Genomic DNA, 144179 nt, shown 5'->3' with positions numbered 1-144179 from the left:
TCTCTACATGTTCTGTTCCTTCATAAGCTCTTCTACCGTAAATAATGTATATGACCTGGCCTATATCAAACCTCATCAAAAAAGATGGCGTTACCAACAACTTACCCATGTAACCAACTCGGGATCAACACTGTGATTAACTGTGTGCTCCTGTTTGAGAGTTTCCTGCTCTGTGCAGCTAAGCCACCATGCTGTGGTGGTGCTGACGAAGGGGTAGGGGCTTTGTCTAATGTGTAAAATAATAAAGGACACAACCAGGGCTGTGGTTTCAAAACCAACTACTAATCGGGCAAATACAAATGAAGAAGTCAAGGTATTTTCAAAAAATGCACCCTTGCACTTTTTGCAACTATCAGAGAATAACACCCTTGGCCAGACACAAGAGCCCTCGCTGTGGGGATCAGAAGCATAGCCACTGGTATTGTTGGTTATACCAACAGTGGCACTGATGTTTGGAACCAGCATGGTGCTAACTTCAGTGGGGTTTGCCATTTTCTTCTTCCATTTGTGCTCAAAAGAAGAGGAAAATGGCAGATGTATGCGTTGTCAAAACCATTAGCTTAATGATCATGCAGGAGACACTCTCTTGGAACTCATATGTATTTAGGGGGAAAGAAAAAACAATGATGGATGAGTGAACTGAATTTCCACAGAAGGAATGAGAGCCAAGTTGAAGGACTAATTCGGGGCTAATTTGAAAGAGATAGTTGCATATCTCTGTTTAGGATGGATATTAGTAATATGTAACATATTTTAAAACACAGTGTAGAATAAAAATAAAATATATCTTTTAAAAAAGTTTTTTAAGTTTATTTATTTTGAGAGAGACAAAGAGAGAGCAAGCAGGGGAGGGGCAGAGAGAAAGGGAGAAAGAGAATCCTAAGCAGGCTCCACACTGTTAGCACGGAGCCTGATGTGGGCCTTGAATTCATGAACCATGAGATCATGACCTGAGCTGAAACTAAGAGTCAGTCCCTTAACTGACTGAACCACCCAGGCACCCCAAAATGTATTTTTTTAGGTGTAGGTATTATTATGAGTATTGACTTTTATTTTATTGTCTAGAAGTACAAAGAAAGATGAATGAGTCTAAGATTTCAGTGTTGTTCAGTGTTGTCCTATAGTATTTACTGCTTGAATAAATTGAATTAATTTTTTAATAGTTGTTTCACCTTAAAATATATAGAAAATTGATTAAGTGTACCCATTAAGTGATGTCAAGTGGAAACCTTTGGGCCTAGTATAATGAATACCACTAATTAGCTAAGCACAATTACCATGCCACTTTCCAGGTTATAATATATTCTACATATATTTTTCATTCTAGATTATGCTTCTTACTTAATTTTACATAAGAAGAAATGGACGTTCAATTGAAGTGATTTTCCCAGGTTTGAATGGCTGATAACAAAGATTATTCTGGGGTTGCAATCTTGCCTTCTGACATCACAATCTTTGTTTACTGTATTGTATTATGCAGGAGGTAGAATCTTAAATTGACTCTCTTTGTTTTAAAAAAATTTTAATAATTCTGTAAGAACCTAACATAATAAAAAAGTTTAAAGTTTAAAAAAGTTTAAAGAGTCTAACAGTTATTCAATATATAAAATTATAATTAAGTGCAAGAGCACTCTCACTATGTTCTTAAATTTGCCCCTATGAGTTGTCTTACAGAACGGAATCAGGTCCTAGTGTACCAAAAGAAAACAAACCTGAATTGGCACCAAAACATTAATTTTATTAATATTTGGGTAGCAAATCCCTAATTCAATTTATTTAAATGTATCAGGTAGATAGTTTTACCCCAAAGCAGGCACTGCTGGATTCTTTTAAAGAAGTCCAATGCCCACACTCCAACTAATTTTCCACTAGAACGGAAAGGAGAGAGGATGCGTAAAGAGGACTACCCTCCTTGGTGTCAGAACAAGTCTGAGCATCTTGGTGGCAGGGCAGGGTCCTTCTTGTGGAATTCTGAAGGGGAAGCAGTCCATGAGTGCCGTCTGATTTTGGTTGGCTTGCTAAATAGAATAGGGTCATTATGTAGGAAGACATAACTAGAATCCTGGACTATTTGGTCTTCGTTAAAAGAATTTTCTTTACAGGTTCTTTATTTATTATGAGAGAGAGAGAGAGAGAGAGAGAGAGAGAGAGAGAGAGAGAGAGAGAGAGAGAATGAATCCCAAGAAGAGTCCACACTGCCAGTGCAGAGCCTGACGTGGGGCTCAAACCCACAAACCATGAGATCATGACCTGAGGTGAAATCAAAAGTCAGACACTTAACCGTCGGAGCCACCCAGGCAACCCTGGGCTATTTCGTCTTAAACATGGAAGTTCAGAATCCTATCATATCTACTTATCTAGCTACCTCTATCTAATTGGTTACCTGAATAACCAACTTTTCAGATGGCGCTTACACAGAAAGTTTCAAGCTGAGATTTAAATGAAAGATATGGATTCGTCATGCCAAGAAAGTTTAAGTGAGGGAAAGCATTCAGAAAATGCACGTATAATGAATAAAAAAATGAGAAGGCACACTATGTGAGAAACCCCAGAGAATAGGACGAAATAATACTTCTTATTTACTATGATATTTATATTATATATTTACTATAATAATAATTCTTGTCTGGATCCATGTAGACAGACAGCAGTGGATCTTGGGACACCAGAGAAGAGGCTAATCCTAAACTTTGAGGAGGAGACGCTGGGTGGTAAACTCAAGAGGTGGAGACAGGATGAGGGAAAGGAATGGGGTTTAGAAATAATTAGGAAGTAGATGCTTCAGGGGATCTGGGCAAATATGGGGAAATTCAGAGGGAGGGTCAGGATTCTGGCTTGGGCAACTCTCTGGGCATTAGTGCCACTTTCTGGTGAAAGATGATGAGACAGGAAAAGCTTTGTGAAAGGAAAAATCTGAAAACTGAAATTTTAGGTCCCAGTGAGCTATCAGTGTGAATGTATTTGAAAAAAATAACTGCCTGAGGAATAAATGATAGAAGTGAAATAAATAGGTAAATTTTTGAGGCAGATCGTAGTTGGACTCATGGAACTTGCTGGAATTGCTTAGTGAGACAGTAGAGACTACAGGAAGGATAATTTAGGGCAAATCTCTGAGAAGTTCCAATGTTTAAAAGTCAAGTGTGAACATGAAAATGGCAAAAAAAAAAAAAAAAAAAAAAAAAAAAAGAGTGAGAAAGGGCAGGCCAATGGCATTAGAGGGAAAAAACAGAATATCCAGTGACTTGACTGGCAAGGCAGGATGGCTCAGAGAGGATGGCCTCCCAGAGTTGGACTTAGTGGTGGCAGCACCCCCATCCCTTGCACTGCAACAACAAGAAGAAGCTAGAAAACTTTCGGAAATCATGGTTTTAAGACTTCACAGAACTGTAGAAGCAACATGGACTTGATATATTCTAATTCAGAGGTGCGCTGAGGTTCACAGGCCGGTTGACCCTTCCCTGGGGGCATCTGCTGTACTGCCTATGGACTGAGGATTCTGTCTCACGTGGAGCTACTCTTCCAGGGAAGGTGATACCATGAGTCTTTGGCTATCAGCTGAGACCAACATGATGTATTGGAAACTGAATATCCCCAAACACAGCTGGTTTCTCTCTTAAGACTTGCTGAGTTCTGAAGCTGTGAGAAGGAAGGTGGAGAGGGGTAGTGGCTAATCCAAGGCCTTCAAAAATCCAGAGTAAATCTCCTACAGTCCTGATATTCTTTTTTTTTTTTAAGATTCTATTTTCAGAGAGAGAGAGAGAGAGAGAGAGAGCGCAGCGTAAGGGCAGAGAGAGGGAGAGAGATTCCCAAGCAGGCTCCATGCTGTCAGCACTCAGAGTCTGACACAGGGCTTGATCCCACGAACTGTGAGATAGTGACCTGAGGTGAAATCAAGAGTCAGCTGTTCAACCGACTGAGCCACCCTGGCGCCCCAATTCTGAGACACTTAAAAGACAAAATCTGTGAGAGGGAAGTGACCTGCCTCAACACAGATGGATTTTTCTCCTCAAGACATAACATATCCAAGTGAACAACGTGAAATTACAATACATCAAATCTTGTGGTTGCAACTAAAATAGTACTTAGGAAAGACAATCCAATGGCCCTAGGAATACTGTATTGAATCAATATATTTTATACATAAAAAACTTACACATAAATGGGAAAAAAGAAAAAACAATTTGAATAACAATGGGCAAGGGCCTTGAAAAGCTATTTACTAAAGATAATTTTCAAGTGGCCGATATGCATTTGAAAATGTACTTAACATCATTGGTCATTTAGGAAATAAAATTTGAAACCACGATGAGATAACCATAAGAGTAGCTAACTTTAATATTATTTTTTAATGTTTATTTACTTTTGAGAGAGAGACAGAGTGTGAGCAGGGGAGGGACAGAGAGGGAGGGAGACACAGAATCTGAAGCAGCCCCTAGGCTCTGAGCCACCAGCACAGACCCTGATGCAGGGCTCAAACCCATGAGACGTGAGATCATGACCTAAGCCAAAGTCAGATGCTTAACCCAATGAGCCACCCAGGTGCCCCAAGAATAGCTAACTTTAAAAGAACTGGCAATATCAAGTTTTAGTGAGGATGTGAAGTAAGTAGAGTTCTTACCTATCGTGGATGGAGGGGAAATGGCTGTGACCACTTTTGAGAACTTTCAACTATCTTTCAAAGCTAAATAAAGGTAAACTCTACAACTAAGTGATTTCACTTCTGGAGAGGCGTGCTCAGATCCACAAAAACACAACCAGAAAAAAAATGTCCAGAGCAGCGGAAACAGCGGAAATTTGCATCACCTGTAGAATGTGAAATAAATTGTTGTCTTTTCTTACAAAAAGGACACACAGCTATGAAAAACTGTACTCTCTTACATGCAGTAATATGAATGTATTTTATTTTTTTTTTAATTTTTTTTTAACGTTTTATTTATGAGACAGAGAGAGACAGAGCATGAACAGGGGAGGGGCAGAGAGAGAGAGGGAGACACAGAATATGAAACAGGCTCCAGGCTCTGAGCTGTCAGCACAGAGCCCGACGTGGGGCTCGAACTCACGGACCGTGAGATCATGACCTGAGCCGAAGTCGGCCGCTCAACCGACTGAGCCACCCAGGCGCCCCAATGAATGGATTTTAGACACACAACTGAGTGAAACAGCCCGCACAAAATTAAAAAAAAAAATACCATGTCATTTTATTTATATGAACTTCAAAACTAGGAACAGCTAATCTAAAGGTATAGGACTGTGGGTAAATTTGGGGATATATTGTCTGGAAGGGGGTATAAGACTGGTAGGATGATGGAAACTGTCCTATTCTTTGATGTGTGTGGTAGCTTCATGAATATGTACATGTTTAACATTTGCGGAGCTCTTCAGCTAAGATGTTGACACTTTACTGGTAAGTTCTTATCCCAATAAAAAAAAAAGGTAGAGAAAACAGCTACTTTTGAAATGAGAGAGCTATCACCTGATTTAACACGCTGCCTTAAATATACATGAAGCAAGGCCAGAAAAGTCCCTTGGATTTAACGATGAAAGTTGACTAGTGGATTTTGGGAGAACAATTTGAGAGAAAGAGTTCAGTATGAAGGTGGTTGTTAGGGGAGTAGAAAGGAAGTTGGGAGAGCTTGTCTCTTGGGCTTTCTGGCTCTAAAAAGGAGGAAAAGGGGAGAGGCCAAGGAGCAATGGAAAGAAGGTGAGACTTTGTTTTGTGTTAGAAAAACAAACGAGATATATTCATAATTAAATGGTTGTGGGAAGTGCCTGAGGGAACAAAATGTGTGAACTGGGGCTGGCACTCCCCTTCCCCAAATGGCCCCTGAAAAGGTAGGAGACTGGGAACCATTATTAGGTCAACTAGATTGGGCTTAACAGGAGAAAAATGAGATTTGGGAAATAGAAGGGCGGTCTGGGAGTGATGAAGGATGGAAGCAGAAAAATCTTCACCAATATCCCAGAAGGCTGACCTATAGACTATATAGTTTGATAAAGATCAATTATGTCCTGGATGCCACACTCTTCAAGGGTCTCATGACTGCTCGTGCATCTCACCACTAGTTCATATCGAAGAACTGAATGACAAGCACCAGAGTAATCTTGTGAAGGTAGTTTTATGAGTAGAAATTTGAAGAAGACATTTATGATCTAATACTCCCTGCATGTCCCCTCCCCCTTGACCACTAAACATATAACCACCAGCTTCACACAGCAAAAGCACAGCTCTTTCTGTCCATGGGTTCCATCCCTGTGCTACTTAAATAAACCAAGTTGCAGTGTAAAACGTCTCAAGAATTCTTTCTTGATCATCACACACAATGATCCCACAACAGGACTATAGATTTGTGGCAGGAAAGGTTCATATATTACCTGATATTCAGAGGGCCTCACTCACTCAATGAGTGCGTGTGTGAGGATGTTTAGTTAGATTTCTAAAGCCTCATCCTGTTGACCCCTGTAGATTGAGAGGTGGGATTGGGCCAGTGGAGTGTAAACCAAAGGATGTGGCAAAGTCTAATCACACAGTGAGAAAGAGATTCTTTGAACATTCGAACAGATGTTCAAAGGGAGCATTTGAACAGATAGAAACAAAAATTAATACCTCAGAGAATTAAGAACTAAGATACAGAAGACAAATAGGGAATTATTAAGTGAAATTTCACACTTTCTTACATGGAAAATGTAAGGGATAAATTTATGTAAAAAGGATTATCATCAAAAGAAGAAATTATTTTTCTAAGAATTCAAGTAAAAGAGCCCCACGCAGGTATAGAACAGCAAATATTAAATAAGCTATGCTAAACTACAATGAAAATGGTTTATTTTGAAGAGTGGGTCAACCATTAAATGCTTGGGTATTGTTTTGTTTTGTTTTCGCTTGTCAGTTAAATCCAAACGTGATTATTTTTCCAGCTTATCTACATAAATCTATATCTGTGGGTACTCAGCCCGCCAAGTTTGGGGAAGCCTCAGAAGAGAGGCAGGTTCAGGACTGCGGAAGAGGAGGTGATAAAGATGTCCCCCACCCCCACCCCAGAGTGGATCTGAGGGGTTACCAAAGGCTCAGACAGGGACTAAAAGGAAGTTTCTCACCAGGTAGAGTTTCTCAATTAACTCTTCTTCCTCTAAGCTTCCCTAGTTGACCTGGACATGTTACATGAGCCATAGCTATTGGGCATGGTTTTCCTCCACCCAGAACAGTGAATAGGAAGAGGCTACTTCGTTTACTGGTTTGCGTTAAGGGCACCCTACATCTGAGAGGGTGCCATAGCTTTTCCAACGTACAAATTGCTACTTAATTTTACAGATTCTACGATCGTTATTAAGGGCATTGGGAGTGTCTTGTGTAGGAGGCACGACCCTTTCACTCCTACAGGTTAGTGGGGAAGATCACAGGTGAAGGGGAAACCGTAACCCATCTTAATAAGAATTCTGGCAAAACGCATTACCGGTTATGATGACAACATTGAAAGGTAACGAGTCCAATTGGACACTGAGTAAGAATTCCTTGAAGAGATTTCACATAAGCCGTATGATGGAAGACATCAAAACTGACAGCAGAGAAATGGGGCAGATGGTTGGAAATACTTAACTCCAAGTACTGATGGGAAGCATTACTCTCCACGGGGCAAAAGTGGAAACATTCCCCAACAAAGTTACCTCCAACACGTTGTAAACCCGCTAAACAACGGACCAGCTCCAGCAAGATCAAAGGGAAAAAGGGAGGAAAAGGATGAATGAACACCCACAATTTTAAAATGAGTCCTTTTCTTCTAGGAAGTACATTTATTTTGTAGAAAGTGGAAAACCAGGGTTTATGGGGTCCCCGACAAGCTTACAGTCTGCTCACTTGTTTGGCTTTGTTTTGTTTTTCTTTGTGATTATTTGGTGTTTGTTTGGCTTTGTTTTAGGCCAAGGTCGTAAAAATTCTACCATGTAAATGGGAACAGAAGTAAGCCTCATCTTAAAAGGGTTTTTAAAAAATGGATTATTTTTACTCTACTTAGTTCAACTCAAGAGTATTTTCTGAAGTATCAGCTGGTCTGGCTCCAGAATGTAAAAGCCACAAAGCTGAGTGAAACCACAGCTCAGCTCTCAGGGCATTTCTAAGAGTCCCTCCTCTTCAGAGGAAGTATGTGCACAGCTTGAAAATGTTCAAAAAATAAGAGGAAAAGCAAAGAATTCAGTGGTAATTCCCGAAGGGCTTAAGAAAAGATTCCTTTTAAAGAATAACATGAATACTAAATTTTACCTAAACGTGTTTTATGTATTTTTGTTGGATGGACATTTGATGTCTGCTTCGTCACAGACATGTGGTTGGGTGTGAACAGGAAAGAACATTTCCTTATTTGTGTCGCAAGAGAGTCATGTGTTTATTCTCACACTGGGAGGGAGACTGAATATGAGTAATGGGTTTTGCATTGAAACAACCGAAATCTAAGCGCTGTGAGAACTTTCCAGTAATAAGTGAGCACAATAAAATAGTTATTCTGAAGTATGGATTTCTAAGGGATGACTGAGGTATTGCTAATATATGTAACAGAAAGAACTTCTGAAATGCTGCCCGAGGCATGAGACTACAATAATTTTTCAATAACCTTCGTATCCATAAACATTAAAGATTCTATAGGACACCTGGGACTCCTTAGAACAAAGGGTCTTCTTAGGTCTAGATCTGAGTGTAGACACCTCCACTGATGAGCCTGGCCACCTTGGACTATCTATCAACCTCTACAAATCTCAGTTTCATAAATTATAAAAGGTACATCATTTGCGCTGAAAGATTCTTACGAAGAAATACAGATAGTATATGAGTCACCACCATGTTCCTGGCCCCGTCATTGTGTGCCAATATCATATTTCCCTTAATACCCAAGTTATACTAACTCAACCTTGCCAAATTAGCAGAAACTCTCTTAATTTTTTTAGGACTAACTGCTCTCAGTATTCTTGAGAACCCTTATATCTGCTTATATTGTCTATACATCAGAAATTCTTCTTCTACGTGACCACCTGCAAAGAAAAAAAATGCAGACACTCTAACATAACCCTTCAGGATGGACTCAACAACCAGACTGTCTGACACCAGAAAATTCCATCATTTAGTCTCAAGTCAGACTCGGCTGGGTCTTGACCAAAGTGGTGGGATGACAAGGCCCGGATCCCTCCGCCGAAGTCCTAGCAGCCTGCAGTGAATTGGTGGTTACTGAGCTACTCGCTTTGTCCTGATGCCCTGGTCTTACACTGTGATTATTTACTCCGGTTCTGTTGATCCTCAAGCTGTAAAAATTCTGCGACTATACTGCCAAGGCTCTGATCTTAGAATCTGTTTTATAATTGTGGCATCCCACTCCCAAGAACCACTAATATGCTTTCTGTTTACAGATTTGTCTACTCTGGAAATTTCATAGTAGCAGCATAATATAATACGTGGTTCTCTGTGGCTAGTTTTGTTTTGTTTTTTTTAATTTAGCAATCTGGGTGAATGTTTTCAAGGGTTATCCATATTGAAACATCAATTACCTAATTCCCACAGTTGGTCTTATATTTTATATAGTCTACCCATTGGATCTAATACTTCAGATGCAGAGAAGCTGTATATAATATGGGAAAGTCTTAACTGGAATTTAAGGATTATACACTGGGAAATCTGGGTTCTGGTCCTGGATTTGCCTTTAACAAACAACGTGTTCTAGGCCACTCCATTTTCCTTCTCTGGAGCACAATTTTCTATTCTACAAGTGGAACACATTTAAAAACATCAGTAGTTTTCAAAAAAATATGTTTTGAATTAGTGGAATCTCTTGTTTTTCTCCTTTCTTTCGTTCCTCCCTTCTCCCTCCCTCCCTTCCTTTCTTCCTCCCTTCCCTCCTTCCTTCCCTCCTTCCTTCCTTCCTTCCTTCCTTCCTTCCTTCCTTCCTTCCTTCCTTCCTTCCTTCCTTTTCTTTCTCTTTCTTTTTTGTCAGAAAGAACTTCTTTTGTCCCCTAACATATAAAACTATGAGAATTGAACAGCTCTGGTTGAAGCCTATACTTTCTTATGAATTTACTGCTTCTTGACTCCAAATCTATCCTTTATTGTCCTGTGACAACTGAACTAGACCCTTTGTTTCAATTTTGCACCTAGAGTGACATTTGGATTTCTAAGCAGTGACACTGCAGGAGGAAGGGGACTCTCTCTTCCTGGTTCTGCGATACTTCTAGCTTTTTCCTCTTACTTGCTTTCCATGGAAGCCAGTGGCGTGTCTGGGGGAGATGCAGTGATGCTTACTTCGGTCAAATTCCTGCCACATGTTTGTGGACATCCCATTGAATTTCAAAATCATATGGGTACCTTGCCAGGCTTTGTCCCAGGCACTCCAGCTGTTGATGGCCCACAATGGGCCCACCGGCCTCCTAGAGGAGCCTTTCCTGCTTGACTTGTCCAGCTACAATTCCTTGGCCTCCAGCACACCTGCAACAGAGAAGGGTGTTCCTTCCATGCCAGTCCAAGCTGTGGTTCCTTGTTCACCAGCCTTGGGCCAGCAACAGCCGGACCAGTTCTGGCCCAGAACAACAGGCAACTTCACCATCTTTTGAGTTTTAACTACATCTTCTCCAACAGGGTCTAAATCCCAACTTTGATGAGGGCTTCCCACTTCCAAGTTTATTTTTCCCTTGGGTACTCTTCCTTGAATCTAGGTTATTTAAAATTCTCTTCAACCCCTTGTTACTAGATAATAATCCTTGATGTTAAATATTCCCTGTTTGAAGCATTATATTGTATCTATTCCCTGAGTGGACTTGGTCTAATGCAAAGCTGATGTGGAAGAAGAGACTGGAAGTTTGTCATTCACTACTCCTATATGCCTGTGGGAAAAATATGAGGGATTAATAGAGAGATACATTTTGAAAACCACTGGACTGAGTAATCTTTCAATCCTACCCTGACATCGTCAGGCCCATACCTACGGCAGGTAGAGTGAACTCAGGTTGACAAAGAATTCCTTACGCAGAGATTGATAGGATCCATCACCACCTCACCAGCAGTGTTCTGGAGCAGAAAGTCCATTCAACTTGAATGAGAAGATTTGGGTTTACAACTTGGATCCATGACAACTTGGATCCATGGTTAAGTATAAGAGATATACTTAGTCAAAACATAGAATCGATATGAGCCTTAGTGTCCTCATTTATAATTTGGGATGTGTAACTCTTCCCTGTGGATTTCATAGGATTGTTATAAAGATCATTATGATAGGATACATGGCATTTAATTGTATACCATGGTCATCAAATATCATAGTGGGTGTGATATCTCTTGCTTTTGTTATCACAATCTTTCTTATTTCTCATATTGAAAAATTGAGGCCCAGGAAAGATTTAAAATTTACCTAAGATCACATCACTGACAGACTCCTCTTTGTGCTTGTCCGATGCAATATGCTTTCCTCATAACATGTTTTAATGACATATAGGAAAATCATCCCAGAATGATCTACAATATACTATCATGGTTTGAATTAGTATCTGTAAGGAAATATCATTTGTAAATACAAAGAAGTTTATTTTCTAAAATTTATTCAAATTTTATATTAAAGAGTTATTCCTGATTTTCAACAGAGATTTCTGATGTTCTCATTTTCACCAGAAGAGGCCACTATGATCCAACTTAATGAATTTATTATCACATTGATTAATTCCATTTAGCTTAGAAAATTGCCAGGCACTTTAAAAGGCAATGATTAGGAATATGTCTTGCTTTTCTTGCTACTCTTCCTTTTTTATCTTTTTTATTTTATTTTTAATTTTTATTATTTTTTAGTGTCTTATTTATTTTTGAGAGAGAGGGAGAAGGAGAGGGAGAGGGAGAGAGAGAGAGAGAGAGAGAGAGAGAGAGAGAGGGTATGAGTGGGGGAGGGGCAGAGAGAGAGGGAGACACAGAATCAGAAGCAGGCTCCAGGCTCTGAGCTGTCAGCACAGAGCCCGACTTGAGGCTCAAACCCACGAACCGTGAGATCATGACCTGAGCCGAAGTCAGCACGCTCAACCGACTGAACCACCCAGGCACCCTAGAAAAATTACTGTCTTAATATGAAACATTTCTTATAGGGTCTCTTTCTGTTTTGTTCTTAGGAGACTCTTCTTCTAAAAGAATGTTTTCTTTGAAAAAAGTTCAGGAGATGGAAGACAGAAAGAACATAAATGAAGACTATTAGAATTTCTGTACTATTCTAATCCTATATCTGAATTTAGAAGATACTTTTCTATTGCTAAACTTTATGTTCCCCACTGTATCCCCAAATGCAGAGGTTATAGGACCTTTCACATCCCAGGAAAAGTCACTGAAGTAAAACTTAAAATAGATAAGGCATATGGGTTTCTTTTCCTAAAGAGGAAAAAAGACCATTTGTGAACCCAAAGACATTTACAGGCAAATCTATTGTGAGCGATTTTACCAATGAAACTTAAAGATCTGAAAAACGATCTCTTCCGGACCTATGTTTTCAAATAAAGACCCTCCCTATAGCACACTATATATGCAAATATTTAAGGTAAGTCCAATATAGAAAAAAAAAGTCATATTTGCAGAAGAGATGAAAACCATGGATTGAAAGTTTTAAATGCTCATCCTGCAGCTCTGAAATGAGAACTAACATTTCCAGATCAGGGTGACATTAAACATTGTCCAAATCTGATCTGTAATGTTTGCCTCCCTTGAACACGTCACTCCTACCTGCGGGCACTTCTCTTCATGTGCGCCAGGCAGGATAATAGTCTGATAAGGGAGAGAAGTCTGAGAACTGTGTTTCTATGAGCCTCTCTCCCCATTGCTCTGGAAACTGGTGCTTGCCAAGCTGCGTACGTGGTGCTAGGTTGTAGGTCTGAGAAGGTGTAGTCTTTGCCGTCCAAAATCCCCCATACAACCATGAGGACGGGCACGCAAGTGGATGAAAACTACACACACAATAGGCATCAATACCTAGCAAGATGCAAAGAAAACACAGAACAGACATCTCAGTATTGCCTGGGTGTCGGGGGAGCCTGCCTCGTCACAAATTTCATTTGCTGATTATCTACACTGCACATTTTTCAAGAGACTATGAGCATGCAAAACCAAGAAACATTGCAATTCTCCCTTTGATAAAGCAGTGTCTCAGTATGATAGAATGATTTAGACTACATGCATGTAATTATTTCTTTGCGACTACCTATGTATGCCTCCATATTCTTTATGGAGCTTTACGCTGTGCTAAAATTTAATATTCCTTTTGAATAATTGTCAGTTCTACTAATAAACTAATTTGGTGGTTCTCTTGAGGCCAACCGAGTGATTGGTTTTGTGTCCGATTACTGTTGAAAAAGCACATTTACTCCAATAGATGGCACTGTGATATAAATTAGTAGAGTTATGAAATTGAAAATTAAAAAGAAAAGTAATCATGATCTTTTTTTTTTCCCCTCAAGCAGACTTTATGAAGCATTAATCAATTCAGAGAAGGTAATAAAGTGCCTGGAAAATGAATCCCAATGTTATTTAAATTATGGCTGTTTATCAGTAAACTGAAGAAACTGATGGCCCACCTATTGGAGTCTACCAAAAGGCAAGCTGGTCAAAATAGATTTGACCCCTAATAATGTTTGGGGATATTTTTGATGCACAGAATACACTCTGGATTTGTTATTATTTGTAGGATGAATTCCGTTATCATTTTCCTTTCAAGGAGTCAACTTTGACAATCCCCACGTTGAAATCAAATGGGTCTGCAGACACTTCTTTTGTAATCTTGAAAATCCTGCCAGCTCTTTGCCTGAGACACGGGTCTCTTTAATGTCAGAAGGATGTTTGTCTGCCAGGGTGAGCTAACATTTATTTTTGTTCTAAATTAGAAAAACAATAGGACTGAATCAGCTTGACATGACATTTAGCTGAACACCGCCAGGGAGGTTTGCATTGGTGAGGATGAAGAAATAGAGAGAGAGATGAGCCCCCACAAGGAAGCCTGTGCTGCGATCAGAAAGGTGATGTGTGAGGCGAGGCTGGTGGGATACCAGGGGGCTGTTTCCTGATCCTCAGAAACCTGGGATGACAGGAGTGTGGGCACAGTTTGCAGAACGTCCACGGTCAGTCCGGCATTTGGTTCTCGGCAACGTTTTGGGTCAGAGATGAGAAAGCAAAGGAGAATGAAGTGTTACCGTGTTCTGATGGAGACGCCGAGTGATGCGGAAGGTGGTCTTGCGTTAGGGCACAGGCGGCTTTCGAGAAGAGTGTTTGACCCAAGTGGTTTTTCACTGTGATGATCCGTCAGTGACCAAAAAGAGAAAATCTTCACCTTAAGAAGTCTGCTTTACGAAATTAGTCAGTCAGAGAAAGACCAAAATCGTATGCCTTCACTCATCTGAGGACTTTAAGAGACAAAACAGACGAACATAAGGGAAGCAAGAGTAGTATAAAAGCAGGGAGGGGGACCAAACAGAAGAGACTCATAAATATGGAGAACAAACAGAGGGTTACCGGAGGGGGTGTAGGAGGAGGGGTGGGCTAAATGGGTCAAGGGCACTCAGGAATCTACCCCTGCAATCATTGTTGTACGATATGCTAACTTGGATGTTAATTGAAATAAATAAATAAATAAATAAATAAATAAATAAATAAATAAATAAATAAAAAGAAGCCTGCTTTCTTTGGGTTTACTATTTTGCGACGTGAGGTGACCTAAGGGTCACCTGTATAGAAGTATACAAGAAGCATAGAAGCTATACTCTTGTAAATGAAGATCCACATCAAGACAGTGGGATCCAGTGGGAAAGAGTTAGTGGGACACATGGATTCTGCCATTTCATCTGTGGGCCTGCGTTTTCTCATTTATACAACAGTAGGGAAGAAAAGATTATTTCTAGAATCCCTATTAACACTAAAAAGCCTACTACTATCTCATTTTCCTGACGCTGAACGGTATAAATTCTGTTAAAATTTAATGACCTCATTAACCACAAATGGTAAATTATATTTTAGAATGGAAAGCTGAATTATTCATTCATAAGCCTGAGAACGGAGAAGTAGGTTTTTAGGTTTTCCTGACATTGTCAGTGTTTTTGGAAGCAAGTTCGATAGACAGAACAATTCAACTTCCTTTATAGAGTTTGGCTTTGTTTCCCTCCCTCCCTCCTTTCCTTCTTTCCTTCTTCCTCCAGATATTTATTGATCAACTACTGTGTGCTAGAGACTATATGGGGAACTTGGGATAAAGCAGTTGTAAGTCCAACCTTGATGCTTTCTTTTAGAGCTTACAGTCTGGTAGACAGTCAAGTTAAGAGGACACAGTTAGGACACAGAAAGATGTGCTGAGAAGAGTGGGAATATGGACTGCCACATTAGGCTGCAACCTTCCAGTTTGAAAGCAGAGTCCTCCTCTCCGTGCCCATCTATTTCCTTGCGTCTCACCTTATCCAGGTTCAAGGATGGTGCCTTCAGGTTCCTCAAGACTCTTGTGCCAAGGGCAAAGACCTCTAGATACTATCCTCACTAGTTTCCTAGGATTCCAGAACAAAATCTCACAAGCTGGGTGAGAAATTAATTTGAGAAATTAATTTGATCACCGTCATGGAGGCCAGAAATTCAAACTTAAGGTGTCAGTAGGGCCATGATCTCTCCAAAGGACCTAGGAAAGGATTCTTCTTTGCCTCTTCTAGCTTTTGGTGGCTGCTGGCAATCTTTGGAGTTCCTTGGCTTGGGGCAGCATAGTTACAACCTTTGCCTCCCCCCCATCATGTGGTCTTCCCTCAATTCTCTCATGTTTCTTCAGATCTCTCTCTCTCTCTCTCTCTCTAAAATACACCAGTCACTGAATTCAAGGGCCACCCTACTCCTGCGGGACATCACCCAAAGTTGATCAAATCAGCCATGATTCAATTTCCAAATAAGGTCACATTCAGTTTCCAGATGGGCATGAATTTTTGGCAGGTACTATTTAACTCAGTACACGACTTAGCAGCCTAAGTTAAAAGGAGATATGAAGGGAAAAAGCAGAAGTAGAGACTGCATTTGTTAACATAACACAGATATTTTTAATGATGGTGCATATTATATGTGTTTATTAAGAGAAAATGGAACATGGTTTAGTGAAAACATATGTTTATGCATTTATAATGAATGGTGTTCCCATTTAAATGTTATAGTATACATTCCGTTCACAGAGGCCTGGATTCTGGGCTGATCGCAGGGAGCTGAAATCCTGGAGTGTTCCTGAGTCTCATGGAGATCAGTTTAGCCTCATCCTCACTGGCCACCAAGCTAGAGTACCGTGTCCTTTTCGTTCCCCTGCCCATCCTTCAGAGAAGACACTAATGAGTCGGTCAAAAGAGTCCACAAGATGATGCAAAGTGCAAAGTCTGAGAAATATTAGAATAATTAGCCTCTGAATTATTGAGAATGTGAAGAATTCTTGACAATATAATGATTCCAGTAAATTTCCTTCCAATTTTCTTCAATTCAAAATCAATTTCAAATTTGCTTGTCTTGCCATTAAAGATGACATATTTAATACAAAGGAGTTTAAACAATGATAACACACAATCCTTTTATGGTAGATTTGCTGCTAAGCCCTCAAACCACAAATCAAACACCTTAAGACAAGATTTATGCTCTTTTCCATTTTTTCAGGCCTTGGAGAATTTTCATCAGGGGAGAATTGGGTTTACAAGTAAAACTAATGTTCTGAAGTGTTAGGCTTTTCCCCTTGATAGGTCAGACCCCAGTAGAGTATAGATATGGTCTCCACTGCGTCCACTCTCCCTCCCTCCTTCCCTCCCTCCCTCCTTTCCTTCCTTCCTTTCTTCCTTCCTCCCTCCTTTCCTCCCTTCCTTCCTTCCTTCCTTCCTTCCTTCCTTCCTTCCTTCCTTCTTTTTGCCCTCAGGGACTACAAATGGTTTCACAATGAGAGCTGAAAATCCTCTGGTGTGTGAATTTCTTTGTAATGCTGTCCTAAATGTCTTCAGGAGACAGAGTTCAAGCTTTGCCTTCAAGCTTTGCATCCAGAAAATGGTAACTATGTGAGGTGATATACATGTAATTAGCTGGATGGTGGTGGTCATTTCACAATATATTCACGTATCAAAACATCAAGTTGTAGACTCTAAAATATACAATTTTTATTTATCATTTATACTTCAACAAAGCTGAAGGAAGGCGAGAGCTAATTCTATGAGTTCAAGCGCAGTTTCTAGAATCATGTGCTTAGGTCCACAAATGGGCAGAAGTGGGCAGAGATTTTTAAAACAAATAGGCTTGTTCAAGATCACTCAGGGGGTCTGGAGCATGCTTGAGAATGCCACAGAGCTTCCTGCCAGCACCTGGGTGTCTGGAGCTTTGGGCGAATTGCATGAACTTCACAGCTTGCCAATTCAGAAAGGTGCCTCCTGGCCACAGAAGCCCTGCACGAGGTTCCCTTCCTCTTGTCCACACAGGCTGAGCAACGCTGGATTCTGTCCTTCACCCATCCCCTCAACTGGACAACTTCTGCAGCTATAACTCACACACCCAGAGGGGGCAGCCCTGGGTCTGTGTTTCAGGACAGACTTTTCTTCTTTACCCTTCACTCCCTCTAGTTTTGCTTACTAGTCCTCATTTGCTATGATGCCCACTTCCCCGACAGACAAAAGAGATTTTAGAAGTTGGAGAAACAGGGGCGTCTGGGTGGCTCAGTCAGTTGGGTGTTCGACCCTGGCTCAGGTCATGATCTCACCGTTCAGGGGTTCGAGCCCTGTGTTGGATTCTGTGATGACAACTCGAAGCCTGGAGCCTGCTTCCGATTCTGTGTCTCCCTCCCTCTCTGTCCCTCCCCCACTCGGGTTCTGTCTCTCTGTCTCTCTCTCTCAAAAATAAATAAACATTAAAACATTAAAAAAAAAAAAGAAGTTGAAGAGATACCAGTTGCTTATCTTTACCAGTAATCACTGAGCACATGATTATTTAGGAAGTGTCAACTATCTATCCAGAAGGTACTATGCACAAGGAGGCAGTGGAACCCAGGGGTTATTAGTGGAGACTGGCTGGATGTGGATTCTGACTGTTTCCACCCCTTCCATTCGTAAGACTTTAGATAAGTTATGTGAAAAGTTATTATTCCTCCCCAGACAGACTGATTTTAGCAGCTAAAAATAGGATTATATGGATTAAAAGGACTAATACATGTAAAGATTTTTTAAGTAGAAAAAGTGTTTGGCACACCCAAAAATGTTAGAATTAAGCATTATATTTTTAATAAATGAAGTATAAATGCAATAAGACACTTAGGCACTCATCGTAAAGAACGTATCATCTCATGGACCCTACTTTAAATATTTTGGAAATAATTATTGAGTAATTTCCAAGCATCAGCACCTGATTTTACTAATAACACAGAGAAAAATGAATTAATGAGACAATGTTTGCCCCTAGTAATGACTTTTTCTTCATTCATGAATACACAGTTATAATCTTAAATCTAATTTTGGCAAGTCTGAGTTGAATATATTTGATGCTCAAGGTAAGAAAGTGTTCATGGGTTTGTAGGTTAGTTTTTAATTCCACTAGAAATACTCTAGTATTTCATCTGTCTCCATTTGTGCGTGTGTGTGTGCGAGAGAGAGAGAGAGAGAGAGAGAGAGAGAGAGGGAGGGAGGAGGGGGAGAGAATTCTGAAGGTCTTACTCAATATTTCTTATAATCCCACTTAAAATAAATGAGAGAGGCTTCTGGCTTCTTTCTCAGGGGGAAATGACTTTGAGCCTGCTGATAATCTCTGTGCTCAGCTCATTAATTTTATACCTAACAAGATCATAAACATTTTCCGGAACTCAATATGAGATGATATCAGGAAGAAGTTTCCAGTAAAACAAAAATCCAAACTCCTCTGTCACTTAAGGTTTTTGGTTTTTCGTTTGTTTTTGGAAGTAAATACTATGATCACATCTATAGATATCAAGTTTCTCCACATGAAGGATTCACCTGCAAACATGCATGCGTCTTGCAGAATTTGCCAACTGAATGCCAGGATAACTGCTGAGTATCCCCTAGGGTGGAACTCATTGATGAGGCTCTCCGCTGACCATTATTATTCTGGAAAACCTTCTAAGGCCCTGGGTCTGGCTTTCATGCTTGTGGGCTCATGGCAACCTGACTGGTCAGTATGCCCAGTTCAGGCCAGTCTCTATGACAGCTTCACATGGACTAACCCAAGGGCACCGACCTATGGACCAGAATGCTAATTTCTTCATTTTCTCCATTTGCACTAAAAAGAGAACTGTCCAAGAATACCAGGAGGCTGACATGTCCGCAACCTGAGTTGTCCCCAACTAATGGCAAATTATTCTGGAATGTTAAGTAATCAGAAGGTGACTTGGTGAATTTGAAATGAGAATAAGGGAAATCTTGTAGGGGAGATTCCCAGAAGTGGATTTACTGTGTCAAATGGAATGAACTTGACCCAAAGCGCTACACGAAAGGATGTCTTTCCTATCCTCTACGAGCATTGAGCATCCTAATTTGTTTCTCTTAAAATTGCTTTGAAAACCACAATGATCTATCACTCCATGCCTATCATAATAGCGGAGCAACATGTGACAACAGCAAAGGCTGGCAAGGATGTGGGGAAACCGAATCCTCGTGCACTGCTGGTAGGAATGCAAAATGGTGTAGTCGATCTGGAAAGGCGTTTGGCAGCCTCTTGTAAAACTAAACATGTAATTACCATATGACCTCACAATTGAATCCTTGGGCACTTATCCCAGAGAAATGTCACACTGCTCCTGAAATTACACAAATGTATTGAGTTGCAGTGATGTTGCCAATAATCATTAGTTGAAAAACTTGATTAGAAAACTGAATAACATCTTCATAAAGAAAAACAAAAACGTGTGCAACAAATGTATAGAAAATTGTCTGAGGGAATGTGTACCAAGATACTAAGTTGTTATTGGGCAGGCTAATGGTAGGTGATTTCTTTTTGTCATTCTAAAATTTTTCTGAAGTACTCTATATTACTTAAATAATGCAAACTAATCATTTTTAAATTTTTTTAAATTTTATTTTAGAGAGAAGGAGTGGGGAAGAAGGGCAGAGGAACAGAGAGAGAGAGAGAGAGAATCTTAAGCAGGCTCAGGGGGGAGCCTGATGTGGGGCTCGACCCCACAACCCTGGAATCTTGACCTGAGCCAAAATCAAGAGTTTGTTGCTCACTCGACTGAGCCACCCAGGTGCCCCACAAACAATAATTTTTTACATATTTCAAAAGGAACGTTTTTGTTGTATGAATATTTTAAAATCCTTCCTACTATTATTTCAAAGCATCATCAGCATTTAATATCCAGTAAGTGTCTGTTATCTTTTTTAAATCAAACTTTTTATTTTGAAATAATTGTATGGTCACACGCAATTATAAGAAATAATACTGGGAGGTTCTGTGTACCCTTTACACAGTTTCCTATAATGGTAACATCTTGCAAAATTATAGCAGAACATCACAGCCAGGATATTGCCATTAATACAGTCCACAGATCTCATTCAGATTTCCCCAGTTTTACTTCTGGTCCTGTGTGTGTATGTATGTATGTGTGCGTGTATTTAATTCTACATCATTTCACTACATGATGTAGATTCATGTGTCCATCACCACCAGGATTTCTTGTGTTGCCCTTTTATAACCACATTGACCCCTCTTCTGCCACGCCCAACAGTCCCTAACTCCTGGCAACCACTAATTTAATTTTCCATTTCTATAATTTCGTCATCCCAAGAATGTTATACAAATGGGATCACATAGTATTTGACCTTTTCAAAGTGGCTTTTATTAATCAGCACGAGTCCCTAGAGACTCATAAAAGCTGTTGCATGTATCAAGCGCCCATTCCTTTTTCACTGCTGAGTAATATTCCACTGTATGGATGTACTGCCCTTTGTTTATCTACTCATTCACTGAAGGACAGCTGGGTCATCTCTAGGCTTGAGCTGTTATGATAAAGCTATTATGGATGTCTGCGTACCGGGTTTTGTGTGACTATATATTTTTTTTAGCTAGTTATCGGCAACATCGCTGCAAATCAATACATTTACCTCTATTGTGTAATTTTAGTAGGTGTTTGATATTGTATATGTACATTCATATTTCTATATATTGTGCATAGATACATTATATATATTGCGTTTATATACGTTGTGTATATTATATACATAGTGTGTGTATATATAGTGTACCTACATCCTACATATTGTATATACTTATTTACAGAGAAAGAACTGGTATGGTGGAGGAAGCGTCTGTAATTAGACACAGCCTGGTCTCACATTCCAGTTTGGCTATTTACTGACTATGTAATCCGAATATGTCACTCAGCATTTGGAGTCTCAATTTCCTTATCCAGAAACTAATTACAGCTGGTATATTTGTCATAAAGGTACATAGCATTTGGTACATAGTAGGTGCTCACTAAATCATGACTGCTGTTTCCGGAGGCCAGAACAACATTTCTTGGGTATGCATAGGGCAACACTTTTGTGTTGTGTTGAAAAGGCAAAGCATTTGATTCCCAGAGCAGCGGCCTTTGGCCCTCGCCAGGCTGGGTCATATTAGGAGATTACTGACAAACAAAGGCCACCGCTATGAAATCTCTGTGCAGTTCTGTTCATAACCCACGGCAACTTTTCTTCTTATTTTGGCAGCATGATTTAATGATTCTTTCTAGCACACGCCACATAAAGAGGCAAACAGTTTTAGTTAATTCTTAGGATTATGACTGAAGGTTGACCTCTTCCTTATAAAAGTTCAGTTCCAGACATTTGATAAGAATTTGTTCCGATTTCTCTGGCAGCTTCCACTTTGGTTCAGAACTTCATCACGTCTCCTGTAGAATGTTCCAGCAGCCTGCTAGCCCATGTCCACACTTTCCCCAGCTCAGCCTGGCCTCTGCAGCACAGCCAGCATGCACTTTCTAAAAATAAGGATTTTCTTATTTTTATTATGCAGCTTTTGATATTTGAAACAATTATCCCAGTGAGTAATGAGATGTCCTGCGGGATTCTTGTTTGCAAAAAGAGGCTTGTGAGGGTTGAACAAAAATGAAATTGGCTTTGATGCTTACATGGGGTGATTTTCTTCCCCAGAACCCAGAGTAGAAAGTTCCAAGCCCTCTTTGTAGGGGAAAAGGATAAACAACAACTCGGGACGTGGCAAGGTGGGGGCGGTGTGCTGGGGAGATTGGTCTCATATGACATCGCCTTTTCCAAATCTTCTCTAAATATTCTGCCTGTGTAGATAGCTGTGATATGCTTGTTTGGTGAGGAAAGGATGGGAGAAGATGTGAAATGCAGACCCCTTTGAAGTGTGCATAAACAGGTCTGGACGCCAGCTGACAATAACAACAAAGGACCAACATATTTTGAGCATCGACTTCGAGCAGGTCTTTCCATGTGCTGTCTCATCTAATCTTCACAGCAATCTTACAGAGCTGGTATCATCAACCCTCCTGCGAAGACCAGAACGTAGTGGCTTGGAGATGCGCGGAAACTTGTTCCAGGGACTCTCATCAAGCCAAGGCAAAGCCAAGATCCTCTGAACCCCTGGGCATTACACTTCCCCTTGCTTCCCCCAGCGCCCTGCAGTGAAGCCTATCACAGCCTCCCAGTAGTACGCATCCAGCATCTACGTGTGTAACTTTTTGTGATACTTTCATTCCAATAAATATTTACTGGATGTTCACAGCTCATCCAATATAATGCTTTTCCTCTCTCCAAGGTTTAATATTAAATAGATACTGCTCGTTTCGCCTCCCGGATACCCATTTTCTAAATGCGATGGCGTTATCAGCCTGCTGTGAAATGTGGGTAGGAGAAGACATGAACTCAAAACTCTGGAATGTGCACACAGGGCATCTACACGGGGCATATGAAATCATCTAGTCCAAAGACTCAAACGTGAGGTAGACATGTCAATATTTTCTCCTCGGCATCATGAACAACTAATGTAATTAGCTCCATGGTGCATCTTAATGAGGACCAAAACACAGAACCAAATTAAGCAATATATTTCCTTAAATTAAAATTTCTTAGAAACATTGAATTTATATTGTTTCCACAATATACAAATACATGATCTAAGCCACAAGCATAAATTTTCACTAATTTCACAAACCAAAGAACTGACCTCACAGTTCTTCTGTTAATGACCATTTCTTATTTGTTGTGTGACCTTTTACTACATGTGATTAATACAAGACAACTGGCTATAGGTTTCAAGAGTATAGGGCAGACTTGTGCTTATGTGCTAATAATTTTCTGCCTCCCACCTAGTACCCCACGCCAATACAAATAGGAATCAGGCAAACACAACAAACAACAAACAGAAATTTCTGTGGTAAACTTAGAGATAGATCATGGCAGATGCATGACAGAAGCATAGTCAAAGCCTGATGGAAACCTGGTCTGCTTTACCCAATATTAACATGTAAAAAAATTTTTTAATGTTTTATTTGCTTTTGAGAGAAAGGGTAGGGGGTGGGGCAGAGAGAGAGAGAGAGGGAGACACAGAATCCGAAGCAGGCTCCGGGCTCTGAGCCATCAGCACAGAGCCCGACGCAGGGTTCGAACTCACGGACCGCGAGATCATGACCTGAGCCGAAGTTGGATGCTCAACCGACTGAGCCACCCGGGTGCCCCAATAATCTATTTTAACTGAGTGAAATGAAGGCTAGATAAGGGACATAATTTGAGCCACGAAATGTTCTTACTTATGAGGATTATTACCACTATTTTCAATCCTCTTATTACTTCCCAGGGGGAAATGAATCCTTTGGGAAACTACATTTTTGGGCTCTTTGTTGGTAGGAAAGGAATTATTGAACCTTCTCTGCGTGTACTTGCAGGTGCATGTGCACACTCACACACATACACACACATTCACAGTTGTAACCACTTAAAGACCAGCTTACATCTTTCTTTCAAACAAAGCAAGGCGTGTTTCTTCCCAGCACAATTTTAAAAATGATCAAAATATGCCAAGAAGAAAATAAAAATTATGCTTATTTTCCCACTAATCTGAACAGTTAAATTCATTTAGGGGAAATGATGGAATAAAAAAAAAAAAAAGCTCTTTTACAGTAGGTTGTAACCATACTAATATTCACCAAAATTTCAGTGACTTTGTCAAGAAGTTATGCCTCTATTTTATGATTTTAACTCATATTTTTACTTACACTGAACAGTGTCTTTTGAAAAGGAAATATAACTAGTTATAATGACACAAACACTGAGCTTCAGTCTACGAATCTCTCCACTCGAGAATTAACCTCTGTGAAAGATAAGCTTCGTTGGTGACCTCATTCCTTTGTCAAATACCCAAAGATCCACTACTCAGTCAATGCATGTTATCTTTTCAAATTAAATCCTCCTGTCGTGAGCCTGATAAAGATGATTTAAGTCCTTGGAAAAACATGATTTTATCTTCGTTTTCTACATTTTACTGAAATGAATGTACTTCTTCTTCCTATTTTCTTTTTAATTTCAAGCACTGGGGTTTAAAGTTGATTAACCGCCATTATTAAACTAAAGTACATGTAAATGAGAATAGATTTTCTTCTGAGAGAAAATACTTTTAATCTTCAAAGAAAAAATACTTTCTGCTACTCAGATCTACGTGAGAAGACAGAAAAATGTGGCCTCCTTCTGGTAGGAAGTCAGACAGAGGCCCACATTCTGCATGTTACGATGAAGAGCTGGGATAAAAGACTCGGTAGAATAGGGAACAATGGTGTCATGGAGACCAGGACCTGGGGAAGAGAGGAGGTCTGGTGTCTGGGAACCCTTCGAACTGTCAGTCAATGCAATCCCCAGAAATTTCCCTTCCATTGAAAAGGTCTGCATCAATTGGTATAATATAGTGAATTGGTACTCATTAATTACTTTAGGGCATTATGAACTGTCTAATTCAAAACAAGGGAAGCTTCCAGAAAGAGTCTTCCATGGTTAAAGCTTATTCAGGACCACCCTTCCTTACTATTACTGGGCCAGGCAATCTCTGGTGTATGGAGGGAAGGACACCCCTCCGAATACCCCTCTGTGTGAAGGGTGTACATGGGATTCTTGGTAGGAAGCCTCACCGCCTTGGCTACAACTTGCCAAAAATCAAGATTACATGAGACTGGACCCTATCACTCTGGGTAGTGGATGAGACCCCACCCCTTGGAGCTTGGTAAGCTGAGGTGGATTTCTCAGTTGAGCTATGTGGCGAGCAAGGAGGCATGATGACCACAGCCCATCTTTGAAATGGGGTTTGTCATCCCCTTTATAGTTCTGAGAAAGTAAATATGAGCAGCGTTTTAACTTCAGAATGATGGGGCTCTGTGGGACAGGGTGACATCAAATGCTACAGAATCAAGTCAGGCAGCAACAAAGCCAAAGGCAGAAAGCGTAACTGAATCAGTTGACATGTCTGCTGAATCACCCTTCTCATCTCAGTAGAGGCCAACAAAGTAACCAAAGACAGAAATGAAGCCGAGGTAGACCAACTAAGAAGCAAGAGGGTGATCCAGAATTTTTTTTTGCCAAAAAACTCTTCTCTGTAATGACCCTAAGGGACAAGTGGCGGAGGGGGGTGGAGAGGAGTGAACAGGTCTCTCTCTGCAAAGGCAGGCTGCAGGGAACCACGAGCCACAAGAGATGGGCTGGTATCTTATTCTGGAATGAATATTTGAGTGGAGCATTCATTTTATCCAAATACTGGTTGAAAATATTAAAAACTGTGTTTTTCTTGTCTGAAAAATAATTGTAGGATTGTGTCATTACATAAAAATGAACCTGAAAAACTTGTATGGGATCTACTCAAATTTTTGACTTGGTATGGGGAGAAATTATTCCTAGGTAACTCAAGTTAAAGTAATGATGGGAAATGAAATGAAGTTGTGTTTTGTCGTACTTTATGAGTTATCATTAACATAATTGTTACAGGAGGAAGAAAGGGAAAAATATATGGGAAGAGAAGGGAAAATTAGAAGAAAGAAGGAAAGCATACGGATGAATTTTCCTTGTTCCTTATCACACACGGATTCACACTGAGCACCAGTGGATTGACTTGTCAAAGTTTTAGAGTGTATCTATGAGATCTGTTTTATATCCTATATTCTATTCTATATCTATGGTATCCAGGATAGAGCTCACAGCCCCTTATACCTTAATCTTAGTTTTCTCATTCTGAATCCATCCATGGATTTCAAATAATAATATTTAAAGGAAGCCAGAAATAAATAATGTATGGGAATTCAGACTTTCCATTTTTTCCCCAGTCTTCTCCGTGACTCAGAATTTTAAAACAATTCCAGTTTAAAATTCAGCTAAGCATCAATGAGCTATTAAATATACTCTAAATGTATCAGAAACTAATTCTTCCAGCTGGCAAGAAACCCAAATATACCAAATTAATAGCTTAGTTCTTCTCAGGAGTCTATGGTACATTAACAACAAAACGTTCTTATAGAAAATGTAGTTTGGGGGTATTGGAGAATTATCCCAATGAGCAGTGCTGTAATTATAATTATGAATTAAAATAATAATAGCTCCTCTGAGCACACACAAAAAATCCTCTTTTCTCAGAATTTGTTATGATTTCAATCTGAGCTTAAAATTTTTCACCCAGAGTCAAAGAGAAGGAAGGAACAGTTTATCAATAATAAACTAGGAAATAAATTATAAGAAATGCTCGGAGCTAAAAGCAAAAACAAAACAAACAAAAAAACCCCCATCAGATGTGTAATTACCAACAGAGAAATTCAGAGAGGAGGAACTTTGCATCCTTATTCTATAGATTTCAATCAACATCAGACTGAGGAAGAAATTTGAGATGATAGGTGGCCTAATAGGTCAGAAACTATCGGTTGGTCAAATGGTACCACATTATGACGTGTTCTGAGTCAGGGTACTGCGCATAATACATAATCTTTATGCTACTGAGGAGTCTACAGAAGAGTTAGGAAAAAATAAAGCTATACTGATAGCTTAAGTCCTTAATGAAATGTTAGGCTGTGTAGCAATCAGACAAAATGCTGTGAGAATTTGGGGGGGGGGATAATGAGAGCAAGTTAAAGAGCCCAAGGAGGGGCGCCTGGGTGGCTCAATAGGTTAAGCATCTGACTTGGGCTCAGGTCATGATCTTGTGGTTCGTGAGTGAGTTCGAGCCCCACGTCGGGCTCTGTGCTGACAGCTCAGAGCCTGGAGCCTGCTTCAGATTCTGTGTCTCCCTCTCTTTCTGCTCCTCCCGACTTCAAGTTCTGTTTCTCTCTCTCTCTCACAAAAATAAATAAACATAAAGAAAACAGTTTTAAAGAGGCCAAGGAAGTCTGGCATAGTCAGAGAGGGCTTTTTAAACTGTCTAGTTTGAGGAATGATCATTGTATAAGGGTAAGTTACTTTGTTCTGGCACATACTTGGAGATTTTATAGGATCTGAGGTGGTCACTGTCCCACCCACATCTCCAGTCTCCCCAAGAGCATGTAGGAAAGCCCATGATCCTGAATTCCACATGTTCTTTTCCATTTCTGCATTATCCTCTACACATGTGTATAACGAGTTTAAAAGTAATATTGCCTTTTTACAGCCACCCTTTTCTTCTACTCTCATGGCAATCGCATGTACATTGGGTGGAGCAAGGACCCGGGAAAAATGGTTTTCAGCATCGCTTGATGAGTCAGATGTCAAGATGAATTCCAGTGGAGGATGTGGGGGATGGGCTTGCCCCGTGTGACTCCAAGGACCAAGACAGGCAAATTCAAATTAGTAGCCACAGTCAGCACTTAGCGGTCCATAAAGACCCGAATTCAATTACCCTGTCCCAACACCTGCAGAAGCAATAATCCGTTGATGTGTGTGTGTGTGTGTGTGTGTGTGTGTGTGTGTGTGTGTGTGTGTGTGCGCGCGCTTCAATCATTGGTTAATGTTTGAAAAATGCCAGATGCATGCATGTACGCTCATACACAACTCTCTCTCTATTGTCTCTTACAGTAATAGAATAGATACACTTAATTAAATAATAGCAAGTGTCAACTGTCATTTTTATAGCAGGCGTCTCCAGCTGTTAGAAGGCCTCAGCAAGAAATCAGGAACAGAAACTTGTATGTGGATGACACAATAGAATTCTTTTTTTTTTTCTTGATATCTGCCATACCGTTTCACAAATTCTACCCCACTACCTGCTACAGCTTCTGAATTACAAATTTAGATTCCTGACAGTGAACGTTGCAGAAAAATAATTCATTCAGAGCATGGCAAGGGACTGCTTGTGCAGTACACAAAGTTATAATTTAAAGCTATTAGTGTAATTAAGATCTTCTCAGTACTGTCACACATACTGAGAAATAGCCACTTCTCCAACGAGGAATATTCTCCAGCTTATTCTGACACAGTTAGAATGTAATTGTACTTCTTTTTTTTTTAATGCCTATTATTTATTTTGAGAGAGAGAGAGTATGCATGCATGAGTGGGGGAGGGGCAGGGAGAGAGAAGGAGACAGAGACTCCGAAGCAGGCTCCAGGCTCCGAGCCGTCAACGCAGAGCCCAATGGGGGGGCTTGAACCTACGGACCACGAGATCATGACCTGAGCTGAAGTCGAGAGTCTGAGGCTCAACTCACTGAGCCACGCTGGTGCCCCTGTGCATTTTTAACAATGAAGAAAATAGATCAGTAGCTTTGCCCTCAAACCCATGACACTTCTCTGCTCCTCCGCACATGTCTTGCCTTGGTGCCCACGATCCTATCCTCCTGCTCTCCCACATGCCATCCCCAGGGTCGGCATGACCTCCCCAACCCTGGAAGTCACTGTCGGTCTCTTCCATTCTTTTTTTTTTTTTTTAATTTTTTTTTTTAACGTTTATTTATTTTTGAGACAGAGAGAGATAGAGCATGAACGGGGGAGGGTCAGAGAGAGAGGGAGACACAGAATGCGAAACAGGCTCCAGGCTCCGAGCTGTCAGCACAGAGCCCGATGCGGGGCTCGAACCCACGGACAGTGAGATCGTGACCTGAGACGAAGTCGGACGCTCAGCCGACTGAGCCACCCGGGCGCCCCGGGTCTCTTCCATTCTTTCCCAAACCCCCTTCCTCCCTCTGAAACCCTTCCCATACCAGCCCTGGCACACCAGCCTTGCCAACTACACATCCCCTAGTTTCCCTCTGCAGATGCCCGTCAGTTGTATACTCTTGGATTCCACCCCTCTGCTTTCTTGCTATTCTCACTCTATATACTTTACCCTCTTCCAGCTCTAATTATCAAAATGCCTTTCTCTGACAGACCCCACCTCTTGAGTGCCATGATCTGTTTTATGCTGTGTCCTATCATGGACACTTTGCTGGGGATACGGACACTAATGTATGTGAGCTATTTCTCCTTTCTCAATATATGTGGGCGATTGTTGTATGCATCTGCATCCGGTGAATCCCTTAGGGACAGCAAGTGTATCTGCCCCAGTACAGTGCTTCTCACAGAGCAGTTTGAACCACCTAACTGAGTCTCTTCTACTCTCTTCTGTCACAGATCCTCACCTGAATGTCTTGTTCTTTTTAGGGTCCTGCCGCCAACTTCTTGCCCAACACCTAATGTCTCCATACTGCCAGCTCCTTTTTCAGAACTGTAACACCGCACATGCTGTATAATTTTTCTATGATAGGACATGGCCTTGGAGAACAGGTTTCTTGAAATGCGTATCAGATCAGGTGACTGTGGCAACCCACCAGGAGGTTTGACATTACTTCCTGTAATATGCTCATGGCTGTTGTCCTTACCCCTTGGTCTTTCCTATTATCACATGGGGTGACATTGTTGGGATATAGATGTCCTTCCCTGATCCACAGTCATCCTCTTTTTAACCTGGAACAAGTCATTGGTAGGTCACTGCAATCATGCAACCATCATCTCTGTGGTAACCACCTATCTGGTTCTAACTCTTGCGAGTTGAGAGGGTCATTTGGTGTCGCCACTTCTGGAACCCTGAAGAGGCCTTTGCTGGACAAGAACTTGCCCACTGAGCCTGCATTTGCAGTGGGTACAATTCTTCAAGTGCCACCTGCCTAATTCTGGCTGACTTCGCCTGCCGGTCAGCCCTTGCCAAGGAGGTCCATGCGGAACAGATAAACAGAAGACCTCCCAGCAGCTGTTTCCAAGATGGCGTGAACAAGTCAGCGGCAATATTTTATGTGACCTCTTAAGTCCACTTGTGTAGATGTTCCCGAGAAACATACAGAAGCCAGGGGGTGTGGATATTTGGGTGGGTTGTTATATTTACCTCAAGTCTGTCTCCCTGTAAGAAATTTACTAGCATTTCCCAAAATAGTCTACACAGCCACATGTGTGTGTTTTCTCCTTTTATTCTGTTCGTATGTACTTATGTCTTCTGTCGTGCATAGCAGTGCATATTTCTTTTTTCAGCCATGTTTGTAAAAAATCATTATTTGTCCCTATGCATCAGGACTCCTGTATCCCTTGGGTAAATTCCTAGCGGTGCTATTGCTGGGTCATAGGGTAAGTCTATTTTTAATTTTCTGGGGAACCTCGACACTGTTTTCCAGAGCGGCTGCACCAGTTTGCATTCCCACCAACAGTGCAAGAGGGTTCCCGTTTCTCCACATCCTCTCCAGCATCTATAGTCTCCTGATTTGTTCGTTTTAGCCACTCTGACCGGCATGAGGTGGTATCACCAATGTTTACAGCAGCACTTTCAACAACAGCCAAATTATGGAAAGAGCCTAAATGTCCATCAACTGATGAATGGATAAAGAGGATGTGGTTTATATACACAATGGAATACTACTTGGCAATGAGAAAGAATGAAATCTGGCCATTTGCAACAACGTGGATGGAACTGGGGGGTATTATGCTAAGTGAAATAAGCCAGGCAGAGAAAGACAGATACCATATGTTTTCACTCATATGTGGATCCTGAGAAACTTAGCAGAAGACCATGGGGGAAGCGAAGGGGGGGAAAAAAGTTACAGAGAGGGAGGGAGGCAAACCATAAGAGACTCTTAAATACCGAGAACAAACTGAGGGTTGATGGAGGGTGGGGGAGAGGGGCAAGTGGGCGATGGGCGTGGAGGAGGGCACCTGTCGGGATGAGCACTGGGTGTTGTATGGAAGCCAATGTGACAATAAATGATATTTAATATGAAAAATCATGATTTGTGTTTTTCACATATTCCGTTACATGAGATTCAGAAAGCAACCCCAGTAACGCCAAACCAAAGTGCTCTTTGCCAAGGAAAGACAGGAATACGCTGGTCACTACGGAGCAGCACGTGCAAAGCAGCAAGAGGTACTTATCCCGTAATTATGCAACAAGTTGGCTCAGGCACACATACATGTGGTAACAAGTGAGGACATTGAAAGGTTATGTTAAACGGCCAGTTACTTGGATGGGATGGTTCATGTGCAGAGAAGAAACACAATGGATGCAAAATATCATAGGACGACTGCCCAGAGAGAGGCAGTAGAAGATACGCCAGCGTGGTTCAGTCAATGAAGATAAAATTTAGCGATTCCACTCTGCAGCCAGTGTGAGTAGAGTGGAATGTTCACATGATCTGAGTCAGCTGTTGACGAGAGGTAAAAATAAAATGTTTCCTACCCAGCAGCGTATGTTCTGGGATGGAGGACGGAGCATGTTGCTAGCAGGCATGCTGTCCTCAGAAAACCTATGTCTGTGACCAAATGAGACAGGTATGCAATGTGTGTAACATAGTAACTCTAAACGTTTATTCTCTCTGTATGGCCATGCAAAAGTTTAGCACATGAGATGGGTCTGTAGCCATAAAATAAATGGCTGACCAACCTTCTCAAGATGTGTTTGAGGCAGTGTGGTATAAAGTAAGAACACTTGATCCTATCACTTACTAACTCCGTGACGTTGGGCACGCTTTCTATAGCCTTTGTCAATCTTAATTTCTTTGTCTTCAGACAGCGATTTGGATACTCACCCTACCCTGCCATGAGGAGTGGCATTGAGTAAGTCAGGTATTGTAGAGTGTTCCAGAACTTAGGAGCATTTCGTAAACGGTAACACCGTATTTTATTGTTATGATTATTGTGTTTACTTTTGTTTTCCATCAAAACTGAAGATATTCCCTTTGGCAGAATACATCCTGAATGGCAGTATTTTCTGCACCCCAGAATGGTGGCCAAGATAAAGTAGCTTATGGAAACTATTAAACCATAAAGTACGGTAAGCCTGAGTTATAAGAAAAAAGATGTCCACCGTCATTCAAGGGTTCCCTGTTTTTCCACGCCCAGGACATGCCCACCTTTTTGCACACGCCACTCCTTTCCCAAATCCTATGCCCTCCCAACCCTACCATTTTCATGACCAGTCCCGGTTAAAAATGTTTCACCTTTTCTCATGATCTGCTTCTACAGTGGGAAGTGTTTTCTTTCTCCTTGAAGGAAAATCCCGGTGAGATGCAAAGTGGAGGAGAGATCCGACAGTATCACTTACCCACAATTCTGTTGGGATATTCTGGAACGCTCCTGCTCTTCCTGTGTCCACACAGAGTGACTTACTTTGGTAGGGGTGTCAGGCACAACATCTCAAGCACAACAACTCTCCCATCACCAGTGAGAATCCCATCAGAAGCTACCTAATGGATTTCACAGGCATGTGTGTGTGTGTTCATGTGTGTGATATTTATTTAAGGTAGATTTTAACATATTTCTTGGCCTGTTTAATCTCTGTACTGCCCCTATTCACACTCAAGCATTTTCCTCCATTTCAACACTCTCAAATAATAATTACTTTCCATGGTGTATTCACTTTATAAATCTCATCCACATCCACAAGTACCTTTGATCTTCCTGGTAGCTCTATGAGTTTGGCAGGGTAACAATGATTTTATCTTTTCATGGAAGGAGAAACTTAAGCTCAGTGGTGTTATGGATTTTTGCAAGGTCTGTTTATTCTAAAACACATAGTTTTCAAAAATCTCTATTTTTCCAATCACCTTTATTTCCACTACTTAGGAAGTTTGTTTGAATTGTCTTTCCTCCAGAGCAGAAATATCATTTCTTGTTTATAAATTCAATACCATAATTTATATTATGTGTACGTTATGGAGGGCTTCCTTCACTCATTAATTCATTAATTCAGCCAGTCATTTTTTTCACCAAATATGTATTAAGTGCATGTACAGAGCTGGTATAAAGTTAATCAGAAAAGGCCTTAAAAACTTTGAGCAAGTGACCTTACTTAAGAAGTGACTGTGTGGAGGCCACTGGGTGGCTCAGTCAGTTAAGTTTCTAACTCCTGAAATTGGCTCAGGTCATGAGCTCACAGTTCGTGAGTTCAAGCTTCACATCGGGCTTTGTGCTGGCAGTGTGGAACCTGCTTGGGATCCTCTGTCTCCCTCTCTCTCTACTCCTCCCTTGTGCTCACTCTCTCTCTAAATAAAAATATAGGCATTAAAAAAAAAAAGAAAACAATATGTGAACTAAAGCTGGGGCTTGAACTCATGAACAGTGAGATCAAACCAAGAGTCAGACGCTTAACCAACTGAGCCACCCAGGTGCCCCTAACTTTGTTTTTCTTTAATCGACAATCTCTGCCTGTTTGGATGTGGTATTCTCTGATGTATCTCTCTTTTCCTCTTCTTTTAGGGATATATATCACACTGCATTAAGGACCCACTCTACTCCAGTATGATTTCATCTTCACTAATTACATCTGCAATGATTCTATTTCTAAATAAGATCACACTCTGAAGTTCTGGGAAAAATATGAATTTTCAAAGGACACTCAATGAAGTATAGCAGTTATGCTGTTGGTTTGTTTTGTTTTACACCATGAAGATATACTCAAATGCTTATATACCGCACAGCACATATTTGATAGGATAGGACCTTGATAGTTACACACAGCCGGTCCTCAGAGGGGAGTGTTGAAAAGATTTGGTCAGATTTTCTTCAAATAACAGTTTGTATTCTGCTTTGGTCAGATTAAATAACATTTGTCTTTGGGACGCCTGGGTGGCTCAGTTGGTTAAGTGTCCGACTCTTGATTTGGGCTCAGGTCATGATCTCACGGTTTGCGGGATTGAGCCCCACGTTGGTCTCTACAGTGAAGGTGGAGAGCCTGCTTGGTATTCTCTCTCTCTTTTTTTCTGCCCCTCCCTGACTGACTCTCTCTCTCTCTCTCTCTCAAAATAAATAAATAAACATTAAAAAAATAACATTTGTCTTTAATCTCTTCAGTGAAGAGTTGTTCCATATCCCGGCCTTAACATTTGCTAATTATGTCACTTTGAGTAAGATATTTAACCTCTTCTTTGTATTTCTATTTTCTCATCTATAAAATGGAATTATTCGTAATTGTTCCTACCTAGAGAAGAAACCAAGATGTTATGCCTCAGAGGCCATCAGAGAAAAAATACACAAACATAAACTGAAACAAAGCGACAGTAAAATAGTCTTTCCTTGGCCGATAAAAAGCACAGTTTTGTTCATTTGATCACAGATATCCAAAAGAGAATGCAATCCCCATCCCACAGAGACTTACCCAGTTGGTGGCCCTCACACAAAGCGGTCTGGAGAGCTAGCTGTGGTGAAGTTCCCCCATCTTGTGTAGTCACCTGCTACTTGACATTGTTGGGAAGTCCATGTATATTGCTTCCCTGCAGGTCACCACAGTGCTAAAATAATAACAATAAAAGTTAAAAAAAAAATAAGCCTCATAAACATTTGGTTTGTGGAGAATGTTCATCCTCTAGACATCTCTGTTGGAAAAGCATTCCATAAATTACCTGTAACAGAAGGTTGCCATGAGGCTTACATAAAATGATGGATATGAAGCCCTGTGAACTCTTCGATGCCCGGGAAATAGAATACACTAGAATTTCTTTCTGAAATTAGATCTTTGTAGCTATAGTTAGAAAAAAAAAATGTGGTCACCATTTATGCTATAAGTCAGTTCCTTTTAGGTAAACAACAACAACAACAACAACAACAACAACAACAACATCATTATTAAAGCGTTGTTTCCTGTTGAATGTGCCACATGTCCTGCAATGCACTGCGTTGGAAATAATGTCATGCTGAATTTGCCCTTTTGAGGGAAAAGTAATTTCCAGATTGCGATGAGATGAAAATATATCTATTCCTCTCTCTTCTGCCCAGCACTTAGGACAAGAACATCATCGTCATCATACTTGTATGCATTCCTCCTGAGTATAGCAATTTTAGGCCGTTTCTCATGTAACCACTGCCTCTGCCTTATTTTCCACGTGCCTCCCCAGCGTCAAGAAAGTGAGGCAAGGACAGAGGAAGTGAGATGCCGATGCGAACCAGGCAAGGGCTCCCCACTCAAGGTAGGCGTTCATTTATTTATTCATTCATCCCCCACGTGTTTAGTGAACGCTTTGGTGTGCTCAGAAGTTCCTGTCCATGCCGAATTTACACTCTTGCAGAGAAACCTGAGGTACAACCCATGCAAACCACCATCTCTAACAGATCTAGGTGGAATACAATTTTGATTCTGGAATATAAAGTTGGATGGGCATAAACAATGCAGTGTGCCTGGTAGAACGCCGGCACGCGTAAGGAGCTGCTCCGTTAGTACTATTCTTCGTAGTTCATGCGTACAGAAAGCTGACTTGGGAAGGAACATTCTCTGCTTTGTTGTCCTTGAAAATGGAAAGATTTTACGGGGTGACCCAGAGCGATGTGTGGCCCTGGGGACTCACGCCGCACTTAAGGAGGGGGACCCAATTACTTTCTGGAGCAAAATCCGATTTCTCCTGGCTCCATGGCTCTAAAACCAGGAGTTATATGGCTTCATTTGGGAATTTCCTTTTCTCCAGGCAAAATGAGTTTGATATTCTGAAATGGTGGCATGAGGTACAGCATTGCTATGAGGTGTAGGAAGGAAAGTAATATAACCTTAAACAGTACTATGGTCGCTATCTGATAAGAACCCAACAAGTGGTGGCCAAAGCTATTGCCGCCCCATTTTTTTTTTATTTTTGCTTAGCACTTTTGCTTTGCCACTCCCCATCCCCCAAGCCGTATTGAGATATGATTGGCATTTACCGTTGCACAAGTTTAAGATGCACAACTTTTGACTTGATACACTTACATATTGCAATATGACTGTCTACTCAGGGTTAACTAACACATCCATCATGTTCCATAATTATCATTTCTTTCTTTTTTTTGGGGGGGGGGGTAAGAAGATTTAAGATCTACTCTTTGCAACTTCAAAGTATATAATGCGGTATTATTGACTATAATCACACTGCCGTGCATTAGATCCTCGGAACTCATCCCTCTTCTCACTGCAAGTCTGTACCCATTGGGCAACCTTTCTCCAATTCCCCTTGCCTCTCCCAGCCCTTGGCAACCACCAATTCCACTCTCTGCTTCTATGAGTTCCACTTTAGTGTGCGATTAGATCTCACATCTGTGTGAGAGCTCACAGTATTTGTCTTTTCCTGTCTGACTTATTTCACTTAACTAAGCATAATACACTCAAGGTCCACCCATCTTGGAGCAAATGGCAGGATTGCCTTCTTTCTCAGGTGAATCATGCCACGTTGGCAGAAGACAGAGAGTGACAACTAATTTGCCAGTTTACGTACATATATCTGCTCCTTTATGGTGCAAAACGTTTCAAGAAATGTTCTTCTGTTCTTTGTTTCCTTCTGATATGAATTGAGTGAGCCCCGCTTCCTCTCATAAATGTATGTCCTCCCTCGCCTTCAAGAGTAAAACTTCAATGAACATAAAATAGTACTTTGTTAGAAAATACTTGGGGAAGGATCTCCCACCCTGGGGCTGATGCGGTTCTGTGGTATCACGTGGTTGACGTGGATGTGTGTCGTGTATCATGTGTACAGACGCATCCAGGGTTAAGCCCTGTACTTCAAGTACCCTGAGCACTGAAACCGGATGCTTGCCAGAGATGCCGTAATGTTGACTGTTTCTGGGTGTTTTGGGGGAAGTGCGTATGGTTTATCTCCCAGAATTTCTTCAATATTTGAAAGACAAAACAAACCCAAGTGCAAAGGTGTCTCTCTAGGACACTAGATCAAATGTATTAGTGATAACACAAGATCCTGAAAAGGTTTTCGTGTCCCATTAAAAAAGAAAATATTAGTGATATGCAAGAAAGTATCCTTCTATGAGGAACAACAGTGACAGATGAGCACGAGTCTCTGGTAGAGATATTCTACAGTGCATGCACTTTTTGTTAAGAAATAGGGGTGCCTGGGTGGCTCGGTTGGTTAAGTGTCCAACTTCAGCTCAGGTCATGATCTCATGAGTCGGGCTCTGTGCTGACAGCTCAGAGCCTGGGGACTGCTTAGGATTCTGTGTCTTCCTCTCTCTCTGCTCCTCCCTCGCTCACACTGTCTCTCTCTCTCTCTCTCTCTCTCAAAAATAAATAAACATTAAAAAGAAAAGAAATAAAGGTAATTATAGAATAACTTCTAGGAGACAAACTTATTAATTGACAATCACAGTTTATAGGTTGAACGAATTCTCGGAATCTTTATTCAGGTTAGAAATCTGAATAACAAAGCCTGAATTCCTTTCCAGATGCAAGGCAAAGGCTTAACAATTTCACCATTAACCTTTGAAATTTTAGGATTTCTGATACATTTATGTATCCTTTTGATGGGTAAAAACATTCTTTTAGAACCCAGAATTTTTGAGAGGTCTCCTTAATACAGCATGAAGCACTTCAGGTAGTTCGAGCAAATGGTAATTCTGCACAAAGCCATTAAGCTTCAGGGACTAGGCAGAAAAAAGGCAGATCTCTGGGCACCAGATTGGACTAGAAAATCTTAGAGCTATTAAGGAAGATATAAGATTGTCAACCTTGCCCCCTTGTATTGTGGCCCCTTCTGGAACATATAGAGCTTTTACATAGAAAAGAATTCCTGTGAGGGCTTTGTTAAAAAATAGAAAGTAGGGCTTGCTTTACGGATTTTTCTTTCTTTGTGTCCCCAAATTGTGGAAATGGTCAAAGTCACCAAGTCTAGTTATCCATACATACCTATATTTGTCTCTAATTTAATTGTGCACATACTCATACATAATCGCATACAGGCACTAGTGTGATCATAGTAGACCCACTGCTATTATTATCATTTTGAGTTTTGGTTTTTACTTTGCTTGAACCTCTCCTCCCATTTTCTGTCTTCCCAACACCAAACTTACCTTTCACTACAAACCAGGTAATTCATAATTCATGCCAGCAAACTAATATATGTAACATAAAGAAATATGTGTTTATATATAACAGAACATAAAATATATAATTATATATAATTAATAAACATAAATATATCTCCATATTGTGTATACGTTGAAGTGTGTAAGATCGTTGTTCTTCGCTTGTTGTTTTGTCATGGGGCCCTATTATATACTCCTTCCATAGTTTGTTTAAGGGTAACATGCTATTCAGTACTGGTGTGGTGACGGCAGCATGGTTTATTCTAACAATCTCCAGTTGATGGACCTTCACTAGCTTTCGAATTTTTCTTTCTACAAACCGATGCTTTAGTAACAGTTCTATCATGTATACTCTGGCCGATTTGTCTTTTCATTTTGTGGAATAGATTCGCAGGGGTGAGATTTCAGGGTCAAAGGAAATGTTTCATGTTAGGTTTTCGTGGATGTTGCCAGACTGTTTCTAAAAACTTTGTAACAATTCACATTTCTGTCTCAATGTATGAGGGGATCTCTTTGTGGCACGCTCGACATCATGGTGTATCGTAGAACTTTACAGTTTTTACCAGTTTTTTACACGTGAAGACTTATGGTAGTGTTACTCCGATTTGCACATCCCTGGATACTAGTGACTTTCTTTAATTCCTTTTTCATACGTGTATTGGCCATTTGGATAAGCTCTCGTACTTTTGGCTTCTTCGTACCTTTTGGGTTTTACTGAATCTGGAGTGTCTTCATTTTCAAAACGAGACTTATCTTTATTGCTGAAAAGTAACTGGAGATACAAAGTGTGCCTAAAATAGCACCAATAGGAAGAGAATAGAGGATCTACAGAGCGTATCTCAAGACAGCCAATGGGGGGCGGGGGGGGGGCAACGAAAGAAACCTTTGTTTTTATAACACATTTGGTCAGCTCTGGTGAAAATACATTAAAAGAGGAGGCGTAATACGGTGTCTAAGATTCAGCCTGTTAGAAGAAAAAGTTAAGCAGACACGATGAGGGAGTACAAATAGCATGTAAAATATGAAATCTGAGTGCACTGTTTTATTTTTACTTTTTAGTTGATTTGTAACTAGAATGAACCCCAGAAGGCTGACAAGGGGCCCTTTCTCCAACTCCAGACAGTATTTCTAGGATCCTCCGACATTATCATGGGGGCTGTTGAAAACAAGTCGACTTGGGGCTACCCCTTTGAGATCAGAAGGACTGGAAGACTGATTGAAAGACTGATCACAGCTCAAGCTTCCAAGGATCTGTGGTCTCAAGAGTACCTTTTGTTTCATTTGTTTGCTGGTTCAGTAGAAGAATAGGAAACAAGAATAAGAAAACATTCTTGGTTGAGTCTAAATTGTCATTGTCACGAATCCTCTCTCTGGATTCGCCCTTGTGGTTTGTCTGGGCTGCACACCCAGGGCACAAGTTGCGATAAGCTTAAAGTTACGACAGATGTGATAGAACTTGGATTACCTTTAACGCCACCATCAAAATGAATCCTATCTGTTGCTCCTCGGTCAAGATTTGGTGAAGAAAACCTGCCTCAAGCAAGAGTAACATCTTTCACCAACTTCCCTAAGCAAGGCTCTGAGCAGAAAGACAGCGGAGTTGTATCAAAGACATTAGACACATGTAGGAATCGCTCAGAAATGATGGCTAACCCAAGGAATGGAGGGAGAAGTCAAATATGACATTAAACAAAAGCCTTCTGCTAGCTCAGTGCTCTGTGTGTAATTCCACACCACATTCTGCCTTGTGCAGTGAGTATCCCCGCTCCTTTCTCTTGTAGTCTGCTGCTGTGTTCCTTCTTCTCAGAGATCATGGTCAAGGGGGGGTAATCTGACAAGGAAGGGAATGCTTCATTCAAGTGTGGTACTAACCGTGATGGAAGGGAGTTAAGCCATCTCGAAGGAACCACAAAAGGTCTCTGTGTTAAATCCTCCCAGAAGAAATGCTTTCACTCAATTTTGAATAGTGAGTAGACAGTAAGCCGGGCAAATAGGAAGAGAGGACACCTTCCCAGGTGGGTGCGGAGGCTCTGGGTGGGGGTGGAGGGCACTGTTCTCAAGCACCCCCAGGTTGTGACCTCAGGCAGCTCCCTTCATCTCCAAGCCTTGGTGTCTTCTTCTGTAATGTGCGTAACATGCATTTTCATGCCCACCCCTTGCTGGCTGTTTCATCATCAAATAGGTTACCACGTGTAACATCACAGCTAAAGTTTAAAGTTCTACCAGTGATAGCGGTGATGACTATTAGCGGGCTCTGAGTGTGCGGTTCCAGAAAGAGTGAGGGACTAACCCGATTACTTTTTAAAACGATGAGCTTAATGCTGAATGCTGAAAGAAATCCACCTTGAAAAGGTAACAATAGACTTGCCCCTCTGAAGGGAAGGGAAAAGGGATGGGATCACAAACACGTTTAAAATGCTCTTATTTGTCATTTGAACAAAGCTCTTCATGGCCCTATTCTTTGCTCCTTCACCTGGATAGCCACCTCCCTCCCCCACCCTCACCTCTGTTTCCTCCTCCTCCACCCCTGCTTCCCTTAGCACATAATACACTTGAAGTGCTACGGACAAGGGCTTGAACTAGCCACTCTGAATGTATCGCATCTCCATTTTCACTATAAAATTACAGAAGCTATTCTTATGCACATATTATAGATGAGGAAAGTGAAGTTTAGAAGATTTAAGCAACTTGCCCCAAGTCCAGGAAGTTGGTTCCAGCACCTACGTGCAGCCTCATTGCATTATTGGCTTCTGGTATGGTTTACACATACTGTATGTTAAGCTTTAAAATTTTTTACATTTGTGGGGCGCCTGGGTGGCCCAGTCAGTTAAGCGTCCGACTTCGGCTCAGGTCACGATCTCGCAATTTGTGGGTTCGAGCCCCGAATCGGGCTCTGTGCTGACAGCTCAGAGCCTGGAGCCTGCTTCGAATTCTGCGTCTCCCTCTCTCTCTGCTCCTCCCCCGCTCATGCTCTGTCTGTCTGTCTCTCCTTCAAAAATAAATAAAAACATTAAAAAAATTAATTTTTTTTTTACATTTTCTGCCCTTCCAAAGGAGCACCAAATCATCTGTATAGCAATTCAGATGCTTACGATTTCCCTCTTAGGGAATCAAATGCAGCACGCAGTGGTGGCATTAAGGAAAAGCTGGCACAGGGATATTAGGTGGAACCTATGATGATTCCAATCGGCCCTCCTACCTTCTGATGTCAGCAATTGACATTTTCTCATATTGTGCCTCATATTGTGCCTAGGCACCTGCAATCTCCCGTCCTATCAGGTAACTGTTAGTAAGTCCCTCCTACAAAGACATTCTGCTGCTATCACTTCATGCTTTATCAACCTAGAAAATCAGCAGATTATTCAAGTTATGGCCCACTTGTTTTCTTTTTTCTTTTTTTCTTTTTTTAATGTTTATTTACTTTTGAGAGAGGGAGAGACAGAGTATGAGCGAGGGAGGGACAGAGAGAGAGGGAGACACAGAATCTGAAGCAGGCTCTGGGCTCCGAGCTGTCAGCACAGAGCCCGACGCAGGGCTCGAACCCACGAACCGTGAGATCAGGACCTGAGCCGAAGTCAGACGCTCAACCGACTGAGCCACCCAGGCGCCCCGGCCCACTGGTTTTCTATTGTGGGACTGCATTCATAAGGCTGCACTTCATAAAGCTTCCTTAACAAAGTACTACAAACTAGGTGACTCAGAACAACAGACATTTATTCTCCCACAAGTCTGGAAGTTGTAAGTCGGAAATCAAAGTGTGAGCTGGGCCATGTCCTCTTCCCTCCTGGTCTCTGCTTGTTTCCAGCAACTCTTGGCATTTCTTGCCTTGGAGCCACTGGGTACCTGCAGTCTCTCCCTGCCCCCGCCTCTCCCCCAACCATCGTCACAAGGCTAACCCCCCGCCCCCAGCTCAGTGTGCCTGTGTCCTCACACAGCGTCCTCTCTAGGTACGTCTCTCCTCACATGGAGCCTTCATCTTATAGGGACACCAATCAGATTGGATTAAGAGCATACCTTACTCCAGTGTGATCTCATCTGAACTTAATTACACCCACAAAGACACTATTTCCAAATGAGGTCACATCCACAGGTACCAGGACTTAGGACTTCCACATATCATTTGGGGGGGGGGGGGGGTCAAAATTCAACCTGTAACCAGGAGCAGTAAAAAGTTGATATTTTCCCTCTATCGTCTTATCCAGACAGGTTCAGGCCAGATGCTCTTTCTTTCCAATTCTAAAGACCATGACCCTGAAACCTAAGTGATGGAGGGTATTTTTATAGTCTAAAGAATTTAATTGAAAGGGAGGAAAGAAATACTATTGCACATGTACCATGCACACACATACCAGGACTCAGGGAGTGCAGTGTGAGGCAAGCAGTGGGCTGGTCGGGGTAGGAAAGAGGGATCTTTAGGACATCAAGCCCATAATGGACTGTCAGAAGCTTACATACTGCTTGTTTCTGAGGTCACCTGATAAACAGCTTACAGGAATTTTGTTTGCACCAAGATTAACTTAGAGATTAACCAGGTGACTTTGTAAAAGCCCCTGAAGGCTTTTCATGAAAGCTCATAAAACAAATTTGTGGGTGGCTGTTAATGTTTATGAGTGTGTGTGTGCGTGTGTGTGTGTGACCACAGGCCCAGCACTGGAGCAATGGATTTGCATGATCGCTTAGCTTTCCTCTTCCTGAGATTTCATTATCTGAATGACTTCATACACACTAAAAAGTAAGCAAAAGAGTTTAGGAGTGCAGTCACCTATTTGTCGGATGATGACCGTATCGTGTATTAAACACCTGGCCATAGATAATGAAAGTTTATTCTTAGTGTTTCCAATGACTATAAACCGGGGAATGACTGAAACTGGTCCGTGCTCAGAAGACAAATGAAACCCAAAGGTTTACAAAGAGGATTTTCTTCCAATTACTATGCATTTCTCTTCGTGGGGGTGGTCATAGACGTACAGACAGAAGGAAGGAAGGGCAAACAATCCCACACTGAGGCGGACTCAGGGAAGGGGCTGGTATTTACAATGCTTTTCACACGACAAGTGTTTGGATACCTCATCTTACCTGGACTTGTGGGCAAGTCCCTCATCACTCCCATTTCACAGAAGACTACATTGAGGCTTCTGAAGTGAAGTCATTGCCTCTGATTACACAAGGAGCAGGAAATGGAGCAGGGGCCTGGACTGAGATGTGCAATCGCTCACATTCCTGAGCGATTTCATCTGTGCTGTGATGAGAGTAGCCACATGTTTGTGAAGAAATCAGGGCGCTAATTCCCCCTCCCCAAGGAAAGCTGCGAGAGCACTTCGCACTTCCTAAACGTTTCCTAATGTGTTTCTTGCCCCACAGATTCATCTCAGACTTGTGAAATGCTGGGGTATTTAAAAGCATAAGGCTTATAGCTGGATAAAGAGTGGCTGGGTAGTGGGTCAGAAAAGAGGTTCTTGGCATTTGTATTAGGGCTCTCCAGAGAAACAGAACCAATAGTGTGTATGCATGTGTGTGTGTGTGTGTGTGCGTGTGTGTGTACGCGCGTGTATGTGTGTGTATACACATACATAGTCTACTTTAATCAGTCTACTAATGTAATTATTAACCTCTTCGGAAAACACCCTTCCAGAAACACCCAGAATAATGTTCGATCACCTACCTGGGCACCCCTCTCAAGCTGACACATAAAATTAGCCATCCCACCACTGGTGAGCCCTTCTTTTAAAAAAAAAAAAAAAAAATGAAGTCCATTCAATTTGTAAAATGTATAAAGCTTAACCCTCTTTGGACCTAAAGGGAAAATAGATACAAATGAAAAACGAAGAAAAAACATACAGCATTTCTTCAATAAAGCCCCACATCTAGTTAGAGTTCTTTGAAATTCTGTGGAAGCAGCATACCCCACTGTTTCTTCTCACTCATGTGATAGGCTGAAAAAGCCAGAAGACTCATATTCCCTGAACGCCCCAGGGAGCCACGCACTCCTTGGCCCCTGAGCCTTTGAGCATGCTGTGCGCCCTGCACAAAGTGACCTTTCTTGCCCCTGTTCTCCACCCGCAGAAACCTATCCAACTTTCAAAGGCCAATATACACATCACCTCCTCTTTGAAGTCTTTCCCGTCCCCTTGACCGACAACACTGACTTGTCTCCTTATTTGATCAGAGAATACCGCTCAGACCACCGGCAAAACGTCTGTCCTGACTCTTTATTTGTAGGCAGGCTTGTCGTCCAGGCCCCAAAAGCTATCGATCGATAGCAGTTGAGCGGACCACGCCGGCTCCCGCAAGAACCCCCGGTACTTTGTCGCTCTGCTGCCAGCATACTTCCTTCGACTCACATCTCAGCCCACTCCTGCGTTTTGCCTCTGCCTCTACTTGGCTTATTTCATATTGGCACTTGTCCCCGCTGATTTTGGCTGCTGAGACTCCCCCAAAGAACCATTAGCATTAACACCATAAGCAGTAACACAGCTAATCCACTATCTGCATTGATCTGAGGGCCATTGATCCTGGAGGGTCAAATTCTCATCAAGGGCCCTCTTCGACCCCCCCCCCCACATGTGTGGATTCATTCACCGAGAGCCATTACCCTGGTCTCAGTCTATGTCGTTATTTCTCTCCTGTTGGATGAAGAGCTCTTCTCACGCAGAAATCATATCTTATTCATCTTTGTACCTCTTGTGATTTCCTCATGCCTAGAATTTTTTATATGCCTAATAAATAAGCGTGGCATGGGTCAGCGAGTAAAATTAAACACATTCTTAAGTGTCCACTTCGCTTCCCTAAGCTTCTAAGTTCTCGCCGTCCTGTAAGTACTAATTCTAGTCATCTCAGACTAGTCCCCGCTGGAGGTGATTTGTTCTTTGCGGGGCCCTTATTTCCCATAGAAACCAGATATGATCCATTTTACTGTGTGTGGTCATAGGCTGTGCCTCTCTGCTGGGAGAGGAAGCTCCATGAGCGATCAATGTTTTGCTTTTTTCATATGTCTACATGCTGCTTAAGAGAATCCATGGTTTAAATAATAATTTTGTACTGAACGATTGGTTCCAACTTGCTTTCTTTACCTTACCCTTTGTGCTAGAAGCAGATAAAAGTATCACTAGATAACTGTTATGAGTTATGTTTCTGAGTTCCTCAGGCACCTGCGAGTATTATTGAGGGCAGGGCCAATGACCATTCATTACTGTCACCTAGGAATTCACACATGCCTGGAACTGAACAGAGATTAGATCAATGTTATATAACGATTGGTATATTATGACAATCTCCAAACTGCCCCTTAATTATGTAATAAAAGGAAAAGATAATTCATATTTGAGTGTCTACCTTGTTGAATGCATGCTGTTTATTACTTTATATTTATACTCTCATTTAAGGTATCTGGGAAGTCATTTAACCTTTCCTGGCCTCCGAGTCAGCATCTGTAAAATGGGGGTGATATTAATACCAACTTTACAAGGTTGTAAGGATTGAGTTGAATGATAAAGTCTACTGAATTGTACACTTTAAAAAGTATTGTGATGTGAATTATATCTTTTTAAGATATTTATTTATTTTGGGGAGAGCACAAGTGGGGAAGGGGCAGAGAGAGGGGAAACAGAGGATCTGAAGTGGTCTCTGTGCTGCTAGACTCACAGCAGCGAGCCCAATGTGGGGCTCAAACCCACAAACCGCGAGATCATGACCTGAGCTGAAGTCCGACGCTCAACCGACTGAGCCACACAGGCGCCCCTGAATTATATCTTAATAAAGATGTTATTAATTTTTAAAAAGGTCCACGTATGTATGAAAATAGTCCTTTCATATTTGAGGGAGGAACTTTGCTCCCTGAATGTGATAAAGCTCTGCCTTTCAGTTAGGAGATGCACCACAATCTGTCCTAGAAAATCAGCCCAAGAGGAAAGAGTGAAAGATACTAGAATTAGGATTTTTTTTCCATAGGGTAAACTTAGGTAGATGATCCTGCAATAAAGACTTGCGTTTTTACTTATTTTTTGATTGTTTATTTATTCTGAGAGAGAGAGAGAGTGCACAAGTGGGGAGGGGCAGAGAGAGAGAGAGACAGAGGGAGAGAGAGAATCCTAAATAGACTCCTCACTGTAGCACAGAGCCCAATGCAGGGCTCAATCCCATAAACCAGGAGATCATGACCTGAGTCAAGATCAAGGTGCCCCAAGACCTGTGTTTTTGAATCAGTGCGTTTTACCTTCTCCCACAAAGGGCTTACTGTGCATTAAAAAAATTGTGTAAGGATTGTTCTAATCAGAATTTTAAAATATTTTTGAAGTATAATATATAAACAAAAAATGCAAAATGGTTAAGTAAGATGAATTATCAAAAAAGAAAACACATTTAGAAAAGTTATACCCAGCTCAGGAAATAGCACATTCCCAGTACCCCCAAGCAACCCTTACACCCTCCCCCAAACCAATAATTCCTCCAAGATAATCTCTTTAAACTGTGGGCTTGTATAGCTCGGATAAAGTTTAAGCAAAAATTAAACGCTATATAAATTAAATGTGCATTTTTAAAGTATATTTACTTATTTTGAGAGACACAGAGACAGCGCAAGTGGGCGAGAGGCAGAGAGAGAGAGAGAGAGAGAGAGAGAGAGAGAGAGAGAATTCCAAGCGGACTCCTCACTGCTAGCACAGAGCTAGACGTGGGGCTCGAACCCACAAAGCCAAGAGATCACGACCTCAACCGAAATCAAGAGTCAGATGCTTAACCAACCGAGCCACCCAGGCGCCCCTTAAATATGCATTTGAAACAGTACTACTATTCTTTATGTGCTCCAATTTATAGATACACCTGCACATAGAAACATGTTTCCACGACCGTATTTCTGTGATCCCTCTGATGGAGTCCAGCATTCCGTATGGCCCCTGATTCCCCATTAGCTTTGCAGTGAGAGATCAATGAGAGGGAAAAATGGTATCCACCTCTCACACGGCCTCGTGTTTACATCCTTGGCTACATCACGAGCTCATGACTCCGGAGCCTTTTCCAGAGATGGGGCAGATTCGTTGCCGTGGACTCTCTGTTAATGGTTGGTGAAGGGGTGGCAATCTGAGCTACGAAAGGCCGGCAGTTCTGCACCGAATACCAGTTTGTGCCCTGGTTTCCAGCAATCCGATTTCCATCCTGGGCCCAGGGCAGGGTTTATTCTAAAAGAAACACAAAGTGCAGACATCTGGGGGGTGGGGGGGCACACGGGCACCGCGCTGCCTTTCCTCACTGCTGCGTTTCTTTCTTCCCCTACAGGACATTGAAATGTAAATGTCTGTATTTGAAACACCCCGTTAGGTGTTAATTTTTCTCTGGCTGAAAAGAGCCTAGAGTTCCTCCAAACACAAAGAGAAAATGAAAGAACTGAGGGAAAATTAGAAAGAGCGAATGCAAGATGTGTTTACAATACCATTGCTGGCAGTTTCCATGAAAGCAGAGAATTCTCTCACTCGTGTTTTCATCTGAAAGTGTTTCCTTTTTTATCTAGCGATGGGGGTGGGGGTGGGGGAGGAGAAATCCATCCACGGGAGAATAAATTTGGTCAAATAAGAGTCCTTTGTAATATTTTAGGAGAAAAGTAGCAAAGGGAAAAAATGGTTCTCACAAGCCTTTTGCTGAGCTGTGGGAAAAAAAATAAATAAGCGATGCTGGAAAATCTCAGCGACGAGTGTGAATGTTTTACGTGGTTGTTTAGAGTTTACATTTTGGGAGTAGAAATGGTCAGTCAAGAGCCACAGATTTCCCTTCAATTAAAGGTGAGGGTACATGTTGTTCTGAGAATAATAAACCCACTTGGGGCTTTAGCACAATCAAAAAAGAAAATTACTATGATACTGCCATTCAGATAGGTAAAATTGTTCTATTTCAATAGGAGAAATTATATTTCCTGCAATAGAAAGAATAAAATCGACTTTTAGCAAGTGGTGACCAATCGCCTTTAAAATCAGAGGGTTAATGTGTTTATTGAAAATATGTATTTAGATGTAAGATTATGGTTTGATATTTTTATTTTTTTTTACTTACAAAGGGGTGGAAACTAATGTTTACTAAAGGTATACACGTACATATTCTATACGTACATAGAAATGTTTATACACATATGCATGTGTATATATACATATCCTATCAAATGGGAGAGGAGAAGAAAGTGAGGGTCATTGAAATGTTACTATGAATCTTATTTCATATTTCTTTTTTTTAAATTTTTAACATTTATTCATTTTTGAGAGACAGAACAGAGCGGGGGAGGGGCAGAAAGAGAGGGAGACAGAATCCGAAGCAGGCTCCAGGCTCTGAGCTGTCAGCACAGAGCCCGTTGCGGGGCTTGAACTCGCTGACTGGGAGATCATGACCTGAGCCGAAGTTGGATGCTTAACCGACTGAGCCATGCAGGTGCCCCCGTACTGCTTTTATTTAGCGCATACCATACGACACTTGTTGAGAGAGATGTGACCTTTGCCTTGTAAGTGAAGGTTTGAAGCACAAAAACGTGAAACGACCTAGCCATAAAACTAATGTGCTTTGGAACCAGATCACAAGCTCAAGCACATCGGATTCTGAACTCACAAGCCCTGCTGAAGCGGGTACTTCCTACAGTAGGACCCAGGGGAGACACCGTACGGTACAGAAACAGACAACCCTGGGGCGCCTGGGTGGCGCAGTCGGTTGAGCGTCCGACTTCAGCCAGGTCACGATCTCGCGGTCCGTGAGTTCGAGCCCCGCGTCAGGCTCTGGGCTGATGGCTCGGAGCCTGGAGCCTGTTTCCGATTCTGTGTCTCCCTCTATCTCTGACCCTCCCCCGTTCATGCTCTGTCTCTCTCTGTCCCAAAAATAAATAAAAAACGTTGAAAAAAAAAAAATTAAAAAAAGAAACAGACAACCCTGACCTTTTAGGAACATGTAGATTGAGGTTAGCCAGGCTATGGCAAAGCCACAACAGAAGGATCTATATTACAATTGAACTTGCAACTCTGTATTTGCAGATCATACATCAAAGAATTGCTGGTCACTTAGTCTTTCCAATTGTTACCTAAGAGCGCATGAACAGCATTGATACAATTCTGGAAGCAACCATGCATTTACATGTAACAGGTATTCAGCTGAGTGTCTGTGTTCCAAGGGCGGGACATGCTAGGTGCTTTCATATTCATTGTTTTTATTTACATGCTCTGTAAAAATATTGTACCCGCTAATGTGTTCCACAGGGAGGAACATTTGATATGATGCATACAGTAGATTTGTGAGGCATCATGCCGAATTTCGGAATAAAAGACCTGAATTTCAATACTAGCTCTGACTTTTATTAGCTCTGAGGCCTTGGACAAGTTAATTCCTTTAAGCCGAAAGCGTTAGACCATGGTTAGGACTACGGAGAGGTTCATGCACTGTTTTCTGTAACGTCTTGTTCAAGTAGTTGTTGATGGGCACCCAGCTCATAAAATACACTCTCTCTGTGTTCAGAGGGCTAATCCTATTTTTACATTTCAACCCTTTGCAAAAACTCACTTCAAACAATAAACTTGTGATTTATGGTCCAGTTTAAAGCTGATTGGCCCTATTTTCTTTCTTTCTTTTTTTTTTTTTTTGACATTTTCATTTCATTTCATTTCATTTTTAAGTTTATTTATTTTGAGAGAGAGAGAGAGAGAGAGAGAGAGAGAGAGCACTAGCAGAAGAGGTGCAGAGAAAGAAGGAGAGAGGGAATCCCAAGCAGGCTCTGCACTGTCAGCACACAGCCTGACATGGGGCTCGAACTCCCAAATTGTGAGATCATGACCTGAGCTGAAACCACGAGTCGGACACTCAACCAACGGAGCCACCCAGGTACCCCAGTCCTATTTTCTTCTGATTCTTCTTTACCCTCTGATTTGTATACTTCCCTTTTTTCCCCACTTCCTTCCACACTGTTGCTTTTGGTCACTGATGCATTGGTTCATCCTTCGTCTTAAAACCGAAAAAAACTACTCCTCTTTGCTTACCTGTGGATAGAATTACCTCCCAAAAGGAGAAAAATGTAGCTAACCGGGAAACAGATTTCTAATTATTTTCCATTCGTTCTAATTATTTCCATTCCCATGCCAACTTTGAGAAAAAATAAGAATGATAAATAAAGCCTCAATTAACCACAGAAACAATGTCGTGAAATAACAATCTTCTTTTCCAGCCGGAGAGGATACATAGGAAGCTCTCCGTAAGCTCCTAATTGGGGAAGGTTGCTATCTTCCCAGCAGAAAATCAGTGCTTTTTCATGAGATCATGGATCTAATAATGTTCTATACATTGTAGAGTTAGCGATCGAGGAACTGTCCAACTTATGATTGTTTTAGTATACGTTAGTATATGTTAAAGCATTAAAAAAATAAGTAAACATATAGACACTGAATCATCTCTATGTACCGTGTGTATGTGTGTGTGTGTGTGTGTGCGCGCATGTGTGTGTGTATGGTTTCTCTCATTTCATCCTCCAGAAGCTATTTTATTCCCCACGCTATAGATGAGGAAACCAGAGCACTGAGATGTTGCCTTGTTAAATCGTACACATCTAGTGTGTTATATTAGCTTCCCTGGAAGGACCCTCTGAGGCCGAGAGCTGTATGTGGTGGCTGCCTTGGGGAGTCTTCTCGGGAGGTACACAGTGAGGAAGAAGGAAAGCAGGACTGGGCAGAAGGAAAAAGTAGACCTACAAGGGTTTCAAGTGAGGCTTCAACTGTTCCTGTGGGGAGATCTGGACCTGGGGTGGCCCTTCCCTGCTGTCCCAAATGAGACAGAAGTGCCGGACATATGTACACCATGTCAGCTTGCCACTGGCCGTGGGCCGCCCACTGGAGAAGACATAGCCTTGAGGGGGGTGGAATCGGAGGATGGAGAGAATGGCCCAGAGACGCCTGGTAACTAGAGATGTGTGTGTCAGCCTGAAGGGGGGTTTGAGGGAGAAGCTCTATGCCTATCGCATCTGGTAAGTACGAGCGCCGAGATCCGATTCCAAGCTCAGATGTGTTGTCACCTTTATGGACCAAAAAAAACCCCTCATCTTAACGTCTCGGTTACTCCTCATGCAACAAAATGCCATGTTCAATACTGTGACAACCCTGGCTGCAATTCTGAACGAACCATAGGTTGACTTAGTCCAGCTGTCTGCTCAGCTCCAGCTGGGATTTGACCAGTGTCGAGGTGGATACAACTGGCATCTTTTTGCTTTGTGTATCTTGTAAGGTTCCCATGAGCCTTGGGGACGTTCAGTTTAATAAGTCGATATACATAATCAAAATATCTTTCAGACCTAACTTTGTTTTTGTTTTTGTGTTTTCTGACTCTGAAGGAAATATTTGGAAGAGCACATAATGAAGTGATCCTCAAGAAAAAAATTGTGACTTTGGAGTCTTGGTGAGGTTTCTTCTAGGCTTCAAGTTTCTTTTTTTTTAATTATTTATTTTTTTATTTAATTTTAGAAAGAGAGAGAGAGAGGCCACAAGTGGGGGAGAGGGGCAGAGGGAAACAGAAAGGGAGAAAGAGAATTTCAAGCAGGCTCCATGCTCTGCGTGGAGCCTGATGCAGGGCTTGATCCCATAACCCTGGGGTCATGACCTGAGCTGAAATCAAGAGTCACATGCCCAACAGACCGAGCCACTCAAGTCCCTCGTTCTTATGTCTCATATTCTCTACATATTACCCTCTTCAGGCATCAGATGTTGAACCATTTGATGCATTAGATGCAAAGTATGACTAGCCAATGGCCCCAGACACTTCATCCAAGTTACCTTGAAAAAATACAGATTTCTCCACTCCGCATCTGAGGATTTGGATTCACTAGCTCTGGGGATCGGGAATCTATAGTTTAACTTTTTCCTCAGGCGAGCTTTGGGGAGCTAACTCAGCTCAGGTGTGAGGGCCAGATGTCTAGAACCACTGGACTAGTTAACCTGTAAAAGTCCTTTTGTTACATAATATAGGCTCCAATAGAACAGGGACCATCCATATAGCATTTAATTTTCCTTCTCCTGGTGGCTAGAGTAGGGTTTGGCCTAGAAATCATATCCAATGGATATTTTGGGATGAGAAAAAATAGATTCAATAGATTTGTGTCAATCCAATCAAAATTCAGGAAATTGCTCTTTTGAGCTGGAAGCAAAATAGGTGTGGAAGCAGAAGTAAGCATCACCATTTGGAAAAATCAGTAAAATATCATTTCAACACAAATTGATAGCATGTAATGATATTTCCCAAAGGACCGACTGGTATGGTATAATATCATAACACATATTCGGATATTAAGTGATTCTTAACATTCCCAGGAAAAATCTCTAGTTCCCCATAACTTCAATTCCTATAAAATCCATCAATTTCTGTAGGCTTTCTAGTATTTTGTTAGAATGTTTACTTTCACATTCATAACTGAGAGTTATAGGTTAATCTCCTTACTTCAAATGCTGCATTTTTTCACTACACTCTGATCTAATTACACGAAATGCAATAAAGCAGAAAACCAGGTAATACAAACAAATCGACTAACATTTATGTTACCACATCAGTTTTCAAATAAGACATTAAAGAAGCTTACAAAAACAACACACACGTTGAAAAGAGAAAACAGGGTTGACAAAAAGGAGGAGATATCTTTGCTACATGATGTGTCAAAATGTTCATGATGATTAAGGAAATACTTGAATGTAGTCTTGATTCCTTTAGGGCAGAGAAGGTCTAATGTCCATCAAAAAGCTCTTAGTAGCATGACTGAAATGAAGAAGCTTCTCAAGGGTAGAGGCTTTGCTGTTATTGCTATTATAATTTTCAGTATATTTTAGACTAAACTTTGAAAGATTTTTTTTCCCTCCATGTGGTATTTTACACAGAAGATGATAAAATACATAAACAACCAAGTCTCCTCACACATTTACACAGCAAATTGAGAACTCAAATTCGTATACATGCATGTTTTAAATATATCTCTAGATTAAAGCTAAGGGTCACATATTTAAGCATCACACAGAAAAGATGGTTCTGAAAGACCCATTGCTATTTTAGTCTGAATGGTAGCTTTCTGATGTGTTAGCAAATTAAAATTACCAAACGATATCCTGAGGAAAAAAAGGCCAGAGGATAAACCAGCATGGGAGGTAGGAGTCAGTGTATTCTTCTGTATGCAAAACTGAAAGCATTAAAAAATGTTGATGGTCTCATAAAAACATGATCCTTTCCCCAGTGTATCTTGCCTGGGTTGGGAGAACAGAATACCTATGATTAGCACTGGACGATCATTAATTACAAACAGAAACAAGATCCTTGATGAAAATGAAGAGCCAGATAAATAATTCAGCATTAGCATTATTTCATCCTTAATTTACAAGAGCCTATGAACTACTCATATCTTAGAGGACTCAGCATGCCATCCTGGGCAGAGACTTTAACTGGTCTCCTGTGCCAATTTAGTCACCCACAAAAGATGACAACACAAACTATAGTTACTCAGATGACTTTGGGAATGTTTTTTACTTCTTAACATGCTCTCCTTGAGCTCCATTCTCTTCAGAATTTCTATAGCATGAGTAACACTTTGGCAGGAAGAAGAATTGTGTGGAAACCTGCCTTTACACACCTAGCAAACAGCAGTTTTGTATTTATTTGAATGGTTCCTGGTAGAGGAATGATGTGGACTAGAAAACATGCCTTGAATTGTTCTGCAAAACAACTATACTCTTTACTTAAATTGTGTGCTATTAGGTCAGCCTTTAAAGATGTGCTAATGGAATATACGGGAATTACTTTAACCTGCCTGGGCTATTCTGGGTCCTGACACCACCTCTGTCTCTTTCTCGTACCATCTATGACGGATCTTTCCTCTAGAGAATGAAACATCTTATGTCTAATTCCTGAAACCGCCCTATCCCATCCACTTCTACTGTGGAAGGGATCAGACAAGCCCAGAGCCCCGGGTGCTAAGTTACAGCAGCATAGCCTTCCTCACTGACACGAGGTATGGCAAGAACCAGACTGCCAAAATGGTGAACTCAATCTGTAATCCTTACAGAGCACAGATTGTACTGTTACAAAGAATCTCATATGAATACAGATGACATACCTAATGAAATATTATTTACAGAGCAAAACCAAGATTTCTGAAGCATAAATACTTCTATATATCAGTTTTTAAAAAATTATTCTATAAATGTCATATACTGTATAGTAAAATCAAATATTTAAGAAATATGTTATATTATATATAAATATTTTATTATATAAATATATATTTATTAAATATTTGATATTATATATGTAATATGTACAATGCAGTATTATTGAATGCTATAAGAAATATAAATTATCTATAACTTTATTCCTCTAATGCTATTTGTCATTAACTTTTCCCAAAAATGGCTACACCTATATCAAAAGGTCATGATCTCTGTCTTGAAAACCAATGGCCAGGTGGAGAAGACACACATATAAACAGATAATGTAAATTAAGAATACAGTTATTGCAAGAAGATACATAGAAGGTGTGACAGAAGCTTGGAGAAGGGTTACCATATCTACTCCAGTGGAGTCTAGGGGAGATTCCTGGATAAGGAAATAAACAACCTAGGTAAAGTGCTTTGTGATGACCTCATCAGAGCCTTTATCACACTTTATTGAAATTACCTGTGTAAAGTCCATCTACCCCACTAAACAGAGCTCCTCCCCAGGATAAACACTGTGTCTTTTTCTTAATTGTTTATAAAGTCCCTACCAGTTATCTGATAAATTACAAACGCTAAAAATATATTGATTCAAACAACAAAATGGAAAAGAAAAAGAACAATGGAAGTATGGAAGGACAGAGGAAGGAAGGAAAGAGGAAGGAAGGAAGGAAGGAAGGAAGGAAGGAAGGAAGGAAGGAAGGAAGGAAAGGGAGGAAAGGGGAGATGGAAGGAGAGAAGGGAAGAAGGGAGAAAGGAAAGGAAAAAGGAGGTAAGAAAGGAAGGGAAAAAGGAAGGAAGGAAGGAAGGCAGTTGAACAGGAGTTAGCCAGAAAGAAAAAGAGTAGGAAATTAATTTAAGATGAGGAAGGATCGTGAGTAAAAGAATGAAGACATGAAATAGCATGGTGTGTAAAGATAGGTATGCCAAGGGTGTTAAATAAAGGCACAAAGTGGCAAGAGTGGAAGATAAAGAGTTTAGCAGAACTTGACCTTAGAGGATCATTTCAACTCTGCTAAAGGTCACTGTGGAAGAGTAGAGAAGCAGCCTTATGAGGTGCACACATGAGTGCATGTGTGTTCAAATGCAATTCTGCTACAATTTGGGGGAAAGAAGTGTAAAATCTCTTGAGCCTCAATTGATTATAAAATGAGATAATGCTATCTCCTTTGCAGTCGATCAGTGATCGACTGATATAAGGTTGAATATATAGTGTGGATATGATATACAGAATTATGCCCTTCAGTTTCTCTCGCTCCTGGAAAAAAAAATATTCTGTTCCTGTCCTCAGATGATGTGTGGTTCACAGTGTGGAAGCAAGATGTATTAGTCAGGGCTCTTCAGACAACCAGTAGGATATTTTGGAGGGGAGAGAGAGAGAGAGAGATGAAGTCTCACAATCTCAAGCTAGAGAATCAGGAAAGCTGGTGGTAAACTTCAGTCTGGGTCTGAAATCCTGAGAACCAGAAGCACCAATATCCATAGGCAGAAGAAGCTAAATGTCTCAGCTCAAACACAGTGAATTCACCCTTCCTCCACCTGCTTGTTCTGTGGGGCTCCCCAGGGGATTGGATGATGCCCGCCATGTTGGAGAGTAGGGTCATCTGCATTACTCCATTCACCAACTCAGATGCTAATCTCTCGTGGAAACACTGTGTCAGACGGACCCAAAATTAATGTTTTACCAGCTATCTCGGCATCCCTTAGCCCAGTCAAGTCATCACATAAAATTAACAGTTATACAAGAAGACAGACAGTCTTAGGGCCAACTGCTAAGGAACTCATGCAAGAGTTGGCAGGCAGCTCTCTCCCTGTCTTTTCTTCTCACCAGCACTACATCTAGGTATACGGTTCCTCTCATGCTTTTCTCTTCTTCAACAGAAAAATACCCTTTTGTAAAAAAAAATACACACACACACACACACACACATATATACACATATATACACACACATACACACACAGATAGATAGATAGATGATAGATATAGATATACCTTTTTGATGTAATAATATGATGCGGGAAAACACATTTGAAAGAAAAAAAATCATTCAGAATTGCCAATTCGTGAGGAAGACTTAAATCAAGAAAAAATTAAGTTTATTTATTTATTTTGAGAGAGAGTGTGTGTGAGCAGGGTAGGGGCAGAGAGAGGAGGGATAGAGAGAATCCCAAGCAGGCTCCACACCATCAGTCCAGAGCGCAATGGGGGCTCAAACTCACGAACCATGAGATCATGATCTGAGCCAAAATCAAGAGTTGGACACATAACCAACTGAACCATCCAGGTACCCCAGTGAGGAGGAATTAAAGCAGCTGGCCTAAGATCGTTTCTCCCTTAAGGGGGAGCATTTCTGGTAAATAAAATAGGTTACCTATTATAATCTCACTGGAAACATGATACCTGATTTCCTAGATATGTGGAACTTGGTTGGGCCTGTGTGCAATGGCTAGGTGATTATCTGCAGCCTTAATTGGATTTATAAGTCTAATACAGGGGACACCAATAAAGAAAATAAGGCCAAAAGTACCATTTGGAGTCATAGTAGATAGATGGCTGGTGAAACCATGTAATTGGCTATAACTGACTTATGGCAGAGGTAATGCACGAAAGGCAGGGACCTGATACAGGGAGGGACAGAGAAAAAGAGGTTTATGAGGGCAAAAGAAGTAAGAGGAAAGGATCTGGACATTGGCACTGCACAGAATTTCAATGAATGGGAGAATAGCAGTGACAGACACAATAGACAGACTTTGAAAAGGACTGAAAACGATTCTACATGATTTATGAAATAGGTGACAGTGGTTTTTATTAAAACAATCTCAGTTGAGGGGTGTCTGGCTGGGTCAGTCAGTAGAGTATGCAATTTTTCACTTCAGGGTTGTAAGTTTGAGCCCCACATTGGATGTAGAGATCACTTAAAAATAAAACCTTTTGGGGCGCCTGGGTGGCTCAGTCGGTTGAGCGCCGACTTCGGCTCAGGTCACGATCTCGCGGTCCGTGAGTTCGAGCCCCGCATTGGGCCCCTGTGCTGACAGCTTAGAGCCCGGAGCCTGTTTCAGATTCTGTGTCTCCCTCTCTCTGACCCTCCCCCATTCATGCTCTGTCTCTCTCTGTCTCAAAAATAAATAAACGTGAAAAAAAAAAAAGATTAAAAAAAAATAAAATCTTTTAAAAAAAGATGAAAATAATTTCAGTTGAGTTTGGGGGTCTAAGAATTTGTTTGCCATTGTTTTAGGAGGAAGGAAGAAGTGAGAACATACAGAAGTTACAACTAATTGGGGAGAATCTGAAGGTAGAAGCCAGTTAAGAGTAGAGAGTTGAAGTTATGGGGGGCAGATGGCACAGTGGATTGTAACCAGAGCTAATGGGCATTTGTCTTCAACCAACCAGCACACCAAAAGCTCCCTGTGTGGCCTGGGTCACAGTTGTGATAGACATGAGGCCAACGAAGGTTGCTGTCTTTTGCATTTTCCTTTTGCTTCCCAGTAGTGGCTTTGAGGATTTCTCTCCATGTAAACAAGGCTGTCTGTGTTCCTGAGAATGAAATGTCCCCATTAAAAACAAATAAACAAAAACATGCATATAAAGAAATATAAACATATATATGTATATATATACATATGTGTGTGTGTGTGTGTGTATGAGAGAGAGAGAGAGAGAGAGAGAGAGAGAGAGAGAGAGAGAACATTAATTGAAGGGAAGTAGAAATCTTCCAAATTCATAACCTACAATATTTTCCTTCGATCTGTAAAATGTTTTTACATTACATTTACCCTACATCCATGTCAAGAAAGTAAATCTAAAGCCATGAGTATCAATAGCCTGAGGCAGAATAATAAATATTATTCCTCTGGGTAATACTTTTTTTTTCTATTTTATTTCCAATTTTTTTTTTTTAACGTTTATTTATTTTTGAGACAGTGAGAGACAGAGCATGAACAGGGGAGGAGCAGAGAGAGAGGGAGACACAGAATCTGAAACAGGCTCCATGCTCCGAGCTATCAGCACAGAGCCCGACGCGGGGCTCGAACCCACGGACCGTGAGATCATGACCTGAGCCGAAGTCGGACGCTTAACTGACCAAGCCACCCAGGCGCCCCGCTCTTAGATCCAATTTTATTCATTCACTACCTTCTTGCTCTTAGAGCAACCTCCATTTCATTTAGATCCTTGTTCTGTTTGTTATTTTATAATGGGATAGAATTTTAAGCATTTATTAAAGTTTTAAAAACACGTAGATTAGTGGAATGTAATTGAAAAATGTTGGCATTTCTCTATGAAATTAGTGAACTCCGTTTAACGATTTGTGTTCCAAAATTGCCCTGGGGTGAAAGGAAAGCATTCCTATTTTCCTTCACTGTTATAATTTAAAATCAGCCCAATGTTTGGGTGGTCAAATTTGTAATCATCCGTCACTCCTGGTACAAAAGAAAATTAAAGGAACCAATTTATTACAAAGAACAAAAAATGATACTTTCCCTCCCTCCATAGAAATCATATGATGTTCTAGAGTTGCTTTAATATCATTTTCATATTGTCGCTGCAATGATGGGCATATATTTTCAGGGAGGAACTTTATCTCCTCACAATATCTGCAATGAAAATTCAATTTCTCAGAATCAGATGCTTTATATATTCCCCAGTTCACTGCTCTGTGCCTTGTGGGTATGACTTTTTAAAAAATCTTCAACTTGAATGGACGATCATCCTCTCCCTCTTTTCCTGCAGGTGACCCTCCAGCTTGGGAAGAGCTGAATACACGTCCTCTCATATTAGCACCACAGGAAGGTCAGGGATGAGACAGCATTGCCCCATCTCATGAATTTATGGACACGTTCTCCATACAAAAATGAAGCTTGCAGTTAAGGCTTCAAATAGATAGGTTCAGTAAACCTCTCTCTATTATCAAGAATAGACTGTTAATAGATGGTAGAAAGTAAAGACGTGGCCTGCTTGTATGACTCTGGCAGTAATTAACTACTTATTACGCCAATATATATTCAGTGCTTGAGATAATTGGAAAGATACAGAAGACTTCTCCTTGGTCCCTCCTGATAATCATCCCTCCACAGTTGCTGAAGAACATATAGAAATGCCCGTTCCTTTTAGCCACAATCGAAATGAAGAGAAATATGTTCATGAACATACAGTAATGGACAGGTAAATGAAGGTCCAAGTCAGCCGTAACATTTTTTTTTTCCTCTTCACAATGTCTATCTTGGGTTTACCAAAAATGGTTTATAGATTTTGGTGTCAGAAACTATCTTTATTGTTATTATTATTACTTAATTTCAGCCGGTCTCTGGTTTAATGGTGTCAATTCTTGTCAAATTAGACTGTTGTTTAATTAGGATTCTATTCAATTTTTTTGTTGTTTATTGTTTTCTCCGAGCATGTGTCTCCTGAACCTAAAATGTATATGGATGTGTAAGTTTTCCAGATGAACAAAAAATTGTTGGAAGGGAAATAATGAGGAAGAACTTTTTCTATCACAAAGAATTCATATAAAACAATCATGCTAAAATCATACGGCAGGGAGTGGACATAAACGGTCCAGTGGAACACAATAAAGAATCTCGAAACAGACCTACTGATACGTGGTGATTTCACATGTACCTGAGATATACATCAGATATGAAACCACAAGCCAATGGGTAGGATATTTTTGCATATAAAAATAATATAAATCTACATTTCAACTTTAGGTCCTATCCTAAAATGTATTCCAAAGTTGATTAAATTTCTATACGTGAAAAGAAAATCTTTAGGGGTGCCTGGGTGGCTCTGTCAGTTAAGTGTCTGACTGTGGCTCAGGTTATGATCTCACGGTTCGTGAGTTTGAGCCCCGCATTGAGCTCTCTTCTGTCAGTGCAGAGCCCACTTCAGACCCTCTGTCCCCCTCTCTCTGCCCCTCCCCTGCTCTTGTGCTCTCTCTCCAAAAATAAACATTAAAAAAATCTTTAAATTTTAGAAGAAAATAAATAAGTAATTTTCTATATTTAGTACAAAAAGGGGGGAAAAACCAAATCATTTTCCATTAGAAAGCACCTGCATGTTTGCATAACATACTTGCACACATGCCCCTGTTAACAAATTAATATTGAGGCTATACAAAAAAGCTCCTACAATGAATGAGAAAATGTAAATCCTTAAATATTCTGAAAACCTTAAATATTCTAATTAAGCCACAAATTAGAAGACTTCAAAGGCCAAGAAACCTAATGATGCTCAGCCTCATAGTAAATAGAGACAGATAAAATGAAAAATAATTTTATACCCGTTATAATTTTATACCCATTTGTTTTGCAGCAATGAAAAAGTCCAATGAGGGGCACTTAGGTGGCTCAGTCGGTTAAGCATCCAACTCTTGATCTCGGCTCAGGTCATGATCTCATGACTGTGAGACTGAGCCCCGTGTTGGGCTCTGTGCTGACAGCACGGGGCCTGCTTGGGATTCTGTCTCTCCCTCTCTCTCTGTCCCTCCCCCACTCATGCTCTCTCTCTCTCTCTCTCTCTCAAAATAAATAAATAAGCATTAAATAGAAAGAAAACAAAAAGTCTGCTGATAATAAGCGGCCACAAGAATGAGGAAAATCACCACTAATGCTGTGTTATTTGGAAAGTGATTTTGTGTAACCACCTTTGAAGATAATTTCCCCAAGTATAGCAAAGATCATTATGTGTGTGAATTGCCAGTCAATAATTCTACTTCTGGATGATTAATTGATTAAGCCCATGTTTATTAAATCTCTAAGTGGTAAACACGTTTCCTTGTTCTGGGGCTATCGTGGCTAATTAAGATGGGTGGATTTTTCTATATCCAAGAAACTTACATTTTCATGGGAGAAGACAAATTTTTAAAAATCGAACAAATACACATATACTATTATAACAAGTTGTAATAAGTGTTCCAAAGAAACCTTAAAAGTGAGAAAAGGACATAAATCATGAAGGATATGCTATTTTAACTTAGGTTGGTCTCGAATGGCTTCTCTAAGCAAGTGACACTTGAGCAGAGACCAGGAGAGAAGGATGGAGGGACCAGGTCAAAGACCAGAAGATGTGGGCAGATAGGACACCATGTGGTTAGTGTGAGGCTGTAAGCAGGGGAGAGGGGCAGGACATGATTGAGTAGACCAGACGGACCGGTCGCAGACCAGGAGCAGCTTCTAGGTCAGGGCACATCACTTGCTTTTTACTCTCAGTGTTACAGATAATTTATTAGAGGATTATCTTATGCGGGGAAATGTGACAGTAAGATTGAAGTTTTTGAAAGCAAACTCTGGTTGTTTTCTTGATAACTGACTCAAGAATTTGGGGAGCATAGACAGGAGACTACGTAGGTAACTGCTGCTATGGGGTAAGTCTGTTTTCAACTTGACATTGTTTAACTCAATCCTTAAAACTTGATACTTAGAACACATCGCAACGGAAGTTGGTCACATCTGTGGTCAAAGAGCAAGTGATTAGTGACTACCATATTGGGTAATGCAGCTTTAGAAAAGGTATAGCCGACCCATGAAGAATGTGGGTGTCAAGGGCACTGAAAAATGTGAAAAATCCCCATATAATTTTTGGCTCCCTCCAGACTTATCTACTTAATAGCCTACTTTTGACTGGAAGCTTACTAATTGTATAAAGAGTTGATAAACACATATTTTGTATTTTATCTATATTATATACTGTTTTCTTACAATAAAGTAAGCTGGAGAAAAAAAAAAAAAGTGAGGGAACTCCCAAGGAAGAGGAGATACATTCACAGTCCTGTACTGCATTTTTTGAAAGCACAATCTGAACATAGTGCACTTCAAATCCATGCTCTTCAAGGGTCAACTGTATTTTCTTTTCCAGCTTATGTGGTATGCTTACAGAACATTGATTCCATTCAGCAATATTTCAAGTGCTCTAAGAGACCATTCGCTGAAAGACGTGTCATCACTTTGTATGCTGTGAAGAAGAAAATGATGGCAGTTAAACTATGACACAATTCCAAAAACCATTGGTTATACTAGAGTATAGATGTGAGTACTTGAAAGAAAACATGTATCAGAAACAACAAAATTCCAGAGACATTTTATCAGGATTCTTTCAATTGTAGTTGACAGCATCCTATTTGAAATAGGCTGACAAATAAAAGGAAATGTATTTGGTCATGTGAACAGGGAGTCTAGAGGTGCTGCTTGCTTTCTCACAGCTGGAATAAGGGATTCAGAGGAGGGCATTGACCCTCTGCCTATCTTACTCTTATCTAGGTTCTCTACTTGATGAGCAAGATGACCAACGTCATCCATCTTCTGTCCTGCCAGTGTTATCGACCTCAGTGGAGAAAGAATCTTTTCTAATACATGTAAGAGAAAAATCCCAGAGTTATGATTGGAGTTTATCATGCTCCTTACTATCAGTCATTCACCATGGCCGTGAAGTTTTAGTTCCCTGATCAGCCAAGTCTGAGCTATGTGGCCTCTCCCTGCAGCTGATTGGGTCAAGGGCAAAATTAGCCACTCCCAGATAAGAAGGAAGTGAGCCTCCAATGAAAAGAGCAACTAAGGGATTAAAATAGTAGGTATCCACCAAGAGGAGGTCACACACACAAGTAAAATCTCAACAAGTTTTGACTCATATTCTCCGATTAGAATAGTATTAAAATGTAAAAATAAATGGGTAGTAAAGAAATAAAATTCTGTATTATAAATTGCCCAATTATTAAAAGTTAAAATGAGGGACACCTGGGTGACTCGGTTGTGCAACCGACTTCGGCTCAGGTCATGATCTTGCTGTCTGTGAGTTCGAGCCCCGCGTTGGGCTCCGTGCTGACAGCTCAGAGACTGGAGCCTGTTTCAGATTCTGTGTCTCCCTCTCTCTCTGCCCCTCCCTCTGCCCCTCCCCCACTCATATTCTGTCTGTCTCTCTCTCTGTCAAAAATACATAAACATTAAAGAAAATTTAAAAGTTAAAATGAGAGCGATTTTCATATCTATTAGGTCAACGGGAAAATCAAAATTGTACATACAGACTATTTATTATTAATGCCTCACATTCAAAGTCAACCTCAGTTCTTAACCCTTAGGAACATAATTGGTTCATACTATCGATTTACAAACAAGTACTAATTCACCAGCAACAATATGACAGTCATTCCTTTGGTTTCTGTGGAGATCGAAGAAATGTGAGGTCACAACTCAAGTCCTAAGCAAGCTAAATATTACATGGGGGGAAAAACCCAGATGTGACTATGAAAATTTCATTAGCAGATTAGTAATTGAAAACATATATTAAGCAAAGAGAGAAACTAGAAAAAGAAGCATGATCGCTTACTTGACAACTGGTTTCCAGATTCAGAAGGCACGTTGCTTACCCCACCAAAGAGTCATATCTCAGTCAGGCTTGTTGTGCCCTAACTCTGGAATGGGGTGATTTTCTCCAGCCAATAAATGGCACAACAATGACAGTCCAAAACCACTGGGCATTTGCACTAAAGTGCGAAGGATGAGGGAGAATGTGTTTCTCTCTCATGAACACAAGTGAATGTTAGCCAAAAGAAGCCTTCAGGGTTCTCAGAATACACTTAGTACTAACATCGTTTGGTTGGGTAAGCTAAGCATGCACATTTTCATTTTCTTTTTTTTAAATGTTTATTTATTTTTGAGAGGGAGAGAGTGAGACAGAGCGTGAGCTGGAGAGGGCCAGAGAGAGGCAGACACAGAATCCGAAGCAGGCTCCAGGCTCTGAGCTGTCAGCACAGAGCCCGACGTGGGGCTCGAACCACGCACCGTGAGAATATGACCTGAGCCGAAGTCGGACGCCTAACCGACTGAACCACCCAGGCGCCCCACATTTTCATTTTCTTAAGGGAAGGGTTTCAAGTTTCTGCGAGCCATCGTTGAGATTTCATCTTTTCTATTTAAGGACTTCTTTTTTCCTTTCATTCATTTTCTGTTCCATTGTTCACAGGATTATCTATTCAGTACAAATTTGTTGGTCTATACTATTAATCATCAGTGTGGCATACGGTCTAAACAGAGAGAAAAGCAAATCTCACGCTCTTCCTCTGGAAAGTTACGTGAAGAAACGTAGACAAGTATGTCAAAAGTGAAGTGCAATCCAAGTGATTCTTCTTTTAAAGAAGAATAGTAACTAAGCACAGCTCATTGGGGGATATTTAGGAACTGTGGAGAGGCGGCTTTTCTCACACCTAAAGGAATGGAAGAAGGCTTTAATAGGCTGATAAAAATCATTGGTACTTATATGCTGGACAAAATCTCTCAACACAGGTAAGAGACACTGTTGGTGATAATGCAAACTGGTGAAGCCACTCTGGAAAACAGTGTGGAGGTTCCTTAATTAAGAATACAACTACCCTATGACCCAGCAATTGCACTACTAGGTATTTACCCAAAGAATACAAAAATATTAATTCAAAGAGATACATACACCCTTTTGTTTATAGGAGCATTGTCTACAATAGCCAAATTATGGAAAGAGCCCACATGTCCGTTGATCGATGAATGGATAAAGGATGAATCACAAAGAATGAAATCTCGCCATTTGCAACAGTGTGAATGGAACTAGAGTGTACTATGTTAAGTGAAATAAATCAAAGAAAACCAAATACCATATGATTTTACTGATATGTGGAATTTATGAAATAAAACAAATGAACATAGGGGAAGGGAAGGAAAAAGAAAATAAGTTAAAAACAGAGAGGGAGGCAAACCGTAAGAGACTCTTAGCCATAGAGAACAAACTGAGGGTTGCTGGAGAGGAGGGGGGAGGATGGGCTAAATGGGTGATGGGCATTAGGAGGGCACTGGTGTTGAGCACTGGGCATTATATGTAAGTGATGAATCCCTAAATTCTACACCTGAAACCAATTTTATATATGTTAACTAACTTGAATTTAAATACAAACTTAAATAAATATAAATATAGGCAAGAATATCACAGACTCTTGGCCGGAGGGTGAACTGTCAGTAAGGCTCTAGAAACTTGAAAGTCCTTGATCTGTAGATAGAGTGGGGAGTCCTTCAATGAAGCTGGAGTTTTCTTATCTCTCACTCACTCTGTGGCTTTATACTGTGCCTGGAACTTGTACAAATGACAGTGACCATGCTGTGTCCATTGTGAGCCTTGTTTTTGTTTTTGTTTTTCTTTGCTCACTTCTGCGGGTCTTCTTTGGAAAAACTTCTCCCTATAAACACAATACAAACAAATTCTTGCTTGCCTTTCTGTTTCCGTAAAGGACCAGAAATCCTTGGTGCTAGCCAGTTCTATGGGGCACCAAGGAGGCTGCCATCTGCTACATGGGCCCGGGGAATGGCTGTGGGGCTCTCCCCTCTGGAAACACTTTGCTTGGCTTATGGCTATTTATTCCATGAGCACCACAGAGGACTATTTCAGGCTAATTATTCCAGTGGATTGAGACTTCAAGTTATAGACTCAGCTGTTAACATTGACAGAAGAAGAGAAGGCAAATGCCGGTCATTGGAAAGGAAGGTACATTCCTCTGGTACTTTCTGGCAAGGGAGGGTCCATGGCAAGTTGGCCAGCTGATAGTGACTAGATTTCACCACACCTTTCAGCACCTAGTTGCCAGGGCATACCAAGCTGCCCCCACATATGGCACAGAGCAACATTAATGAGTCTCTTTCCTTGAGAGAGAAATTAACTCACTTAATGCTTTGCAGCATATGAAGTGATTTCCCAATATACAAACCTATTTAATTCTTACACAAACACATACGATGGGGAGAAATGTTCTAAGTCAGGAGCTCTGAATATATGTTTTGCTTCACTGCGTGAACTTAAGAGATTTTGAACATTTCCTTCAGGTTTAAATAAGAATATCTGCCTATGGGAGTCTCTCAAGACTGCCGGGAGAATTGTAGGAGACAATACATTCTAAAATGCTTCGTAATAAGAAGATCCATTGAAATGCCATGGTCAATGTTGGTGGTGCCACCGACATCCACTCCCATCAATCTCCTTCCTTGTGTGAGATACCGTATCTCCAAAATCCTGGCAGATGGCTAGGCCATGTAACTAGTCTTGGCCAATGTCACGTGAGCAGAAGGGATATTGCTACTCTCTGGCTCGGGCAGCAAAAAGCCCTGTATGATTCTCATGTGTTTTATTTATTTATTTATTTACCCACACCTACTGCAAGAAAGAAGGACAGGTGTTCTTGATGGTGGAGCTGTAGGACTGTGGGAACTTCTCCCACCTGAATGTCTGAGTGGCTATTACTATGAGTCATGTTCTAATCTAGAGTGAGCATTCCCCGAGCAAGAGATATTTATGGATGGCAGTAATAAATAGATGATGTAGGACATGAGTTCAATTTAATTCCACACATTATCTTCTCTCTTTCTCTTTTTCCAGAGTTTTTATCAGACAAATTCCGATACATTCAAAAGCAGAGAGAATATAATAAACTTGTACCCCTCACCTAGCTTCAAGAATCACTAAGTCATGGCTTGTCTTATTTTAACCATACCCCCCAACTTCATCACAACTAGATTGATTTGAAACAAACCCCTGATATCACCTCATTTCATCTGTAATATTTCACTGCACATCTTGAAAAATATGGCTCTTCTAAAGCATTATTAAAATACCACATGACATCTAAAAGTATAATAACATTTCCTTAATATCATAAACTATCCAGCCAGGGTTCAAATATCTTCTATCACCTCTCATATTTTTACTATATTTTTTGTTTTAATGAGGATGAAATAAAGTTCATGTATTGCAAATATTCAACATGTGTTTTATGTGTTTTTTTTTAACTTTATAGATTTCCCTCCTTTAACTGTTTGGGTTTTTTTAAAATTTTTTTCAATGTCTGTGTTTAATACGGCAGTTCATTTTTCCTTGGAGAATCCCACAATGTGAATTTTACTGATTGAATGTATGATGGTTTTTTTCAGTTTATTTATTTATTTTGAGAGAGAGAGAGAGCATGAGCAGGGGAGGGGTAGAGGGAGAGGGAGAGAGAGAATCCCAAGCAGGTTCTGTGCTGTCAGTGCAGAGCCCAAGGCAGGGCTCAATCTCACAAACCATGAGATCATGACCTGAGCTGAAATCAAGAGTCGGACACCTAACCAACTAAGCCACGGAGGACCCCCATGATGATTTATTATGTTCTTCTACCCCTTGTATTTCTCCTAAATTGGCAGTTACATCCAGAAACTGTATTAGATTCATATTAGGTTTTATGGCCTGACCATAGTTGGTTTATTGTATTTCCACCAGAATGCACACATTACCTTATCATCTCATTTTCTGTGATGTTAACAGCTACCGATGAGTATTGTCTTGATCTATTATTTAAGTAGGGGTTGTGAAATGTTAATATTAAAATTTTATCATTGTTCCTTCACATATTATCTATAACCCTTCTGAAATAAAAATAATATATTCCCCTCAACACTTTGGTTAGTCTGACAAGGAAAAACAGTTGAGATATTTGATTTTCAAAATAGAGACTAGGTGTTCTAGCTTCTTGCTAAGGTGGCCAATGAGTTTTTGTCTTGGTTTTCATTTGTAAAAATTGTGAATTTGTTGATTCAGGTATCTTTGGTATGCATTTTAATGTGGGTTTCTAAGACATCACATCCTCAGGTAGTAGCTTAGTTGCTACTGTTTTATTGAAGAGTGATCATATTTGCAGAAAAACAGTAGCAAATTACATACACTTTTCTCTACCTTGCTTTTATCATAAGAGTTTATCCAAAGATCCCTCATTCATATCTGCATAGTATGCCGCTGTGTAACTTACCATAGTCTTTACTATTGCAAATACTGCTCCAACACATAGATTTGTATGTACAACTTTTCATATTTTTGACAGCGTGCCCTTATTATAGGTTTTTGCTGGTGAAATTGTTGGCTCAAAGAAAAAATGCATATCTAATATTGTTAGATATTGCCAAATTCTCTTCCCTAGCACTTATATCCTTTGGCATTGCTATCAGCAATATATGCGAGAAACCTGTTTCCCCACAGCTTTGCCAACAGAATATGTTGGCAAATTCAGGTTTTTACAAAAAAAAAAAATAATGTCAAGAAATTCTATTTCACATAGTTTTAACTTTCATGGCGCGTAAGGTTTTTCATGTGTTTTAGGGCCATTTGATTGTTTTGTCTCCTTTCCTTTTGAAATGTGAACTGTCTGTTCCTATTTCCTGCACACTTTTCTATCAGGTTGTTGAGCATTTTACTCTTCCTTTAAAAACTTTTTCTATTAGGGTTATTAATATTTTAAATATGTTATTAGATGTTATTGGAAATTCTGGTGTCAATCTGACTTTTGTTCCTTTATATGCTAGCTTTACTTATTTACTTTTTTTGGAGGAGCAGCGATGTCCCTCTAATTTTTTTATTAATCATAAATGAATAATCAGTAAATAATAATTATTAAATTAATAATAATCAAGTAACACCATTTGAAAATATTGGTGCATGTTTTTAATATTTAGATTCAAATATTCTTTATCGTCAGGCCTTTCCAGATAATCACAAGCCAAATAAAGCCATCAAAACCCCTTTTCTTTTCATCCATTCTTGGCTCACGTGGCTTCCCACACAGTATGTAGGCCCGTTTCAGAGGGAGACTATGTGAATGATTAGATTCTATCCCCAAATTTCATGGCTTTCCTTCCATTTCCTTCCGCCCAGTTGATAATGTGATCCGTGTTTTGTTGGTGATTGTTATTTGGTAACTCATTCTCATATTTTAGAGTTCATGAAAATACTTGGCTACTTGACTTTATGATATACATTTTCAATGTAGTCTGGTTTCTTTGGTTGCTTTGTCTGCTTTGATAGAGGAGACGGAAATTCCAGCGGTATGCTGCCATTGCTGCTGACATGCTTGGATTTGTATTTCTCACATGCCTGTGGAATAGCAGGCTTTGTGTTGGACCTACAGCAGAGGTGAGCCAATCAGGGCCTGAACCCATTAGGTAATAGTGATGTGTGAGGTTGAAGACATAAATAAAGGCCAGAACTTGACAACCATTGAATAGTCGATTAAGGATATTGGAATTTATCTTTGTTGTAAAAGACAGCCATTACGTAGTTATTTTTTTAAGGTTTACTTACTTATTTTGAGAGACAGAATGCATGCAAGCGAGCGGGGGAGGGGCAGAGAGAGAATCCCAAGCAGGCTCTGTGTGGTCAGTGCAGAGTCTGACGTGGGGCTCGATCCCACAAACTGTGAGAGCATGACTTGAGCTGAAATCAAGAGTCAGACACTCAACCAACTGAGCCACCCAGTCACCCAGCTATTACAAAGTTATATTCAGGAAGTGATATGACCATTTACATTTTAAGAAGAACACACTGGGAGCCATGTGGAAAATGGATGAGAGAGAGATGAGTCTCCATGCAGATTTCTCCATGCAGATTTCTGAAGAAGCTTCTATAGAGCTTCTTCATCAGTCTCACACTACCAATAAAAGTGTTACTTGAAACAGACACAATTTTTAAATATTGTCTCATAAGATCAAATAATATGTGAAAATCCAAACATTGATAGAAATCAAGTATATTAATGGCCAACGGTTTAATTAGGTTCATATGCAAGATATACCTATAAAAAGAGATTTTCTAAAACTATCAAATTAATAATGTTATCATGGTAAAGACTGAATCAAGAGTGCCAATTTCTTAGCCACTTTTCGATAACTCTCTTTCCCGCATCATCCTTTTCTCTAGCTTCAGTACAAACCTCTGAGAAACCTCTTTTTTCACTGAAATTGAGATAGCAAGATATGAATAAGTAAAAGGAAAGACCATCATGCCTCTATTTGGATTAACACAAAACCACAGGTATTTGATGACTTTGTTATATAAGACACTGTACACATAATATGAACATTTTAATATTCACCAGTGTGCAAGTCAGTAACTATGTTAGTCTGAACGTATATCTAAATAAAATTTTTCAGAAAAAATAGTGCAACTATGTTATGTATAATAGAAAATTGCTCATCATCTTTAATATCAATAGCCCATACTGTGTTGAATTATATTATTGATGTCAATGTTACTTCTGTAGCGAATGATCAAGTCAAGTTGGACTACAAACTACACACTCACTTAAGAGTATTGTATAACTACTGTCTTTGAGAGGAAGAGTTGTACTGGGATGTAAACAAAAGTGAACGTGGATAGAATTTAGCCAATACCAAAATATCTCTATTGATTAGAGAGCTGATCATGTTTCAAGTAATTATAGTTATAGGGATAAACAACTTTCATTAAACGTTTAGTATGGCCTGTTCATTACACCAAGTCCTGGATATAATTTTGTTGTTGTTTTGTTGTCTCAGAAATGATGGAATATAGGTTCCATTATGATTTCCATATTATGGTGAAGAAACTGAGATCTAAAAAAGTAAAGTGATTTGCTCCAAATCATATACAGCTAGAAGATGCCTCTATTAGTCAGGGTTTTCCAGAGAAATAGCAGCAATTGACTATATATAGATATGTAAGAGAAAAATTGTTATTTGAATTGGTTTACATGGTTATGGAGAAGTCCCAATATTTGTTGTCTGCAAGGTGTAGAACCAGGAAAACCAGGGGTATAACTCATTCCAGGTCTGAAGATCCAAGAATGAATGTGTTGTGGTGGGGGAGGGAATACTGATATATATACTGGAGTCTGTAGGCCCAGTAACAAAAGCTCTGATGCCCTAGAGCAGAAGAAGATGAATAATCAGCTCAAGAAGAGAGAATGAGAATTCACCTCTCCTCTGTTCTATTCAGGCCCTCAAAGAATTGGATGATGCTTACCTGTATTGGTGAGGGCTGACCATCTTTACTCAGTCTATTGATTTAAATACTAATCTCAGACATCCAGATCAACAGAACAGAGAACCCAGAAATAGACCCACAAACGTATGGCCAACTAATCCTTGGCAAAGCAGGAAAGAATATCCAATAGAATAAAGACAGTCTCTTCAGCAAGTGGTGCTGAAAACTGGACAGCCACATGCAGAAAAATGAACCTGGACCACTTTCTTATACATATACAAAAATAAACTTAAAATGGATGAAAGACCTAAATGTGAGACAGGAAGTCATCAAAACCCTAGAGGAGAAAGCAGGCAAAAACCTCTTTGACCTTGGCCGCAGCAACTTCTTACTCAACATGTCTCCAGAGGCAAGGGAAACAAAAGCAAAAATGAACTATTGGGACCTCATCAAAATAAAAAGCTTCTGCACAGTGAAGGAAACAATCAGCAAAACTAAAAGGCAACCTATGGAACGAGGGAAGATTATTTGCAAATGACACATCAGATAAAGGGTTAGTATTTAAAATCTATAAAGAGTTTACCCAACTCAACACCCAAAAAACAAATAATCCAGTGAAGAAATGGGCAAAAGACATGAATAGACACTTCTCCAAAGAAGACATCCAGGTGGCCAACCGACACATGAAAAAATGCTAATATCATTCATCATCAGGGAAATAAAAATCAAAACCACAATGCGATACCACCACACACCTGTCAGAATGGCTAACATTAATAACTCAGGCAACACTAGATGTTGGCTAGGACGTGGAGAAAGAAGATTTCTTTTGCACTGCTGGTGGGAATGCAAGCTGGTGCAGCCACTCTGGAAAACAGTACGGAGGTTCCTCAAAAAATTAAAACTAGAACTACCCTATGACCCAGCAATTGCACTACTAGCTGTTTATCCAAGGGATACTGGTATGCTGTTTCAAAGGGGCACATGCACCCCAATGTTTATAACAGCACTATCAATAATAACCAAAGTATGGAAGGAGCCCAAATGTGCATCGATAGATGAATGGATAAAGAAGATGTGGTATATATATAGAATGGAGTATTACTCAGCAATCAAAAAGAATGAAATCTTGCCATTTGCAACTATGTGGATGGAACTAGAGGGTATTATGCTAAGCCAAATTAGTCAGAGAAAGACAAATATCATATGACTTCACTCATATGAAGACTTTAAGAGACAAAACAGATGAACGTAAGGGAAGGGAAGCAAAAATAATATAAAAACAGGGAGGAGGACAAAACATAAGAGACTCTTAAATATGGAGAACAACAGAGGGTTACTGGAGGGGTTTTGGAAGGGGGCATGGGCTAAATGAGTAAGGGACATTAAGGAATCTACTCCTTTAATCATTGTTGCACTATATACTAACTTGGATGTAAATTTAAAAAATTAAAACTAACAAACAAAAAACAAATACTAATCTCTTCTAGAAACACCCTCAAAGACACACCCAGAACTAATGTTTTACCAGCTATCTGGGCATTTCCTAGGCCAGTCAACACATAAGATTAACCATTGCATTAATTAAGCTTGTGTTTCAACACAGACTACTGGTCTCCATGCCTACCACGTTTTGCTTATTATTTTGACAAATACCTGCTTGGTGGCTTCTTTAGTCCAAGTTGAACCCTGTTCTCAAAGGACTTTAACATCTCTGGAGGAGAAAATTTGTCCCCAGTGTGGTATACTGCCATGTTGTCTCCCTCACATTTTAGGGAAGTGTTTTTGAGTATCTGTGAGTAGTGTTTAAATTCTTCTGTTTCAGTGTTCAGTTGGTCTATCCTATACCAACATCATACTTCCTTTACTTCTATTTTTAAAGGGTTCATAGTAAAAGGTCTTGAAGTTTGGAAATGGTAACCTTCTAGTTTTGTTTTTATTTTTGGACTAACTTGATTACCATTGACACTTTGCAAGTCCATGTATATTTCAGAATCAGTTTGTCAATTTCCACACATACAAATCGTGGTAGATTTTAGTACTGCACTTAATCTATATATCAATTTTCAAAGAATTAATATTTTACAACACTATGAGTGTTCCAATCTATGAAATTTACCAAAACTAATAGGGCAAGAAATAAAAATCCCCATTGGTTGATTTTTAAAATTCTACTCCATACTGCAAACTTTCCAAACAAATACACTCCAGTTCTAATGCCTAGTCTCACGTATTTTTAGAAACATTTAATGAAGTAATAATACAACTCTTAGACAAAATATTTCAGAGAACAAAATATAAGTAACATTTCCTAAGTCATGAGAGTCAATGTCAAAATATGACAAAGGCATTACAGGAAAAAATAATTCAGACTATTTTCCCTCATAAGCACAGATGCCAAAATCCTAAACAATACAGTGTAAATCATATCCAACAATTTACTAATAGAATGTATCAAGGAAAAATATAGTTTATTCCAGAAATACAGGTGGTTAACATGTAACAAACTAAGTTAACACAATTCAACAATGTGATTATATAGTAGATAAAAAGTCATGCGATGATCTCAATAGATGAAGAAAAGGAAATTACTAATACATAATTCTGACAATAATGTTTCTTTGCATCAACAATGAAATGAAACTTATTTCATCTTATGATGGTTATCTATTTAAAAAAGTAAATCACATTTAGTCATGAGGTACTAAAAGCATTTGTTTTTCCTGGGATTCACAAATGAGGCAAATTGGAAAGAAAAAAAATAATTTTGGTTTTCAGATAATATACATAGACAATATAAAGAAATCTACAAATAATGAGACTTAATATGTGAATATGTCATGATTGTGGGATACAAGGACAATATAGCAAAAGCATTTGTGTTCCTATAGGCCAGAAACAAAAACCAGAAAATGAAAACTTAAATATTATACCATATTAAATAGTATTTTTAAAACATCAAATATCTAGGGATCAATCTAAGAGAAGACTTGAAGAACCTTTCTGCTTTTTATGAATCCCATACTTCCATACTTTCATCAATACTATAAAATATCACAGAAATTAATGGAAACCTAAATAAATACGTGCAAGTGTATGTAACTTTCCTAGATTGAAATACTTGATACTTTTAAAATGTCAGTTGTATCCACACTGATCTAGAGATTGGCAGCCGGCTCACCTCTATACAACAGGTATCATGTATGCTAACGCCTGTGATTCACTGTCTGAGCCACGGTTTTCCTACTTTGTGTAGAAAACTTGAGATATTTTTATTCTAAATACATGGGATAAAAGTGAATCCCCCAGCCTATTTCTCTACCTCATTCAGGTAAGTTGCCTTACCCTTTGGTAACTTTAGATAATAATTAAAGGTGTCGGTAGAAGGTGATCAGATATCATCCTCATTGCAGTTTTTCCCATTTCAAAAGAGAGGTTCAAAAGATAAGTAATTGCCATCTATCAAAGAGGGCGCTACCTTTCTAACCAGCCTGCTTGAGAGTGGAATGTTGACTCATCCATCTTACAATGCTGGTTTTAGGATACCTGTTTCAACATAATAAATAACCCAACGCCAAGATGAAAACAACTCACCACTGTGAGCAAAGAAAATGAATTGTAATGTGTGATATGTTTTTAATGAGAAATAGGGGGAGGAGAGAGGCATATTCCACATATTAACTTGTTGGTTTTTTTTCCCACACTGTGACCACACTGGGACAGAAATTACTCCCAGTTTTCCCACACTGGGACAGAAATTACTCTTTAAAATTGGATACACTTAGGTCAAAAATACCCAAGTGCACACTTGGGAGTTGGGAGCGGAATTCAGGATTAATGAAGGTCAATGATCTATTTATCTTTTTATATAAAACTGCAAGTCTTGATGCAAAGGAGAAAGAATCATAGGTAATGAGTCAGGATTCTACACATGGGAGGCCCACATAGCTATTTCTTACTACATCTACACTGCTACATTCCAGAAGATACCTGCATAGTGTGTAAAACCGAATAATCCCAACGCTAATTTTAAATATGTTGGACATTTTGTTCCGGTAAGCTGAGCTGGGCCAGAAAGAAGCTACAAGGGCCCATTTTGTTCCTTTGGCCAAAAACAAATTAAAATTAGGTCCCTTTATCTCCTTTATCTTTCCTTTTGGCTAATAATAATCCAAGGAATATGAATCTGAAACACCTGAGAGTTTGCTAAAATATATGCTTCAACTTTATCTGATCAGATTCTGACACGAGGCCAGGAATTCTGAATTTTAATAAGCACTTTGGGAAACAGTAATTGTTATGATACTTATAATAGCAGCTAATGTTTACTGAGCACTCACTTTATATGCATCATCTTATGTGTTAGAAGACCACTAAATAGATGTAATTATTGCAATCATCAATGCTGTTTTCCAGATAAACCAGCTAGAGGTTCCATAGCTATGGAGCCAACTTAATAAATAGTACATTCAAAAAAATTCTGAGTATTCATTGAGAAACACCATCTCAAACTTTCTCTAGCTAAAGGCATCTTCCAGAGGTAAGAGATCACCTCAAGATGGTCTTCTAGAATGAGGCAAGCCAAGTAAACAAAAATTGAAAGAGGCATATAGAGGTAAAAACAAACAAACAAACACACACACACACACCCTAGTCTCCCCTTGTTTTTCTCATCATTTAGCTGCCTGGGATGGGTCCTCTCTTCTTGGTGCCTTGGGTATTGGGTTTGATGTGGTTGAGCCTCACCTGAGTGGTTCAGTGTTACCTTGTGGCAATCATACTGACATATCATTTTAAAGGAATGCCTTGCCATAGATGATCCTAGCCCAATGCCTCTTCATTTGTCAGATGGAAAAGCAGCACAAATAATGAGAAACAGGGTGGCTTTTATTGAAATATACAATTAGCCATCACAAAATAGATAGAACCCTGGCTTCCTGTCTATACTGTGCTCCTGGTCTTTTCTCTAGCCCTTGAAGTTTGCCCATCTCTAAATCCCTGGGTCACACTTTTAGAAGTTTTAAAAATTCTAACTCAACTTCACGTATCTACAGAAAGAACATAGCATCAGAATAGGCTTATATTAAAAAAAATAGAATAAATAATTTAGCAAATGTAGTTTTACGTGCAAAACCCCATAATTTTCCTCAGGTTGTAGAAATCATTTCAGTACTTTGATTTTGCTCTAAGAGAGAAACAACTGGCTTATAAATGCAGTGATTTGGAATACCTACATATTTGCAGTTTCCAAACAAGTTTCTCATTTTAGGTTCAGATTTTAATTATTAGAATCAATGGCACTGCTGGGATTGTAAAAGCATTTTGCTCAGATGGTTTCTGAAAATTCTTTCCCTTAATGTTCAAATTAATGAAAGTCAAAACTGTAGTAAAACAGAACATTCACAGAGGACCCCTGAAAGAGTATAATTAAAGCTGACTTCAAAGAAAATCATAGGAATTCACCTGACAGAATTCAGTTCATAATCCCACAGGCAGAATTTATTCTATTTTTACTTATGATTCACCCAGGGGAAAAAAAAATATGTAAGAGTGATTTTCCTCAAAGGCCCTGTTTATAATGAATGTGTCAATGTAAATGAGGTTTGGCTTCCATAATTTGTCACTTTCCTGTGACGGCCCTTGTCATTTTTTCACTAGTTGGAGAAACATTTTAAGTAACGCCCCCTGGACACAAATATTAGGCAGAGATTTGGGACAATTATGAGTACTTATTTTAAGACAAAATAATTCAAGGCCATTTTTCCTTTATCTTGTCTTTATAAGATTTCTAACTGGATACAGAGAAAGACAAGGCAATTTCAAGATAGTCTCTGTCTTCCTTGTCACTGTATGCATGTGTGTGCGTGCATGTGTGTGCGTGTGTGTGTGTGTGTGTGTGTGTGTTTTCCTTCTCTCTACTACCATCTTACCAGGTGTATAATTTACAATTAAGGAATCATATTAATCAAGAGTAACCTGAGGAAACTATTAAACTTAACACACAAATATGTATCATATTTTTGTGCACATGTGAAGACAGGGACAAAACATTTTTAGGTATTTATTGTAGGCCGTGAACTTAAACGGTTATGTTTCATGTTTACTCTTTTTTTTTTAAATTTTTTTTAATGTTTATTTATTTTTGAGACCGAGACAGAGGTTGAGCAGGGAAGGTGCAGACACAGAATCTGAAACAGGCTCCAGGCTCTGAGCTGTCAGCACAGAGCCCGACGCGGGGCTCGAACCCACAAACTGTAAGATCATGACCTGAGCTGAAGTCGGACGCTTAACCGACTGAGCCACCCAGGTGCCCCCATGTTTACTTACTCTTAATAACAACATGGTCACATAGAATACATGCTGCAATGCCAAGAAACTGAATTTCAAATATAATAACATACCTTCGTGTTGAGAATAGATTGTGTAGTGTATAGCATTAACAAAAAAAAAAAAGGAGAAAAATTAAAAGTTATTAGAATTGAAAAGAAGAGGTGATCTGCCATTATTCTCAGAAAATACTTTTTTCCAGACAACACCCCAAGAAATTTTCAATTATGAAATTAATGAAAGGGTTGACCAATTTTTTCAGATATATGATCTGTTACTGTGAAGAAGTAAATTGCATTTCTATTTACCAGCAATAGACATAAAATGTGTTATTTAAAAAGGATGCTATTTTCAATAGCAATAAAAAATAAGATCCCCTTGAATAAAAAAAATAAAAAAATAATGATATGCAAGGTCCTTAGAGAAAAATTTATTTTATAGCCAATAAAGGTAACCTAAATAAACAAAGAGATATATCAAAGTCATGAACAGTAGTATCCACTATCATAAAAATGGTAACCCCAACAAAAAATTATATATATTAATTACAATTCCAATAAACTCAGAACAGACTTTTTTCTTGTGAGCATAACTAGAAATTTATAAGCCACTTTTTTTCCCCTCAATAGCCAAAAGTCAATATTCACTAATACTCCAATAAAGGAAAACAACAAGGCTTCTGTACCAGATAGCAAAACTTAAAATAAAGATGTAGTAATTAAAATACGATGAGTTTGTGCAGTAAGAGACAAATGAAGACGGTAGTAAATGGAGGGCATATAAATAAATCCATGTTTGATTTTTAATACATCTTACATTAATATCAGTGGGAACAGAATGATAATCCAAAAGAGTGGAATGATTGGTCATATATATGGGAAAACTAAAATTGATCTCATTCTAGTTACAAAAGTAAACTTCAGTAATACTAAGAACTTAAATGCAAAAAACAAAATCTGGATAAAAATTAATATCAAAAAATATAGTTACGGCCTTGAATACCAAAAAATGTTAGTTAAGACTTAAAAAGAACAAATAGTAAAGGCAAGGCTTATAAACTGATTACATGAAGATCAAGATCACTTGTTTATCAAAAGCCACAAGAATAGTGAAAATTGCAAAGCCACAAATTAAGTGATTATATTTTTAATATGTGAATCCAACCAAATAGTCAGAATGTGTAATAAAATGTTCTAAATCAATAAAAGTGATGGGCCATCGAAGAAAGGGAAAAATGCATAAACAGGCATTTCACAGATAAGAAAACAGAAATACCCAGGAAATTAAAAAAAAAAAAAAAGTTATTCAACTTCCCAAGCGATAAGTGGAATAAAAACCAAAATGAGTCATCACTTCACCTTCAACATATTGAGTTATAAAAAAATAAATAAATAAGACTCCAACAAGTATTAGCAATACAGAGCAATGAGGATACTGATAAAATGAAAGTGGTACTATGCTTGAACCAATAATTTTGAAATAATAATCTGGAATTACATGGCCACTTAATTACTTCCCACCTATGACCCTCGAAAATGTATTCTATGGTAAAAGAATTCTCGCACATGTACATCTGGAGACATGTACCAGAAGGTTCAGACTTGCGTCATTCACAACATAAACAACAACGATAACCAAAGTCAGATGATCAAATGCAGATAAATAAATCACAGCCGAGTCAAACAACAAAAAAGTATACAGCAATGATAATTAGTATAAAATATAAAATGATATATAATTTAATCTAAAATATATTGTTTCCAATTAATTATATATTCTATTTTCTGAAACTATGTTGAGAAAACAACATGGATACACAACGCAAAATTCACCAATTTTTTGTATTTATACTGATTTTATTCGTATGAAGGTCAAAAATGTAAAGTTAAAAATATCACATAGGAATGTGTATATTTATGATCAAACCTTAAGGAAACCAAGGAAATATTAAGGAGTAGATTTTTTTTTTCTGAGTTGGACAAGGGGTCTATAATTACTGAGAACCTCACTGGAGTATATTCAGTTATTGGGACTTTTTCATTTTTAAAGTTTGTTGGTGTGTGTATAGGTGTTTATTTTATTAGCATCAGTAGTCAAACTGTACACACATATTTTGCATATTGTTTGTGTGCATATTATACTCCATAGTATAAAAGGGATTATAAAAAGAGACACTGGACAAATAACCTAGAAAGGAAGCTTTTGCAGAAAAAGAATCATATGCATAAAAGGCTTATGCTAGGATACCATTTATATGTAGTGAGCAATGGGTAAAACTAAGCTGTAAAGAAGATCTGGAGAACTATTACTAAAATATTCAGTGTAGTGGTTTTCTTTGTGGGAGAGGGAAAATGGTGATCCAGGAATATCTTTCTTAGGCTGGTTAATAGTTTCCTGTCATCATTTTGCCTTAATTCTTTAATTCTACATGCATATTATATATACTTTATATATGCATTTCATAATATAAATTTAAAAATAAAGTAAGGGGGGTGGTGCCTGGGTGGCTCAGTTGGTTAAGTGTTGGACTTCAGGTCAGGTCATGATCTCACAGTTCATGAGTTCAAGCCCAGCATTGGGCTTGCTGCTGTCAGTACAGAGCCTGCTTCAGATCTTCTGCCTCCCTTTCTCTCTGCTCCTCTCCTGCTCTCTTTCTTTCTCAAAAATAAATAAACATTTACAAATAAATAAATAAAAATAAAATAAAGTAATAGGAAAGAAAAAAGGAAAATCCAAGTGTTTTTTTTTACCCTCAAAATAATAATATGTCAATATAGGTGGCTCCAGATACCCACGCAATAAAAATCAGTTTTCCAAAATAAATGCGGGTGTATCACCTCTGTCCTTTCACATTTCATGATTTCTCTATGTCACCAGTTTATATTTGAAATTTAATAACCTTGGGAAGGTTTGTGCACTTGAAATCCTGTTTGACATTATATCCAATAGTAATGCCTCCATACTGGTCATTCCGATGCAGGTTAAGATGATAAATTGGAGGTCAATTTTTAGTATCAATAGGTTGCATACACTTTGTCCTTAAACTAAAGCTGGATCATACTGTGTGTCAGAGGAAGTTAAGTTTCTTGGACTTGTCCCAAAGATCTGGCTTGTACAACAAAATGGCTTGCTACTATAAAGAGATAGTGTTTGTAGCTCTAAACAAATCCAATAAAAAAGGTATCAAATTAACTTCTGTGTAAATAAAGCAATTTGTCCTAATTCCATGTGCTCAACTGCCTATTGGGCGTTTCCTCTCATGAATGTTCTTCACCTCCAAGTCAACTGACCCTTTCACTTCCTTCTTTACTGTTTGCTGATGACTTTGGATCTATACTCCCCACCTCTGGCTTCCTTCCCATCCAATTCATCTAGGAATTTGCTACCACATTAACCTTCCTAGAACCTGAAATAGCAGATGGGCTACTGATCACTGTGGGATGAATGAATCAAGTAACTCAATTCTTCTTGCTGTAAATATTTACCCTTTGCTTCTGACCTCAAAAAGCAGATTATCCGCATTTGCCTTAGGGTAATAAGAGTATTCTATCTTATATTGCACCTCTGTTTCCCATCTAAATGTCACCGAACATTTACTGGATTCTGATTTCATGTTCATCAAGTAATTTCCTGATTAAAAATATATATTCACAGTGGGTGATCTTAACCTAGAACCCATGGTTGGACTTCAGATCACTCTTAAATGCTATGCAATTCTGTGCAAATGTTCGTTTGATTTTGGTAAAGGAAGGTCAACATGTTTTATTAAACCCCCAAAGACACTGATGACACCATAAAGGGTAAACTTCCTTGCCCTACAGAGAAAGACAGTGTCCACACAAGAATATCAACAGCAGTTACGTTCTCCTCCTTACCTTCCCCCCTAAAGCTAGATAACCTACATGTGATTTTCTTTCTTCTCATGTCTTTCTTAAGTTTGGACTTCCCTTCCATTACTTTACAATCCACACCAGAGTCTTCTTTCCCCTTGTTGCTACAACTCTGTATTGGTAGCTGCTTCAAACTCTAACGGCTCCCACGATTTGCATTCCCCCCTTCCCTGGGGGTTAGGTGCCCATATTCTCCATCTTGAAGGTCAACAGGACACTCATACTTCCTTCACAAGATGGAAATGCATTATGTAAGATCAGGGCGTACGATTGAGATGTTGACATTTCTTAACCTGTGCCAAGCCCTCCTCAGAAAACAGAACATATGGGCTTTGGACTCTGTATTTTTTAGTAAATAATTGTTGAATACCGAATCGGTATTAGGCAAATCCATATGTTGTCTCATTTCATTCTCTCAGAAGGAGCAAGACTCACTTCTTATAAATGAAGACAGAGGTAAGTCTCGTAGAAGATCCCAGATACAGAGAAACTTGCTTGGATCTATTTCAGTTAACACTATTTTTTTTTATTAAAAGCAAGACACTGCATGAGGAAACCGATAGCATTATTACATTAAGTCCTCAAAACAGCCCTTAAGACTGGGATTGTTGTTCTTATTACAAATGAGGAGCAAGATGAGCTGAGAGAGTAAAGAACTTGATTAAGCCTCAAGAGGCAATGGCGGAGTGAGAATTCAAGCCAAGCTCGTTGTGATTCTAAAACTTGTGCTCTTTTTACAAATGAAATCCTGTCTCTTGACTATTCAATTAACATTTTTTCCATTACTTACAATAGTTTGCCTCACATTTAAACATCACACTTTACACCTTAAAGTTTTGCGCCTTCACATACAGAAACTGAAGTTAACATACAGTCTAAAAATAAAGAACTAATAATAGAGACAAAATAGCCTGACTTTCAATCTAATACTCTTTCCATAATATAGCCACACTTTCCACCTAATGAGCAACTATTTCGAAGTAAAATACACTTTGAAGAGTATTTTTATAATGCAGTCTGTGCAGTTTCAATGTTACTTTCGCTTTTTCTTAAGTAAAAACTATTGACATGATCTTTTTTTTTTTTTTTCAGAGCACCTCTCAGCAAACCGTATTCCATACTATTTCCCATCCAGCTCTTCTCACAGATGTTTCTAGCAGTAAAAATAGCTGAAGAGAAAGAAGAGTAAGGATACAGCAAAACACTGAGATTGGAAATATGCTCTGTAATTTATTTTCAGTCTATGGTTTTCTATTTAACAGTAGACATGCCAGAAAGATTGTGACCAAGGATTTGGAAAGATTCTCCAAACATTCAGAGCAGTGGTTTTCTGAAATTATAATCATACACATGTAGAATCACATGAGTACATTTCAAGAAGTAACGGCCATGGAATTTACAAGCTCACGGAAAGGGTGGTGACTACTTTAACCCTTCCCTCATGAAACGTGCTGTGTTAGGTTCCTATTGATGGCGTAACAAATCACCACATGTTTGGTGACTTAAAACAACACACATTTATTAGTTTTCAGTTCGGTAGATCAGAAGTCTGACACAGTTCCCACGGAGTGAAGGTCTTGGTGGGCTAACATTCTGGATGGAGTTCTAGGGGGAGAATATCTTTCCTTGTTTTTTTCCAGTTTCTGGAGGCCATTCACATTCCTTGGCTCCTGGCTGTATTCCTCCATTTTTAAAGCCAGCAACAGCAGATTGAATTAATTTCACGTCCTATCTCTATGTGAAAACATCTTCTGCCCCCACTTTTACTTTTAAGGAATGTGTGATACATGTGATCCATGCGGATAATTCAGAATAATCTCCCTATGTGAAGCTCAGGCAATCAGCAATTTTAATTCTATCTGAATCCTTCATTCCCTCTGCCATGAAACACAATATGTTTAGCTTCCAAAGGTAAGGACATGGACCTCTTTGGGGGGCTATTAGTCTGCCCACAACATGCGCCAAGTAGTAATTTACTACTCATATCATAGAAATGTTCCCAATTCAGTCCAGTCTACCAGAAATGCCTGCTGAGTGGCAGCTGTGAAGAATTTTACTGAGGAGAGATGGTTCAACGAAAATAAACAAAGACTCTCTCTATGTTACTTATGTTCTGCTGGGACTATAGGAGAGACAGACAAAAGTTTCATATGGAAATTAACATGGTATATTAGAAAGCAATGAATGCTTACAGCAGGATTTATATTTTAAAAATAGAGTCTGTTAGGGCAGATTCAGAGCTAAGTGTGAGGTGGTCTGTTGAAATTTAAACAGGTCCACGTAGCCTTTTCAAGAAGGTAATGTTTGAACAAAAATTTGGCATTAAGGAAGTTGTCTATGTAGACAGTTTGTCAGGAGAGACTTTTGTGACAAGAATAGAGAGAGACATCTGAAAATGAAAACAGCCTCTGGAAATCACTTGACCAGCTTTTGGTTGGTTCCCAGTTTCCCATTCAAATCATTAGGGCATCTGTGACTGATGAAGAACCTGGGGTTTGAGAGGGGGAAAAGATCTAGGGCTCCACCCAGAGCTGAAAGGGCAAAGGGGAAAGGAGAAAGGTCTCAGGAACCAGGAGCAGACACGTGAGACCAGAGAGCGGGACCACAGGGAGCCAGAGTTACCGACCCAAAGGACGATCATGGAGACAGCCAACTAAGGCGCCATGACTGGCCTGGTCATGTCCCAGTTATGGCCAGGCATCTGGACAGTGTGCCAGGAACACCAGGAAGAATCTAGACGTGATGAAACGCCACCTCCTCTTTTGCACTGCATTTTAATGAAAACCTGTATCTACCACTACCCTAGAATCTCTTCAACTCTCATCCCCATCCTTTCTGATCCGCTTCAAACCTTTCCCTTCCAAACCTGATGCAGCATTTCTGAAATTTAATTCTGGTAACATCTCTCACCATCTTAGAAAATGCCAGGGGCCCTGAATTGCTCTCTGTACTTAATATAAACTCCTTACTATCGCATTCAGAGGCCTCCATGATCTAGCACCAATCAACAACTTCTACATTATCTCCACTAACGTCTCTATGCACTTTAGTTATTTCACGCTATGGGTTTCCAAACTAAGCCACACTTTTCACCTATCTGTGGCTCTGCTCCTCTCATTTCCCCCATCTATCAAAGCACTTCTCTATTTCAAAGTCCATTTAAAATGTGATTTCTTCTGGGATATCACTTTTCATACCTCAGATAAAATTATCTCCAACCTCAGGATGTTTTTATCTCTATTATGACCGCACTTTGTCATGATAAGTACCTTTAAAGAAAGACCCATATTTTACTGATTTTTATATCTTTCTAACATCTAGCACAGATGTTAGAGAGTAAGCAGTATGAGTTTTCTTTAAATAAAGGATTCAAAGGATAAATGCTGAGAAGAGGTAGAATATTTCCTTCATTGTAAATCTGATATCAGGAGTAATTAAAAAAAAAAACAATAATGACACAATCATTCGAATGGTTATAATGTGACAAATCACTCAGTCAAGTTTTAAACTGTGTTTTAATCTAAATTAATTTATATATGTTTTCAAGAAAATTAGTAAACTGTATTAAATATGTTTACTGAACTTTACACTTTTACAAATTCTTGTTTAGATAATCTGCTTTTCTTTACACTCTGCTATTTTACACATTTTTACTTAATTGCCAGAATTCTTTTAAGTATATTCATATCTTTCATGCCTTGAGATATTATTTCTCTTGTAAATTAAAGAATGAGTAGAAAGTTAAAACAAAACCATAAATGATTTCCAAATCTCATTGCCTTTGAATATATACCCAGAAGTGGAACTGCTTGAATATGGTAGGGTCTATTTTTAATTTTTTGAGGAACCTCCATACTGTTTTTCATAATGATGGCACCAATGTTGAAAAAATATATATATACAAATCAGCCTTAAAAAAAAAAAAAAAGGTAATTCTGCCATTTGCAACAACATGGATGAAAGTAGAGAGCATGATGCTAAGTGAAATAAGCCAGAAGGAGAAAGACCAATATTGCATGACCTCACTTCTACCTGGAAGCAGGGAGTAGAAGGGCAGTTGCCAGGGATGGGGGGGGGGGTGGGGGGAGGGAAATGAGGAAATATTGGTCAAAGGGCATATTGTTGTGGTTATGCAAGATGAATGAGTTCTGGAGATTCAATGTGCATCATGGTGATGACAGTTAACAACAATGTCTTCCATCCTTGAGATTTTCAAAGAGGATAGACCTTCAAGTCTACACACACACACACACACACACACTCACACACACACAGAAATTGTACCTGTGCAGGCGAGGATACATTTTTTAGCTTGATTGTGGTGATTTTTTCCACAATGTACACATATATCAAAACGTCAAGCTGTGTAGCTTCAATATATACTATTTTTATGTCAGAGATATTCCCAAAAAGGTTGTTAAAAAATGCAATTGATAAAATAGCAGTTTTGTTTCTATATAAACCAAAGAAAGATGATGAATGATAACTACTCCATCTTTTATATTCACCATCAGCAATCCTCTAATTTCTCTGCAGATTTGACATTATTAATTTATTTCAAAGACTGAGAAATTGCAGCTTAACAAATTAAAATAATGTCTAACTTCACACAGCTTCTAAGAAACAAAATAAGCTTCTAGCCACTAGACTGATGTTTTGTTTCACTTTGTTCTCCTCACTTCTCATCACAGAGCATCCACTTTAGCAGGGCACACTGATGTCTAGATGTTCAGGATTTTCCCTAGTTCCTATCCTGATGAATTTCCCATGGTCACTTTGCTAACTATTTACAAGAATTTCCACGGACAGAGGGCTCATAAAAGCACATTTGAATGAATACAGTGATATAGACTAGTTACTAATTTGTGCTAGATGATCTGTGAGATTGTTTTAAATTCCAAGAATGGTTATCATTAAGTATTTATTTGCAGTGAAATCTATTGTCGTACAATAGGATTCCATTAAGCATTCTTCACTTGGTAGTTTTATTTTGGATTAAAAATTTCAAAGATCTTTTACTTATTTCATTGATAAAGTATGGATAGAAGGGAGAGGGAATAAGTACTTTAAAGATTATGTATTCAAGGTCCCTGAATGCAGATAGGGTCTCAAGGGGAGAAATGACCTGCCCAAGGTCAATGATCTTACCACTTGCCAGGCTGGGCCCAGAGCCAGTTGCCTTCTCCTTCCATGATTCATGGCTCCTTTCCCCCCTGTAGCCCTGCCAGAAACCAGTGACTTATCTAAACTAGTTTAATCCCTAGCAGTGGTAGTTAATTCCCTTAATCACTTAAGTGTGCTGCAAATTCATGCTGGTTTACAAATCTTCTGCGAGCAGGGATTCTCAAACAAGTTCCCTGCCTGCATCCAGTCTTAGGGATTTGTGGTTCCTGCCTCTTCCTTTAATGACAGAATAAGAAATTAGTTTGAACTTTGAGTTATTTATAGTCAGAAACTCCACTCTTCGACACATTAATTATCAAGCCTATTTTTCCCTTGGTACGTTCTTTACTATGACGTATCTGCAAAATGTTCTTTCCCTCCCCCTTTTGCTTTACTTACAAACGTTCATTAGCCATGCTTCCATTTTGTGACTTTTAAAGGTTTCTCCCTAAAAAATTGTTTATTTCGCACTGATCACTAATGTGTCATTTCACAGTTTAATTTGTTATTTAAGTACTCTTCACATGATAGAAGTGTCAAGAGTGTGGGCTCTGGGGGCAAACTCCCAGAGTTTCCTTCCGGAATTCAGAAGGTGCTAGCTAATGATGAGGCCATACTGAGTGAGTTGACTACTCTGTTCCGTTTCTCTCACAGTTGGAATGAATAGAGTATCTACCTTAAAGAGTTCTATAAGGATTAATGAGAAATCCACATATGGTGCTATGTGCCATGCCTGGTATTCTTTAAGAATGTCATAATTTTATGATAATTATTATATTAAATAATTGAAATTGATGACTTAGACTTTTTCCAGAATTATCACTACCACTGCAGCTTTTAAGGAAAAATATTTAATCATGTGTGAAAGAATAATAATTGGATGGCAGTTTTAGTTATTACTGGAAGAAATTAATAAAGCGTCTTTAAATGTACAGGAAATGGGTAAATTTCAGCATGCGATCTTGACGAAGTAACTAGTGTACTATTTGTCCATCCACCATAAAAACTATAATATTGGGGGGACGCCTGGGTGGCTCATTCAGTTTAGCATCTGACTTTGGTTCAGGTCATGATCTCCTTAAAAAAAAACTATAATATACATGAGACAATGTCATTCATACCTCACAGACAGCGTAGCAGTCTGATCCCCGAGAGAAGGGGAGCACACACATTGAGGCCCGCCTTTGCCCAGGCTGTCTGACCGGGGACACCTTACCTACTGTGACACAGAGAAGTAGAACCCAATGTTAGAATTATGGGAAGACTGGAAGTCAGTCCAATTGGAGCTGAAGAGGCTGGGATTTGCAAAGGGTATGAGAAAAAAAAAAAAAAAAAAGAGACCTGCACAGAGGAACCTTGACCCAAGAAGTGTAGAGGGAAGAACAAGGCTTTTTTTTTTTTTTTTTTTAGGTTTATTTATTTTTGAGAGAGAGACAAAAAATAAAAAAAATAAACAATTGTTATCCCAAGAGGAAAAGAAGGAAAGAATAGTTCAGAAAAAATATTTGAAGAAATAATTCTAAAAGTTATTCAATATATGATAGACTATTAATTTGAATTACTTGTGGGCTGGCATTGGCAGTCACAGAGGAGGGAAGTATCACATGTAGGCGAGAGCGCTCGTCTGTGGGACCTGCCAGACCAGAATGGGGAGAGATTGGAAGGCTTTGGACCAGTAGACCTCTCATGACAGACTCAGTGCATGTGAGGCGGTGACAGAGCAGATCTCCTTCAGGCTTCTTTGAGCCAATAGTGTGGGGTCCTGCAGCCAGACTTTTGGGCCCTTCCCGTTTCAAAGGAAATATCTGGGTAGAGATGGGATTCAGATAAGGAGTAGTTCTCAGCAACTATAGGTTCCAGACCCTGACGTAGACATTTTAAAAAGCCAACAGAATGGAGAAAAGGTGCTTTGTAAAAAAGGGGTTGAACAGAAGGGAAATTCTTTTTTTTTTTTAATTGCTCATGAAAACCCAGTTGTTGTTAATGAGATCAACACTGAATTAACAGGTGCAAGTCTAGTGGGTATGTGTTTGTGTCACCCAGGTGTATCAGCACAGTGGCTTACATAAAAAAATTAAGAGCCATAAAAGATAGAACTCTTCATATTCCCCTCTTCTTTAAAAAAAAAAAAAAAGAAAGAAAGAAACTCCATTATTTTTAATGTGAGGCTCTCACCTATTCAAAGTCTACAAAAAGGCAAATGGCCAACCAGTGCCTTTCTGCCTGTATGGAAGCGTTTTCTCTATTTTTTAGATTTGGCAGTAATTTATTTTTTTATGTTTATTTATCCATTTTGAGGAAGAGAGTAAGCAGGAGGTGGGGGGTGGGGGGGAAGAGAGAGAGAGAATCCCAAGCAACTCTGTGCTGTCTGCGCAGAACCCGATGCAGGGCTCGATCCCATGAACCATGAGATCAAGAGCTGAGCCTAAATGAAAAATCCAGCACTTACCCAACTAGGCCACCCAGGTGCCCCTACCTTTGGCAGTAATTTATGACAGTAATAGTTGTGTAGCTAATGAAAATTTCCCTTTCAGTTCTTGCCACAGTCCCCAACAGAGAAAATACTACATTGACTAGGGTCTAGGATCTTATTACACCATTCCCCGATGGGCCCACAAAAAAGAATGAATGCTGACAGTTAAGGTTTTGTTTTCCTAAGTTACATTGTCCCTTGATATTAACAAGGCGTGGCAGTACTCAGGTTTGGTTGATAAGCCCAAATGACTTGTTACTCTCATTATGGAATGTGACATCATAATATATGGTTATCAAGCTTAATCAGATACGAATAGCTGACACCTTCAATACCTGACTAATACAAGAGCAAACATTACCGTTCTGGGTACTACCATTCAGTCAAGATAGTTTTTGGTCCTTTAGTCCATCTTACTATTGACCTGCTCTTTCTCCAGAGTAACCATTGCTGTAAGTGCCCTTTGTACCCTCTCACCCCTGCAAACCCCACCATAGGGCGTGCCTATGTGTGTGTACGCACGGGTGGGTAAAAGCAAGGAGAAGGAATAGTAAAATATGATTGGTTTTTAAGCTAAGTGACTTGTGAACCCTTAAGTGTCCTAAGGATTTTTATAAACTTAAACTGTTGATATTCATTTAGCCAATATATAGAACCAAAACACACACACATAAATCTGCCTCTTTAAGTGACTGTGAAAATGCATTAAGGATTGACGGAAGTCAAACTTTTCTTTCACTTCCTGCTTAAAACCATTTTCCCAGAATGTCACACAGACTTTTGACTTTTAATAAACTTTCCCCGCCGCCCCCCACTCGCACTCTCTCTCAAAAATAAAACTAAAAAACCGTAAAAATAAATGTTTCCCTGCCCCTCCCCCACTCACAAAAATAAAATTAAAAAAAAAAAACTTAAAAAGAAATAAAGAAATAAGTTTTCCCCAAGTCTTTTTTTTTAATTTCATAAATATTCTGAATATAGATTACGCTTTGCACGCAACCAAAAATCCTTACATGTCTCCTTAGAGACAACATTTAAACTCGATCTTTTGGTAAAACAAGATAATGGAGCATCCCTGTTTCAGAGAGCTGCCTCTATTTTCATTTTTTTTTTTAATGTTTATTTATTTTTGAGACAGAGAGAGACAGCATGAGCAGGGAAGGGGCAGAGAGAGGGAGACACAGAATGGGAAGCAGGCTCCAGGCTCTGAGCTGTCAGCACAGAGCCCGACGCGGGGCTCGAACTCACGAACTGTGAGATCATGACCTAAGCCGAAGTCGGACACTTAACCGACGGAGCCACCCAGGCGCCCCTCTATTTTCATTTTTGTTGGTGATCAATTTTTCATGAAATGTCTCTTGTTCTACATTCGGAATCACCTTCTCTCCCACCTTCCTTCTTCTCATCTCATCATATTCTTCTATTTAAACAAAATCCACTTACTGAGATTACTCAGGGTCACACAGAGGCACATCCTGAGCACAAAGAGTGAGGCGTCAGAGTCACATTCATCAGAGGCCTGCTTTGGGGGCTGTAGGGGGAATGTGTTATTTGCTATATTCACATTGTGAACATTTCATTTTATCTACGAACAGGCAACATAGGCTCTACCCTTAGACTTCCACTCACTGACCATATAAATTTTAACTTATCATTTGACTTTTCTGCATCTTGGTTTCTTCTGTCAGAGAGAAGATGTCTCGGGCTGCCTGGCTGGTTCAGTCAGCAGAGCATGTGGCTCTTGACCTTGGGGTCATGAGTTCAAGCCCCAGGTTGGGCGTAGAGCTTCCATGTAAACAAAAAAAAAAGTGGGGAAACAAAAATAAAGGCATGATGCCCAGTTCACAGGATCTTATGATGACCATTTAGCTTGGTTAGAAAAGCTAAACAATTATTTTAAAAGATTCTTATTTCATAGGTTTCAAATGTTAAATGACTGCTCTAAATCATTCGTAAATCTTGAAAACATCTCACAAAGTTCAAACTTTGACACCAGGATACCATGGAACCTGAGGAATCTGATTTCAAACAGGTGACTCTATGTGATGGTGCATATATTCATAAATAAGTCTACATATCATAGTAATTTCTTTGATCAGGACACAGATTATTAATGCCAATTAGGAACAACTGAACCTTGTTGGGTATTATCTGTTAGGTAGCAAAAACAACAGAATTGTTCAGTTATTTAGTCTAGCCTTCACGTAGAAATACATCTCTAATATTTTTCAGCTCCTTAGACTGAGACGTAGTGACTAAAGTTTTGTGTTTTGCAAAGAGTGTCTGCCTTTGTTATCACATTTGAGCTCACCAACACCTACGATTTAGTAGAAAGCATCACCAGCATTATTTAAGTCATGTGTCCAACAAACACAGCGAAAGTGTTCTCAAGGCAGAACTTGACATCAGGACCTCTGAATGTACATCCTACGTTTCTAACAACACACTGTGTTGCCTATTTACATAAAACCAACATAAGTCCCAATAATGCCCACTAAACTAGAGACTCAGGAGGACAGTGATGCTAATCCATGATAGGGGCTTTAGCTAAGGGAAGGGAAACTTTACACGTATTGAACACATTATGTATATATTATTATTTTGTTCACTTCTCCACCCCCCAGCAAAAAAAAACAACAACAACAAAAAAAAACATTGGTATTATTTCCTTATTGGGGAATTGAATCTCAAAAAATTTCACATAACCTAAGATTCCAAAAGTTTCTAGAAAAGGCTCAAGCCTGGGTTTGCTCCTAGGTTTGGGTGATTACCAAACCTGTTATTTCCATTTCATACTATCTATTCTTTCAACCCAGATAGTCAAAAATAATTTTAAAAATGGACATATTAATATTTATGCATATTCTGCTTATTTTACTTCCTCTCCAGAGACAGTGTTTCAATCTCAGTTCTTCCAGACTAAAATATATCCATTTTAAGACAGTTATCTTTCATAAAATAAGCTGTATGATGTCTAACAGAGCTTGTCATTCCTGTATTTATAAATCCTTATCAATATATGTCAAAGTCTAAACTGGAAGTCTGAAGAACTTAAGAATCATGTTCTTTTCTGCATTAAAGAATAACACAGGAATTTGGGCACTTAGTGAGAGACTACATATTAGAAATCAAATTAGTTCCTAGATGAAAATGAAAACTCAAGAATGACCTCTGATCAAATGCTTGAATTTCCACTGTTGAATATGGTAATAATTTATTAAAATATGGGAACCAAGGTCACAATAACCTCCCTTTAAGTATAACCATAATAACTTGCGTTTGGTTATAGAAGTGTAAGGTAATATTTGACCCACTCTTACACATTTATACACGTTATGAAGTTTGAACTACTCTGACCCTCTTAAACAAATGGTCCATTACTGAGTGCAGTGTTTGGAAAACGTTTTTGAGATGCACACATAATCACAAATTTGGAAGGCCAATACTGAGAAAGAGAGAGAAGATAATAGAGTCGTAACATCTTTGAGGGTGAAGACTCCACAGAAAGGCTATACTTAGTTGGATAACTTCATTTGGCTGCAGAGATAGAAAAGAACCATAAAATGTACCATTCCAATTTCTTGTTTCTTATGGGAAAGTATTCTTTAAAGTATTATTACCACAGTGTTGATCTGTTCTCTCCTGTCTTTTTTCCTGCCTACAATGGAATCAGAGTGATTAAGGAACAGGGCATGAATGGGAATTTCTGAGTCTCATTGTTATAACTGAAGGTAAACTTTACATGTGATGACCCCAAGTGAAGGAAACATCTCTGAGGTCATTGAAATAACTTTGCCCTGGTTTTTTACTCAGCTCATCACAAAAGTTTATCACTTACATGTAGTGAGTAGATCCTCTGACAATTTCAGTGCTTCTCTTTCTGCCAGATGCCTACAGGAGAAATGTGTATATTGAAGATTCAATTATTTGAACATACTTTAGACTATGTCATTTCTATGAACTTTTGGCAACAACTCTTCTTTTTTTTTATGTCTATTTTTGAGGGGCACCCCACCTCTGCTTGTGCTCTGTCTCTCTCTTTCAAAAATGAATAAACATAAAAAAATTTAATGTTTATTTTTGAGAGGGGGGGCATACATGGGGAGGGGCAGAAAGAGGGAGACACAGAATCAGAACAGGCTCCAGGCTCTGAGCTGTCAGCACAGAGTCTGATGCGGGACTCGAACTCATGAACCACGAGATCAAGACCTGAGCTGAAGTAGGAGGCTTAACTGAGTCACCCATGCTCCCCTAAAACTTACTTTTTTCTTGTTGAGACTTTACTTTTAAAGCAAATTTTTAGTTTCACAGCAAAATTGAGAGAAAGGAAGACATTTCCCTCATATGCCCTTCAAGATTGTGTTGGCTAGTCTTGGGCTTTTCCTCTCCATTTAAACTTACAATCAGTTTGTCAATATCCAAAAATACATATTGTTAGGATTTTGACTGGGATTCCATTGAATGTATAGATCAAATTGGGGGGAAAAAACTAACATTTTGACAATACTGAGTCTTTTTTTTTTTTTTTCAAAAAAAATTTTTTTAAGTTTCTTTATTTGAGAGAGAGAGAGAGAGAGAGAGAGAGAGAGTGAGAGTAGGGGAGGGACAGAGAGAACAGGAGGAAGAGGGAATCCCAAGCAGGCTCTGCACTGCCAGCACAGAGCCCAAGGCGGGGTTTGGACTCACAAACCATGAAACCATGACCTGAGCCAAAACCAAGAGTCAGATGCTTAACTGGCTGAGCCATCCAGGCGCCCCGAGTCTTTGTATCTATTAACTCGGAATACCTTTTTATTCAGTTCTTTGAGTTAATCAGAGTTTTCTAGTTTCTTCATATAAATATTTGTTAGATTTATACCTTTAAGTATTTCATTGGGGGGGTGCTATTATAAATGCTATTGTAGTTTTAATTTCAAATTCCAGCTGTTCATTGCTGGTATATAGGAAAGTGACTGAATTTTATATCTTAACCTTGTATCCTGAAACCTTGCTACAATTGTTTATTGGTTACAAGAGGTTTTTTTTTTTTAAATTATTTCAGCATTTCTACATATGATTATGTCACTTATAAACAAAAACAGTCTTATTTCTCCCGTTCTGATCTATATGCCTTTTATTTTCATTTCAAACGCATAAGGTCTCAGTTTTATTTTACACGTTACTTTACTAAAATAGACTTGAAAACACGATCCTATTAAGCAACATACAAATGAAAAAAAAAAAAAACAAAATAAAACCATGCACGCATGTGGAAATAAAGATTTAAAGACTTGTTACAAGATTTAAATCCACACAATTATCAAATTAAATTTAATTCAATGAGATGATCATGGTCATAAAGCAGAACGCTTATGATATACTTAGGAAGGAGTTTGCACAGTGAACAAATTGAAGATTGAAATAAAGTAACTATAGCCTACTACTTTTTGAGTCTTCCAAGATGCCAAGCAGTGTCACAAGATGTTGGAAAAAAATTACAGAAAATACATGAGTTCTTTGGCATGGTGCAGGAGAATAAAGTCCTCAGAGTGTGTTTGGCAGAAATACAGAAAGTAATATTTCGTAAGAGCAAGTAGGTTAAGTTGAACAGAATGGGTACGTGGTCCTCTAAGATGTGGAGATTTCTGTAGATCATCCTTGATCTGTTAAATTACATCTTTCCAGGCAGACAGACTAGTACAGAAGCTGCCAAGGTAATTTTATTCACACAAAAATGTGGACGCTACCCTGCCTAACAGATGAGTAAGTCAATACGTAACTGAAATGAATAGTAGCTAATAACAGAGGACTGTGTCATAGAAGCATCCGGGACAGTGCGGCCACCACGAAATTTCTGGGAAGCAATTTAAACCAAGAAGCAAGTTCTAGCTTTTAAACTAGAACTTGGGCTATGGGCAGAATTTGTATAGTCTGTGAGGGGACCAAGGACACACCTTACTTTATGTGGAATTCAAGAAGTAAAACAAACTTGACGGTTCAGCAAAATCGATACGTAGAGAAAAGTGGCCTGAGGCAGCTTTTCTATTGTCACGATTATTCTTTGCTTTTCCTAAAAATATTCATCTCATTAGTAACGTGGGCTAATGTTAGTGTGTGAACATATCATCAATGTGTCCAAATTTCAAATTTCTTGACTTTCTTAGCATGAATCCGACCTCTTGCAATGATCTCGGGTTGATAACTATTTTTAGTATTTAGAATATTATTTAATTGTATAGAAATGGTAGGAAAAATATAAATATAACATTAACTCATGATTTTGAGAATACTTTTGGGGGGGGGGCTTAATTAGTTCAAACTGGAGAGTATTTATTTAGTACAACTTCCATTAATGCAAGATAGAGAAGGGAAGCTAACAGTAGGTAAGATCCAGTTCTGCCTAATTAGCCATGAATTGAATGCACAGTTTGGGTATTATTGAAATACCCCAGATATCATTTCCTTTATGATGGGGGGGCATAAAACTTGAAACATATAATATAATCTGAGAGATTAAATCTCTAGCTTTCTAAATACGATGTATTCTAACTCGCATGCTATCTTTGATGACTAACAGCTAACTTAATAGAATGTACCATAGGAAACATACATTCTGACTAGCGTTCTAAGATGTAGTTCATTTTGACACGAGGAAACACATAGATCTCTCTGAAGGGAGAATTAATCCATAAACAGGATTGCACACATCCTTTTCAGAAACGAGTAAGTTTCAAACTTTATTTATTAGTAATCCCCCAGCATTTTTCATAGGTTGTATGAGGTAAAGACTGTAAATTCCATAGAAAAGTAAAAGAGGCTAGAATAACAGATGAAGATTCAGAAGCATCGTGCAATTTTTAAAGTGAGAACAAGAAATATTAATGTTTTACAAACTATAAAATAAATTCCTTTTATTTTATTTTATTTTTTTGCACAGGACATCACTTATAACTTGTCTCAAATACCTAATAAAGAACTTAAACTGTTAACCAAATTCCTTTTCAATGAAAGTTTGCAAAGAAAATATAATACGAACATTTAAAGTGTTCATATTAGATATAATAAACACATCAATACTTGGTTCTTATAAAGCAGTAAATGTTAAATATTCTCTATACTTTATGCTCTAGAAAGCTACAAATGTTTGGCTTACTTACTTATAAAAATGCCTTGAGGCCAACATCTCACTTTATGCAGTAACTGCTTCCCTTAAATTTTCTGAAATATAAGAATTTTCTTTTTCTCATTTCCTATTTGCTGCATCCCTGTATGATATCATCTCTCTCCAACACTCACGACACTCTGCCATTTAATAAAACCTTTATTTTCATTCTGTTTGTGACTAAAAACAAAAAAAATCTTCCCTGCGGCACCTGCTGGCTAAGTTGGTTAAGCATCTGACATTGGCTTGGGTCATGATCTCATAGATCATGAGTTCGAGCCCCACATTGGGCACTGCAGTCAGCCTGAAGCCTGCTTGGGATCTTCTGTCTCTGTCTCTCTCTCTCTCTGTCCCTCCTCCGCTTGTGCTCTCTCTCTCAAAAATAAACATTAAAAAAAAAAATCTTCCTTCCTTTACCTACTCCCACCAAAAAGTGTAGAAAATAGCTCCCAATGAACCAAAGGAAGATCAAGAAGCAGTAAGTCAACACATAAAGCCCAACAAAAGGAGTGGGGGGTTGAATTTGTGGTCGGGTGGGGTTTATATTAGCAAACTTCATTGATACTCTGTTCAGGCATTGGAGAAAGTAAACTCTTAAAAAGAAAGAAATCATGGGGCGCCTGGCTGGCTCAGTCAGTTAAGCGTCTCTTGATTTTGGCTGAGGGCATGATCTCATGGTTCGTGAGTTCGAGCCCCGTGTCGGGATTTGTGCTGACAGTATGAACCACTGCTTGCGATTCTCTCTCTCCTTCTGCTGTTCCCCCAGCTCCCCTACTCGTGCTCCCTCTCTCTCTCTCAAAATAAATAAACATTAAAAAATTAAATCAATCAATCAATCATTAGACTACATATGGGAAGACTAAAATAATTGACTCATATTATATAAAAACAGCTTTGCAAGAAACAAAAGAAAAACGTAAGATGTGTTTTGCTTGCAGAAATATGGCACTGGTGCAATTTGTAGCCACACTCTTCACTCTTTGCTAAGACATAACTGCGTGCACAGGTTTAAAGAGCAATTGCCCGGAGCTCAAACTAAACAAAAGGAATGTGGCCCCTAGAGACTGAACTGAATAATAATCATATAACTTGGTGTTTTCGTCAATTAAGTTAATAGGATTGAATGTTGTCTGTTACAAACCCTATTTTCAGACCTCTAGGCAAGTCTACCAATGACAGACACAACTGATCCTTTGTAAAGCTTTCCCATTTTGTCAGATCGGTTTCTTTTTTTTTTTTTAATGTCTATTTCTGAGACAGACCGAGTGTGAGTGGGGGAGGGGCAGAGGAGAAAGGGAGACAGAATCTCAAACTGGCTCCAGGCCCTGAGTTGTCAGCTACGAGCCCGGTGCGGAGCTTGAACTCGGCAATGGGGAGATCATGACCTAGGCTGAAGTCAGACGCTTAACCGACTGAGCCACCCAAGTGCCCCTGTCATATCTGTTTCTTTTACTCAATCATCGTTACACAAAGATGAATATCCATGCTTCTTAGTGAAATGAAGACAGAGTTTGAAGTTATTTCTATATTATTGGTAATGAGTTTCTTGTTACTTCAACACCGGTGTCAATTTATTCTGAAATACTTTGATCACAAAATCAAAGTCCTTTGATTCCTTAATCGTGTCCTTAACCACAAAACGAGGAGTCAGATTTGTGAAAATAGCTCTGGTTTAAAAATAAAACAAAACAAAGAAAAAGAAGTAAGTTTTTATCTTTCTCGCAACACGGGAAAGATGCAAGAAATCCGGTCATAATGCAAAAAGATCAAAATTTACTTGAGCTAATGTATTTTTGATTTATAAAGCATCGTCTCCCTAAGTAATGACATTTTTTTTATAGTACACATAAGAGTATTAAGTAAGCCAGCCAGGGCATATGCACACATCATTCAGTTCCAGTACTGTGATATCTGCTCTGAATATTACAAAGATTTCCTTGGAGAATAAACATAGTCCCTGCGTTCAGAGTGTTTCTGGTCTGGTGCAACAGAAGGAAGAGTTTCAGATGTTGTCATAGAGAAAAGCACAGAATACTGTAGGGGTTCTGATGAAGGACCTCTAAGCACATACTTAAGAATCAGAGGTTTTCCTGTGACACCTTATGCCTGAGGTGGATCCTGAATAGACGTGTATTAGTTTCCTACCCCTGCCTACCAAATTACCCTCACGTTCAGCATCTGGAAACAACACACAGCTATTAGCTCACAATTACTATCTCACCAACTCATCCTGCTTTGCCCAAGACTTTGCCAGGTTTTAAAACTGGAAGGCCCACATCCCAGGAAACCTCTCAGCCCCAGGCAAACCAGGATGAATGACTGCCCTACTCACAGGGTTTCAATTAAGACATTGATGGGGAGGGGGGTGGCAAAGTCACTCTAGGCTCAACGGGGGTATGATCTGCCTCCAAACACCCTTACCCATTGTTGGCAGGACCCGGCTCCGTGGAGGCTCTCAGCCTGAGGGCCTCAGTTCCCACAGGACTTTGGCCAGAGGCTGCCCTCAGCTCTTGCCCTCATTCACCCTCTCCATCAGAGCCCTCACCTAGGAGCCAGGGAGAGAATGCCTGCAAGATGAAACCACCATCCTTGGTAACCTAACCAGGAAGAGGCATTCTGTCATTTTTGCCAAATTCTATCTTCTAGAAGCAAGTCTAACTGGATCCAGTTCAACTTTAAGGCAAGGGGAATAAACAAGGGTGGGACCACTAAGAATTGAAGATCACTGGGAACCATAAGAAAACTTCCAAATAAATAAATAAATAAATAAACAAACAAACAAATAAATAAAACAAAAAGGGCCAAAAGAAGCAGCCAAAAAAGAAGAAACATAATATCATATCTTTGATGTTGATATATTTTTTACCGAACAGGCAACAGTATTCTAAATGTACCTGATTTAATCAATTGATAAATACCAAAGAAACTGTATACTCAACTTGCTTTTAAATTACTTGGTTAGAAATAATAAACATGTATAACAGTACTTTTTGCATATGTGCTCTTGTGTTTATGTATGTCAGGGTAGAGGGCGTTGCTTTGAATGGCCTTTTTTTTTTTTAAATCTGCTTTTTAAAGTTATTTTAAGTTACAAAATTCCAGAAAGAAACAACTGTATAATTGAAGTTCCAAAAAGGGCATCTCTAAGAATAAATACTAAATGTCCTTTTCTTTTAATATAATTTATTGTCAAATTGGTTTCCACACAACACCCAGGGCTCATCCCAACAAGTGCCCTGCTCAATGCCCATCACCCATTTTCCCCTCTCTCCCACACCCCATCAACCCTCAGTTTGTTCTCAGTATCCAAGAGCCTCTTATGGTTTGCCTCCCTCCCTCTTTGTAACTTTTTTTTCCCCTTCCCCTCCCCCATGGTCTTCAGTTAAATTTCTCAAGATCCACATATAAGTGAAAACATATGGTTATCTGTCTTTCTCTAACTGACTTATTTCACTCAGCATAATACCCTCCAGTTCCATCCACATTGCTGCAAAAGGCAGGATTTCATTCTTTCTCATTGCCAAGTAGTATTCCATTGTACATATAAACCACATCTTCTGTATCCATTCGTCAGTTGATGGACATTTAGGCTCTTTCCATAATTTGGCTGTTGTTGAAAGTGCTGCTATAAACATTAGGGTGCCTGTGCCCCTATGCATCAGCACTCCTATATCCTTGGGTAAATTCCTAGCAGTGCTATTGCTGGGTCATAGGGTAGTTCTATTTTAACTTTTTGAGGAACCTCCACACTGTTTTCCAGAGTGGCTATACCAGTTTTCATTCTCACCAGCAGTGCAAGAGGGTTCCCATTTCTCCACATCCTCTCCAGCACCTATAGTCTCCTGATTTGTTCATTTTAGCCACTCTCACCAGCATAAGGTACTATCTCAGTGTGGTTTTGATTTGGATTTTCCTGATGATGAGTGACGTTGAGCATCTTTTCATGTGTCTGTTGGCCATCTGGACGTCTGCTTTGGAAAAGTGTCTCTTCATGTCTTCTGTCCATTTCATCACTGGATTATTTGTTTTTCCAGTGTGGAGTTTGGTGAGTTCTTTATAGACTTTGGATACTAGCCTTTTATCCGATATGTCATTTGCAAATATCTTTTCCCCTTTTGTCAGTTGCCTTTTAGTTTTGCTGAGTTTCCTTTCCTTCTATGGCCATGATGCTGATGATGCCTACTGAGCTTTCTTGCCTTTTTAAGCACTATGATTCCTCTTGATGTCTGTTATTTTCAATCTTTCAAGGTTGTCTTCCTCCTTCAAGATCTGCTTTCGCCAGAGATATCTCTCTTTTTCCCAAATTCACCCTTAACTCATTGCTCTTAGAATGCTTGTTATTCCTTTAGACTTTACCCCAGACTTCATTCTCTCAATATTTTCCCAGCTAATACAATTTCCCTTATTAAGCATCCTCACATTACATTTTCCATTTTCTAGCATTTTCACAGTGCTATCTTTTTACATTTATAATATGATTATTTATTTAGTTAGTGTTTATTTCCTGAAACATTAGCTCCCCGTAGGAATTCATCATGTTTTTCTCAGTCCTATACTAATATCTGGCACAACACAGATTATATTTAACTATGTGCTGAATGAATAAATATCTAATAATTGACTTGACGGTTATTTTCCAAATGAATCTTCCTTTCTGAACTGAAAATATTGTTGTTCAGTTGGTTAACATATACTTGGTGAAGGAGTAATTATGTAGATGTAATTTTATACAAAATATAGTTATTTTCTTAACTTTTATATTTTTCACACCATGCGAGACCTAGTTAGTCATCAATATTCCCAGTCAGTAACAAAAAGTCAGCCTACTGAATAAATACATTTAAATACATATTATTTGAACTATATGTCATAAAAATGTAATAAGGAAGAAACCTGTTGTTCTGGTCACTGGGATAATGAAACATTTTAATATAATTTATGCTGTATTCCTGTGGAATACACACTTATACTGCTTCTGAAAAAAAAATACTTTTTTTTTTTAAAGTGTAGATAAGCCTGGGTGGCTTGGTCGGTTGAGCGTCCGACTTCGGCTCAGGTCATGATCTCACGGTCCGTGAGTTCGAGCCCCATGTCGGGCGCTGTGCTGACAGCTCAGAGCCTGGAGCCTGTTTCAGATTCTGTGTCTCCCTCTCTCTCTGCCCCTCCCCTGTTCATGCTCTGCCTGAAATAAATAAAATTTATTTTTTGTCTGTCTCTGTCTCAAAAATAAATAAATATTTAAAAAAAAAAATTTTTAAAGTGTAGATAAAAGTTTAGATAAAAGATTTAAAAGTTTTACCAACTCTCTCTACTTATGACCCAGCCATTGTTTCAAGTGTTTTAGTGCAGACTGTGTGTTTGGAGCCTAGGAGAGCGTCACCGGTGAGAGGAGGAAAGGGCTGGTCAGCCATTTAAAGACACCCCTGCCTGACTGGCCAGTACTCGTGCTAAGTAGATCGGCCACTAGAGGGCACAAGGACCTATCAAAAGATTCAGTCAGTTTTGTTTCTTGGGTTGTGGGTTTTTTTGTTTGTTTTGCTTCAAACTGACTGGGGAAGGGAGGGAGAAACAGGGGGGGAAATATTATGGAATTAAATTCCAACTATTTTAAATTCCAGAATAGCAGGCAAGCCGATCAGAAGTTTAAAGTCACTTCTGTTTTAGGGGAGGCCAACGTAAGTCTTGCACAGATTTGCAATGTTTAGGAAAATGTATCATAAACACCTTTATTAATAAAGATTGCATATGCCTTGACATCCAGAAAACATTTTCCTGTGATTATCATGAAGGTACACTTTTTGTCTAGAAACACCCTGGGATACTCCTTCCTTTTATCTATTTTTTTTCTGTCTCACACACCCTTCAGTGTAAAGATTACTTTTCATCTTTGCTGGGGATTCTCCCTTGAGAGTATCAGCCCTGAGAATCAGTTCCATCCTCGTGGGCACTGAAAATTGTAGAATGGACCATGCGATCATCTCACCCACGTGGTAAGTGCTTGCTAGGTGTCAGACACGTGCTGGGGTGGGGCTGGAAACATGACCTCATGATCCTTGAAGCAGGGAACTCAGAGACCACAGGGCCGGAGGGGAAATGAACCTTTAACAAAAAAGAAACAAATGTGCCCCTACCCACAATTCTTATCTTACAGATCTTGAATCACAACAGTTTAAGTGATTTTCCCCCAAACACACCAAAGCCAATTGGGCTCCAAAGCCAGATAAGATGGATTTAGTTCCAGAACATTCTGGTAAGAACATACATGGTTAATTCCCTGCCAGCCCTTTCAGGATCATAATAGATCTTCAAGTCATATGTAGTGAATATGATTTATTCCTGTAAAACAGAGTCATTAATTAAAATTCAAAAAGCATTTTTGGTTGCCTACTTTGTGGGGTGAATGATGCTTTGAGAGCAGAGGAGACCCAGTTAAGTCACCATGGTGATCAGCCACCGGGAGGGTCTCACGGAGGATGTTGGTTACAAGTGTATTGAAGGCTTTGGAAGAAACTCTTGTTGAAAAGGGGAGTACAGATCTTTCCAAGAAGAAGACCTTGTATGAAAAATGGCACGGAGAGAAGAACTTAAAATAAGTAATGCTGTATTTTGGTAATTTATAGTAGCTGAGAGGTTAATTTACAAAATAGGAAGGTACTTAAGAAGAAGAAGAAAAAAAGAGAAGAGTGATTATTCATTTTGCATTTCTCTTTATCTTAATTAGATAAAACCTAAACATAAAAAAAGACAAAAAATTCCACTCCAGTTGTCTCAAGAAAAAAATAGGTAAGAACAATATAAACACATATACTGATAAAGCATATAATTATAAATTTTTAGTCAAATTATATATATATATACACACACACACACACACGCTATATTTTAGGAAGAGAATAACTTTTAAAATGAAATTAAAGCATCTTGAGTAGTCAGTGATTGTTGAATGTAGAAAGTAGATAGTTTGAAACATTTGTAAAACATTTACTATCCTAAATAATGATTAGTATTCAGAATCAGGAGAAAACTGAAATTCATCATCCCAAATGGTTAGTTTATTAGTGTCATAGTTCAGATTGGTAGAGAAAGACGGCAAACCTGAATGAAAAATAAGTATTGGTCAGGAAATTTTGTGAGTATCAAAGAATGGGTAGAATTCTGGCTAGTTTCATTTTTTTATAAATATTTTTAATATTTATTTATTTTTGAGAGAGAGAGAGACAGAGTGTGAGCAGGGAAGGGGCAGAGAGAAGGAGACACAGAATCTGAAGCAGGTTCCAAGCTGTCAGCACAGAGACCGACGTGGGGCTGTAACTCACAAACCCGGAAATCGTGACCTGAGCTGAAGTCAGACACTCAACCGACTGAGCCGCCCAGGTGCCCATAGTTTCATTTATGTTACCTTTTCAAAGAGAAATGCTCTCTGAAAATAGATTTCAAATAATATTACAATTATAGAAAACCTATAATAAGAGTGGTAAATGTGAAGATTGTCTTACTAAAGAAATCAGAAAGAAAAGAGTGTAATAAACAGAAGAAATGAAACGGATAATGTTTTTTTAGAGACATCCGATAAAACATTACCATGGTGACAAAGCATATACATGGAAAGATAATAGATATGCTAAAGTACAGTAAAGGGTAAGGATTATCATTGTGAAATATATAGGAATTTGATATGTGTGTCTGACTCGAAAAATATTTTAATTCCATGGAATTAAAACTAAGTGTTGAGAGAAAATCCAGCAAAGAAACAAAACTTAATAGTCAGAAAGAATAGCTATTATTATCATATCCTTTGTTAATTTCTCCATCTTGTCATGGCATAATTAAAAAATAGATTCTAAATTTAAATCCATAGATTCATAGTCTGATCATTTGCACCTGCCTCCTTTAATAGATAGACATACAAAAGCATTTGGAATAGAATTTGGATGTCTTCCTGGCTGATTTGCAAAATTACTGACAGTTTTAGGCAGTTTCAATTTATCAAAATTCTTAGAGATACATTTAGATTCTGTTTTGAAAATTCAGTGTCTCTCTTCCTAATTCAGAGAAAAAATTGTTCTGACCTGATAATAGTGAATAAATGAAATTGATATATAAGCATAAATTTACATAAAACAGAAATTGACTCACAAACCACATAAATCTCATTGGATTAGGGGCCATAGAGGAGAGAAGCCACTTCATACATAACCTAAATCAAATATAGAAGTAGAAGAAAATCATTATGACTTAGGAGCAAGGGCAGAACCTAAGTTCACCAATATATTCTTGAAGTTTTGAATAATTAAGAAAAAGTATAATTTATCTGCATGCCTACTTATATTCTGTCTTAAATAATGGAGAGTGAGAGGTATGTTACTTCATTAAAAACCCAAATAGAGATTAAATATGTAATTGTTCTGACTGCATTGTGGCTCAGTGAAGCAGCATCACAGAATGGAAGGAACACTAGAATTTTAGGAACATACGGTGCTCACTTTCAATATGTGTCCAAATACGTGTTCCAACATCTTCTACCTGTGTGATACTAAGCAAGAAACTTTCTTTCCAAGTCACATCAATGTCTTCATTGTAAAATAGGAAAAAAAAATCTGCATCACAAATTTTTATGAATATTATTAAAAGTGCCTAGAATGGATTTAGAGATTTACTCCATCAATCTTGGGTGGATCTGAGAGTAATTTAAATTCGAATATTTGCTTTTATCCTTATACTAATATTTACTTATATATAAATGCTAATTTTAAACCTTCCCAATATGTGGCTGAAGATTCTTGACAGTTAGGTTCTGTCATTTCCAACTTTTGTGCCACATGGCATAGTTTTATATTCGATAAATAATGTGTTCCCAGGGCTTGTATTGCAAGAATGGCTGCATGTGATGCAGAGAGTTTATAATAGCATTTTATGTTGGATTAGAATGTTCTGGAATTTTTTTGCATCAAATTCAGAGCAATCTGTCAGCTATAGTCTACTAGTAATGGCGGAATTACTGGTTTCATTCATCTACTAAAACCATGGAAAAATTAGGCTATGAAGATGAGGAATCTGTTTGAAAGTATTAGAGAGTTACCAAGACATTGAAAGTTTGCCAGGCCAAGATCCAGAAAAGAACTAAGAAGAACAGATGATCCAGCTGTTTGGATGTCCTTTTCCCCAGGGAGAAAGCTGTCAACTATGATCGCAGAGATGGAGCATCTGACTTCTGCTGAGGTCATAAGGCATGAGGCATGAAGTCATGATTTTGAGGCCTGCATTGGGCTCTCTGCTGTCAGTCTAGAGCCTGCTTCATTTCAGATCCTCTGTCCCCCTTTCTGCCCCTCCCCAGCTCATGCTCTCCTTCTCTCTCTAAAAAATAAACATTAAAAAGAAAGGGAGGGGGGCGCCTGGGTGGCTCAGTCGGTTGAGCTTCTGACTTTAGCTCAGGTCATGATCTCACGCTCTGTGAGTTCGAGCCCCGCGTCGGGCTCTGTGCTGACAGCTCAGAGCCTGGAGTCTGCTTCAGATTCTGTGTCTCCCTCCCTCTATGACCCTCCCCCGTTCATGCTCTCTCTCTCTCTCAAAAATAAATAAACATTAAAAAAAAGAAGAAGAAGAAGAAAGGGAGGAAAAAACAGGCTTTGGTTTATAACCTCAAAGGGATACACTTTAAGAGGAAAGGTGACCCCAAAATTGACCAGTCTTTCAAGGACCTGAATTATATTTTCAAATAATCTCAACCTCTGATAAGATAAAAGAAATGAGACTTAAATAAGCTGCCTTAAAAAATACTAGTAAATTCTTTCCCCAGGACACAGGACTATCCAGGGTTTCTAGTGATTTTTACAATTTTTCATGTACAATATCTGACACTCAATTATAAAAAGCATTCATGAAGAAGAAAAAAGTGGCGGAATACTAAGAAAAAAGGAAACGGATCTACGTAATATCTAGGTACTGCAGTTATCAGACAGACTTCACAGTGACTATAATTCATGTTTTTACACAATTGAATTACAAGATTCAAAAAATCAGAGGAGAATGGGAAATAATTTTAAAAGAATCAAATGGATTTCATAGAATTAAATACTACTCTGGCTGAAACAAAAAAGCTAAAGAATGGGTTTAGCAAACTATTAGACGCAGATGAAAAGAATATCTGTCAGCTAAAAAACAGGTAAGAAAAAATATCAGGACCCAATCAAGAAGAAAGAAAATTCTACACAACACAGAAAAGAGCATAAGAAACATACCTGACATGGGATAAAAGTCTAAGATGTGAATAACTTGTCTTAGAGAAGGAGAGAAAAGAATGTCAAAATAATGTAAATATTTTCATGATTCTCCATCCTTACGACTTGCTGAGTTAAGAACATTGACATGCTGTAAAGACAGAAACAATCTCCTTTCTCCATAACTCTTTGTTCTTCACATTCTAAGGGTGATAGACCTAGAGCTAAGTATAAACAACCAGTTTTGAGCCATGCTGGGTGAGGGGCATGAAGAAGAACTGAAAAAGAACTGCTCACAGCCCCTTTGCTTCTCCTCCTCACTGGTGGCAGTGTGGGGAAGACAGGGGTGAGGTTGACATTGAAAAGGCTCACATCTTGGGAACTGAGACATACAGCCTAAAAAGTTCAAGAAAAGACAGAGCTGGGAGATGTGTTACTCTACATTTAGACTATAAAATTCTGAGTAGTTAATTTGACATGACCAGAAAATGAAGCATCTCTTACATTCTCCTGCACACTCTAGGCAAGAATTATATTTTTGGTCATCACTGACAGAGTTCAATTCACAGTGTTTGAACTGGAAGCCAGGATTCACAAAAGCAGCAAGTGGATGAGGCAGCATCATGAGTAATTATGTAGCCTGCATTAAATAAGCAGAATTAGAGATAAGAAATTCTGTACTGTTTCAATATAAACATTTTGAAAAGCTCATGGGAGAGCAAATAATAGCCTTGCTCTCTTTTTCTCCAAGTGTGAGACGTGATGTTTGATAATAGCCTTGGAGAGATAGATGGTTTCTAGACCTAAACAGAAAGTGATGTCTAGAACCTAAGAAAAATCTTTATACACACTTAGGACAACAAACAAGTACATAGGTACCTCATATCTCCTCACTATTCTAAATACTAATTAATAAATAGTAATTATGGTACCTCACATGGTCCCATACATTTTTATTTATCGATTTTTAATCTAACTATTTAGAGAGGGGCCTTGTAAAAATCATCGCACGGTAGTTTTGGGGATGGTTCTGTAGGTTTGAGAAGAGTAGATATTCCAAAAGTCGTTCAAGGTTTCTGTACTTTTTACAAAGCAATAAAAGTATTAAAAACACACCATTTTTTTCTTCTAGCTTTATGGAGATGTAATTGACATATAACATTTTGTCAGTATAAGGTGTACAATATAATGATTTGATATACGTATATATCAGGAAATGATTACCACAATAAGGTTAATTAGCACATCCAACACATAGGGTATAATTCTTAATCAAAATGAAGTCAAAAAGCAAAAAAGGAGCATAGAATAATAGGTGGATCACATTTCTTTTGTTTTCTAACCAAAGTTAATGACAGACTTCAACCTCATATATCAATAGTTATGTTAATTGTGAATGGAATATATTCCAATGAAAATATTAATATTAGAAATTTAATAAAAAGGGCACATCAAATCATAGATCCCTTGGAAAGGATGTACCTTAAGTATAGTTATTTCATTATACTATTATTGTATTCTCATTATACTATTTTGCTCCACCCAGATCCCACTGTTAGGCTTTTGCACCCATTCCCAACTGCTGGGAAGATGCACCCACAGCTGCAGCCTGCACTGGAACTTACCCTTGAATGCAGGAACTGTCTGCCCAAGGTTACACCACCTCCCACACGTGGCCTGTGGCCGATGACTACTGGGGATAAAAGTCCTGACTTCCTCCCTTTAATTATGGGCAGCTGGAAAGAGTCATCTCAGTTCCCAAACTTCTTATAGGATCCTCTAAACCCTCTATCATAACCACATTGTAGTTTCTCCCTCTGATCAATCTTCTTTATTTATAGGTAAACCTCTCCACTCCCCAGGAAGTCTGGATGCACCTCTCTTGTCTCAGAACCTATTTCTAGTGAACAACAAGACAGAAAAGTTGAAAGGGAAAGAATGGCAAGATATATGATATAGACATTCACTGAAAGAATGCTGAATGAGCTACTCTAATACTGGACAAAGATTTCAGGGCAAGCAGCATGGCCAGAGATTCAAAAAAAAAAAAAAAAAAAAGGAATGTTTTTAATGATAAAAGTCAATCAACCAGAAAAATATAAAAACTGTAAATATGTATGAACCTAAAAATGTATCCTTAAAATATGTGAAGCGAAATTTGACATAACTTGAGAAAAAAAATCCATAGTCACAGTGGGGATTGAACACAATTTTTGCAGAAGACAAAAAAAAATCTGTAAGGATTTGGAAAATTTAATCTGCATAATTAAATATTGCTCTATTTGATACATTCATAGTAATGCCAACTGAACTTTATACCCAACAACTGAAGAGCACATATGTTCTTCAAGCTTACATGAAGCTGTTACAAAGAAGAACTGCATGTTGGGTAGAGATCAGGTCTGATTGGAATTTAAAGGCATGGAATTACACAGAGCAGTTCTCTGACCAGAGTGTATATTCTGAGTGGTTTGTTTATAACATTAAAAATTTAGGTAATTTATTACACTATCAGAAAAAAAATAAATCAATAAATCAATAAAAAAATAAATCAATCAATTCTCGACACAACAGTTCTTATGAGGTGACCATGCAAAAAATGATGTGTGTGGAACAGAGGATATGAGGGTCCCGGAATATGATGCTATTGATTTGAGGGATTATGGGCAGAAATATAAGCAGGCATTAAAATATCTCAAGCTGAGAAATAGTAGAATGGGATGAAGTCAACATGGTTAAGGAGGAGAATCTGGAGACCACTGGGGTAGAGCACGTGGAAGCTAACGAGGGCATGCGTTAAGAGCTCTATGGCAGGAATAATTGTCATTCGTGCTCAATACAATCAATAGTTTCTATCTACAGGATGAAATGTCCTGAATCTATTACAGGGCCTCTTTGCACCCCCAGGAAGCACTGGTATGTATAATCAATGCCCTGATCAAACTATTGAGAATTCATCACTATTGACTTGAAACATTGCTAATTTGGGATTTTTGTTAAATACTGGAAGTTGAAAATAATATCATAACCCGCGTGTACTCAGTTATCTACTGCTTTTAAAAAGCACGATCTCAGATATTTTAAATAAAATCATGTATTGCAAATATCACTGAAAGAATCTTAATTTTGCTCCTAGTTCTATTCTACTTTATCTCTGCCTAAATTTTTTTTCTTATGAATTCATCTGTGTCTTTTCAATTCATAATTTTGAAACAAAAGCAGACAGAATCATGGGTAAAGTGTACCAATCCTTCACAGTAAATGGTTTTTCTTGTCTAACATGCTCTCCTTTCCCCGTTCAGATTGTTTGTAAGGGCAATTCATTCTCATGCTTCATGTTACAGCACTCAATACATTTAACACATTGTTTATGTTCATTCTAACACTGATGGGTTATTTGCAGAGTTGATGTGTCATGATAATACCAATAAAAACATTCCATTAAATGCTTTTTTTTGTGCACATATGTGAATTTCTTTTAGATATACACCTAGGAGTAAAACTGCAGCAGCATACAGAATATAGATCTTCAAATACAGTAAGTGATACTAAATTTTTTCTGGGTTGTTTTTAACGATTTACACTCTCGACAGAAATTCATAAGGGTTATTTTCATTCCACATTCTTTCCAACCACCAGTTCTTACAAAATTTCTTGTAAATTTTACGTCTGTCCTATTGTTGGTAAAAGTAGTGTTATCTCATGGTTTTAATATTCATTTCCCTAATGACTTTAGAGTACATTGTCATATGCTTATTAATAATGCATATATCCTCATTTGTGACGTGCCATTCAATTGTCATGTGTATATTTATTCTTTCTTAGTGAAATGAAAGATTGATTTATATATCACGGATGAAATTTTGTCAACTATGTGAATTGCAAATATGTTCTTTCAGTAACTGGCTGCATTTTATTTCATTAAAGTTTTTTATCAGAAAATATTTTAACAAATTTACCAATATTACATTGTTAATAATTTTTATGTCTTTTGTTTAAGAAATATCTTCCCATACAGAAGTCTAAAAGAATTATCCTGTTACTTTTATGAAGCTTTTTTTTTCCCTTTAACATTCAGATCTACAATTCACTGAAACTGATTTCTGTATAAGCCGTGGATATGGATATGTACGTGAATACCAAATACATCTAGCACAATTTACTAAAAACACTGTTTTCTTGCCCTCTACTTTCTGTGAACACATTTTTCATCAGTTAAATGTCCATATATATATGGATGTCTCTCTGAGCTTATCATTTTATTGGTCTAATTGTTTATGCACAAATACCATACTATCTTAATTATAATAACGTTAGGATGTCTTAATACCCTCTACGGGCCTGTCTTCCCATTTTGTTCTTCAAGATTACCTTGGATATTTTTCTTTGGATATTCTTCACCCTTTGAATCTCCATATGATTTTATTTTTTTTTCTTTTTCATATGATTTTAATCAGTTTAACAAGATCATCAATCTATCATTTTAGAGTTTTGATTGGGTAAATTTGGTAGAATCTGGACAAATTCACATTATTATGATACTGAGCCTTCCAATATACTAACACAGTGTATCCCTCTATTTAAGTAAGGTTTTTGGTGGGGGTGGGGGGAAAAGGATGGGATGGAAAGTAGAAAGGAATAAATTCATCCTGTATCCAAGAAACGTGTTTCTAACTCTGATTTATTCTAAGAATTATTTGTAGATGCTCTTGGATATTCTACACATATATAGGCATGCACATATGTGTAGATAATGTCTACAAATAGGACAGTTTATTTATTTTCTATGTATAACTTTTGTTTTCATTCTTTTAATGGACTAACTAGGATCCCAAATGCGTATTGGAAAAAAAAAAAGCAGGCACCATTGCCATCCTTTTCTTGCTGATCTCAAAGAAAAAGCTTTCAACGTTTTACCACCAAGCATGATGCATTCTCTTCATTGGTTATGGCTACCTTGTATCAGAATAAAAATATTCCTTGATTTTAATTATGAATAGACATTTAATGTTATAAACTGACTGACCTGCTTCTATTGAGATAATTCTCAAATTTTCTCTATTATTCTATTAAGGTGTCAAATTACATTGATTTAAACATATTCCCAAGGTTATTTTCAGACTAAATACAACTTGCTCATAATATGTATTTTGCTAGATTTTATTTGTTAATATTTCTTTAGGTTTTCAAAATTATAAATTTTCCTGTTTTGTAAGACCTGTGTCATGTGTTTTTAAGTCAACATTATGGTGACATAAAAAATAAATAAACATATAGACTGAACTCAGACTGAAAGAGCATTTCCCCCTTTTTTTCTTCCATTTATCTGGGAGAATGTATTAGTGTGGCATCATTTTTTTTCCCTTAACTCCTTAGTAAAAGTTTCTGGTGAAGCTATCTGTGCCTGCAGTTCTTTTTGGTATGATTTACATTAAGAATACTTCTTTATTTATTTCTAGATTATATCAGTTATCCATTTAAATGCATTAGCAAATAATAAGAATACTATTCCTATTGCCCACAAAGAGAATACTACCCTTAGACTAGGCAAAACAAAAACAAAAACAAAAACAAAAACAAACACGAAAACAAAACAAAACAAAAAACCCTGTGCCTTTAGTCATGTGCATAATGAGCAAATCATTCCCATTTGCCCAACTTTCCTAGTTTCAAGCCTTGAAAATTCCTGCATCCCAGAAATTCATCACTCTCATGCAAACCACAAAAGTTGGTAACCCTAACATTTTCCAACTGGCAGCTCCAAGATCTAAGGCATGGATCTCTATCTATGGCACGATAACATGGATATCAGAATGAAATCAAAAGGAGGAAAATAAAAATAATCCTCACATTAATAATAGATATTGAAAACAGGGGAGTGAAACACAAGCTGTGCCTAGTTAGGATTTATACATAAGAAAACAAACCCAAACAACTTGTGTGTTTATTTAAAGATAGAATCTATGAACACGGTTCTAAAATTAAAAAAAAAAATACATCTACATAATTAATGACACATTGTGTGCAGGGGAAAACCAACCTAAAATGATTAGCAGTTAAAAAAAAATCCTGAATTATTCAATTAAAAAAAGTGCTCAGTATCCTTTGGAAAGGTAACACATCTGTAGAAATGACTTAAGATTTAATACAATTTCACTCAAAATCCTAGTGGTTATTTTTAAAATCAAATTAGCAAAGTAATTACAAATTTTACAGGAATGGGCATAAACTAAAAAGAGCCCAGACTGTCCTAATAGCAGACAAGACGATGACTAACAGGAAACTATAAGAGATTTAGTACATATTTAGCAACAATCAAGTACACAAAGAACAGAATAGAGAACTCAAGACTGGACCCACCCCTACATAAAAAGTTTTAATTATAACGAGGTTGACATTGCTGATGAATAGAAAAACAATGGGCTCTGAAGTAAATGGTGCTTATAAACAGGAAGTACAGCACCCTGGAAAAAGTTGATTCCATGATTAGGGTAGAGTAGATCCAAGATGAGCCTGGAATATTTTGTCATGTCAGGAAGTCAAATGGGAGCATGTCACAAACGCACAGGGGACACAGTGAGAGGGCTCCCACAGAACAAATCTGAGATTTGAGCACTGAAATAACTATGTTCAGTAATGAATTATAAACCATTAAATATAGGTATTATTATTTCATAAATAAATTTAAAATATTCCATTATACGATTTTAATAGAAATGTAATATTAATAGTAATGTTTAATAATAATAAATTCATTCTTTAATAAATAAAAACAGATACATACATACATGAATATAAAAATAAACACGGGGAAGAGAAGGCTCTTGCTTACAATAGAATACTGAAACCTATCTATTAAATGTGGAATAGGTTCTGGAGTTGGAAAATCTTCATTCTGCAACCACCATGATAAAGATTAGATCAGGAAAGCGTCATCAGTGGATACTAAGATCAGGGAGAAATTTTGATGAGCTTGAGATATTGGCATGATATTAAATAAAGTGTTCTCCCATTGATAGTTTACTCGTTGAGAAGGAGATTAAAAGCAATAACATTTTTTAAAGTAAATTAACACCAGAGAATTAGGCCAACACCTTCACCGGCTGATCAATGTTATGTTGCGGGTGGACATCATGTCCTTCCAGATGTGAAACCTTGAGACATACTGCATATGCACAACCTCATTGTAGATGTGAGGAGACTTCAACATCAAACATAAAATGAAGACTGTTTCCTTGAAAAAAGAAAACAATATATTCTTCAAATGCCTCCACATTATGAAGGATAAAGAAAGGTTTGGAGGGTGTTACAGGCTAAATAGACATGACGGACCTGTAATATCTGACCCCAGAGGTTGGATTCTGTAGTAGAGGGGAAACGTGCTATAAAGGACATGATTGGGCCACCTGAGAAAACTGGAATATAGGTGATAAAGTATCGATTCAATGTAAATTTCTGCAATTGATGTTGACTGTAATTACATAATACTTCTACTGTTAGGAAATGTACATAAAAGTATTTAGAGTTAAAGAGGCATGTTAACTGTTATTTACACACACACACACACACCCCTATTACGTGGACATATGAATAGCAGGTAAATCTGGGCACAAAGTACATGAGTTCTCTTTGCACTATTTTTATTTTTTTATTTATTTTTAAAAAATTTTTAAATGTTTATTCATTTTTGAAAGAGAGAGACAGAGCACAAGCAGGGGTGGGGTGGAGGGGGGGTGGGACACAGAATCTGAAGCAGGCTCCAGGCTCTGAGCTGTCAGCACAGAGCCCGACGTGGGGCCCGAACTCATGAACCGTGAGATCATGACCTGAGCCGAAATCAGACGCTCAACCGACTGAGCCACCCAGGCACCCCTAAATGCTTTTTTTTAAATTGAAAACAGTGCTAGAATAAATTCCAAATCCATTCGGAAAAAAAAAAAAAAAGAGCTTTCTCCTTATGGCACATAATGCACACAAATTGTATGTGTACTGAAACCTTATATGGGAAAGGAAAACTCTAAGAAATTTATGTGAAAATATAAACACTGGAGAATATACATTCTTACTGCTGTAAATACTCCATTCTGAGTGATATTCCCTAGAGAAAGTCCTGCATGTACATCAAGAAACATGTAGAACAGTGTTTAAATATTCATACCCACCTGATAATAGTCACATAAATAAAACAAAACTGGAAATAACCCGAAGTCCAACACCATTAAAATGGATAATTTGTGGAATATGTATTCAATGGGATAGTAAACTGCATGTGAAATGCTTAAGCTACACGCAATGGTATGGACAAATAATCTTAAAAACACCGGTTGGGGGAAAAAAGCAAGGCGCAGACAAATGCATTCAGTACTATCTATATTATATGAAATCTAAACCTGCATACCTGAGTGTGTACAAGCATCCACCATGAGACGGCATGAAAGCCCATGTAGGAAAACTATGAAGAAAAGGACAAAATGTGGGGAAGTGATGATGTGGGAAGAGAAGAGGGGGCGATACGTTCAGAGAAAGGCACACAGGGATTTCAGAGGCAATGGTGAACATTTTACAGCTGGTAGTTAGAATTCAAAGGAAATTTATCAGTAGCCACTGTGTCTGAGATGGAGTATATTTTCCAAAGATGGACACACCAATATGTAGCTTATTCCACATGCTCGAATTACATGTGATGTTGACATCCTTCAGCTAAGGGGTAGAGTCTATGTTCCCTTGAACCTGGGTGGAACTTGTTTTTGTTTTATTTTGTTTATGTATTTATTTTGAGAGAGAGAGAGAGAGAGAGAGAGAGAGAGAGAGAGAGAGAGAGAGAGTGAGTCAGAGAGAGAGGGCGAAAGAATCCCAAGCAGGCTCCACACTGTTAACGCAGAGCCAAATGGGGGACTTGATCCCACGAACCGCAAGATCATGACCTGGGTTGAAATGAAGAGTCAAATGCTTAGCCAACTAAGCCACCCAGTCCCCCTGAACCTGGGTGGAACTTCGAGTCGACTTTACCAACAGAGTACCATGCTGAGTACGAACACTAGGTACTAGGTCATAATAGGCGGTAAGATTTCTCTCTCCGGCTCTCTGTCTCTCTGTTTGGAAGTGTACCTCTGGAGCCCTGAACCAACCACCATATATATGGCCACCGTGAATGCCCCGAGCACTACACTAGACAGACCACGGAGAGACGACACAAAGAGAAAGATGCACAGGATCCCCGGCTGTTTCAGCCCCCGGTTTTTGAGTCTTCCCAGACCAGATGCCAGATGTAGGGAATATATGAGCTTTCAAATAACACCAGCCCCGGCATTTGAGTTTTCAAGATGAGGCCCCAGACACTGTAAAACTAGGTGACCCATTCCCATGGTGCTCTGTTGGAATTTCTGAAACAGAAAATTCATCAACAAGATAAATGGTTGTTTTACATGGCCAAGTTTTGGAGTAATTTACACATCTATAGTACCTGGTACACTGCCATACATATATTCTCTTTCAAACAATCCTTTGTCTCTACCCAACATAAAACTGATTTAACGAGGCAATACGAAAATGTGTACAAAATTTCAAGGTCAAAGAATAAAATTCCCTATACATTTTATTTTCTTTATTTTTTTTTTTAATTTTTTTTTTTTAACGTTTATTTATTTTTGAGACAGAGAGAGACAGAGCATGAATGGGGGAGGGTCAGAGAGAGGGAGACACAGAATCTGAAACAGGCTCCGGGCTCTGAGCTGTCAGCACAGGGGCCCGATGTGGGGCTCGAACTCACGGACTGCGAGATCGTGACCTGAGCCGAAGTCGGCGCTCAACCGACTGAGCCACCCAGGCGCCCCTACATTTTATTTTCAAGTGCTGTATTGTTTGGATGTGAAAACAAAATGAAATACAAAATTTTAGCCATAAAAGAGCTCTCTGAAACTTCATCAACTCGCTTACCATAGAGGAAGAAAACATTCCTTTTTTAGTACTCTGCTCAGATAATCGGCAATATATGCCATGTGAAATTAATTTGTAAATTATTTAAAAATCTAAGCAATTGTTCTGTATTTAGAAACTTAGTCCCCTTCAAACATGACACAGTGATCTTTTATTTCTTGAGGAATTATCCTTTTCATACGGCCTCTACTCTTTGTGAATCACAAAGAAGTTACCTGCGGTTGAAGATAGATAATCACAAAAGACACCCACATTTGTCTCTCTGCCTTCCCCCTCCACATCATACAGTATTAAAAAAAAATGTTTATTTTTGAGAGAGAGAGAGAGAGAGCGAGCACAAATGGGGTGGGGGGCAGAAGAGAGAGAGGGAGACACAGAACCCAAAGCAGGCTCCAGGCTCTGAACAGTCACCCGGGAGCCCAACATGGGGCTCCGACTCATGAGATTGTGACCTGAGCTGAAGTTGGATGCTCAACCTACTGAGCCACCCAGGCAGCCCTACACATCATACATTTTTAATTTACACCATTTCCAGCATGGACTGACTATTCATTCACGTTAAGGTAGACTATCACTGTCTCACACTCTGTGCGTCTACCTCAATATTTTTGGCTCATGAGATGATGCTCGCCTAGAAAACCTCACACTTGTCTTACTCCTTAGTGATGTGTTATTCATCCTTCAATTAACTCAAAAAAAATTGTTTCCCATTTTATTTAATTTTTTTTAACGTTTATTTATTTTTGAGACAGAGAGAGACAGAGCATGAACAGGGGAGGGTCAGAGAGAGGGAGACACAGAATCCGAAACAGGCTCCAGGCTCTGAGCTGTCAGCACAGAGCCCGACGCAGGGCTCGAACTCACAGACCGCAAGATCATGACCTGAGCTGAAGTCGGACGCTTAACCGACTGAGCCACCCAGGCGCCCCAGTTTCCCATTTTAATGAAGATTTTCTTAAGAATTTTAACGAGCAATAGTGCCTTTTCAAAATTGTATTTGGGGGCAACTAGGTGGCTTAGTCAGTTAAGCTTCTGACTTCGGCTCAGGTCATGATCTTACGGTTCATGGGTTCAAGCCCCGCATCAGGCTCTGTGCTGACAGCTCAGAGCCCGGAGCCTGCTTCGGATTCTGTGTCTCCCCCTCTCTCTTCCCCTCCCCCACTCATGCTCTGTCTCTCTCTCTCTCAAAAATAAACATTGAAAAAATGTATTAAAAATAAATAAATAAAAAATAAAATTGTGCTCGGACATAATTAAGTTCATTTGTGTCTGGTCAGATTCTCTAAATGTCAGACAAAATATAGACTCCTACAAACATTTACTGTACCATATGCATTTAAAGTGTATCAAGTAAAATGCAAAATTTTTGAAATATTAATAATGATACTAAAAAGCGTTCCCAAAGATGTAGAAAATTATTATGCTATAAGGTTTAACATCAAAAGCAGACATAAAATTTAATGTACAATAGAATATCCACTGTGTAAAATACTACATCATAAAGACTGCAGGAAAATACATTAAAGAACTGAATGTAGTCATCTGTGAATGACTAGGATTACAGGTGCTGGCATTTCATACTTTACTATTTGCTTGTCTTGTCTGTTTTGCCATGACCACCTATGATAAAATGTTTTATTAAAATATTAATTTTTATTTCTCCCAAAGTTAAAAGGGCTCCTTTCTTCTCTTTAGCTAGGGAATAAATGGTAGGCTAAAATAGGCAAATGAATGGCATAATTATAATTTTCATATAGGTAATTTCAATTTAAGCTTTACTTGTGTTCTGAAAGTTTTCTGTGAAAGATGATATTCCATAGTGTAAGAATTTTGCTGTTTATATTTTTGCTAGTTCAAACCTTTACTGAATTTAGCGTCTAATACCTTGGAAAATGGAACTGAACAGTCATATCAAAGATGCTAATTTAATAACACTGAAATATTGGCTATTCATTATGTGCTAGTCACACAGAGCATTAAATATTTTGTGTGTATACTCAGGTTATTATTCAAAAAAAATTTTGTGACATGGAGACTATTTTTATCACGATTTGGGAGACAAGGAGACTGAGATTAAAAGAATTAAGGAGCAGGGGCGCCTGGGTGGCTCAGTCGGTTAAGCGCTGTGTCTCTGTCTCAAAAATAAATTAAAAAAGAGTTAAGGAGCACCTGGGTGGCTCAGTCGATTAAGCATCCGACTTCAGCTTGGGTCATGATCTCACAGTTCGTGAGTTCAAGTCCCACATCAGGCTCTGTGCTGACAGCTCAGAGCCTGGAACCTGCTTTAGATTCTGTCTCTGTCTCTCTGCCCCTCCCCTGTTCGTGCTGGCTTACTCTCTCTAACATAAAACATAAAAAAAATTAAAAAAAAATTTTTTAAAGAGTTACGCACCTCCTCCATGATCACTCATTAGGAAGTGATAGAGCAGGATTCAAACACAAGTCTGTGTGGGTGCAGAAACCAAATTCTGGAACACTCTACCATATGTCCTTTGTATGCTTTGTATCTGCTCACTGTGGCTAGCAGGAGGATGATGGGATGATTTTACAATTCCAAAATGAGGAAGAAGTTTTGATTTATGTTCCTAAGTCTATGTTTCGTATCACTCAATAGAGAAACTATGCCAGAAACGATCTCAGTCAATACAGAAAATGACGTGCCTCCTAACTGTAATAGCCCCTCTTTGGACACACCGTGCTCTTGGTTTTATGAGTCAGGGCACCACTAACCACAGTTTTTAAAAATTTCCATTGTAAGTCTATTTCCGTTTTCTGTTCAAACAACACAGTCTCTCTAGAAAATAATTAAACCCGTTTTCTACAACAACCACAAAATGACAGATCAACAAGGTAACAAAGCAGAAACCGAATACTATTATGCACGCCATCGCATTCAAATTCTAAATTATTCACAAGTGGCAGCTTTCCCAGTCATGGGTAATGACATGAGCAACCTTCTCATTTAAACCCAATAGTTGATGCTTTTCTAAGGGCACCTGGGTGGCTCAGTCGGTTAAGCATCCAACTTCGGCTCAGGTCATGATTACGCAGCTTCCCCCCATGTCAGGTTCTGTGCTGACAGCTTGGAGCCTGGAGCCTGCTTCAGATTCTGTGTCTCCCTCTCTCTCTACCCCTCCCCTGCTTGTGCTCTGTCTCTCTCTCTCTCAAAAATAAATATTAAAAAAATTATTTTGATAAACCCAATAGGTGACGCCTTTCTGTGTAACCAGATGCGCTGATGAAACTCCAAAGTTCGCTGTGGGCTTTCTCCATGGAGTGTTCTCTTCTTTTTGTTTGGGGAACATTGTAGTTTTCTTCACTTTGTGTACCAAAGAAAATTTAAATCTGTACACCAGTAAATAAAACTGACTTTAGCGGCATCAGAATTAATTCAACAATTTCATTACTGCTTGTTTTTAGGCAGAAGCTAGAGTAAGTCATCTGAAGCCGCCTTCCTAGAGATGACATTAGTTACATGTATTCTGAACGAAAAGGAGTCTTGGAGGTCGTGGGGAGAAAATGGAATTCAATGTGATGGAAAAGTAGCTATAGATGTGTATGCTGAGCAGCATTGTCTGGGACAAGGAGGCTGGCATCAGGTACACCGAATGTAGAAGTGAAGTCGTGGATTGGTGATGCCACACGTGAGCTGAGTCGTGGACAAGGGGAGTGCCATCAGCAGACTGTTACACTCTGCTGTGCCTGACGTTGAGTATTCGGTGGTCTGTGTACTCCAGGGACCCACTTTGTAGGGAATCTCATTTTCTTTGGGGAATAGCTTCCTCAGCTATGTCATACTGCCAGGATTCCATAAATATTAAGTGCGCATTTTTCAAACATTCAGTTTTCTCTGAATTTCTAGACACAGTGGGAGACAGCTTCACTGACTATAATGCGCAACCCCCAAATGCTATTCAACCCAACTGCTTTATGATAGGGGTTAATTTTTTTGCATTAGTATCCAATTTATAGAAGCCCTCCATGTCAAAAGCAAAAGGCTATTAAGCAAGAACATACTTTAAAAGTAATAAGCAAGTTGAATAAAGTTGCCATCTTCTATCCAGAATGATTTTTGAGTGATATACTGGCTGCTCAAAATTCATAATCCATGACCTTGGTTTCTGAACTGAAGATGGAGAAATGATACTATTTTCATTTCTCTTTAAGGTTTCACTCTCTTACTGCAAAAGTTTAACTTGAATGTGTATTCGGAGTGTCAAGTGATCTCATCTGAAATAGTACAAGCGTATATACAATGTATCTATGAAGCAGAATGGGGTGAAAGCTAAGGAAATTTTACTGCTGGTGACCACAGAGAGTTGCTCTTTCTTAATATATCAGTTGACATTTTGTGTGCAGAATTCATGCATTTCTAATAGTCCCCATAAAATGTCAGCTTGTTCAGGAACACTAAGCTGCCAGAGAACTGTCTCCAGCAGCCTATATGGTGGCCCAGAGCTGCCCTTCTGCCGAGCCATTGCCCCGATGATATGTCACACGCAACTTCTCCGAAGAAGTGCAAATGGGCTCGAAATGCCATCCACGATTCTGCTCTCCACCCTTTCCCCCAAATTGAACGTGAAGGTCTATTTTTTTTTTTTTTCACAAAACCTCTGTACCGTAGTGACAAAGTAAACAGAAAGTTAAATTTTGAATTATATTATTTGAATGTAATGAGACTTGTAAAGTTGTGATTGAATAAATCCATTTCATTATCAATTAAGAGCTCATTTGCCTGTAAAATTTTCTTCCTTCTCTCCCTCACACCCTAATCTTTGGTATGCGCACACAGCTGTTCCATGAACTGTAAAGGGTTTTTAGCAGGAAAGAAAAGTTGAACCCGAGGAACACGATGACATTTGTTTATAAAGAACAAACCCAAGATGAATCCTTTGTTTTTGTTCTAAACATCAGTGTGTATGTTAAATCTTGAATAGCCCTAAGAGACTGTCCTGGTTCCCGTGACTGTCTCGTGACTGGCCCCAGGCCTTCTGATCTTTGAGTGGAAACACAGAATATGGCTTGAGGGTAGAGACTCAGGAGCCACACTCCCTGGGCTCATCCCCAGTTCTGTTTTTTACAAGCTGTGTGCCTTTGACATGTCATTTAACCTCTCTGTGACTTAATTCCCCTTTCTGAGAAATGTGGATGATAATATGAGTGTGTAACTGATGAGCTGGTGGTAAAGATTAAATGGATTTCTAGATATAAAGTACCTTCAACAGTGTCTGGCCCATAGTTAGAAAACATAAGTCTATGCTGTTATTAGTAACACCTATGCTTTCTCTCTGGACTTTTAGATGAACTGAACTTACCATTTTGTATCTTGCACAGGCTTAATTGCATTGTATTTAGTTACTGAGATTGGAGGTCAAGGGACAACATCTTAGTCTTAGCTTTTGGGTCTTTCACAGTCCTCAACATTGATTCAAGCATACTAGGTCTTAACTTGAAGCCCCCAACCTCACTATAACAACGTGATAATTTAATGGCATAAACCTGCCAAATTAAAAAAATTTGTTCAGCTTAGCTGATGTATATGTGTATGACAGTTTGTATAAAGATGCTTTAAAAATGTGAATAGAACCCAAAAACTGAAGAGAGAGAAATGTACCAGATGAAGATCATGAAAGGATGTTAGCAACCCAGCACAGAACTGAATTTGACATTACCCTCCTAGGTATCCAATGGAAAAGAGAAGTATAGTAACTCCTATCTGTGCACCATGTGAAAAATAGGAATATCTATTCTTGATGGAAAGACAAAGCTATTATTTTTCTTCCTTGCTCTTACATTCCGAAGGAAAATTTACGATACGGAGAAAAAATTAGTGGTGAAAAATTAGTGGTGAAAAGCAGAGTCAAGTTATTTGACTCTGCTTTTACAAAATACTGTCAGCTATTTATTGTATGTTTACATATTGGATTCCAATAAAAAGGCCAAGGAATAATATGGGCTTATCGCTTAGTGACTATTTTTCAATGGGCTTTTAAGCATACATGTGTGTGTAGTTTTCTGTTTTGCTAATCTAACTTCGTTTAGGTTTAGAACTTTGATAACACAGATAAAAGAAGAGTCTTAAACTATCACACTCAATGCCAGTCTTCTCAAGTATAAATCTGGCAAGATCTGAATAACGACTAACGGAAGATTCAGCTGTTTGGCAAGGCTTCTTCTCAGATAGCTGTATCATGGTGTTGATTGAAGAAGAACCCGTAGTTTCTGGTATGACAGCAGGGCTGATAGTCTGTAATGAAATTCACAACACCTATTCTGATGACAGATGGATGCCATCGACTAGGCTCTGAGGATTTTTCCTCAAAATAACACAAATCCATTTAAGTGCCCAATACATAATATGCTATAAGAGGAAACAACAACAACAACAACAACAACAAACACTAAAGTAACAACAACAGCAGGGTTTAGAGAACCCTCTAAACAGGGTTTAGAGAAAACCAAGCTTCTCACAGGGGCCCTACACCAACAAGCTTGAGCTAGCTTGTAACACCCCAAGGCTCAGCTTCTTGATTTGCAACAGTGTTTGCAGAAATAATAAATGAAATAACAGAGTTGAAGCCCCAATCCCTTATTCAATATCTGACACATGGTAGATCCTAAGAGAAATTATTTCCTATTGTCCCAAATTTCCTGTTGTTATTTTGAAAAAGCCAAGTATTGCTTACTGGAAAGAAAGTCTGTAGAGTATCATACAGGATACCCTGATGATAATAATAATAGTTGTTATTGTTGTTGTTATTATTATTACACTCAATTCGGTGGAAGTAAGTATTTGATTTGCGGGTACCAAGTTTCATGCAGCCACTGGAGAATTCAATTGTGTATATTCCTGTGCCACTTGGTTTCCAAAAAGAGAAGGAATCAGGGGACAGAGAGAGCCTTTTCAAATTGCAGCCATGAGCAATACGATTGATATCTTCGGCAAAAGCAGAATATCTTCATAGTCATTAAGGGTAAATAAGAGGGCATTTAATCAGAATTGACCTCAGAACTACAAGAGAACCTAAACACGTTGAACGGAAGATCAAAATCAGCCCGAAAGAAGAGAAACACGCACTAGTTGAGCCATTCCTCAAACATTCTGACAATGTAACTAACTGTTTTTATTTAAGTAGATTGAAATGTAAATCACTGGATGTGTTAGCTTCTCGGTGCTCAAGAGGGGTGGATATTTGCATTTGGTAGCAGACCAAAGAAGCTGCCTTGCTGTCCATTTTTAAGATACGTAGGTTTATCCCGAGGGCTACTAGTTGAAATCTGGTTAATGTCCTGGGTTCCATTAAGCATTGTTTTATTCAGCCGTGCATCATCATCTCCACCTGTTAACAGCGATGGCTGAGCTGGGTAATGGGTCCTTGTCCTCTAAGGATGCTTACTCCAGGGGACCAAGGAAGGGACATAATATCCATCTATAAACAGGATGCAAAGCTGAATTCCATGTAGCACATGCTGTTCTGTGATGACCATAGAATCATGCTTGTCCAGGTGATTTTCTATATGGGGTTCGGCATCTTGGTTTCTGGATACCCTGAAAATGTCAGGAGTCACACAACTCATTCTATCATCCCATGACCAAGGTAACACTGAGGAGAACTTTGTCCCAGGGGCATGCAGTCGTTTGGATCAATGGGAACCATGGTCTACCTTTTACTTTTTGTGATCCTGAAATTCAGTGTTTGAATTTCAACAGACCCTAGTTTGGTGTTGAGCTGGAATTTAATAGCATATTGAGGAGGGACAGAAAAGTTTCCCAAGAGATTTATTTACTCAAAGATGCAATTATAAGTTCTGAGCATCTAGAGAGTTTACATAGTCTACTGAAGTCAGTCTCTTCCCAGAGCAAATGCTTGGGAATAAAATTTCTGAGTCAGAGCGTTTCTTGAGAAGCAGAAAATTAGAAAACAGGAAACAGGCATGCTGAATTCTCCTTAAGCATCCCCCAGTATATGAGAGAGACAGAGAGAGAGAGAGAGAGAGAGAGAGAGAGAGACAGAGACAGAGAGAGAGAAACAGAGGCAGAGGAGACACCCCTAATATGGCTTTAGTAAAGGCTTGTTATACTGGGCCAAAAAAGAAACAGACACACACACATGTATTTACACATTCTTATAGCAGAATAATTACAGAGGTTGTTCCTTGCACTTTAGTAGTTATAGCTTGGGGTTATATGCCAAAACCCCTTAACTCCAGGATTTTGCTTAATCTCTCTGAGCCTTGGTTTCCACAATACACATGCTATTTTTTCCATCACAAAGTTAACTATAAGGCCAATAATCCCCTGGTTTTAAAGTGCTCTGTGAATGGTGATAAATTTTACTAATTCACAATATCACCATCAATACATCATCCTCTCATCACATATTGCCCACATTTGACAGAAACACATGTTTTAAAATGAGTGCGATTTTAAGGCATAGAGAAGTCTTCCTTGTCCTCCAAAATAAACAGCTTGCAATTAATGGTACTTAACAACTTTTATGACCAGTACTTAGAAGAAAATTCTGTTTCCTTACACAACCCCATCTATAGAAATGCTTACTGTGGAAATCTGGTGCATAAATATTCAGTGAACATTTTTCAAAAGCTACCTAAATTGTCTTTCTAAAACATAAATACATGTGAGAGGAGAAAATCAGCTACTCAAATGGATCGCTGTCTTTGTGTTCTCTAACAATAAGCTCCTATCAAGTGGGATAATGAGGTTTTATATTTGCACAGCACCTGTTTAAGCAAGCTCAGACTAGGAAGGAAATGACCCTGCACCAACATCCTGGGTCTGGAGGTACCGAGGACAATTGGAAAATTTGCCTTTTAAGCAGCTGAACCAGCTTCAAAGCCCACTTTCAGAAATAGGCTATTTTTTTGATGCCCATTGTGTTTACTTACAGCAAACACAGTACACATTACAAGTTTGAGCTTGTTTTTTGTTTCCTATTGCTGACTACGGAGGTTAACAGACACAATTTTTTCCTATTCTTTAACGAACTTTGGTGCAATTCTTCCTAGAATATGTTTAGTCATTTCACCAGTTGTGAAGTTATTTTTTTAAACGCATTGGAAAGATTTGAAATTGCTTATTCTTTGGAAGCATCCTGTCACAGATACCATCACAGCAGCCATTGGAGATCAGCAACATTTTGTAGCATTTTTTTTTGTTTTTAGGAAAAACAAAACAACAACAACAAAACACCAGCTACTTAACTGCTTCTAGTAGGTCTCCTTCTCTTTCTGCTGAAACTGGAAACTTTCCTCAGCTGGAACTATGGAAACCTCTATTAAGCAAATGTCACATTCGTGGTTAACAAGTACTATATTACAATTTATGAGCAGCTGAATTTTTACTGTTCAAAGTAGTTGTATTTCATCTTTCTGCAGTGGTGGTAATCACTTGCCTGTTTTATCTGTTGGTGTTCTAAAAAAATTGTCTTAAAGTAGGGGCTAATGCCACTTATATAAATATAGCTGACCTTAAAAATTAATCAGACCTTAAAATTAATTGGGATTAATGCTTTGTACGTTACACTCATCTTTAAGACAATGGCAGTCAAAAACTAGAGACGTTCTCCAGTAGAAATACAAGGATTTAAATAATAACTAGCCCTGTCTTTGGGTCTTGTCTTTTGAGCTGTAAAAATGTAAAAAAAAGTCATATCACCTCTTGGTGTTTTTTTTCTCCTCATCTGTAAAGAAGACCAAAAAAAAAATGCTTACCTTTTAAATTATGAGAATCAGATAGGAGAGTTGATCTTAACACTTGGCAAGGAGAATTCGTTCATGATGTTATTTGTCTTCCTATCACCTAATTCTCCAGTAGGTTAAATAGAGATATAGATACATAGATAGAAGTGTAGATGTCTATAAATCCCCTACTGGCATTTAACTGGAAATAATTATTTTTTTAAGTTTTTATTTATTTATTTATATTGAGAGACAGACAAAGATAGCACAAGCAGGGGAGGGGCAGGGAAAGAGGGCGACAGAGAATCCCAAGCAGGCTCTGCACTGTCAGCACAGACCCCGATGTGGGGCTCGAACCCACAAAACCATGAGATCATGACCTGAGCCAAAACCAAGAGTCGGATGCTTGACTAACTGAGCCATCCAGGTGCCCCTGGAAATAATTATCTTTACTATTAATTTCAGCCAGTGTAAAAGTGTCTGATAGAAATTTACTCAACAATTTAACCATGAAAAAATGTCTTCTACTAAGTAGACACTATTTGTATTAAAGCCAATGAGTTAATTATCATATACTCATCAGTTGATTATGCTGGGTTTATGGATCTAATACAGAAGAACTTCTAATTATTAGATGCTCAAAGTATTAATTAGAAGTTTTAGCCCATATCCCTCGATAGATGGTTAGACTTTCATTCTCGTTTTCTGGTAGACCAAGAACCGGTACTTTTAACAAGTTTCCAGATGATCTTGATCCAGATGGCCAATAAACCACATTCTGAAAAACACTCAAATATGTCATAGATAATTCCCAACTAAACATAAGGTGGCACTAAAACATGCAGTGACATTCATTCGAAGTGTGAGAGAATCTGTGGATTTAATAAATCAACACTTATTAAGTCACCATTCTAGGGAAGGCAGTCTGTCAAGTCTAATCAAAGATAAAGAGATATCTAAGGAGCTGTGCTAAATTCATTGTAACTGGGAACACAGAAAAGTGAACAGTATGTTGCTAAATAATGTATTTTTCATTGTTGACTATGAGATTGTCACATAGGTCAATGCCATTTTGTCCCATTTTAATATCATGCATTAATGTGGATTTCATTTGCTTCAAGAAGGAGTACAGACAATGCCATTCCAACCAGAAGGAGACGCATTTTCTTACATCCACCGGTGTATTACTAAAAAATCATCTCTTTCTAATACAAATGGTTTTTCTTGACTATGGAAACTCAAATTTCGGAAACACTCACTTTGTAAAGTTTAGGTACGTTGATGGCTGTAACGCTGACATCTGTTCGAGCACCAAACAGATTGTGTTTGGGCTCTTCCCTCTTCAGTGAAAATTCTTCAGTTCTTCATTTGTCCTGCAACTTTGAGAAGTCCGACATTTTCATTGCATTCCAGATTTCTCAGGTGGAAACAACTGGGCCAGATTTACTACCAAGGCGACCCAATCAATTGACCCTCCTTCTGCCAGACCCAGGCAGGTGACCCGCAAGTGGTCTTTCCCGTGAGGTAGCTAAAGGGTGTGGTATTTAAGCATTGTGACTGACAGCACTCGGAAAACCAGGGTGTGGACCTCAGCCTCTGTACTCCAAATGCTGCCTTCTCGATGAGTAGTCAGAAGCGTGAAGTTGTGGAATGGCGACATCACTCGGTTTTATGAAAACTGGAATGAGGCTTACGCCAGCCAGAAATTTTTCTTGTAATTGTACATTCAATAACAGAATTAATGCAGTGTATTGAGAATTGTAAAATTAGGTGTTAAAGTCATGATTAAATTTCATGAGAGCAAAAAAAAAAAAGATGAAGATAACATTATAATAATGACACCTTATTGAGGTTTTAAATTTTGATTGAGGAAGGTCTACCAGATAAGAACATTAGGGAAGACAATATTCCTTCTGGTCCTAAGACTCTATGGCTCTGTTTTACAAGATTTGATGTACTTTAAATAAACTCATGTCTCAAACTATCAAAAATTCTCTTCAGGCCCCTACCTTCTAGATTAATAAACTATCAAAAACATACGTGGATATGATGGTATAAGGATGTAAGCCAATTTCAAACATCATCTTACTATTTCAGGACCTTTGTTCTCCAAAAGGAGCTAAAGATATTCTGGAAACCACTCTTCACTCACTCAGCACTTTAGAATGGCATTAATTCTTCTGGATGATGAATATAAGACTTGAGAAGTACTTTGTATTTCCTACCAGTTCAAATTTTTCTCTCTGAATCGACAGATCAGTAAATAATTACATGTCAAATATTGACCCAGATGTCAGCCCCAAGTATCAAAAGATTATAGAGACTAGGAATCCACACTCCAGAACTGACTGCCAAGTTCAAATCCTGGCTCTACCACCTGTTTGATGTATGACTTTGGAAAACTTAACATTAACTCTGTGTGCCTCATTATCCTAATTTATAAAACAGAGATAGGGTTATGGGAGAACTGAAGTAAATAATATATTTAAATTGTTTAAATGGTACCTGGAACATGGTCATGCCATATGAAACAAGTCTAACCCTACATACAAAAGGCTTCTTGAACACCTTCAGAGCACCAAACATGCAAGCAGTCTTAAGTGATGAATGGGAATTTACTAAACTAAAATGGTCAAAGTTCTCTGAAATGGGCAAACGAATGGAAAGGCCAGAGTAAGGTCGGAGAACTGGAACACCTTTGTATGGAGTAAGCACAGCAAAGCTAGTAAATGTGAAGAGGCAGAAGGGAAGGTTCGGGAGAGGACTGAAAAGACTGAGCCTGCCCTTCAAGAATGCTGTAACTTCAAGGATGGAATCACTCTTTCATTTACGTCAGCAGCAAAATTAGGTTCTTGGAGAGCATTTCCATATATGAGTTTTCATATCAACCCACGTGCTAGAAAATACCAACTGTATTTAGGCTGAAAATTGCCATATCTTTTCAGTGTTTCAAGAAATCGTTCTAACTGCATGAAGGAGGACAGGTTGGAGGGCAAGAGACCAAAGGAAGGGGAGACAAACCTGAAATCATCTGGGTGAAAGTTAGTAAGAGCCTCACCTAAGCCAGTGGACACAGGCATGAAAAGAATGAGGACACATGTGGGAGAGAATTTGGAGGGATAATAAATATGATTTTTTGTTACTGACCAGATATGAAAGGAAGGGAAAGAATCCAACACAATTCCTGAGTTTGGGGCTTTAGTAACTAAGATGATAATTATGCTATAAAGAAAGGGTACAGTTTACAAGATTGATATGAATTCTTTTGAAATTGAGGTGCTTTTTCACTTACAAAGGTTTTTTTGTTGTTGTTTTTGGTTTTTTTGGTGGCAGCGGTGGGATAAATTTTTTTTTAAGAAATGTTTGTTTTATTATTTTTTCAAATGTTTATTTATTTTTGAGAGAGAGAGAAAGAGAGAGAGAGAGACAGAGTATGAGCAGGGGAGGGGCAGAGAGAGAGGGAGATACAGTATCCAAGCGGGCTGCAGGCTCTGAGCTGTCAGCACAGAGCCTGATGCAGGGCTCGAACCCACAAGCTGTGAGATCATGACCTGAGCCAAAGTAAGACGCTTAACCAACTGAGCCACCCGGGCACCCATAGAAATGTTTGCTTTATAAATATCGTTGTCATTATTATGGAGCCATTATTCTCTAAACTTCATATCCCAATATCACCAACACTACAGCTACCATTTTGTTGTGTTACATTGGGCTCGTAACCATGGTGAAGCAGGTCCCCGAGGCCTGAATCACCCAATGACATTTTCATTTGTTTGTTAGTTAGTTTTTGGCCAAAGGCAGATACTAAGAAGATCCAAAGATCAGATGGCATCCCAGGTCTTGATGGTTTGGTTACTGAACTGGTTGTTTTGAGAGACGCCATTTGTTCCTCAGATAACTTTGGGTCCTCGTGGATACAGGTGCCAGAGGTGCTGGAGGTACTGCAGGGTTTCACACAGATTTTACTTGGTGTTAATGCCGACTGCCGGTTTTCTGCAGCTGGGTTGGTAGGAAAACACTTGGCAGAGGCTCAATTCTGGCCATGTTCTCCAAGGAAGTAATTCTGATGATGAGAAAAGGTAAAAGGCACTCGCCTCCCTTGCAAGTAGCTGGTAACTATAAATCATGTGGTCTTTTTTTTTTTTTCCTTTTATTCATTTGTTTGCTTGTTTCCTTTGCAGGGCAAGTCTGTTATGAACAGGATTTATGTAAATCTAACACCAATGTATCCTAGTACCTACTTTCATACTTGGCACATTAGTTATTGAACAAAAGACTAAGATGAGGGACGATCAAATGCAATCTGTTTAATAAAAATTAAACAGATATTAATTTAAATATTGCAGATGATTATAAAGAGAAATATTTTCTCAAATTCATTTGAATCAATTATATTGAGAGTGGGAGACGAGATGTTCCCCCAAAGTATGGGGAGTCTGTGCCTATTTTATTGTCCTTCCATTCACTGTCAAATTTATCTCTGGATTGATCCAGGAGTTCAGAAAACATATTTTTAAATATGTTGGTGGAGACCCTGTGGAGCCATTTTTACCAACCTCTTTCAAGTTTCTACCACCTGCTTACATCAGTGGACATTACCAGAAAGGGCTTTTGGAAACTCAAAAGTGTATTTACTAGAAGGACGCTAAGATGTTATTTGTGCCACACGCTGTACAATGACTTCTCCACGAGAATTCACAGCAGACATCCAGCTCTCCACACCCGAAAACATGTCTGTTTCTCTAAAGAAAAGAAAGTTGCATTTGCCCTCCTCACTCTGATGAACATAATTTTGGGTACTTGGGCTCAGAATTCTTAGAGTCAAATCTGTGGTCCTTAGAGTATGCATACCATATCTACAGAATGTGTTTCTGTTTTTCTGGTTTCCTTTTCTTTTTTCTTTTCTTTCTTTTTTTTTTTTTTTTTTTAGGCCCATTTTCCTAACTTAATGTATGACCTTAGCTAGTTTTCCTTAAATCCCTTCTGGAAAATGTAAGTTATGGGTTAATATAAATGATACCTATCTACAGGGAGTGATCTTTATGTGTTGGGAACTGTCCTCCTAGTTTTACTTGTAGTCACTCAAATAAATATAAATGTCTTTCTTATACATGAGATACAACTGCACAGAGGTCAGCTTATTGCTCAAGGTCACTGAGTGGCGACCACTCAGTGGTGGAACTGAGTTATGAATCTATATAGTCTTTGGACTTTGAGTCACTTCATTGTATTTCCTTTGCAAGCGCAGCATGTTATGAAGATATTTCATATTCTTGTATTCAGCATCAATTGACAAACAATGCAGACTGTCTAGCTACTGAACATAGGGTTGAGGTGGATTGAAACAAAATAGACATAATCCCCTCCCATTTAGTGGAAAAAAAAAGTATTCCAATGGCAGAGATTAAACATAATTAACTATAATGCAAAGTGTAAATATCATTTGCAAGGTGCATACAGAGAACTGTAGATACACGGTGGTTTTGTGTGTTGGGGAATGTTTCAATGTGTTGCTGTCATCCATGGAAGAAGCAATCTTGTTGAGGCTTTTATGCAGAAAGATGGTAGTTTGATACGAGTAATATTAGTTTGCATTCCTTTCTCCTCCACGTCAGAGCTTATTCTCATGGTTGGAATTTATGTCTAAGACAGACATTTATTGATCACTCAGTATATACCTATATCTGTGAGCACCTATGATGTACCATAGTATCTCACTTATCCCCCAAAGAATTCCCCCAGTAGCTTCATTTTTTCATAAGTGCTTTCATGATTTAAATAATAATAAAGATTTGCTTCTGACTTATTTTATAGAATTTGAATGATATTCTACTTTGAATGACCAGTAGGATGTTGGGTATTAAAACTAGATCAAGATTTCAATGTCCTCTAAATATTTCTAAATACTTTTTCTAGTCTCCTTTGAGATAATTCTGCTCCATTTTTCTTTTCTCTTTTGGTGATTCGGATATATTCCTGTCTTTTTCTTTATTGAAGACAGCTCATTATTCTATACAAACACATTAGACCAACATACACTTTTTGCTAATCCTTTAAAATCTCACCCCTCATCTCAACCCCAGTTCTACCCAGCAAAGCCTTTATTCTAGCCTTTTCTCCTAAAATTTTAAGAGAATTAGGAGAAAACAATTCAGAAAATGCATTTCCTCAATGCAGGTAAAGGTTCACAGACCAATACGTTTTGGAAACCAACATGTATATAGAAAGTAGAAAAGTGTAGCTATTGCCCATTTTGTTAAGTGAAACTAATTCCAGCAAAATAATATAACCACCTGTTACCTGCTGTCTATAGCTGGAATCATTGTGAATTTAAAGAGTACTTAATATTAATGATTAAGTATTCCTCAATATGGAAAATCAAGTTTTATGTAAATCTCTGAATACTGCTCAATTTAAAACTTGAAGGTCAACCATAATCAAGCTCTATTTTGTGAAGTTTATCAATAGGGTCATAAATAGTATTTGGCTGCTCTGGCAGTTCTCCTTGGTCCAATATGTTTCTTCAATAGTACAGATGTCCTCTTAGAATAGAATATCTCAGCCTAGCCTCTTAACCTAGAATATCTACCTCATTCATACATTGTGGCGAAAAGCCTCTCCATGCTTATAGACTATCTTCAAAGACTAGCGTCTCTATCGAGTATTTCTCAAGCTGATACGCTGAATAATATGGATGTTGATAACACACGTACACTCTGTCAAATAGAATATCCTTTCAAATATGAAATAGCTTTAAAATTCAGACACACACATGGGTGTGGATTTACTCAATGATATTGCTTGATTCCTTTCCTTAACTTAATTGAAGGAACGGAGACCATGACTACAGAAATAGAAGAGAGCAGAGAAGAATATAGAACATAAAAATCTTTGGAAGAAATGAGGTAAGGTTTGTCAGTCAAAAGCTGCTGAGCCATTAGGCAAGTATTAAGCCCAGAATTTACTGAGTCTGAAACTTTGCCAAGAGTTCTCAATACAGAGTGTCTCCTATGCCTTTTGTTCTGTGGTAGCTATGAACATACATCATCGCGATATTAAGATGAACTGTGTGTAATTCCCATTTTGTGGATACAATGGTAATTTCATATGATTCAACCTTACAGAATATTTATCGGAGCAGTTGAATACAGGCTTGTACTTGTGATAGGAAATGCCAAAGTCAACTTAAACAATCTCAAGGAAGTCAGGGGCACCTGGGTGGCTCAGTCAGTTAAGCATCCAACTCTTGATCTTGGCTCACGTGATCTCACGGTTCGTGAGTTCGAGCCCCGCATCAGCAGGCTCCACGCTGATGCATAGACTGCTTGGGTTTCTCTGTCTTCCTCTCTCTCTGCTCCTCCTCTGCTCAGGCTCTTTCCCTCTCCCTCTGCCTGCTTGCTTTCTCTCTCTCTCAAAAATAAACTTAAAAAAAAAAACTTAAAAATTATTTGACCACTAGACTTGAGTCTGCTCATTTAGAATTATTGGATTTAGGAATAACACAGAATTACATTTTATAATTATTTGCAAAAGAAATAAAATACATAATTTCATTCTCCTCAAATATATACATTTTAAAGGAAATTATTCCAAAGATAAATGAGCCAAACGTCACTCTTTAAGGTTTTGAGACGAGGAAGTATATTACTGTTTTTCAAATACCATTTTTTAGTTCAATAAATCTATTTAAGGTGCTGCGATTTTATAGTTTTCAATAAAGACACAAGCAAGCATAAGATCATTAAAATCTGGTCTTGCAAACCTTCTGAAGGAAGAGCTACTTTGAAACAACTGAATGTTCATAAGCATTGACATGATAAATAACAAGAATTTATTCACGTTCTTTCAATTTCATACACAATTGAAAAAACAGTGTTACTTCCAACCTATCCCATTCCTTCTTTGGGATAACTTCATGGCAGCTTTTCTGTTTTTCCCTTTTCTCAGACACAGTCTGAGAAGTCCTGAGCTTTTGGACACAAAGCCAGGGGCTGGACGGGAATATGAGCGTGCTTACCCTAGGCTTCTGACTCCTCTATTTCTGTGTGATGGCATAGGGGGTGTGCTGGGGTGTGGCAGGGTTAAAAAAGGTGCTGGGAAAGAAATCAAATATGAAAAAAGAGGCTTGACTCAGAAAGCCTGGTTCTGTGTACTAAGGTTCAGAATTCAGGGATTGCTTTGAGCTTTCTCGTGTTGTTCCAGATCTGGGTGTTAGGGATAAAGGGAGTAACGTCTGACAGGTGTTTGTGAATTGTCAGCAATACAATGACAGCGTTTTCTGGGATGAGCACAACAAAGGGTGATGTAAAAATAGATAAAAGGAATGCTCTGTATTTCAGCAAAGAACATGTCCCAGCTTGGGGGTATCGATTGTAGGACCCTCTGTAAGCCCGGGCACTCTGGGACTCCAGGGGTATCAGCGGCTTCATCCTTGACATTTACTAGCTGTGTTATGTTGGGCAGCTGGCTTAGCCTCTCAGGGCCTCAGTGTCATCATCTGAAACATGGGTGGATAATAGTGCCAAGTTTAGAAGGTTGTTATGAATGTCAAATTACTTCGCACATGCCTGACATTAAAAACGGCATCTAGAACACAGTAAATAATTCATTTACTATCATTTATTATTATGTACAAGGAGCCTTTAGCCTTTTTGGTCTAAAAAGAAGTAGGCGCTGGGTGGCTCAGGAGGTTAAACGTCCGACTTTGGCTCAGGTCATGATCTCGTGATTTGTGGATTCGAGCCCCGTGTCAGGCTCTGTGCTGACAGCTCGGAGCCCGGAGCCTGCTTTGGATTCTGTGTCTCCCTCCCTCTCTGCCCCTCCCATGCTCATGCTCTGTCTCTCCCTCTCTCAAAAGTAAACATAAAAAAAAAAAAAAAAAAAAAAGAAATAGGCAACACTTATTTTGCAGAGGGACCCTAGAGTTACGGTATGGCTGTCACAGTGCGGTCATAGGAATCAAAGGACCGAGGAGCAGACAACACCACATAAATCAAAGCTGTAAGGAATTGATAGAAAAATGATGCGTTTTATCTAATAACTGGGATGGCTGTCTTCATCCATACTCAAAGCAGTCTGTAGCTATTTTCTAAAAATAATTTGGGAATTAGGCGTTGATAGAAGCCTGTGTTTTGTTCCTTTTGAAGGGGCTGTAGGCCCTGTGCTAGTGTTTCGAGTCAGAAGCAGAGAAATACGATCTTGTGTCTCTGTGATAGTCCAGAAGTAGTTAATGACATAGTCTTGTGTTTGAATCCCAGACATGCTGCCTCCTCTTCTGTGATCACAGGGAACCTAAGTGGTTTTTCTTAATCTCTGGGCTTAGTTTCTCATCAGAAAAGGGCTAAGAATCACGAGAATTTAACTATTAACATTGTTGAGATTTCAACGAGTATATGAATTGAGTTCTAAGTAATGATCGTAGTTCCAGAAATACAGTAAGCATTCAATAAATGGTGATTATTATGAAGAAGTGACAGTAAAAGGATGACATCAGGCTGGTGTAGCCTTGGGAACAACTATTATTCATAAGGAAATCCTCTTTAAAATGATATGGGGGGGTTGCCTGGGTGGCATAGTCGGTTAAGCATCTGACTCTTGGTTTCCACTCAGTCATGATCTCGGCATGTGTGAGTTCGAGCCCCTGCATCAGATTCTGCACTGATAGCACGAGGCTTGCTTGGGATTCTCTCTCTCCTTCTCTCTCCCTCCCTCTGCCTCTCTAAATAAGCTTAAAAAATGATATTGGGTATCATGATGCTGCTTAGAAGACACGGAGATACACACACAGACCAGATACACGGATTTATAATTTTTTTAATGTTTATTTATTGTTGAGAGAGTACCTGCGGGAGAGGGGCAGAGGGTGACAGAGGATCCGAAGCAGGCATTACGGTGACAGCAGCGAGCCCCATGTGGGGCCCATGAACTGTGAGATCGTAACCTGAGCCAGAGTCAGACGCTCAACTGACTGGGCCACTCAGGCGCCCCTACACTGATTTATGATTTAAAAAGAGCAATATCAATCATTGAGGAGTTCACAGAAGGGTAAGGGAGACAGATATGACTAACATGTAGTACATGGCAGAATGTGAATACACACACGTGCGCACACACACACACGCACAAGTAGAACTGAGGCGCCTTATCAGCACTGGAAGGAGCAAAGATGAATTCTATGGAATAAAGTCTCTGAAGTTGGATGACAATGAGGTGTGCATTTAAGGGTAAGTATAATTCTTCCAGGTAGTTATGGTCTTTGGCCAAAGCTAAGATTTTCGGAGGTTTAAAACTCCAAGTTCCAAGTTTCTATAACCATTGCCTTTTCTTGTCCTAAATTGGGTTGTTCGATAAAATACAGATGTCCAGTTAATTTGAAATAAGCACCAATAATTTTTCCTATAAGTATGTCCTAATAATACATGGGGCTAATATTAAAAAACAATAAATAATTCTAAAATCAAATATAATTGGGCATCTTGGATTTTTATTTGTTAAACATGGCGGCCCTAGGCAGTTACAGCATGGAGAGAGAGAATATTGAGTTGCGGACATTTAAAGACCGTTTTGTTAAGCAGAAGCTACTGCTACTTCTTTGGATGTGCTCAGATCAATCCCTTCCCATCTCTGCACGTCAGTTTCTACATCTGATGTGGATTAAGAGATGGTTAAGGGACGGTTAAGGGGTGATCTCCAAGTCCTTCCACAGCCCCCATGCTCTGTGGGGTTAATTATTTTTAATATATGACTAATATTTCTATTGATGTTGAACATTTACTATGCCTCACCCACAGCATTCGTTACTTCTTACATTTTATCTCTAATTCAGAAAACAAGTTCATTTTCACATGTACAACCTGAGGTTCAGATATTAACTGGTTTGGCTGGAAGTAAAAGTTGATCCATAGGGAAGTCAGGATTTTCTCTCTCTTCTTTCAAATTCTTACCACCCTCGTCACTCTGGACATCCTTGAGCTTTCTTTGAGCTTTCGTTTGGTATTTAAAACGAGTTGTTAGTAGAGAATAATAAAGTAGATAAATGTAAAGTTTGATATTATATGTTACTTGAGGAGTAATTGTTGAAATGTAATTATAAATTTTCACTAGAGGAGACACTAATGGAAGGCATTTTTATCTCTTTTTTTCAGTATGATTGCTAGGATTCTACTTTTCAAATAGGGTTTCAAGGTTTCCTAGGGAAGTAAATTGATGTCAGAATCTCCAATAAAAGCTTGATTGTGTGATAGATGACCTGTTCACATGGTGATATATAGTTTCCAATAATTTTAAAAGCACATCTAGCCCTCATTCCACCGTATATATTACATAGATTTTATTTGAAATTTTGCAAAAGTGCTACCCAATCACTCTTTGTACTTAAGTTGAAGGGGAAAGCTGTAAGTTTCACTAAAGCATGACACTTCCAAGCACATATCCACAATATATATATTTTTTCCCATTTTTCCTTGAACACTTAACAGGTCAGTAGGCAAGATATTATAGAACTGGAGTACTTTAGTGTAATGTCAGTGTTTTAGAAGAAGATTGATGTCTGTCCACATAAATTAGGAAGCAGGCAATGACAAAAAACAGCAGTGCAGCAGCATTTTGTTTTCAATTAAGAGCTAGAAGATGACAGACAGCAGGATACTCCACATAACTTCCACAGTTATCAAGAAGTTTCATGGTACACAACTGGGGCTGCGGTTAAATAGCACGATTACGGACATCGTGGCTTTGGTTGGGTCTCGAGTGGGGTGCAGCAGAGGAGCATAGTTCTCTTTCCAGCTGCAAATAACTAAAGAGGGAAGTAACTGCAAGGAGAGAAAGTGGTGCCTTGAAGTCAGAGAGAAACAACTTTCCTTTTCCCAATTGTTCAGTCTTCTCATCCGAGTAACAGAAACACAGATAATGGTCATCAATTTGTTCTGTGGTCAAAGAAAGGTGAGGTTCAGAACAACCTTGAAGGACACAGCCCCAGCACTGAGAACGTCTGTAGGATGCTTCTCCAAATATTCAGTGAGGTGGGGGGCTAAGAAATATATGGTGCTGTAGAGACCGTGTGGGTTGTTCGTTCGGGAACGGCACACCATGGCCCTCCGGTCATATCCTCCACTGCCAGCTTCTGTATGGCTTGTGAGCCAAGAATACTTTTTACACTTCTATACACCTAAGAACAATGAAAATAATAACTACGTGACAGGCAAATTTCACGGGCCCTAAATAAAGTTTTCTTGAAACAGCCACACTCATTCATTTACATGCTTCTGGCTGCTGCTACCCTCTAGTGGCAGAGGAGGTTAAGTTCAAAGGAGACCACATGGCCCACAAAGCCTAGAAACATTTATGATCAGACCTTTACGGAGCAAAGTTTGCCGCTCCTGTGCTAAATGTTGAACAAATGTGGTTTTATGATCATTGCAAATAACACGTCCTTTGGTATTATCGCTTTCCTGATTTTTCAGGTATTCTCAGGAATGCTGGGACAGCGGATAAAGAAAGAAAAGTGACACGAAACAGACAACCCACACAATGACTTGTGTTTACTTAAATATGGATTTAGTTGTGTGACAGGCGAAAGGAAACATCCCAGTTTGGAGGACTGGGATAACAGAGGATCTGTCTTGGATGGCCCCAAAGGGCAGGTTGTGTCTATAGTGAACATCAGAGAAGGGTAGAAAGTGGTTGTTCCCAATTGATTCAATCCATGCCGTTCCCAGTGTTATCTCCATTCTCATCATTGTCAATTACCCCCCTCAAGGGTGTGCGCGGTTGTATCCTTACTTTCTTCTTCTTCTTTTTTTTTTTTTTTTAACGTTTATTTATTTTTGAGACAGAGAGAGTCAGAGCATGAACGGGAGAGGGTCAGAGAGAGAGGGAGACACAGAATCGGAAGCAGGCTCCAGGCTCTGAGCCATCAGCCCAGAGCCCCACGCGGGGCTCGAACTCACAGACCGTGAGATCGTGACCTGAGCCCAAGTCGGATGCTTAACCAACTGAGCCACCCAGGCGCCCCATCCTTACATTCTTACAACCCATGATCACATGCCTCCCTGATGTTACTGGAAGCTTCCACATGATCACGTAGATGATTATTTGCCATAGCTAGCATAGATGCTGGAGAATTAACATTTGCTTTATTTTTATTATTTATATTATAAATATATAATATATATTATAAATATATAATATATATTATAAATATATAATATATGTTATAAATATATATGTTATAAATATATAATATATATGTTATAAATATATTATATGTTATAAATGTATAATATATGTTATAAATATATAATATATAGTTATAAATATATAATATATATTATATATTATATATTATAAATATATAATATATATTATATATAATATATATATTATAAATATATAATATATATTATATATAATATATATTATAAATATATATATTATAAATATATTATATATATTTATTATTTTATTATTTTAAGTTATTTTTTTGGGTCAGGTGAAAATACATGAAGTATAGCACTACGTAAGCAACAACACTCAAAGGTTTGTTTGCTTATTTTGTTTTTTAAACCAATATTATCTCTAGTGATCTTGTAACAACTTTAAGAGGTGAGTAGTATAATCCCATATTGCAGATAAGAAAACTGAGTCACAATATATAAGGCCGAACAGGTAGTGAGTATTGTAGTGTGGACACTGACCCTCGGACACTCAGGCCTCAGCTCTCAACTACCCCGTTTACATTTGTGTTTCTGGACATAATCTAGACTCATGATGGATATTCTGGTGGGGAAAATGCCAATGACGTTCGCAAAAACCTTTCTGGTGTTTTCTCACTGGTACTACAGGTCCCCCTTCCTTTGCCCCTCCTCCTTTTGTCTAGAGGCCTCTCACTAGAAAACCAGGTGCTTTTCTGATGAATAAGGAAAATATGGAATCTATGTAGGGGATGGATCCAAGAGGCTCTGCCCTGCCCTGGTTTGTCCCTGTGAGTCAAGTACAGAAGAGGATACTGTAGAGGGTCCATCACATACTCAGCAGGGCTCAGACCAGCTGCAGTGTCCCCTGCAGCGTGAAGCTGGGCACGGCTTAGATCAGCAGCCCCACTGGGCACGGCTTACATCACCAGCCCCACCGCTGCAGTCCTAGGAATTGAGAGTTGCCTCACTACACACAAAGCACACAGACAGTCCTGTCCTTTGGCAGAATTCAATCCTGACCGTGTCTCAGTCCTAGAACACGTATAAAAGGAGCTCATTCATCTTTTTCTCTAGGTCACATCAGTCTTGTCATAAAAGCAAGTAAGTTATTCTTCCTCAGTTTCCCATGAAAACGCCAACACCCCCATCTCTATCTAAAGGCGTATGTGTGCTTGAAGAGGAAAGGGTAGACCTTGTAATGATCTGTAAACTGACATCTTGACATTCCCTTGTCCTTTCTTGGCACAGAGCCTTACGAACAGCTTCAGATACCACAAATTTAATCTAAGGGAAAAGTGCCACTTCTACTCCCCACAGAGTTTAAGTGTCTTCACCTTACTAGTCTTATACTCACTCTGCTACCTGATGATGCCACATAAATATATAAAATAATGAATTACTTTTTATGCTGCTTGTTTTTACTCCTATAGATGCTGGGCATAGTGATTTTCACGTATATTCTAGGCTGAGGGCAGACTATTTCTTCACCATCCTGCTGTAAAGCTCTGTTCCTCCATACTTCATGGGGAATATCCACTCTATCCCCATACTTAGGCTTCTGTTTTGCCTTGGACGTTTTCCTTCCTCCACTCTTCTGGCCAGAATTTCCTGCCTCTATCAGCAAATCCATGCCGTAAAAAACTTTTTTGTGACTTTCCGTACATATACTGTCTTTGAAAATCTTAGTTGGAGGTTAGTTTATATACCATAAAATTCACCCCATTTACAGTCCAATTAAAGCTTTCATGAATTTATATAGCAGGGAAAGCATCACCTCAATCCTGCTTTCGAACCATCGCATTATCCACAAGTGTTTCCCCATGGCTCTTTCTCAACTCCCCTTTTCCCTCCATGGTTCCAGACACCCACTCCTATGCTTTCTGATGCTATGGTTTTGGACTGCCAAACAAGCAAACAACCACAGCAACAAAAATAAAACAAACAAACCAGAAACCAAAAAACATACATAACATCTTACACTAAGCAGTCTTTGATGTGGGGACTTACTTTATCATTTTATTTATTTATCTTTGATTGAGTCACCCCTGCCGATGCAGGTATTAGGATGCGTTACCATGGATAATACTGTCAGTTAATGGCATAGAACTGTTTGTGTGGACACATGTCTTCATTTCTTTTAGGTAAATAATCATTAGAAGATCTGTGGTATATGATAAGTGTTAAGGAACAGCCAACCCTTTTCCAAAGCACCTGTATAAGTTTACATTTACAAACGTCCCCACCAATATAGGGAGGCTTCTCCAACTCTTCAGCATTGTAGTGGGCACATTACGGTATGTTACTACAGTTTTGATATTCAACTACTTAACAGCTAATGAGGCTAAACACCTCCTCATGTGCTCACTTGTTATTTGTATATTTTCTTTGGTGGGATGTCTACTTAAATCATCTGCTCACTTAGGGGGTGTTTTTTGTCTTCTCATTGTTGGACTGTTACTGTATTTTATATGTCCTGGATGCAAGTTATTTTCTACGTAGGTTTTGCAAATATAGTTTTCAAACCCCTGGCTTGCATTTTAAATTTCTACTAGTGTCTTTTGAAGAAGAAAGTTTTTAAATTTGGTGAAGTCAATTTATCATTTATCACTTTTTTAGTGGTTTACGCTTTGGTGCTTTATGTAAGAATATTTTGCCTAGCCCAAAGTTACAAAGATTTTCTCCTATGTTTCTTTTATATATTTTATGACTTTAGGTTTACTTTTCGGTTTACTTTTAGGCCTATGATACACTCTTATTTATTTTTGAGGAAATGTTTTCTCTAATTGTTTCCACACTGTTGAGAAAACTGTCATTTCCTCAACAATTTTTTGATTACTACTAGAATGCACCATCCAAGTCATTTTTGTATATTAATGTTTTCATTGTTCCACATTGTAAAATGTACTTACTGGCTCTAGGAACTATTTTTGTAGGTTTCGTAGGATTTTTATGTGAGTTATGCTGTCTGCAAATATAAAAACTTTACTTCCTTCTTACTGATCTATATGTCATAGTATTTCCAGTACTATGTTGAATAGGAGTCATGAAAGTGGACATTTTTGCCTTCTTGATAATCTCAGGTAAAGAACATTCAGTGTATTATCATATAGGATTATAGCATTTCCATGTTTCTTACAGATGCCCTTTGTCAGTTTGATGAATTTGCCTTCTGTTCTTATTCTGCTGAGAGTTATCATGTATATGTATGGGATTTCAGTAAATGCTTTTTATTCAGCTATTGACATGATTATATGATTTTATCCTTTGTTCACATAGTGATTTATATTGATTTTCAGCTCTGAAATCACCCTTTCATTCCTAGGAGAAGCCCACCATGGTAGTGGTGTAATATTCTTTTTATGTATTGCTATTCCGTAATCCATAAAAGGCATTTTAAAGGATTTTTGTGTTTGTTACTGAGAGATATTGTCTGCAGCCTTTATAAATAAGACTTTATTAATAAAATAAGCTGAGACATGTCCACTGCTCCTCTAGTATATGAAAATGTTTATGCAGGATTGATATCATTTCTCCCATTAATAGTTGATGTCATTCCATCAATTGAACCTTCAATTTCCTTATTGGGAATATATTTAATGATCAAATCACTGTCTTTACTTGATCTAGGTCTATTCAGATTTTCTACTTCTTTTTGAATACGTGTCGTTCATTTGTAACATTATATTTATCCAATGCACCTCTGTTGTCTATTTTTTTGGCATACTTTTGTGTATAATATGCCCATATACTCTTTGCAGCTTCTTCAGTGATGTCCCTCTTTCTCTCCCTAATACTGGTAATTTGTATCTTATCTCCTTTTATTCTTGGCCAATCCAGTTCACTGAGGTTGTAGCCTCCGGCGAGTTAAACTGGAAGTTTGCCAGTTTTCAGAACCAAATTTACTCTTTTATCTACATACCCTGTGAGTTTTCGTGGTCAGCCTCCTCTATCACCTCTTGCTACCAGTGAAGTTGTGATTTTATCATCAGAACTGAGGCAGTGGGAGCATCCCCAGCCAAGGAGGCCAGCGCGTCACTACCATTTGCACCTGATGCAAAAGCCATTTTTCAAGACTAAATTTTGTCAACTGGCTATCTGCCTTTGATCATTTTCCAGTGACTGGAATCATTGCTTTGGATAATTTTATCAGTTGTACATTTGTTTCTTGTGCGGAGGAAGAGTCCGACTTCCTCATGCCTCCATTAGCCAAGTTAGTTTTCTTAACAATTAGATTTTTTTTCACATTTATTTATTTTTGAGACAGAGAGAGACAGAGCGTGAACAGGGGAGGGGCAGAGAGAGAGGGAGACACAGAATCTGAAACAGGCTCCAGGCTCTGAGCTGTCAGCACAGAGCCCAACGCGGGGCTTGAACTCACGGACCGCGAGATCGTGACCTGAGCCGAAGTCGGCCGCTTAACCGACTGAGCCACCCAGGCGCCCCAGCCAAGTTAGTTTTCTACACGGTCATTACAAAATTAATATACTTTAAATACATTATTAATACCGTGAATAACATTTATGAGACATGGAAGTAATAGAACTGGAGGAAGGTAACACAACTCTGACTATGCTTTCGGGAGAGAGAATCCCAGGAGTGAGGCATCATGCCATGAAACTAGTGTTTCATGAAATCTTTGTGAAATTGGCATTAATGATCCACACAGAATTCTGAAAGGTTCTGATTCTGTCCACCTTTCCCTCTTGATTATAACATTCTTAACAAGGAAGACATTTTTATTTATTTATTTATCTATCTATCTATCTATCTATCTATTTATTTATTTTTGCCAAAACCTATTCTCGATTTATCAATTTTCCCTGTAGGATCTGAGTTTTAGCTTACTATAGTGTACTCAGAGAGACACTACATTGGTTCAGCTTCACTGGCTATCGGGTCTGACTATGCTGCCACGTTTGGGTCAAAGGTGATGTGAAAAAGTACAATTCACTGCTTTGAGTTAATTTCCTCAAGAAA

The 144179-nt window shown here is 38.8% G+C and overlaps 1 long non-coding RNA gene across 2 annotated transcripts; it reads right to left on the bottom strand.

Annotated features, from left to right (window-relative positions):
* Window positions 1–34559: 34559 nt before the first annotated feature.
* LOC109268371 (uncharacterized) lies at window positions 34560–127495 on the bottom strand. Of its 2 annotated transcripts, none has more exons than XR_008418102.1 (3): window positions 127269–127495; window positions 92855–92907; window positions 34560–34667 (listed from the first exon to the last, which is right to left on the bottom strand). It is a non-coding gene; the product is annotated as an uncharacterized LOC109268371 (long non-coding RNA). The 2 variants fall into 2 exon arrangements; XR_002080617.2 differs by lacking the exon at window positions 127269–127495 and adding an exon at window positions 98579–98702.
* Between the last annotated feature and the right edge of the window lie 16684 nt (window positions 127496–144179).

Source organism: Panthera pardus, unplaced genomic scaffold (assembly GCF_024362965.1).
Source record: "Panthera pardus isolate Hobbes unplaced genomic scaffold, ASM2436296v1 HiC_scaffold_26, whole genome shotgun sequence".
Classification (NCBI taxonomy): Eukaryota; Metazoa; Chordata; class Mammalia; order Carnivora; family Felidae; genus Panthera; species Panthera pardus.
Note: the sequence above shows the minus strand (reverse complement) of the source record. Positions and strands in the feature narration are given on the sequence as shown.